Below are 144,179 nucleotides of genomic sequence, written 5' to 3'. Positions count from 1 at the left end.
GATGAAGGTCGGGAAAAAACCTCAGCCGTCCCGAAATCCTCCGACAGATCACGCTGTGAACCCCATGAGTGAAGCCGCCGGGCCGCCTCAGCGGCCGCCGGGCCCACACCACAGGGAGAAAAAGAGAAGGAAAAGAGAGCCATGCGGGACCTCAGTACCCGCACGGAAAGGGCTTCGCAACGGGCGCAGGCAGCCCCCTCATGAGCTGCCCGAGCGTGCTCCATCCCCAAACATGAGACACACATCTCATGAGAATCTCCATTCGTGATGTACCGAGGGCAAGAAAAAAACACACCTTCTGTACATCTGGTTGCCGGACATGCTGGTAGACTTCTTCTTCAGGTAAGACACACTGCTTGTAGGACTGGAGCTTTCTTCAAACAACATACAGAGCGCCTGCTGAATAGAAAAAAAGCTAATGATGAGTGTGTACAGGTGTGCTTTATACTCCTCCGGTTATTCCGTCACACCTTACCGTTCTAGCAACAAGCCAATAGGATTGGAGTGATTTCATTCACGTACAGACCTGCTACGCCTAGAGGCATTCCCATAGTGTCGTAACTGATGCAGTTCGAGTTCCCTCGAAGGGGAACTGAAGGCATCATCAGGTTATTAACAAAGCTCCTACTGTTTTCACAGGCTGAGCAGTACTTCTCATGACTCCCCTTTAGTTCCCTTTTAATGGTTGTAATAACGATAAATCTGAGGTAGTATTTGTAGCAGTAATGGCAGTATTACTTACTATTTGTCTCAGCAGTTGTTTCCCTTCGCACCTTGACTTCATTGTACACAGCTTCCTCCTCCTTTTTAGCTGAAAGGTTGAAGAACACAATTTTGTGGTTAATAACTTTAAGTTCTCACATTTTAAAGGCTTTTTTCACTATTTGAAATGAAACCCGGTGATGTTTGCTTTTGTTCCAGAATCTTCTTTTAGAATAATAAGTAATTCAGTGTTTTTCCAAGAACTGTATTCTGTAGAACCTCACAGGGCAGCTAAAACACAAGATGAACCAACTCTCCCACACTTAGCGGATCGTAGACGTACGGAGGAGGATTAGGGCCACATGTGATTTTATTCTCAGAAGTCCCTAATCCTCTTCCATATATGAAAGGGGAAACTCTGCATTTTAGGGTGGAACCTCCAGTGTCGGTTACATAAATAGAAAATACCAAACTAAAACCCATCTGTTTATATCCAATATGTTCAATATGACATTTACATATTTTGGAACAGCAGATTAGACAATTCGATACAGAACTCCATCCTTCTAAGAATGTAATGTTAGTTATCTGATAATTCCAACATTACGTCATTTTACATTTTTAAACAAACACTCTGAGTTTAGGAAATGGTAACTGCAGTTAAACATCAGTGACATATAACTGAAAAGGGCCAGTGGATTACATTTGGAAAGAAGATTCAAATTTGAATGTAAAATTCTTAATGCAGATGACAGAATCTTTTCAGTTCAATCTGTTTAACATTTATAGCCAACAGTCCACAATCAACCTCAGCTTAAATAAAAACCATCTCCAAAATGTTATACTGCTGATTCCTCCTCTGGATGCATCATCTTATTTTTACCCAAAGGGGGATTTATTATTTCATATTCAGTATAAATTTCCAATATATTCACTATCTAGTAATATTGAAGAAAATGCCAGTGAAAGAAATCACCGCTGCATATGAGGATGATCACATACAGATCAGCCACATAGAAGCTGACCCGTGTTATGGCCCAGGCAGATCTGAACATGGTGCTGGTTCATAACACCCTCAAGCACCATGTGTAGAAATGAGTAAACAAAGATAAAGACAAAATAAAATAAATAAACCTACCTTCAGGTGGAATGGTTGTTATTTTTGATCACAACTGAAGCGTAGTTGACCTCCTCCTCCGCCATCGCTACAGTCCTTCTGTTGTGTTCTGTCTGACTTGTGTCAGTTTTATTACTGTTATCATTAAACCACAGAGCATCCTCTTAAGAGAACTGGTTGTTTCCCCTGAGTCTGTCACTCACAGCTTTGGAATGAACAAGAAATTTGTATCTTTTAGTGGCTGGATATGAACTTTAAACCGTATACGGTGTGCTCTTGTATTAACAATTTATAAAAGATAACAAACAATGTGCATACAGTAAGAGGTTCACTAATCTTTAACCTTGGGTATTTGCATGCTGTAGTGTCAGAAAACAATCTATGCTGTCTCCAAAATAACTGAATCAACTCACCCACAGTGGTGATAGAATCGTTTTCAAGCTTGACTGACTGAACTTCTCTGTGTGGCAATTAGTGTCTGCAACATATCAAAGTCTGACGTTGCCAATTATTTTTGTTTACCAAAATGAAGACCATAAGGAAGAAAATCCACCGTCCATCCTGGTCCAGGGAAAGATATCTCGGTCGTCCCCAATGCTACTAAAATGAATATTCATGATCTCCAGGTGATGATTCTGGAGACCTTGGGATTTTTCATCTAGTCTACTTATAGGCCAATATTTCCTCTTAGTGAACACGTACAGTTCAGAGTTCATTATCTGGATTTTTTGGGGGGGACCCTTCCCTGATCTTTGCTCATTTTCCTGTATAAAGTTACAAATAATGATTTTAATTTTCAATTTTGCGAGTAAAATATGTAAATCCTGAACTCTGTATTATATCTTTGTCCTCTTACCTGAAATAATCAGTTCCTTAATATACTGTAGGTGTTGCTGATGATGATCTGCACTATGTGAAAGAGCTGGCTGAACTAGGAAAATGTGACAATATGAATATTTCATTTTAAGTTGGGTTAGATTACAGTTTTCTTCAACTGCTAACCTGCATTGGTCAAAACTGAAGTCACATTGTCAAAACTCTTCACACAGTTAGTGAAACAGAAGTGTATGTGGACCAAACAGTGAATCATTTTTCATTGCTTTCACACAAAATGCATTCGATGACCATTTTCTCCAAAATCCATAAACTCTTTTCTCATTACTACTTCACCAGCTGCAATACACTGTATATCTGCAGTGTCACAAGTCCAAAACTGTTAAAAACACATTCAAAACAGAATGATTGCAAATATCCTGCAGTTTTGCAGTAGCTTCGTAGATATATATAGAAAATCTTAGCAGAACATTTTTGTACATTTTATGTTTACGTTTATGTGTGTAGTGTTTTGAATGTGGTTTTACTGTAAAACTGCAAGCTGAGTGTAACTTAATTTTAAACAAGTAAATTACTGAATGCATTTCTGATTCATTCTTGTTACATATACTATAGTACAGTCAATGAAGTGAAAATATGTTAACACAGATTCATATTCACAGCACAATAGATATCTTCATAAATTTACTGTAGGACACATTTACAAAAAAGCCTGACACACAATAAGCAATTGATAATGTAGGAAACAGAAGACAATTGTACATAATAATTTAGATAAATGTGTCAAAGCATGTGCAATTTACAATTTCTCAAAAGACTGAGAAATTGCTTTTACATATGATGTGCACACGTGACTAGATGATGTGGAGGTTGAACAAGGAGGTTGAGTGACTTTTGGAGGTGAGATTAACTGTTTGGACAGGATGCATGTTGGTAATGCAGACTGTGTGAAGAGTTTTAAAAACGTGGCTTCAGTTCTGACCATTGCATCTTAGCAATTGAAAAAACTGTAATACTAGAGCAGATTGTACTGCATAATGAAAGGCTGTTGCAGTGTTGCAAGATGCCCACTAGATGGCATCACTGAGTACAGTGCAAGGTCTGTAAAGTCTGAGACTTTTAATGAAGATTTCATTCCCTTTACTTTGCAGATACTGTGGATTGTGCCCAGTCTGCTGAGGGGTTTGCTGTTAAAAATGTTTTGGCAGTCTTAGGGAGTTCACATCGCATTATTTGGTTTAATTGTTAACTGATTTTCATTGATGCAGTTTCCAAATTTGCACTGGAGCACAGGTGAAATTAATTTAGAAGGACTTCTGAGTGTGGCTGGGTTTACCTTCATGACCAAAACCATTACTAGTCTCTTTCTTTCCCATCATATAACATATTTTTCATATTTTTCTATGACCAGACGGTCAGAAATATGATGTTAGAAACTTTGTTGTGTAATTGGTTAGTGTGTTAAATTCCTTAATTAGATGGTTAGATTTACTCTGCTGCCTTTGCCTGAACCTCAAGCACCAATCATACTGACCTATAGATCAGTATGTGTAGGTTTCAGTTTTTTCAGCTCTGTGTTTATGGGATTGCAACAATAGAGATGAAATGCAACATCGTACTTGTATCTTAAACCTTTAGGCCACCAGGGCGCCTTGGTTTAGTGGTTTCTATCCTATTCATTACTTCTTATTTCAGAGTTGCAGTGGTATAATGTCAATCAAACTGTGTGACATTTGAATTTGTGTATGTAAAATCCTTCAGCTGATGTCCAGGAGAGGTTTTTCCAGAACTGGAAAAAGGGCCAGTGGTGAAAGAGTTAACCTTAGAAATGACATCACTGCCCTCATCTGCCCTTTCCCATCTCTTCCAGTGTTCCTACTCCAACCCTCATCTCCTCTCCCCTCCCTCTCCAGCCTTCAGTCTCCTCCCTCTCCATCCCTCCTCCCCATGTGCCCAGCCCCTTCATTAACTTTAGTATGAAAGGGAAGCCTCTTGCTGGCAGTCACACTACCAGAGCCCCACAGGAGCCTCACTCACAGAGAAAAGCCCCGCACACACTGACTCAGGCCTGGACACGGGGATACAGTGTGCTGCCAAATCATAATCACTTTACCTCTGAGTGACGCCTTGCTTTGCTAAATCTCTTTATTTTCTACCACAGACATGGAGCTCCACAGTCTGCATAGAACCTTTCATCACAGCCACCTGGGTGAGGAGAAGCACCAGATGCTGAACCTGAACAGACGCCTGGAGACCTACCTGAGCCGGGTCAAACTCCTGGAAGAGGAAAATGCACTGCTTGCAAAAGAGCTCCACGGTCTGAGACGCAGCAATCAGGGAGCCTCGATACGAAGGAAGGGTCTGGAGGAAGAGCTGCGGAAGGCGAGGCTGGAGGTGGATGTAGCCTGGAGGGACAGGGTCCATGCAGAGCTGGAGGTCGGCAAGCTGACCGAGGAGGTCCAAGCCCTGGACCTGCAGAGGCAGAGGGAGGCTCGGGACCAGGTAAAAGCCAAGACAAAACTGGACCAAAGCAGGAAGGAGCTGGAGGAGGAACAGAGGGCACAGATCTGGCTGAGGGAGAAGGTCAGTCAGCTGGAGCATGAGATGAGGCTCCTAATTCAAACCCATCAGCAGGATGTGGCCCACTTGGAGGCCACTTTGACTCATTCCAGAGCCACAATGTCACCCACACTGGCTCAAAGGGGCAACCAGACACCAGACCTTCTACAGCTGGGACAGGAGTACTCTGAGAGGGCCACCAGGGCACGGCAGGAGGCAGCAGAGGCCTATGAGGGCCAGTTAGCTCGGCTAGAGGAGTCACTTAACCAGGCCAGGAGCCGTTTAACCCAAGTGGGCCAGGAGAAGACCGAGAGCCAGCTGAAGCTCCAAACCCTAAAGAATGAAATCGCCTCAGCTCATGATGTCAGGCAGCATCTGGAGAAGACTGCAGCCCAACAGGCAGTCAAATACAGTCAGGAGATCCAGCAGCTCCAGGTGAGAGCAGAACATACAGATCCTTTTCATTGTACCTGTAAGCATTTTTATAAAGCGTGGGCCCCGCTTTGTCTTTGGCAGTTAACAAAGGCTGTAACTAAGAAATATTTTCATTTTTGATCGTCTTTTACATGAATAGGTTAACTATTTACTTATAAATTACAAATGTACGTCACAACTGATCAGAAAAAAAAGTCATTCTAGTTCTCATTTCTTAAGTGGCTAAAAAATTTATTCTCACCACTGATTCCTTTTTTGTAAGTCGACTAATCAATGAAATAATCATTTTAGCATTAGCATAAACGTCACGTATATACATCTATATCATCATAGTGTAAGTTGATCAATATATACTATCATAGAGCAGATAGATTTTACACTTTTCTGCTCATTAGAAAGGTCCATTTCAATAATTGCTTTTTAAATTGGGGAACTTCTGTCATGTGAAAACAATCATCACAAGGTCATCAACTGTTGCCCATGAAACGTGCAATCTCTCACAGTGTATGATGTCTTTGTCATAGCTTAACATGCTGCAAATAGACAAGTTATCAAGTGACAAACCACAGGGGAATGTGAACAGTTGATAATCAGCATCTGCACGACTTCAGTCAGTGAGAGAACTTACTTTACTATTGTGCAATTGCATGTCAGTTACATGGCTGGTCAGTTATTTAAAGATCAAATAATTAATCACCAGATCTTTTCATTCTCACTTTAATGACTACATGATATGTTGAATTGTTTTTATAATCTCATTTCCATGTGAATATTCAAGGCCGTAATATTCCAGAGCTTTTGTGAGTTCTTCCCTCAGAGGCTCTCCTCCCTCTGTATGCTCATTTAATATTCTGATGGAATGAAAACATTTGGGTCTGAAAGAGACTGGGGGACTACATAATTATAGGTTGGGGGCTGTTGGGATTAGTTCTGGGTCACAGTGAAGTCTGAGGGGTGAAGCACCCTTAGTAAGCACTTTTTTGGACAATGCTGCTTTCGCCCGCTGTGGTCCTGGGCGAGTAGCAACAAGGTTACATCGACTGTAAAAGTTTGCAGGCTACTAACAAAACAATGTGACATGTCAAAATGAAAGTATTAACTGGTTCAACTGTATTACAACAGCATTATTGTTATTTTCAGCAAAACCCGTCTTTACATCAGTATAGTTAGAATAAAGACCTTAACATTTGATCAACGCACAGAATATGACTAACGACAGCGCAGAGAATGTTGTTTTTTACCCTTCCATGTGAGAATGCTTTCTCATACCTTTTTTCACCACCTTTGCCTATTTCACTTCCTGTTTTGGCAGGGGCACTTGGAGGGCCTTGAGGTGGAGAAAGAGGAGCTGGGCCAGCAGATTGATAGTCTCCTCCTGGAGAACCGACGCCTGCTGCAGCTGAAGATGTCTCTGGGGCTGGAGGTGGCAACTTACAGGTACACTGCACTGTCAGCTGCTTTTATAAAGAAAACCGAGGACTGAGATAACATTAATACTGTTTTCATACCTGAGCAGTATCACCAGTGATTCAAGTGATTTTGTGATACCCACTATATTGCAACAATTATATCTCTGAAACATATCTAATTGAAATATACTGTAAAATACAAAAGCTATGTTATACAAACGAGGAATAAATGATGTTGCATTTATTCTCTACATCATGAACAGCCTCAGTTTAGAGTTTTATGCACAGCTGACAAGAAACAATTTGTACCAAAGTGCACTCATTACCTTTTAAACACACTCAGCAACATCAACACATGCAGCATAATTCCAAAGTCAAATTGCCCTATGGAGGCCAAAGTTTGACCTGACATGTCAGCTTTTTATCCTGTTCTTCTAGCATTTACGTCAAATGTATTGTGATTATAAGCCATTATAATAGGCCTGTTGTTTTGATCATTGCCATTTAAAATGAAACAGCTCTTCATAGTAGGATGGTTTTTATGAAATGTCAGTCACATTGCTGTGAAAAAGGAGACGCTTTGGCTTCAAACTTTAATGTAAAAGCATTCCAACTTCACCAGGGTGGATGGTCAAAGAACTTACCAGGCATGGGATAAATGTTGCATTGAATGTTGATTTCAACATGTTAAAAGTTAAGTGCACCAGATATTTTTGATGTTTGTTGAAAGCCGCCTCAGTGATAGCATGATGGGAACCGACTTGCCAGTTTCCTTTCACGGAAATTATGTTAGAATCAGACATTTGAATTAAAATAGAAGTTGAATAAAGTACCCGTGCCTCAAGATGAGATCTGGTTGATCAGTTTTTGTTGTCTATACTGGTTACAAAATATGCCATCACAAGTGTCAAATTAATGGGTAAAACCCCAAAAGCATCCAACTGAGCAGTCACCACTACTATGTCAGCACTGATTTAGGGGATTAGTTAAATGCATTCTAATGCTGCTGCTCAGTAACAGTGTAGGCAATTACTGTTCCATCGGTGAGAGAAGCTGAGAAATTAAGAGCAGTCCAGAGCATGTGGAGCTGTCTGAACTAAAGGTCATCTCATTGAAACAGCAGCCTCGGTCGTCTTGGCCAGAGTAACTTATCCATTATGAAGCTCTACAGGGGTGTCTCCTTTCACCTTCTCCCCCCCTCCTCAAAATATTGACCCTCACCCTTCAGTGAGAAGCTACAGATTTATGAGCTATGGGACTCTAGAATAGCAGCAGAGGGGAGTGGGGAGGAAAAACTAGAGGACAAATTTCAATGTCATTCACTGCACATGAAATCTGATATTTTAATCAAACAGGATCTTCATCACAAAGAAACAGATACATACATGCATTGAAATGCTAGACATGCAGGTAATTTTGAGAATATGTGTTGGAATGCAGACTGGTGTGGTCCACGTGTGTGAATGGAGACTGTGGTATTAGTGCTGCATGGGCTCCTCACAATATCTGATGTCATTATGTGTGTCGGTGTGCATAAATGTCTGGGGAACAGGGGGGGAACGAAGGGGGGGGGGTATTGATGGCAGAGGTTTGTGCGCTGCAGATGGCTCCTCAATGGCAGGCCCTTTCCTTCATTACCATAACAACAGACCTCACTCTGTTCCTGCTGCTCAAAAGCAACAAAAGCTGCCCTTCACTCCTCTTCCCACCGCCGCTCTGTGTGCAGCATCATGTCAGAATTCACCAGTTTATGGCACATTGTAATTTTAAACATCCCAATATTCACATGTGTGTGAGATGTAACCTCCTTCTCTTGTTGTTCGTGTCTATAGAGCTTTGCTGGACAGTGAAAGCATCAGGGGAGACAACTCTTTCTTACATCAGCCAAGAAACATTTTCATCACAGGTAAAGGTAAACAATATCAACAAACCAGTGCCGGGTCAGTGACTTCACTGCTGCAGTTTGTGAAACCTCAATATGTCTCATAAATCCTCTTATTTATCTCCATTCTCCTTGCTACATTAATCCTCCCCCTTTGTAAGAGTAGAATTTCACCTAGTCTAACTAAAAGCCCCTCAGAGTGGGGGGACATGTTTGATACAATTTGTAATAGCATTAGTCTAACTGGGCAGGGTGGGTGGGGGTCTTGGCTAAGGGAGCTGAAGTAGGCACTCTGGGTCCTGTAATGCAAGCCACCTAAAACAGCCCCCCAAAGATTATTGAGCCATATGGCTTTGCTTTCCGGTAACTTAGACAAGGGTGGAAGGAAATTTCGATCAATATCTCTCCATTAGTGTCCAACCTCCATTAAGAACACACGTTTTAATGAGGCTTTGGGGAGGCAGGTTCTCCACAGTATCTCTGTTACGTTAAGATACAAATTACTAAAATACTAGTCACTGCTGTCAAATCAAATATCGTAGGAAACAGATTTATTTGGCAGAATTGTTAAATAGAAATGTTTGTTTAATTTTCAACTCAATGTATTCAAGAGACATCAATGCAAGTCATCATTACAGTAGGTAAGTTAATTGTGTATTCATGAGCTCTGCTCTTGTCCTCCACAGATGCAGTTTTCAGTCCTCAAGGGGTTAAAAAGAATTACCAGACCCAGCTGTCTGCTAGCCCCAAGACCATTTATCAGTCATCTGTCCGCAGCATAACAGGAACAGGGCCAACAGTGATAACTGCAAAACCGGTAACCCTCACTAAAACAACAAAGATTTCCACGAAACATGCAAATGAAGACACAAAGTCAGCAACATGGGAAACCCCTTATCCAAAAATACTGCAGGATGAAGCCATTGAAAATTTCAGAGCTCAGGAAGTTGATGAGAAAGCAGCCTGTGCTGAGCCTCTGTCATCTCCTAATAAGCAGGAGGCTCTTACTGAAATAACATCAGGGGGCAAAGAAGATGTTGGTGTTGAACCTCCTGAGGAAGGACCAGTTGTTGAGTCAGTTGTCAGTTATCAGGTTGAGTCTGGCCTCAGCCCTGAGCCACCATTCAATGAAGAAGTTAGTCAGCATCAGTTTACCACACCCAACCTTACACCATACCATGTCAAAATGACAGAGGAGCGCAGTGGTTTCTCAGATGACTCAGATAAAGATGAGCCTTTTGAAATACCTGCTGATAAAGAAGATATGCAAGACCCACCTGCTCCGACTGATGCATTGGTAGAGAAAGCCTGTATAAGCAAAGAAGCAGAGTATGTGCAAGGGAAAACCTCAGATTCTGAAACTGAGGCGCTACTTGAACCAAACTTTGAACCCAGGACAAGCTGTTCAGTCTCTGAATGTGAGCCTGAAGAAAGTGTGTTTAACACAGACTTCAGCCAAGATGAAAACATCTTAGAGGAGGATGCAGCTGAGATAAGGCAAGAAATAAGCTGTTCTGTAACAGGAACAAATGAGATGGCAGTTGAGGATATGTTGTACCCTGATGGAGAAGAGATGGATACATGGGATAGCGTAATAGAAAGGAAGGTTGATCTGAAGACAGATGATGGCATAAAAAAGGATGAAGAAAAACATCAGCACGCTGAACCAGAGGAAGACATATCAGCACAAGAACAAAAGCATGAAAAGAAAGAAATTAGGCAGGATGTTGCCACGGATGTACAGCAAGATGACAATGTGGCCTCTTCAATAATGGACACACAAGTAGACGATGATGGACAGTGTGCTGCGTTAGACCAAGAGCACGCATTGCTACCTGACAATGAAGAAGACGACGATGAAGAGGAAGATTCTCAAAATGTCTCTGTGTCATGGAGGACCGAGCTAGAGAGCGACAGCTACGCTCAGGATAACACTATTGCAGACACTCGTCCTCTGATTCGATACAAGAGCGATGAGGCGGAAGCCAATACTCAAGTGTCACACATGGATGAGAGTGAGTCTAGTGAAGGTGAACAGGACAAGAAGACTGGAGAGACAGGAACTGGGCCGTGGAGCGAAGGCAAGTCAAAGAACTTTGGAACTATGGAAGATCTGTGCGAAGAAGTTGAAGGGAAAGAGTTGGATGAGGAATTTGATCTGGGACATACTGATGTTGATGACAGGGGTGCTGGCCACGGCATGACTTTAAGTGAGCACGCAAAACTGGTGAACAATCCAGACACAACAGAAGAAATAATCAGAAAACTCAGTGAGGGACATTCAGGTGAAGAAATGGAAGAACTCACCAAACCCATGGTACCCACAAATGTGGACTACGATGAGGAGTTAGAGACAGACAGACTTGTGGAACAGGAATTAGAAAACCTAGCCACAGACAGCTACAGCGCTCACTTTGCGCAGCAGCAGGTCTGTGAGAGCGAGGAGATGCTACATCTGCAAGGCAAGTCTTTCGATAAAATGGCCGAGCATGAAGAAGCTGGAAAAACAAAAATGGAGGACAATATAGTTCAATCTCAAACAGACACTGTGGCTGATGAGGAGGTCCAGCATAAAGATCAAGAAGTCATAGTTGCTCCAGAGAAAGGAGAGGAGGAGGACGAACACTGTGTGTCCATGGTGACACATGCTGATGTAACAGAAGATCACTCAACCATAACACCTGATATGGAAGAAATCAACAACGACCCTAACTCTGTGTCCCAGGTAGAAGTAGATCAGGCAAACCTGCAGGATGTGGCAGTCCCCACTGAGGTGAAATATGTTGTACCTGTGGAAGCATCCGGTGTTTCTCAAAAACATGTAATGGAGGATGTTACAGACGGTCAGGAATTGCCAGAAGTTCCAAAAACAACTGAATGGGAAGTCCTAGAGAACCTAAGTGAGGACTTTGAAATCAGAGATCAGAATGAAGACTATGAACAATGTGATAATGTGCTCGAGTCAGCTGAAAGTTATCTCCATGAAAATGAAGGCTCTGATGAGGACGTTGTGATTTCTAAAGAAGAGCCCCTCGGAATTTCCCCCAACGTCGTGCTTGACGAAAACGACACCCTTGTGGCGAAGGACGCAACAGAACTATTAAACACAAATGGCAAAGACAACGGCCTCCAGGGTTTCTTGAGCTCTGGTGTAAAGAATGACTTCTGGGTGTCGTCCTTGGAGACCGGTGCCACCTATCAACCGGATAATGCCCACAATGAAGCAGCTGAGCAAACAAATCTGAATCTAGGGTTTACTGATAACCTGGTTTGGGGGAATTTTGAAAACCCGAATGTGGTTAACATTACCTCCACAGTGGATATTAACTCATCTAAAGCCCTGTCCATTAAGAAAGAGCAGGAGCAGATGCATTTGGAGGAGAAGCAGGTGTTGTGTAGAAATGAGGGGGAGTTGGTCCATTCGGAGGAGTCTGATGTTGAGGGGGAATCCTGGTCATCTGGGGAGGAACCGGTATAGAAAGTATTGAGAAGTTTGAGTTAAACTAGTTTTAGATCAGTGTTATAGGAAAATTACTTTTTCTGCATAATGCATTTACTATGAAAACCAAAGCCGTGCCTTGGTGCGCACATCTGTGACGCTAACCACCAGTGTGCCAATTCTATCCATAAAGATACCCAGCTCTTGCCTTGTTTCCTTAAACTGACAATTTTTTCTCCAGTTCTAATTGTTGAACTCTTTTTAGTTTTCAGTGTGCATGTTATGGAAAGAGGGTTGGGTATTTCTGCATGAGGGAACAGCATGAAGACAGAACAAAGAAGGTCATTTGAAAGTCAATGCATTTTATTGATTGCTGCCTCATCTGATTTTACTGACTGATCAATGAGACCAGAAGGGAAGTAAACCCTGAAGAGCAGCTAGTGTTTCTGCTGGCGAGTTATCCGATTTCACCTCACAAAAAGTGACTCATCTTTGCATGTTTTACACATTTGTAGAATGAAAAGATGGTTGTTTTCAAATTTTATGTTAAAGATATGACTAAGCAAACTGTCATGTTTGTATTTGGCTGCTCTGTATTAAACAGATAGGCTTATAACCTCTTTGTATGTCCATCCATAAAGTTTTTGCTGCGATATATTTACAGTCCAAAATAAACTGTAGAGTCATTATATGCTCCGAGTCTCATTGTTTGAACATCTTTCTTGTTTGCTTGCAGTGCACCTCACACACTGACATAACCAAAATAGATGTAAACAAATAATTAAGGACATTTCATTTTTATTCAGACTTTACCCCTGTCTGTCTTAACGCTGCCAGTGCCTAGGCATGCTAGAAAAAAGGGTTCATCATAAGAGAATGGTTGTAACATTTTTGATGGATTTTGATTAATACCATCTGCACAACAACCAGTCATTATAGCTAACTGTTTAAGGTATTTGTGTTCGAAGTTAGTTGTTAACTTCACAGTATTGCTAACAGAGAAATGCCACTTCTCATGTGAGCTTGAAAAGGAAATGGGAGTCTACGATATTGATGGCATCACCACAGCTCTTTTGTGATTGGTCAAACTGACAATGCCAAAGCAATTTATTGATATTCCCAAAGTTATGGTCTTGAAATATAATCCCGAGTCCTCAATGTCCGAGACCAAGACAAGACCGAGTAAAAATGCGGTAGAGTTCGAGACAAGACCAAGACCATCAATATTTGGTCTCAAGACCGGTCTCAAGACCAAGACCGAGTACTACAACACTAGTTACTAAATATCCAAATTAAAGGTTGGGCACTAGACAGGAGAATAATCTTGATCTTAACCAGTCGAAATAGCCTGGATAGCTTGTAAATACACCAGTAAATAAACAAAACAAAAAACCCTACCAAGCATCAATTCAATTTTTTCAAATAAAGCAGGTTGTATCAAGTCACGTGATTTTCACTTATTAACACAAAAAGACAAATTAAATCAACAGAAACCAGTCAAACCAGCAAAATTAAATGACTTAAATTAAATGAGCAGTTTAGTTCAATTAAGTTGAGTTGTGTGTGTGTGTGTGTGTGTGTGTGTGTGTGTGTGTGTGTGTGTGTGTGTGTGTGTGTGTGTGTGTGTGTGTTTGGGATCTAATGTGTATGAGGGTAGACAGTCCAGCATTTCCTAATCATTTGCTAGAAGTGTCCTGGAAAGAAAAATGTAATTCCATACTAATTATAAAGAAAATAGAGACAGTGTTCAATTAGTACAATTTATCACCAAGAGATTCTTTCTGTAAGTGCAGAGCAGGTCAGATGAACATGCAAAAATAGTAAGGATGTCTGCAGGCAATCATATATGGAGAATTAAGTTACCAAACATAAATTAATAATCAGTGAATATTGATTTGGCTTTAAATGGATCAGTTCATTCAACCAAAATTTTTCTATGCATGAAATTTTGCTCTCTTTCTAGAATTATTATTAAACTATAGACTGAGCAGGGTAAATATAGATTCATGTGGAATTAATCATGCAATACCTTTTTGCTAGCAAATACCAGGAGGAGGTCAGTAACTATGCTGTTGAAAGCATGAATCTCTGTTATTGTAGGCAGGCCTCTAAAACTATAAACCTCTCCAGAATACAGTTGCATCCTCAAAATGAGTTCAAGAAACCACCAGCTGCCGCCTTCTGCCTTCCACCTTCCACCAGCAACATCTTTCTATGTTTTCTTTCTTTGTGTGTGTGTGTGTGTGTGTGTGTGTGTGTGTGTGTGTGTGTGTGTTTGTTTGTTTGTTTGTTTGTGTGTGTGTGCCTGGACTTGGCAACATCCCAGCTTCTCTGACCTTAAAGCAGGCCCTCTACAAGCGAACAGCCGTCTCATGAGACGCCCAAGGAAAAAGTAGAAAAGTGGGAACAATGTGTGACCTCACCACCTCTCCTCCCTCCCTACTCTCCCTCCACCCCCCTTGTCATTCAATAGTCAGCTTTCTGAACAATGGTGCCTGTTTTAGCGGGTGTTTGCCTCCTCACTGCCCAAATCTGCCCAATGAGAGATTTGGTGAGGAAGGAAACCGCAGACGGTGGTATTCAATGTGAGAAAGCCGGAGTGCTGGAATGGTATTACAGCAGCTGTCTGGTATTTTCCTATTTTCTCCCATCAATAGAGCTATCCACTAGTCGCCTTGAGAGGAGAGCAGGAACAAATAGGAAAGAACAAAATGACTCATTCTCATGATTTCCAAAACAGCTGTAAGTGGAGTTGGAACCAATAGGTTCTCCCAACTCTATTTGTTGGTAGTAATAAAATACTTGATGTTGTTTCAGTTCTGAATAGCCTACATATTAACATGTGTGTTGAACAAATAGACAGACGTTCCAAGTGCCTGTGCAGTGATTTGAGTGAGGCTTTGTTTAAGGCTTTGAAAGACTTTTAAGTTTGTGTATTGAAGGCAAGTGTTCAGTCTGTTAACAAAAAAAAGAAAAGAAATCAGATTTAAAATCATTTCTCAATGTGGTTTTACTACTAGTGTTTAAAGCTATTCAAGTCAATTTTATGTACACAGTGCGAAATCATAACAGAAGTTATCTCAGGGCACTTGTCTTATAGAACAGGTCTAGACCAAACATTATAATGTTATTTACAGAGACCAAACAGTTCCCATGATAAGCAACTTTTAAAGTTTTAGTTAAGGATTAATTAAAGGAGTTTGGCTTTTACTAGTAAGGCTACATATAAAACAACGGAGACCTGTGAGCATCAAGGGATTCAGCTATTCTTGAACTATACAAGTGTGTGTGTGGTTAAAAGTAAGTCTGGCACAGTGTTTAAGACGTTTGGCACAAATTAGTGGTTACCACGAAATCATTTTAGGGGTGGGATCTGGGTGTATCTTTTTGATTGCTGCATGAATCATTTTATTCTTTGGCAACCTAACGCAGTAAAATCCTTTAACTGAGGGTCAAACCAACCATCAACAACACGTGTTTACTATGAGCCAAGTTTTCACTAACAAGCTCCCTGGTTACCAAAAATCCTGGCATAGCTGCTAATAACGTATTGTTGTGATTGAGGTAACTTATCTACACAGTTAGAGCATATTTCTTGGCCAGTTACATGTAGAAATATGTGAACACAAGCACCAAACCAGACTTCATTTTGTTCTGCCTGGCTTTCAAAAAGGAGGAACAGCATCCATGTTTTTTTAGAGTCGATTCTGATGGGACAGATTATGTTGTAATTTCGAACAAACTGCAACACTGACACCAAAAACACCTCAAAAGTTTACTTAAGATACGCTGGGTATCATCACGCTTGAGTGGTCCAGTCTTGACCAATGGCCACCGGATTAACACGGGGAGCTGTGTTTGTAGAAGTCTATTAAGACAAACGTAAACCTCTTTTCGCTCTTTGTGGTAGTGTGTGTGCACACGTGCTCTGATAACCATCTGCCATCCGTCATCCTGTCTCCATTGATTTCCTCCTGATGTCAGTGATGTGTATAATGGAGGAGGTGCACAGCTGGACCGAGGAGTCTCCACTGGGCTGTCCCATTTTAGATCCCCAGTATATCATATAATGCACAAAGGTGTTAAAAAATAGCACAAGTTATCATGGTGCCACTGAGTAACAAGTCTTACGCCCTGCAGAAACGCCCAACTACGGAGCGTTGAGTATTACTAGGATTGAGACTAGTCCCAATTGTTTCTCTAGAAGAAAGGATGTGATGCCATCAAAAGCAAAGGGTCTTCATCCTAGGAACACTTTCATAGCAATCTGACAGTTAAATACATTTAATACAACATTGTTTGGCTGGGATTGGCTGTTGCTGACGTACTGCGGTAAGCGTGTCGACTCATTTCCGTTTCCGGTGCTTGTGTGTTGGTAGCGTGTTGTGCTGCTCTCGCTAAATACCAGTTACATTTGTTAGATTACAGCAGCCAACTGTCTGCTAAACACTTTTTCTTACAGTAATTTGCCTAAGCACTCACAGTTCTTTCCATCTTCTAGCGACTGCTGTTCAATCTCATAGTTGTTAAAAAATGTTGGTAGCTAAAGCTACAGTACTTTAGCTTAGCCGTTAGTGACTTTAGCTTAGCAGCTAGCGATGGCTTCTCCTTCTCCCTCTCGCTCTCCTACTTTCTGCTGCTCGGTGTGTCAGATGTTCAGTTACTCCTCTGCCTCCTTTAGCGGTAATGGTACATGTAATAAGTGTAGTGTACAGACTGTACTGTAGCTAGCAAGTCCCCGGTAGTTGGTGTGGAATGGCCTGAGTTAGCCTGTGGTAGCCGTCCCCCGGGATTTCTTGAGCAGCCATGAAGGGGTGGCTGGGTGACTGTCCGAAGGAGGAATAGTCGTAAGCATTCAAAGTCCACGGGGCACCATCAACCTGTTCACGTTTCTAACAGATTTTCCCCACTCAGCGACACACCCGCTGAGAAACCAACTCTGATCATTGGCAGCTCCATTTTGAGAAACGTGAAGTTAGCGAAGCCAGCGGCCATAGTTAAGTGCATCCCTGGGGCCAGAGCGGGCGACATTGAGTCTTATTTGAAACTGCTGGCTAAGGATAAACGTAAATACAGTAAGATTGTTATTCACGTCGGCGGTAATGACTCCCGGTTACGCCAATCAGAGGTCACTAAGATTAATGTTGAGTCGGTGTGTACATATGCAAAAACAATTTCGGACACCGTAGTTTTCTCTGGACCCCCGGCAAATCTGACCAGTGATGACATGTATAGCCGCATGTCGTCATTCCGCCGCTGGTCGAGGTGGTGTCCAGCAAACGATGTGGGCTTTGTAGATCATTGGCAGACCTTCTGGGGAAGATCTGGTCTGATTCGGAGAGACGGCATCCATCCCACTTGGGAAGGAGCAGCTCTCATTTCTAGAAATCTGGCCAAGTTTATTAGTGGACCAAATCCATGACAACCCAGAGTTGAGACCAGGAGGCAGAGTCGCAGTCTAACATACTTCTCTGCTCCTCCATTTCAGGAGTGAAAATCCTATAGTGACGGTGTCTGCCCCCGACCATTGAAGTTATTTAAATGAAAGGTAAACAGAAGAGGAGCTGTGCATAAAAACCTCATAAAAATTAAAACCACAAGAGCAATAGTACAAACGAATAGGAAAATTAAATGTGGACTTAAACATCAGATCTGTCTCTTCTAAAGGTGTACTAGTAAATGAACTAATATCAGATTATGATATTGATTTATTTTGTCTTACTGAAACCTGGCTGTGTGATGGAGAATATGTGAATAAATTAATCCACCCTTCCCAGTCATATTAATACTCACATTCCTCGAGGCACAGGCCGAGGAGGTGGAGTTGCAGCTATCTTCGACTCTAGCCTACTAATCAGCTCTAAACCTAAACGAAATTAGAACTCATTTGAAAGCCTTGTTCTTGGTCTTTCACACCCAAGTTGGAAATCACTGCAACCAATTCTTTTTGTTATAGTGTACCGAGCACCTGGTCCGTACAGTTATTATTGTAGGGGATTTTAATATTCATGTGGACGTTGAGAATGACAGCTTTAGTACTGCGTTTATCTCTCCGTTAGATTCCATTGGCTTCTCTCAGAGTGTTCATGAACTGACTCACTGTTTTAACCACACCCTCGACCTTGTTTTGGTGTATGGTATTGAAATTGAACATTTAGTGGTGTTCCCACAGAATCCCTCTTTGTCCGACCACTGTTTGATAACTTTTGTGTTTGTATTGCTGAACTTCACGCCATTGGGCAAAAATTTCTATACAAGATGTCTGTCTGATAGTGCTGTAGCTAAATTTAAGGATGCGATTCCATCAGCTCTTTATTCATTATCAAGTCACAAAGTAACAGAGGACTCCTATGCTAGTTTCAGTCCCTCCCAAATCGATCATCTTGTTGATAGTGCTGCAGGCTCGCTGCGAATGACACTCGACTCTGTAGCCCCTCTAAAAAAGAAAATACTAAAACAAAGACGGTTAGCTCCATGGTGTAATACTGAAACTCGCAAATTAAAGCAAATATCACGGAAACTTGAGAGGAATTGGCGTTCCACCAAAGTGGAAAATTCTCGTTTAATTTGGCAAGATAGTCTTAAAACTTATAGGAAGGCCCACCATAATGCCAGAGCAGCGTACTACTCGTCATTAATAGAGCAAAATAGGAACAACCCCAGGTTTCTTTCCAGCACTGTAGCCAGGCTGACAGAGAGTCACAGCTCTACTGAGCCAAGTATTCCCATAGCTCTCAGTAGTTACGACTTCATGAGCTTCTTTAATGATAAAATTCTAACTATTAGAAATAAAATTCACCAAGACCTGCCCTCAACTGGCACCAACTTATCTCTTAACTCAGGAACCTTAGAAACAGCTGTATGTTTAGACTGTTTTGCTTCCCTCAATCTTTACCAACTAACTTCAATAATTTCTTCATCTAAACCCTCAACCTGCCTCTTAGACCCCATCCCGACTAAGTTGCTTAAAGAGGTTTTACCCTTGATTAGTACTTCTATTCTAGATATGAGCAATCTATCTTTATCAACAGGCTATGTACCACAATACTTTAAAGTAGCTGTAAGTAAACATCTTCTGAAAAAGCCCAAACTTGATCCGGATGTTTTAGCCAACTATAGACCTATATCTAACCATCCATTTCTCTCTAAGGTTCTGGAGAAAGCAGTTGCTAAACAGCTGTGTGACTTTCTACAGAGCAATAGTTTATTTGAGGATTTTCAGTCAGGATTTAGAGTTCATCATAGCACAGAGACAGCACTGGTGAAAATTACTAACGACCTCCTTATTGCATCAGACAAAGGACTTGTCTCTGTACTGGTTTTATTAGATCTTAGTGCTGCATTTGATACCATTGACCATCAGATCCTATTGCAGAGACTGGAACATTTCATTGGCATTAAAGGCACCGCTCTAAGCTGGTTTAAGTCCTATTTATCAGATCGATTTCAGGTTGTACATGTTAACGATGAGTCCTCCATGCACGCCAAAGTTAGTCATGGAGTTCCTCAAGGATCTGTCCTCGGACCAATCCTCTTCACTTTATATATGCTTCCTTTAAGCAATATTATCAGGAAACATTCCATAAGCTTTCATTGTTTTGCAGATGATACTCAGTTATATCTATCGATCAAGCCAGATGAAACTAATCAGTTAGCTAAACTTCAAATGTGCCTTCAGGATGTTAAAACCTGGATGACCTGTAATTTTCTAATGTTAAACTCAGATAAAACTGAAGTTATTGTTCTGGGGCCTAAGCACCTCCGTGACGCATTATCTAAAGAAATAGTCTCCCTTAATGGCATCGCCCTGGCCTCCAGCACCACTGTGAGGAATCTTGGAGTTATCTTTGATCAGGACATGTCGTTTAAGTCTCACTTTAAGCAAATTTCACCTACGTAATATTGCAAAAATCAGGAACATCCTGTCTAAAAATGATGCAGAAAAACTAGTCCATGCATTTGTTACTTCTAGGCTGGATTACTGCAATTCCTTATTATCAGGCTGCTCAAAAAAGTCCATTAAGACTCTTCAGCTGATTCAGAATGCTGCAGCACGTGTTCCGACAGGAACCAGGAAAAGAGATCATATTTCTCCTGTTTTAGCTTCTCTGCAATGGCTTCCAGTAAAATCCAGAATAGAATTTAAAATCATTCTTCTTTCCTACAAAGCTCTTAATGGTCAGGCACCATCTTATCTTAAAGAGCTCATAGTACCTTACTACCCCACCAGAGCACTGCGCTTCCAGAATGCAGGGTTACTTGTGGTTCCTAGAGTCTCCAAAAGTAGACTAGGAGCCAGAGCGTTCAGCTATCAAGCTCCTCTCCTGTGGAACCAGGTTCCAGTTTGGGTTCAGGAGACAGACACCATCTCCACATTTAAGAGTAGGCTTAAGACTTTCCTCTTTGATAAAGCTTATAGTTAGGGCTGGCTCAGGTGAGTCCTGAACCATCCCTTAGTTATGCTGCTATAGGCCTAGACTGCTGGGGGATTTCCCATGATGCACTGAGCTCCTCTCTCCTCTACTTTCTCTCCCTCTGTATGCAACCTCATCCCATTATTGCATGTTACTAACACAACTTCTCCCCTTTCCGGTAGTCTTGTGCTTTCTCGTCCCTCTCCTCTCTCCTCCTATCACTTCCTGCAGGTGTTTCTGGCTCTGGAGCTGTGGAGTCTGGATCTGTGGTTGCGGGTCACCTGCTGCCCTGTTCCTGCTCGACACCCTCTGCTACAACTATTGTTACTAGTCCTATTGTTATTATTGTTATTATAATAATTAACATTACGATTGTTACCATTAACACTACTATAAATATCTGTACCATTTTTCATTTAGTCTATAGCAACATCACCATTACTGTCTGTACCTCTGTGTGTATATTGTGTAGGCTGCCTCCCTCCCCTCTCTCTCCTTCCATCCCTCTCTTTTTCTCTCTGTTCCTCTCTCTCTCTCTCTCCCTCTCTCTCCTTCACCCCAACCGGTCGAGGCAGATGGCCGCCCACCCTGAGCCATGGTTCTGCTCGAGGTTTCTGCCTCTTAAAAGGAAGTTTTTCCTTGCCTCTGTCGCCTAGTGCTGCTCTTGGTGGGAATTGTTTGGCTTCTGTAAATAGCATCATAGAGTACGGTCTAGACCTGCTCTTTTATGAAAAGCGCTATGAGATAACTGTTGTTGTGATGTGGTGCCATATAAATAAAATGGAATTGAATACTGAAATACAGTATCTTGACATTTTGAAGAGGGTGCTCGTGGAGTGGAGTGTCTAGTAATAGCCAGAAGAGGAAGAGTTCATCCTCCAATTCTGACTCATCAGTCCGCACCTGCTGCCATTTGTTTGCACCCCAGTTCCTGTTTTTTCACACACAGTTGAGTTGCTTGGCCATGTTTTCATGTCTGAGGTATGTCTTTCAGGCTGCAAGTCTTCCATGAGGGCCACTTCTGACCAGACTTCTCAAGACAGTAGATGAATGTACCAGGGTCACACCATTTTCTGCAGCTCTGAGCTGCACAAAGTGTCTTTCATCTGCTGCAGTAAGTTTCTTTGGCTGACAACTGCGTCTAAAGTCCTCATCATTGCCTGTTGCTTTGTGCTTCTTCACAAGAGATTGGACACAACATCTGGAAATCCCTGTCTGCCTTGAAATATCTGATAGATCCTAGCAGATTACTGCTTCAGTGTCATATTAGCAGACAGGGCACTGACACTCTGATCGCGGACCTCTTTACTATTGCTTTACATTTATTAGCAGTAATCTCCCATTGAGGCTTATCACCCTGCACTCAGGTTAATTCATTCTATGTGAATCAACCTCACATGTACAGTTAGAGGGGATGGAAATAGAATTATATGTATAAATGGTTGTGATTTTTATGACTTTGTAGTTTTTGTTATATTTTTAGTCAGTGTTGGGCCTCACAGTCTGGTAGAACAAAGAATGGACCTTGTAACATCCTACAGGCCTGACCCCGGCCTGTTGAATTTCCCAAAGCCTGAATTGGAGTTATTTCAAACAAAGGACCATAAAACAGGCGCCAAAGCCCGTTTCACACCTAGTGACTCAGACCGACAAGCAGAGCCACTATTGGCTGCGCTTATAATCTTGCAGGTCGCCCCTGTAAAGCAGCCAGCACGCCCCCCCCCTTCAGGTACAATTAGACCTGAGCGCAGCCAGCACATTGTCTTTCCACAACTGCACAAGCGATGATAGGAGACACAACTTTCTCAGTGCTGAACTTTCTTTGTTCCTGAATACAGACTTCACTTGCCAGATGAGCTGCACTCTGTTTCTTCTTTCTACCTTTATTTTTTTTTTTCTTTGTGTTACCAACACAATTTTGGATCCCTAAGGAAACTGTTACACACAAGGTAACGTTTCATGCCTGCAGAAGAAGACTGATAAACTCCATGATGAAGTGAGAGAAGATCACCTCCGTGTTCTACCTTCTCAGTCTACGTCAACTTCACTGATTCCTGTTGCTGCCGCCGAAGAATCAGCCGTCCCGTTGAAACTACTGGCATCGTCAGAACCGAGCCAAGAGAAAACTGGATTTCCTAAAAGGACTGACGTATCTACTCGCTACCAAAGCGACACATAAGAGGTTTTAGTATGTCTGGGCAGCAGATAGTTCTATAACCTTGTTATTGTAACTTACTTGTACAACCTTCATGTGGTGAATTTATGTTAAGAAACTCAAAGGGATATTTAAAGACCGACACGTCTTGTTTTATTGCTGTATGTTTTCCGTGTTACGCACGTTGTTTGCATCTGATACCACCCGCTGGGCCGTGACCGCTTTGTTCCTATTTCTGTGTCAGTATTGTTATCAAGCCAGGGAACACAGTTGCTGAATCCAAGTTCACTACCGTCCCTCTCATTGATAAAGTTGTAGCTGAGTGTTTGCAACAGTAATTAGGACTTGACTTCTGTTGTCTGAGAACAGATACAATTGCACATTTTATCTAATCCAAAGCAGCAACCGCTGCTGAATGAAGCATTTACTGCTGGTGGCTGTAAGATAGACTGTGGTATATTGTGTATATAGCTTTCCCTGTGCCTTTCTCTCCTCCTTCTGCTTACTAACCCCACATGCACACACCACGTGATCTCTAAAGCTGACCAGACCTGTGACCCACAGCTGGCTAGAATCAGAGGTCTCCAATTTTTTTAGTTCAGGGGAGAGTGATTTTTCCGCCACCTTGATCCTGGAATCACATGGTTTGAACTGCCATCTTGATTCCAAAATCAGCTGGCCTCTAGCTCATCCTCAACCGGATCTGCGACCACCCACGTTGCAGGATCCACCCATCTCTTAGTCTCTCCCCCTCCTTTGTCTCTCTCTCACACACACACACACACACACACACACACACACACACGCTTGCTGGTTTGTTGTATGCTTTGTATTGGCTTTATTTCATTTTTGCTTAGAATAGTTAATAGTGATTTACTTGTAGAAGTTGTTGATTATTGATCTATGCTTGAGTTGAATAAATCCTATTATAATTTTAAGAAGTCGTTTCCTGTGATTATTTGTGTATAATGTTGTAGTAAGAGTTGGTTGCCACAGCCAGTGTACGGACTCACCCTTCTCTGTTCGCCATCTATAGGTGGACAAACACCATTTTAGACATATTTGGCTTATATTTGGTTATTGGTCCCTGATTCCAGGGTGGTGCCCCGTATTTATTAATTATAATTAATATTTTGAATATGAATAGTTTTATTAATATTTCTAGAATATCTTTTATATTTAGCTAATAACCAAACCTGACCATACGTTGAAAAACCCAACATCAGTAACTTCCAGTTTTGTACCTCACCACATTAAGGCTCACAGCTGTCAAGTACACATTTTGCCCCCTCTTGCAACCTCTTTGTAGAGATTACATCAGAAACTGCCTGGTCATACTATTTATGTTGATTGATCCCATGCATTATATTGCACTCTGAGAATCCTACTTAGATGACAGAATCACACACTGAATGTCCATCTTGTCTTATTTACAAACAAATTTGTAAAATCTTAACCATAGGCTAAAAAGCTCTATGTCACTGCTCTGTCATATTGAAAGTTTTATGTCTGTTTCCGGGGTGCAGTTGGTGGTGGTCAGAGGTGTACTTTGTTGCACCTGTAACAATACGTCACTATGTGATGACACACAGGCACCCATTCAGACAGAGAAACACAAGGTGCACTGATGCTGGCTTTATTGCAAAATGAGGAGAAATAGTAGGTGAAATGCACTGTTTAATCTGCCCCTTTTGGAGATCATTGCAGTCTGACAGGCAATCCACAATTCTATGGAGGACTGATTCTGACAAATTCAGAAATAAATAAACACTCATCTGATTAAATGCACAAAAAATAAAATAGATAAATATATAGGCAGTGATTAAATTATACAAGGAGATGTATATATATCTCTTAGTTATCTTCTTTATTTATTCACCTTTGTAATAATTACCTTATTTATTTATTGTTCGTACTAATCTTCAACTTCATTTATTAATTACTACTTAAAATATATATATTTTATATATATTTATCTTTTATTTTTTGTGCATTTAATTGGATGCTTATTTATTTATGAATTTGTCAGGATCAGTCCTCCATACAATCCATCCAGTCAAAACTATTTTCAGCTTTTTGCACCTCGTGCTTCAAGTCCAAAAAACAATTGCAACAGAATCATAGCACCCCTACGCCCCGCCTAAATGCTATAAGTTGCCTGTCTTTGTGTGAACAGAGCATAAGGAATCTGACAGCATTGCAGCACTATTAAGTCATCAGTCACCGGCCTGTGTCAAAATAGAGCAGCAATTGCATTGCAATGTGCAATCTACTACTGGCAGCTGCATGTTGGCTTCATGATCCAGGATGAGTGAGACTGACCTGTGAACAGAAAATAAAAACTCTAATCCTCTATGAGAACAATATTAGAGAAGGTCGTGGGTGACCTGGATGTCATCTGTTTTAATACTGAGGGCTTTTGCTGTCTCACCCTTATAAATATAACTGATTCTGATGTTCACTCACTTTAAAAATCTGGGTTAAATGTGATCTTAAGATAAAACAGTAATTTAGCACCCAGTTTGTCCTTCTGTCTTACTGTGGAGGGGGGATGGGGGCAATGATTACCCATCCTTGAAGTAGCAGCATCTCCAGATGAAAGGTGACTTAAAAGAAATTACTTCATTCAGAAATAGTGGTATTCAGTGCTCTGGATAAGCTCAAATTGACAAATTACTCTATAAAAGAACAATAATGTAATTTGTAATTTGACAAAAGATCATTTAGACTGGGAGAGAAGGTCATCAGATATAGAAAGGATCTTAGATCTAATGACAAGAGATGACAACAGCATGAATACAAGAACAACATAAATGCAAAAAAATAAACCATTACATAAGTAAGTAATTTGGTAAAAAGACAAACAAAAACAGGATCTGGGTGTGGCCACACAGCTGGTTTACAACAGGGTGCATCGGAAAATCAGTCCTGTACAACAAAAAGCTATTTAGTATCTAATCAGAAAGTGTAAAGACTAACATCATCATCATCAAGTGCAAACAGATTAAAAACACATGAACCTACTATTGCTGTTGGCAAATACCAAAAACTATTGCAGATTTTATAATCTCTCAGTATCTGTTCTGAATTACCAGACTCAAAGAGCATTTCTGTAACAAATCTTTTAAGTGAATCTGGCTGATGTTTCTCCCATCAAACACTCTGTTATTTTGAATATTCTCATCATTTGTACTGCAGAGTTAGATTAATTGGTTCGGCTCCATCTTTAATTGCGTCACAAGTGGATACTTCAGCCAATGCCTGTTTTCACAAAGGTAAACATGGCTGGTAGTTCCACACACTAAATTAGCAGAGAACCATTGCATCACATCTAATGAAGGAGGTGTATGAATAGCTTTTCCTTGATAATATGAACACGGCATAATACATAACTCGTAATGTTGTTTTTCTGCTGGGTCAACGTGTTACTAAAAGCAAAATGCAGCTAAGTGGAATGGATGCAGATGTAGAGAATTAATCACGATGTACATGAAGTGTGTCAGAGCTGTGCGGAGCGATGAGGAGGCTGAAACGCCCCACTAAAATAAACTGCTGTCTAACATTAAACATTCTTACATTGGGTATAATCCTAAAACAGGAATTCAAAGAGCCTTTCTGCTCTGGTTCTGGTTTGAATGTGTGTGTCCTTGGGTTGAGTTTCCATGTATTATAATAACTGCCATAGATATCAGCATGACAAATTCAGTTGTAAATGTGGTATAGGCAGAGGCGATGGGGTTAGTTCCTCTACTGGTGTGTGTCTGTGTGTGTCTGCCTGCAGAAGCCCACACAGTAATCTAATCAGTGTCTGGAAATGAAGTTAGATGTGCACTGGCAGACATGCCACACCCATGAACACAGAACGCAGAGAAGGGCAAAGACAATGAGGACGACTTCCAGTCCTCCACTTCTGTTTCTCTGCAACCACAAACCACTTTCACAAAAAACTATATATATATATATATATATAACTATAAATATTAGCTTCCAGAGAACAAAATCTATTCAATCACATGCCACCTGATGCTAATGCTAAGTCTAAGCTTTTAAAGATATAATACACCCGCACTGAAAATAAGATACTTTTATACACGTCATTGTGAAGCCATTTTAACCCCTGAAGTGTAGAAAGATAAGATCACTCTCAGAAAAATGGCTGCCTTTAACACTCCATGGCAGGAAAAGGGGTGACTGTTGACAGACAATGACAGAGCTATCTGAGAGTGTGTGTGGTTATTATTAGTGGCCTTTTGAGCAAAGAGTGTGTGTGCCTGGTTGAGATGTGAGCCCAACGGCTGCTGTGGACAAACCAGCTGACCGTGGCAGCTGAGGGCCCGCGGTCGGCTCAGTCAGTCCTCCCGGGTGGGTTGGGTGAACAACTGCGTGGATTTTCCTTCTTTGTTACCCAACCCATCCCCAACAAACTTTATTTCCTTCCCTGTCTTCTCTCTGCAGTCCAATCCTTAGTGTTAGATAAATAAAAGTGCTCTTTTGAAACAGGGGACACCAAAACACACACGAGAAAATGTAAAAGAATAGTGTGCTGACGCTACAATGTGTTATCATAAATTCCATTAGCTTAATTTCCGCAGTAGTCAGTTCTTTTCTTCATTCTGACTGGAGACCTAGCTCAGGTTTTATGTGTTATCTTTGTTACACTTGGAGGACAACGTCACAATCCAATCTATAATTAAAAAACTTCAAACCATAAAACGTTCTAAAACCCCTCATGCTGCATAAAGTCCCTGGGCAGTGGTGATAGGAGTATTTTGATCCTTGAATCTGTGTTAATTATTTGTTACGTTTGGCTACCAACAATAAACATAAATGGGTCCTACACACCAGCCCCTAATTGTCTTATATAACAATTACCAAAAAATAATTAAAAAGGAGCTATATAAATTACACTTTTTTTTTTTAACACACTTTTTTTTTTTTTTAAAACAACGAAAAAAGGAATGTTTTGGCAATGAATCTTCTTTAGTGATTCTTCTTTTTTCAAAATAGTCGTTTTTAGGGCCAGAGGTTCCAGAACATGGCACGAGTTGGGATCTGGTCTTTACCATCAGTCCTTGCTGTATCTAAATCTCTTTAATCAGACATATCTTTGTTATTGGTCTTTCCAGTATATTGTTTTTTGTCTGAAGTCGAACGGTACGCACAAGGCCTTGTGCATCTGCTTTCTTCTCCAGTATTCTGCCCATTAACCAGGAGCCTCGTGGTGCAGTGGAGTCAACCACCACAACTATGTCACCTGGAGCAAAGTTCCTTTTCACCTTTGACCAAGTACTCCTGTGTCCACCTTTTCCAGAAGAGATCTGCCATGTATTGCACTTGTCTCCATCTGCGCCTTAGGTATAAGTCCTCTTTTACAAAGAGTCCAGGCGGTAGTATTGGCTTGGTTTTCAAAAGAAGAAGGTGGTTTGGGGTGAGTGCTTCCAGGTCCATTGGGTCTTCAGAAAGGTTTGTAATGGGTTGATCATTTAAAATTGCTTCAACTTCACAAATTAAAGTTTGCAATCCTTCATCATCCAGAACTTGTTGGCTAAGAACAGAGCACAGCACATTTCGAACCATGTGGATCAAACGTTCCCATACACCTCCGTGATGAGATCCTGCTGGGGGGTTAAAGTACTACTTTATTCCCTTCTGAAGCATAGCAGTCTGGATTTTGTCCTGATTCAAGGCATTGAGTGCTTCTCTCAATTCTCTTTCAGCTCCAATAAAATTTGTGCCATTGTCTGATCTTAAGGACAACACTTGACCTTGTCGACAAATAAATCTTTGTAATGCTTGGATGCAGGAGTCTGTGTCAAGAGTATATGCAACTTCAAGGTGTACTGCCCTGCTTGCCATGCAGGTGAAGATTACACCATATCTTTTAACAAGACTTCGTCCTCTCTTGGTCTCTATAGGACCGAAGTAGTCTACTCCTACATTTGTAAATGGAGGCTTGTCTGGTAGAATCCTTTCCAGGGGTAAGTCTGCCATTTTCTGTTCTCTAACTCCCCGCTGTCGTTTGCACACAACACAGTCTTTATCGTTATCTTTGATAATCCAGTATTTTTTACGGAGTCGAGACAGCATATGATTTCTTCCTCTCCGGACAACGCTACTCTAGTCAGGCGACCACCTACTCTCAGAAGTCCATCATCCAACACCGGGTCCAGTTTAGACAGATGACTGCTTCTTTTAACACCATTTTTACCAGCTTCTAGCATAGATAGTTCTTCTTCGAAGCTTTGTCTTTGACTGAAAGAGATGACTGCACGTTCTGCTTGCACCAGATCCTCAGGATGTAAACACTGTCTTTGGAGTGTTGCTTTAAAGACTTGCATCTCCTTTAGTCGGCTGGACTCATCTTTAAAGCTATTCGCAGCAGTCTGAATCTCCTTTCTTTTTCTAGTCAGCAGTAAGATAGTTGTTTTTACCTTAAGTAGCCAAGCTACAGCTGTCAGACTTCTCCATGAGAAATAGCTTATCAGAGAGCTGGTGGGGTTCAATGGCTGTGCAGTAATTCTGAACATGAACACATCTGTTTCAACGCACCAGTACAATCCTAGTGCTCTTTCCATCAGCAGATTGTCCCTGTCCAACTCCTTTGTCTCTCTAGTTCTGTTTTCTTGTGGAATGGATGCCAATACTTTACGGCTGCTGCTGATCCACTTTGACAGTATGAATCCTCCTTTCTGGCAGAGCTTTATCTTCAGCTGTCTTTCTTAGTGCAAAGTTTGCACAACTTGGTGATGACACTACTCCAAAGGAGGTGTACTTTCATCCGGTATTCAACGAGATCACCATCAGGCCACCATAGGAATTGCAGATAGTCAATATGTTTTTCTGACACTTTGACCTGGTGAAACATTGCTATGATGTCAGCCATCAAAGCAACCGCCTCTTGTCTGAATCTGATGAGTACTCTTATTAATGAGTTGGTAAGATCTGGACCCTGTAGCAGTTGTTCATGTTCATGCGATGTTCCCTTGAAGCCAGCACCGCAGTCGAAGACCACTCTTAAGGTTCCTTTCCTTGATTGATACACCCCGTGAAGTGAGATGTACCGGAGTTCCCCATCATTACGATTCAGTTGATCTACTGGTATCATTTCAGCATAGCCGTTGTCAATCATTTCTTTGAGAAAAGTTGTATATTCATTGTGAAACATCTAATTTTTACCAAACTTGCGTTTCAGGCTGCGGATGCGCTGCTCTGCTATGCAACGGTTATTTGGCATGCTGGGATTTTCTTGCTTGAGAGGTAAGTCTAGGCAGTAGTGACCTCAATTGAGTGATTCACAATATCCAAGATTTTTTTGTCTTCACTGGACATTTCCTCTGTTTCCTTGCTGGTTCCTTCATTGAAGTCATGATTGTATTGTTTAACCAGTAGCTCCTCTAGATTCACAATAGACATTCAATTGACAGCAGCAACAGAGCAGCCATTCTCATCCGTGTTGTCTCCTCTCAAGAGACCATAGATGACCCACCCCAGTAGGGTCCTCACAGCGTATGGTCCATTCCCCTTGGCTATTGACCACCTCCCAAGGTTCCAATACCTTAGAAGCATTTGTGCCGATGAGCAGATCAATGCCAGCGTCTATTTCATGAATCTTGACATCCTTCAAGTAAAGCCATTGAATCAGGTGTTCTTGTCTGAGAATGTTGAGCTTGGAAACAGGCATGGTATTATGTGTAAATACATTGGACAGTTGAATGAGATCATTTTTGTCTACACTTGATATCTCCAAACCTGAGATATGATGACTGGTCACAGGTTTCACTTGGTTCATTGTACGCAGAAGAATTCTGGCCCTTTGTCCTGTTACATTCAGTCTACTCGTCAAGCTTTCTGTGCAGAAGGTAGATGAGCTTCCATGATCCAAAAATGCATATGTTTGCAACACTGTGTCTCCTTTGGGGGTCTTTACTTGTACTGGAACAATAGAGAAAAGACAGGCTTCTTCACTGGCCCCACTATGCCCACATGTATGAGGTGAGAGAACAGCATTGCTCCCAATTGTTTTCTCAATCAGTTCTGTTTTTTTTTCCCCATGTCCTTTTGTTCAATGTGAAGTATTTCAGGATGATTTTTATTGCACACGTCACAAGTCCTACCTTCAAACATCCAAAACAGACTCCCTTTTCCTTTAAGAAGTCTTTTTCCCCCTGTGCATCTTTTTCCTGATTTGTGGACACCGCACCAATGTGTGATCACCTCTATCACAGAACAAACAGGAATTTTAAGAATTAGTGGCAGATACATTTTTCATTCAATTTGTTGTCATTTTTTCTTGTTTTGGTGTTTCTACAGGTGTTACAGTAGTTGCAAAAGCTTTCCTCTTGCTTTGGCAAAGGTTGAGCTTTTGACAGATGTAGCTGTCTTAGCATCCTGGATGTTTCCAAAAAGTGGATCTGACAATATCTTCACTTGTCTCCCCATGAAGTCTGCTAAATCAGAGAAACTAGCTCGGCATCCATGTTGTTCCTGAAGCTGACATGCCCTATTCCTCCACTTGTCTCTGAGCTTGTAAGGCAGTTTCAGAAGAATGGTCTTCATACTGGAAGCAACATTCATCTCCCCCATATAGGTGAGCTGTTCCATTGCATTGCAACAACCTCGAAGGAATAATGAAAATGCTTGAAATGCTTTCACATCCTCTGGCTTGATCGCAGGCCATGCAAATGCTTTGTCTATGTATGCTGTGGCGATCTTATGTTCATTACCAAAATGTTCTTTAAGTAGATCCTTTGCTCTTTTATAGCCCTCAGCTGGAGGCAAATGTTGGCAGCTGTGGACTAAATCTTTTGGATGCCCTCTGGTGTATTGCTCTAGGAAATGCAGTCAGTCACTGTAGTCGTCTGTCTTTCTTTCCACTCCTATCTCAAACGCCCTGATGAAAACTCCATATTGCAATGGATCACCATCATAAACAGGAATGTCTCTTGGTGGTAAAGTAGAAGAGAGATTTTGTTGAGCGAGAAGAGCTGTGATGTCTCCTTGATTACCATCATTAAATACAGGTTGTTGTGTTAGAGGAGTCATATCCTGAGCTCTAACAGATGGTCCATCAGCTCTTTCCTTTGCTTGAACAACCTGTTGCTGGGAAGAAGATTCAGTTTCCATCCGCACATTCTGTCTTTGTTACACTTGATCAGGTAAATAGGGGTTTGCATGCAGATTTAATTTGACTGACGTTTTCTTTTGAGCAGTTCCTTCTCTCAAATATGTGTTCATCCCATCAGATACTCTTGAGCTGTTTCTTGATCCCATTGATTCAAGTACATTGATTTTTGCATGGGTTGCTGCCAGTTCAGTCTCTAGTTCCAGTTGTTCATTCTTCCTTTTCAGTTGTTCTTCCTGTGCCTCAAGGTCATGCTTTTTCTGCAGGGCGGCAACCCGTTCCACGAGAGCAGCCTTGTCTGCCTGTGCTTTAATGCGAGCAGAGGATGTTGAAGATGCACGTGATGAAGAACTTGATTTGTGGTTTGATTTAGGTTTTGACACATTAGAAACACTGTCATCCGGTCCAATGTCATCTTTGTTTGCACTTTCAGCAATGGTGTGTTTTATGCAATCCACCCTCTGAAAACCACACATTTACATCCTGTATAAAACCATCAAAAGCTTTGAAACCAGTGATTTTGCTTTTCAAGTTCATTTTCAGGCAGCGGTAACTTCACCAATGACTCATGATTTCCTTTGGCTTCATCACAGATGTTTATTAATTTAACCAAGTTAGATTGCACTTCATTTGCATTCTCCTTTGATTTCATGAGCTCTTTCAGCATTTGCATTGACTTCTTAGCTTCTTAGTTTCTTATTTTCTGACAGTTTTCAATGAACATTTCCAAACCTTTAGCAGTGTGTTTAATAACCCTTTTTTCTTTTTCAGAATCCAGTGCAACATCGCCATCTTCTGACCGAACGTCAGACTTGACAATAGACAATATTTTTGTTTCACTTTTAGCATGATCCAGTAAACCACACGCTGATGGCAGAATGTTTCAAACAGCTGAACTTGTTGTGACAGTATAGACTTCATTCAGCAAAATCCAGTAGTGTAGTGGTTTCCAAACACTGTTTCATTGCTTTTCCAATAAAGCTTAATGTTGCACATACCCCTCCGCCTGCGAGTTTCCAATCTCTGTCAATCAGCTCCGCACAGGTGGCGTCAATGTTCCGTTGATTGGGAATGGCGGCCTCCAGTTTAATGAAAGAAAAACAATCGGTTCTTTAGTGAAAACAATCTTTATCCAGTTCCAATACTTTTACAGGCTCAAATTTCACTCATAGAGCTCAGTTCTCACTTATTGTAATGGCAATTTTTCCTTGCTTTACCTTTAGCTTTGTTTCCATTCCATGTTTGTGCTCCCCCTACCTGTGCCCACCACTTCCTGTCACCTATGCCCTCTATATACAACCACGTGCATCTAATCACTGCCACCCAGTGTCCAAAATACTAATATAAATATTTCCAAACAAAATATCATGCCAACAATAATCTCGTCTCGTGTAGTTACATGTGTGTTTTGTAAGTTGATTATTGTGATCTTGTATTGAGCACCATGGGCCTTAGGAACGGCATTTGGTTCATTGTGTGGATGAATGACAACAAATGAAATAGAACTAGCAGCAAAAAAAGCGTCCTGCCCAGCTTTCAGACCGCAGTCTGCAGTCTGAAGAGGACATGTTAGCCAGCGCTCACTGCCTTCACTTTTCCAGCAGTTGGAAAACAACAGACAGACTTTAATTAAGGGACACGCTGTGACTTAACGTTACACTGTACATTTACGGCCAGACTGCAACGTAGCGCTCATCTTTTCCTCTGCTCCGCTGCTTTCATCGTCACGTAAGCTGTCCTTTGAAGAATGACGAGAGGACACTAGCTAAGTGCTGCAGAGTGTGCGGGTGATCATCAACAGTTGTCTGTCTGTGCCAAACAGGGAGAACCACACGTCTCCATTGTGTCCACCGTTTAAACGGTCCAGAGCTGCACTTCCGCATTTCCGAGTTCCCGCCTTTTTCGTTCCGTCAACATTATGTTATAAGTTAACCTCTAGATAATCGATTATTGTCATTTGTGAATCGATTCATAATCGTCCAAGTCTGCATCACAATGCATCTTAAAATTAATTATTTTCCACACCCCTAGTACAGAATGAATTTGAATCATTTAGAACTGAATTTGAATTGCTCAACTTGAATACTTACATTAAAAAAGCTAATGTTAAAAAGGAGCTAATGTTAGCTTTGCAGTAAAATTCCACTAAAGCAACTTACCACACCTACTGCTGTGTTTATTTAATTTACTTCATACAGGGCTTAACGTTCACACAATTCCTCCAGACTGTCTCTCAGTATGAAATGACGTTTCTCCAACACTGCTCAGTGTGGAACAGACTCTAGCCACATTAGCAACACAGCATGCTAGCGGCAAGTTCACCGGGTTAACATACTGTATATAAAGTCCACAACTTACATGTTCCAAGTTTGAGGTCGGCTTCAACTCATCCCTGTCCTTCAGTCCTGAAGTGAATCCCGGTTTGTTATGTCACTGGTCCTCTTTGTGAAATGGTTAGTAACTTCAGTAACTTACAGACAAGTTGCTGAGCAGCCTGTTACAGCAGCTGTGTGTTTAAACTTTGCCTACTTATAAGCCTAGTGTAAATTTTTACTAATGTGATTTATTCATTACTGAAATAAAAACAGTTGCACCACAGAGATAATTTACAACATAACTCTAACTTATATAAAATCTAAGAGTTAACATTGCTCAGGCCACACAGGCTAGGTGTAGAGCTGTCACAGCATTAAACTCACTAATGGTAAAACTGCCATTTTTCTGCCCCTCAGCAGAACATTTCTTTAACTGCATGTAATTTTGTTACACGGTAACATTAATCCAGTAAAGACCGAATTTATTGATACGATATTTCAATATCGATCTAACTTATTATGATGTGCTAAGATGCCAAGTGGCTACCTATCCAGAAAGCTAATGCACACGGCCACTTTCCATAGTTACGACTTATGCCCAAGTTAATCTAGTGAAGGTCTGCCCAAGTAATTAAACTAGTAGTTACTTAACCTCTAGTGTGGGCTTTAGGAGATAACTTATACAGGAAATGGTCAAAAATAAACCCGAAAAAGCCCTCTGTGCATCTGCACTCGATTGCTCTTCCTCAAGGACCTTGACCTGCCTGTGACCTTAAAACTGAAGCTTGTGGACTGAAATTGAATTTAGAAAACTGCATTGCAAGTGAAAGCACACAAAGACTTGAATTTTTAGTGAGGCTCAAATACAGTTTCAGTTTAGATTCATAATATCACATTCAGTTTCAAGTTTATTGGAATTCGGTTTCAAACTAATAAATTCATATTCAGGTTGAGCAATTCATATTCAGTTCTAAATTATTCAAATTCAGTCTGTACTGATACAAAAATCAGCCCTTAGCCGTGGCCCCTGCCAGGCAGAAGAGGAGGCTGTGTTAGCGAAGCAGAGGGACAAAGTGACAGGGCCCAGTGAGAGAGAGAGCAGGAGGTGAAGCATGTAGCTCAACCTGTATGGTGGGGTCAGGGAGGGAGGGTCATTCACACCGGGGACTCTGGGGACATGTAGCCACCACTTTTTGAAAGTATCTGTTAAAAATGTTCTGAAAAATAGCTTGTACCAAGAAATGTTGATTAACAAATAAAATGCTATGAGAAAGGTTTATTTGCACAATAATAATAAAAAACCTGCAGTGCAATGTAAATATAAAGGAAACCTCGTCCAAAAAAAGTAACTTAAGCAAAAAATAATAAGCTACTGATTACTGTATTATATTTTATTATATTTTTATTTTGTGAATTGTCACTTGCCACCTGAATTTGGTTCTTCCCTTTATAAGAATAAAGACCTTTCCACCATATATTGGTGCAGAAAATGTCTCCAGAATGCAGGAAAGTGTTTAATGCTCAAAATCTTCTGGGGGAGGCCCCCCAGACTCCCTTATTGAAAATTTCATCTATTAATATTTTTTCTAAATAGTAGGCAAATGACATGTCCCAGTGTTTCATCACACCCCTAATCTGACCCCCTAAATGGATCGATAGTGTAGGTTATTGCCGAGGGGTGGGCCACCTAGGGAAAAAATGCCAGGGCCGACTTTTTGTCCCAGTCCAGCCCTGTTTATGTTGTCAAGTTTGTGTCCACTTGATAAACGTATGTACAGTTTTTGGTCTCCACCAAATCCTGAGAAAGATATCTGGCTCTTTAGCTGCTAAATGTTCCACTTTATTCCCCAACTAGTTGCTGCGTCTGTCTGCTTTGGCTGAGAGCACTGAGACAGAACCAAAAAAAAGGGCTGAAACAGGGAGCTAAGGGGAACCGCATAGTCGGGAGATAATGCAGTCATTTGATTGATTGTTAATATAAAAATACTGATTAATCCAGCTTTATGGAAGTGGCAAAACTACAATGTAAAAAAATGGTTGTGGCAGGGCTAATTTAAACAATTCTTCATAGCGTTGGGTTTGGGTTTTTTCTGCATAACAATGCTTTGTAGTACTAGTAACTATCATTAAATTAAGCTTTAATACAGCAATGCTGGAAAGTAACTAAGTACATTAAATATTCACAAATATTCTCAGTACATCTTTTTTATTTTATTATTATTGATTAAATTTTGTTACTGCTCACTCACTGGTTGCCTTTAACCATTCTCTGAATGATTTTCCTGTGATCACAAAAGAATTATTCTTAGCGGTTACTTCTGTGTTTACCCATTATTACTAAATGATCATTGTCTTTACACTTTATATTGAGGTGAAGGAATGATTGCTTGTTATGTTGAGATAAGTCCAACTGTTTTCTTATCTCAAGAGTACAAGTTTGTTATATTGAAAAGTTGTGTAATCACAATTCAATTTAATTTTCAATTCAGTTTAATTTTATTTATATAGCACCGATTCATAACAAAAGTTATCTTGTTGCACTTTAGGTCCAGACCATACTCTTTGCAATATATAAGAATATGTTCACTGGAGACTTTGAATGGGTTGTTATTTGGTCTCAATTTAAAATCTAATTTCTCTTACTTCTCACAAATTTAAGTGTGACTTGACGTAGAAAAATTCAGTGTAAAGTTAGTCTTGAAATATTTAATATATGCAAATTACATTGGCATTTGAAGTAATGATAAGATGATCATCTTAAAATGAAGGGTTATGGTTTGAGAACATTTTTCCACCTTGCTTAGCACAAGCTTTTCAGAAACTAATCAGATAGCAAATACTTTATCACACACTTGTTAAGAAAAAAAAAAAAATACAAATCACATTTTGGAAATATACACTTCTTCACCCATTAGCTGCACCCACTGCAGCTTGTGTCCTGCAGCACCAATACCAAACATTAGAGTGCCATCTAGTGGTGACAACATGATACTGCTGTCACATCCAACAGCAGGCCATAAACAGACGCACAAAAAATGACACAAACTCAAAAACCTTTCTGTAGGTCAACTTGTCTATTTAATATATAAAATACGGTAAAACATACGCAAAAAGGGAAGGCGGGTAAGAGGGGACCAATGGATACTTTGGTACAATAACAAACACTTTTTTTGTAAAAGCAGTATAGAATTTGTAATAACATATCAGTGCATACTTTTTTTATGAAAATATACACAAATTGTATATCATTCTCCAAAAACAACAAAAAAATTATCTTTACAACAAAAAAGCAGACTAGCCGAACACAATATATTAGCTATAATTTATTTAAAACTTTTTTCTTCAATTTCATTTTTTTTTCTTAAATGTATTTCTGTGTGATGTATATTTGTGTTGATATTACATTTGTATTTCCTATAACATGATTCACTCTTTGCTTGTTTTTAAACGCCCATGCATTGACATCATTGTGTCTGGTCAGAAATAAGTTAGACGTGTCACGCTGCCCTCCCCCCCACCCCACCCCACCCATGTTAGCATGTGTGGACCGAGAGTTTTGTACATTACACTCAAAGTTGCAGCACTGAAGCGGTTTGTCGCAGTCAACTCGTTCAGCGCCTCCGTCCACAGCCACATGTGTACTAATATCACTACGCTTGTGTTGGTTGTTTCATGTCATCAAAAATCGTGCAACATTAGTAATACCCTTTTTGAAGAAAAAAAAAAGAAAACAAATCCCCAAAAGAGAAAACAAAAATATATTTATAGAATATTTTTATATAATAAAATAAAATCAAATTCCAAATAAAACAAGATGCCTAAACTACACAAATAAACGCAGATTTCTATATCATCGTAACAGCTACTGTCAGTGAAAGCTGTCGTAATGATGATAATAATAATAATAATATCAATTCTCAGAGAACAATTAAAAACAGACTGTCACCAGCACAAATTAACACTGGAAAGTGAGTGAGACTTCTAAACATCATTATACAGGAGCAAGTATCATTTTATCGGGGGGATGCAGGTTCTTAAAATTATTTCTCAGCACGATTGTCTTTCTGTTTTGTGATTTCAGCGACCCCTAGTGTTGCTCTAAAGAACACGCCAGGGCTTCATGCGACCAGTGACTAACAAAACTCCTGCGAGTCCCGACGCAAAGGATGCCATTTTGTTTATTTTTACAAAGCTATGGCTTGCGGACTTATACGCAGGGTTTTTTTTTGTTCGAAGCTCAGGGTACAACAGTCTTAACAGTCAAAGTGTTTACACTCAGGGGATTTATGTTCACTCTGCCACACGCTCAGAAAAGCAATATTGACACTCAAGACTTGTCACAGAGCGGATGAGTGCGTGTGAATGAGTGACAGAAGGAGATGAAGTGAGGGGAGGATGATGGGAGTAGTGTGTGATGAGGCTGGGGGTTGGGGGGGCGGGGGTTGTGTTACCCATGGAAAAAGACCCCAAACTAATTTGTCATTTCAGTGCTGACACTCGCTGTCTGGACGGAGTAAACAGAAAAGTAGTGTGTAATGGAAAGTGTGTGTGTGGGGGTTGGGGGGGTTTGAGATTAAGCTTTCAGAGAGCAAAACAAACATACTGAGTGAGCGAGTGAGTGACAGGGGTGAGATGGAGGTGAGGAGGGCCTGCCCATGAGACGGATGTGGTCGCTGAATGTGGTAAAAAGTTGACAAGTCTGCGCTGGATTTGGGAGGTAGTCATTAAAAGATCAAGACTCGTTCTGAAACCTCCGGCTTAACGACAAACGATACTCAAACTCTGCCTCCAAAGCTTTTAACAAGCAAATGGACGGAGGCTGAGAGTGCTTTTAGGAAAAAATAAATACATGAATTTGCACTCTTGACCACTATGTCTCTAAAATCTACCCACTAAACCCGAAATCACTCTCGCCAATTTTATAGAATACAAAAATGACATCCTTCACATTCCTTCTACCTTCATAAGTCTTTTTACCTCTCCGCAATATAAAACTACAGCCAACCAGTGACAGGCGAAAGGAGAGATCCTTTAAATATACATACATGGCTTTTAACAGGAGGAAAAGTTAAACCTATAAAACAAAAAAAGAGGACAGGGGACATCCTTGGCTCACTTATCTGTATACTATCTGTATGTTTGCTCTAGAGTTTGACTGATATGTTTGTGACAGATAATACTGGCATTTTTGTACTGACGCTGTAAATACTCAATACACGGATATGCCAAAAAAAATACTTAATAAGTAGTGATTATATCTGCAAAAACTTTAAAGGTGGAGAAACCTTTTAGAGGGTAATTTAAACCATCACCGGACACTAAACTAAAAATGCACACAGAATGATAAATGTTCAGCGATACTCCTTCTAAAATGTTTTTAGTAGCTTATACTGTAGGCCAATTATTACCATTATTCATTCATTTTTGAATATAAATTAAAAAATATATAAAAATTATACTTTGTTTCTCTTATGCTTTAATGTTTACAGTTTCTGTTCTGTGATCAATTAATTTCTGGCAGGCAGCCACTGTGCCACAATAAAGAGTTGTAAGGTGAGCTCTGATCGGTTCATGTACAGTAATACATTATTTAAATTAAACTACAACAAAACAGAATTTAAAGAATTTAATAAATAGTGCACAAATGTATTTGTATCTGCTGAATATCAGATTTTTAACAGAAGCCTTATAACCAGCCAGGTATATCAGTCTAACCCTAGTGTGCATGTGCAGTATCTGTGTCCATGGGTCAGATGTGTTAAGGTGTCAGGGGTGGGGGTTAAGGTAAAGTGCCCTCCATCAGTGACAGAGTCCTAACCATTGCTCACTCCAGTCCAAACAGTCCGAGTCACCACGGCTACATCTTCCCTTTCTGCCTCTACAGCACCCTCTCTTGGCTAGTCAACATATTACACTTTATATACAAGCATAAATAATAATTTTTAAAAAAAGAGACCGATCCACTGAGAATTAATGTGTTTGCTTTTTTTCTGTTTCGTTAAGGGATATCCTGCCGAATATATAGTTAATATATACAATCCCTGTCATCTATTGTAGTCTCCTGCCCCGGTGCAGAGCTGCCCTTGCTATCGCCTGAAGCTGTTTAAATATATACTTGTATGATCTATTTTTTGAACCTTCAAAACACCATATCCCTGTCACACAAAAGCCACAAAGGTTACAGATTGCTTATATACATGGTACCTCACGAATCTCCCCTTTGAACATCAAGGTATCTATTCAAAACATGAGTCGCTTCACAAAAATAATTTCACCTGTGTGCACTGCAGGTGTGTTCAAGGATGAAATTGAGCATTTGTCCAAATCACTTTGTTAAAAAACAACCAGTTGAGGTAACAAACCCGTATACACACATACACACACAAACACACACGCCTTTCTCAGCATCTGTAGTTGACAAGATGTGGGCGGAACTGGGAGAATCTTCGTCATGTGTCATTGAGCTGTTGCAGCTCGTCCCTGATTCAAAGAAAAGCAGTCTTTTACCTCGGTAACAAATCATGTTCCTCGTTTTACAGCTAGTCTGCATGGTTCAGATTAAATAAAGACCCCGGGGTCGTCAGTCTTGTACAGGGCCAAAGTGCCAGCCTGTTGACACGGCCACCGGCTGGGGAGGGAGGCGAGTTTTTCTTTTAGTGTCCTCATATTCAAAACTGAAACGAATCCAAACTCTAAAGATCAATAGTCAAGACAGAAGGACAAAATTCCACGCTTTAAAAAGAGCAAAATGGCCCAGGCTCTAAGACAAGAAACAAGAATCTAGAGCTATATAGCAATACAAGTGTGGTCGGGCCGACGTGTACAAAGATGTGGACTCACTTGGTGGCACTGACTTAAAGCAGTGCAGTTGTGTTTGACCAAAACCTACTATGGAAAAACAGACAATAAGGACATGAGGGTGGGAGAATACCACCAGCCGCTAACCCAACGCAGGGCATGCTGGGAAACCACAGCTGGTACATATGTCTGCTCTGCCAGTGGCTGTCAACATATCTGGTGAAATAGTCCGAGCGGCCAAATTTAGGGTTTTACTAGCCCCTGTAGCCTGATTAAAAACATACTCATTCACTTCTATTCAAATACAGCTGAACAAAGTCCAACATTGTAGTTGTTTTGACAAATAATCCCTGGTTTGGTGGCCCAACCCCCTTGGGGTTCTGTCTGTGTGTGAGAGTGAAAGTACATTAGAGTTCAAATGTGTGAGCACATACAAGTGTGTGTCTATACGTGCGACATGAGAGTGTGTTAGCATGCTTGTGTGAGGTCAGCGTTTCCTGTGTGGACAGTAGCTTACTGGGTCGATGGCAGGTGTGTGTGTGTATATACACACACACACACACACACACACACACACACACACATACATACAGTATATATGTAAGTGTGTGTGTATATGCATGGGGAAGGAGATTGGGGTCATCGGGGCTGGTGGGGGCATCTACACAAGCCACAAGTACACATCTCCATCTACATCCTCCTTCTGTCCGTCCATCCATCTCAGATCATCTCTTCATGTGACCCAGGTATCCAGTCTCATTCTCTTGACGTTGGTCCCGTCCTGCTCCTGGGGCTCGGCCGAAGAGGGCCGCAGGAGGACCATGGTGGGCTGCTGGGCACCAGCGCTGACTTGGTGGTGGAAGTCCTGACCCCCGCCTCGTCCCTGGTTGCCGTCGTCCCGGTCGCTGCCCTCATACGAGCTGCCGTTGCTGCTGAGGCTGTCGACTGGTGAGCGGCCCTGACCTCCCACTTCCAGGCGCAGGGTACCAGGGTAGGCGACCGTTACGAGACCTTGTCCCTGGACTTGACCCTGGCCTCCTCCACCTCCCCCGGAGCCACAGGTGGAGCTGGGAGTGCTGCGGTCGCGGTTTGGTGAGACAGGTTCGGACTTGATGTTGATGTTGGGGTTTGTGTTGACTGTCAGTGCGGCGCCCTGAGGTATCTGGCCCATCGGCCTGGAGAGGTGGGGAAGGATAGAAAGAGAAACAAAAAGAGTGACTACCGACAGTATCAGGAGCATCATTATACAACTACCTGTATTATCCTTGAACATTACACGAGAGCAGACCTTCATTAGACAACAGTTTGCAGGGATGAAACAGAGGTCAGCCAATATTGCAAAAAATTCAAGGAATGGTCACTGTCAAATGAATGCATCACCATATACAGATAAACATAAACAAGGATAAGCTAGCCATTTTCAAAGACAAACACCCGAGACACTCTGCGGCAATGCTACAAACCAGGCAAAGGTAGGCTTGGGTGCACTTCCGCACATGGAGAACAAGGACACACAAAACAAGTAGGACTACATAGGCCACATAAAAGCAAAATCCATAAGCCATGCAGCCCAAACATCCTTGCAATTTGGATTTGTTAAAGTTCACATTGCGCAATTACAAGCAAATAGGAGCTTGTAAAATAAGTCATACGAGATCATTGGAAACTTTCAACCTGCAAGGTGTGAGGTTTTTGAAGCATTCCTTGTAAGAGCACACCCCTTTGCTGCAAGTTACCTTCTCTGATGCTAATTCCATAACAGATCAGCGCAGCATCAGTCCAGAGCGCAGGCAAACTGCTGGCTATCACATATCAACATCTGTCTACTCCTGCCTTTTCATAACCCTTTCCATTTGTGGGTTCTTTCTAATCGTTGGTTTGGATTATGTCTCCTAACAAACGGCACGACAGCTCCAGTGGAAGCAACTTAGGCAACTGTGTCAATATGTGGTTGGAGTTTTAATGCTATTATTCTCAACAACTCAAATAAAACACCTAAGGTTGTCATTAGACAGGACACTTTTTTCTGATGCTTAAAACCAAGAAACCCCCAATTCTGCTGCTTTTAACAGAGCAATTAAGAAGTCTAAGGATTCAAGAAAATCCAAATCACTGTTTGACAAAACTGTGGAGCTGTCAAATTAGTATTAGCTAGCTAACCTGAATATAAAAATAAACACATGAGAGTTAATGATTCCTCTGCTTTCCTCTTGAAGATGAGGAGCCCAGTCTGAGGCAATGTGGATCTGATAATAATAAAAGACGAATCCTTCAAAAGTCTGTTGCCTGCGTTTCATGACCCAAATGTTGGATGCTGCTCTTTACATACAGTGGGTACGGAAAGTATTCAGACCCCTTTAAATTTTTCACTCTTTGTTTCATTGCAGCCATTTTCCAAAAATCAAAAAAAGTTCATTTTATTTCTCAGTAATGTACACTCAGCACCCCATCTTGACAGAAAAAAACAGAAATGTAGAAATTTTTGCAAATTTATTAAAAAAGAAAAACTGAAATATCACATGGTCAGAAGTATTCAGACCCTTTGCCGTGACACTCATATTTAACTCAGGTGCTGTCTATTTCTTCTGATCATCCTTGAGATGGTTCTACGCCTTCATTTGAGTCCAGCTGTGTTTGATTATACTGATTGGACTTGATTAGGAAAGCCACACACCTGTCTATATAAGACCTTACAGCTCACAGTGCATGTCAGAGCAAATGAGAATCATGAGGTCAAAGGAACTGCCTGAAGAGCTCAGAGACAGAATTGTGGCAAGGCACAGATCTGGCCAAGGTTACAAAAAAATTTCTGCTGCACTTAAGGTTCCTAAGAGCACAGTGGCCTCCATAATCCTCAAATGGAAGACGTTTGGGACGACCAGAACCCTTCCTAGAGCTGGCCGTCCGGCCAAACTGAGCTATCGAGGGAGAAGAGCCTTGGTGAGAGAGGTAAAGAAGAACCCAAAGGTCACTGTGGCTGAGCTCCAGAGATGCAGTCGGGAGATGGGAGAAAGTTGTAGTAAGTCAACCATCACTGCAGCAATCCACCAGTCGGGGCTTTATGGCAGAGTGGCCCGACGGAAGCCTCTCCTCAGTGCAAGACACATGAAAACACCTGAAGGACTCCAAGATGGTGATAAATAAGATCCTCTGGTCTGATGAGACCAAGATAGAACTTTTTGGCCTTAATTCTAAGCGGTATGTGTGGAGAAAACCAGGCACTGCTCATCACCTGTCCAGTACAGTCTCAACAGTGAAGCATGGTGGTGGCAGCATCATGCTGTGGGGGTGTTTTTCAGCTGCAGGGACAGGACGACTGGTTGCAATCGAGGGAAAGATGAATGCGGCCAAGTACAGGGATATCCTGGACGAAAACCTTTTCCAGAGTGCTCTGGACCTCAGACTGGGCCGAAGGTTTACCTTCCAACAAGACAATGACCCTAAGCACACCGCTAAAATAACGAAGGAGTGGCTTCACAACAACTCCGTGGCTGTTCTTGAATGGCCCAGCCAGAGCCCCGACTTAAACCCAATTGAGCATCTCTGGAGAGACCTGAAAATGGCTGTCCACCAACGTTTACTATCCAACCTGACAGAACTGGAGAGGATCTGCAAGGAGGAATGGCAGAGGATACCCAAATCCAGATGTGAAAAACTTGTTGCATCTTTCCCAAAACGACTCATGGCTGTATTAGATCAAAAGGGTGCTTCTACTAAATACTGAGCAAAGGGTCTGAATACTTATGACCATGTGATATTTCAGTTTTTCTTTTTTAATAAATTTGCAAACATTTCTACATTTCTGTTTTTTTCTGTCAAGATGGGGTGCTGAGTGTACATTACTGAGAAATAAAATGAACTTTTTTGATTTTTGGAAAATGGCTGCAATGAAACAAAGAGTGAAAAATTTAAAGGGGTCTGAATACTTTCCGTACCCACTGTATGTTTGTGATTCTGTCTTTCAGACTGAGTATTGCAGTTCATCACAACCAGAACCATGCGATTGTTCCAGGAGATTCAATCAAGAGTGACTATGTTCCACCTGTTGACAGGGTTCAGACCAAAAATAGCACCGTGCTCAAAGAACGCCTGCGTTTGTGTGAGCATGTGACTACAGATACCGGTGAAATATGACAGTGTGAGTAATACATCCATCAGTTATCAGGATTTTACAGATGCCGCACAGAGATTTACACCATTAGGAACATAAACTTGTCACAACACAAAAAATGATTTTCCTCTGTCTTGAGGGTCCCAAGCAGTAGAATTATTTTGTTCATGTGACAAATAATCTAGCAGGAATGTGTGCTTTCATGTATTTGATTGGCCAAAGTAGTGCATTGGTGGATGACATCGCGTTGTGTCGTGGCCAAGTACAACTTTTTTTGCAGGATAGCTGTCTGTATGACATGGATTTATTCAGCCAGCACCAGCGTTTACACTTGAGGGATGTTCTAGTCCTATATCTCCTATCTTCATGGGCCTGTGAGAACACACTCCAACCTTTAATTAAGCTGCTCTAAACGTGATTTCTGTGCATGTGCCTTAAGATGCTCGGGACAAAGTCATATGCCAAAATGAAGAGCTTACATCTATGTCAGTGTCTGTGCTTCTACCTGCCTCGACTCTTTGATCAGCCCCTCCGCCCTCACACTCAGCCTCCACCCCCGCCTCCTCCGCTGGCTGGAGGCTGAGTCGAACCTGTCACTGAGGCTGACACCGGCTGTTGACGCTGCACCGTGGCTCGCTTCTTTGACGGTGTCGACAGGATTTTTCGGATAGTGCTCGTTTTCTCTCTCTCCCCCGGCTTGACACAGTCTATCAGAATTTGAAGCTCCCAATTACTGCGTTTCGCCCCTCGGGTGTGTTCTAATATGTCATATCATGAGCCATCTGCAGCACCGTATCTCTAATATTCCCTCAATTACTGGCAGACAGAGAGGGGGATTTAAGATAGTCCTTCAGGCGATCTTGGGTCTGCAGCACTTAAATGTGCTCCCTGCCTTGCTCCATTTCTGACACACTTACACTCGTGCACTCTTGGTGTCTTACATACAAATGCTGCTTCCCTCCTATACTCTCTCTCTCTCACACACACACACACACACACACACACACACACACACCAGTCCCTCTGCTGTGGAAAGGCTCACTCCGTCTTTTGCCATGCCCACTTCATCAAACGTGCGCGTCGGGGCTCAGGCCGGCGCAGGTAGATGGATGGCGGTGCCACTGGGGTGCCGTTGCTATGGCGAGTGAAAACGGCAGAGTCAGCGGGCCGGCGACAGTGATGAAGGCGAGAGCGGCAGGCTACTCCTGAGCGCCAACAGCATAGCGAGCACAGCCAGAAGCAGACACTTGGTTACAGTGCGGTGTGATGAGATACAGCCATGTTTCCCAAAATGCTCTGCTTTTCAGAGGACGCTGCAAATCACCTGTTTCTTAATTATATTCAAATCAGACACATTTACTGAAGTAGGGAGATGTAGGATCCTGTATGTATGTATGTATGTTTGTGTATATGTAATACATGGCATTGTATGGCGTGTAGATGTCATTTAACAGCCACTGTTCCACTTGGAACAGTGTTGGAAACTTGGAAACACTTCAAAACCTTTGATACCTTAAATTTGTAATTTAAGTCATACGCTTCACTTTAACATATTTAGTTCTATCTTTCAATGTATGCCTAATTACATGTACATTTTTTGTGTTGGCCTGTTTCATCTTTTATTTTTAAACATCTCTTCATTTCAGTAGCAAACTTTGCAGTTCAAGTTTTGTTGAAACTGTGCTGCGGTTCCTTCGTGCAGCAGATATTTTGGGAAAGCGGTGTGCTGTAGCTGTGTGGCTGAAGTGTAGAGAGTACAGTACCAGCAGAGGCCCTCCTCCCTGCCAAAGAGCAAGTTGGATTGAGAGGCCAAGCTGTGGAGGGAGGTGGAAAAAGAGACAAGCAAGTTTAAAAAAAGCTAAAACAGCAGGGAAACAGTGGGACGGAGGTCTAGTCACGGTCAGTCCAGACATGGCTACAACAAGAAAAAAAATAGCTTCAACAGCTGCTTCAGTCACACTGAGATGTTGTTAGAGGTAGAGCAGGGTACGGCAGGAAGTGTTAAAGCCTGCGCTGACACAAAGTTGACAGTCATCCACACGCAAAGCATTTTCACAGTCAGCTCCAATAAACTTGAAGTCATTGGCTTTGACTAAAATTGGACCAGAATCTCAGTGCAGACTGTCATTAAAGGAACATTCCATAAATGATCAAATAGCATATTTTAAACCGGCTACTAAAAACTTCTGTTCCCCTTTTTACTGGTTTACCTCTAACTTCCCTTGCACCTGCTTTACTGGCAAATTTGGGGTGAAATAATGCTAAATTTACAAAATGCAGTATATACTGTGACAGCAATTATTGGACAGACACTGCTAATTTACTTTTTGTCCTCTCAGCCTTTAATTCCTGCCCTTTGTTTTGAGAATTTACAGTAAAATAAGTTATTTGTTTCTAAGAATCCAACATGTTAAGACAATCAGCTGGTTGCTAGTAAGCAGAGATTTCTTGATTGCTGCATGCAAAGTCTGACGTTTTTGCTTTTTAATGTGGATCAAAGTAACCTGTGACGACGCAATTAAAACAGAATACTATCTTCCGAGTAGCATGAAGCCCGATGAAGCTGCTGCTGGTTTCAAGAATGTGGTTTCTAATCTGTAGTCTGGGAAAACAAGGATCCCTCTGGGGAGGTTTTACTGAACAGCCTCTGATATCATGTGTGCATTGTGCCCTGCCGACAAACAGTGTCCTGTAAGCAATTTAGCAATGTGTGCACTGTCTGTGTTTTTTTTTCCCTCTCAAACCACAGCTGAGAGAGAGCCGGGAGAAGGGAGGGGAGAGAGAAACAGACTGAGGAAGACAAAGTGTGTGTTTTATGGGCTAAAAAAGCAGAACAAAGTGTGGAGAACTAGGCAGAAACTTCAGCCGCTGATAAAACATTTTATCTACTCTGTTAGCTCCATAATGATAGATTAGTAGCTACGCACATGGATGGATAAAAAGGACAAAAACAACACTGATGGACTCGCAGACAATGTCCCTGAAAGTCTCTCTGTTTATTTCCTGCTAAGGGGTCACAAATGGAGGCCCCGTCTGCTGATAACACACTGACTCAGCGAGGAAACAAATAACAAACGGCATACGTAGAGCAATTCCATATAAACAGGCAAACCAGCTGAAAAGGAGGCTCTGCAGGGAGGGAGTTTAGGGGGCAGCCGTGACATTAACATTTAGATTGGGGAGTGAGGAGGAAGATGCAACAGGTGCATGCCGAATTAAACAGAGTCTGACAAAAGAGCAGGAAATAAGCGGAAAGACGAAGTAGTGGAAGAGGCATGATTAAAAAGCGGGGGTGGGAGAGGGTAAGATGACAGAAATCATTTCCTTGTGGAGCCTGTGGCGAGGAAAAGTGTGGACGACAGCGAAGGCGAGGCTCACAGCCAAACCGTCATTCACTGTTTGATTGGAAGAGCTTGTTTGCTCGCTGTGAGGCCGCGCTGTGATGAAATCGAAAACAAACCGGAGCAGTCTGGGCTGCAGAAGGGTCCACGTCTGCCTGGGCTGTCCTAGGACGGCACGATTTTCCATTCTGCCGAGAGAACAGTTTGGTGCGCTGGGAAAGCTTCCCACATTTCTGTGGTGCTCGCTTGTTTTCAGTGACAGCGAATCTGTCACCCTGATCCCACACACAACGCAGTAAACCTGCCTGGTGTTCATTCTAGTGTTAAACCTGAGAATGGAAAGAATTAATACTGCTAATTCAGTGAAATTAATGATTATTGTTCCCAATGTTTTAAAAGAATATCTTTATTCTTATTAAGGCACAATAAACATTCTGACTAAAATTGTTTGATACTGACAACCATGGCTCCAACTTTTGATTTTTTCCATCTTAATTAATTTGCAGATTATTTTCTTGATTAAGTCTTTGTCAAAGAAATTCCAGCAAAAAGTTCCCAGACCCCATGATGAGATCTTCAGTCCGAAACCCAAAGATATTCAGTTTACCATCATGGAAAAAATCCTTCACATCTGAGGACTGGTCGTTTTAATACAACATGGAAATATAAAAAGAGAAATTGCAATTAAATGTTACAGGTAATGTTTGTATGTATAAAACTCAATTGTCCTCAAAGCTGGCTGCTTTTTCAGAGTCTCTGAGTGGTTTAACAGATCTGTTTGCTGCAGGATTTCATACAATCTGGACAGCCATTTGTTAAGATTTATAAGGCGATATGAAGTGTGCTGTGTACGAGCTGGTGGTTAAGTGTTAACTATATACTGCTTTGTGCTGAACCCCCTGGAGTCACAGCTGCTGTATACAATAACAAACAACCTATTATCATATTTGCATGGACAATTTTCATCTTGTTAGATAGAGAAACAAACAAACAGCCTCCTTCCTGACAGCTGACGTTATTTGAAGTATTCTTCTTTTAACACATTTGTTATCTTTAATTTGCTTTTTGTGTGACACAGATTCCGAGCAGCTGTAGTGTCTCTTAAATGAACTTAACGCCAAGATGCATTAGTAGCTTATACTGTTCTTAACAAAAGGATATTAGCATTAAGGGGGCTGTATAATGTTAAATGCTTATTTCAATTGTGTATACGTGTATGGATTTGACAGCTAAGCTACATCTAAATTATTCTTTTTAGTCATGCTACTGTAGGAATTTCAGGCCTACATATATCTGAGGAACTGAAGCTTCCAGTCAGCTGACAGTCATAGCTAAACGGCTGAAAAGTAAAATTTTAATGCAGTAAGCATGTCGGTGGAGCACAGCTGTGTGCTGGGACAGTGTTTGGGACTAAACGCAGCAACCAGAGAGTCCTTTCATTTGAGAAGCTAGCAAGGCTGTCACACTGCAGCATCTTCTCTCTTTGTTCATGACACTTCCAAAGAGCTTCAGATCTAAGCTTTAGGTGGCATGAAAACTCTTACAACCACACCAGTAAAGTGACAATCGGTGAGGTGGGGGGGGTTGCCTTGACGGAACTGAAACAGCAATGAAGTACAGAGACAGCAAAGCAACAACAGGCGTCACATTCAACACACAAATGGAGAGAAAAGATGGTTTGATATCATGTTTGTCATGTAATTGCATCTATTCTGTAATTTCTTAGGGTTATTTTGTTGTTTTGGCTCATACAGCGCAGGGGCAGTATAATAACTTCACAGATAAAAGGCATGGCAGAGCTGCATAGCACTAGACACTATCATGTCATTCACCTCAGGTTAGCAGCAAAATTGGAGATGCAGTTAACCATCTCTGCATTCTGTTTCTCTGCACCCCACATGCTGTGGAGAAAAGGGGGAAGGGAGGACAAAACAAGAGGGAGTTACAAGCTGCTCCCCCATCCACAGGTTAGCCTAGCACAGCCAGATTGGTTACACAAATGACACAAATATGCCTGATAGAGCTCAGGCAAGATTAGTTTTGTACACATAAAAATAATTTGGAAACATTCTTGGAGATGCAAGATTGGGCGGCTCCCACCTACCTGTAATGTGTTTTCATGGGAAAACAAAATAATGTAAACACCTTACTGATAAGGACTTAATCTCTGAATTAACTTAATCACAAAAGCACTGATAAACGTCGGTTATTAGCAATTATTGGAAGTGATCTGCTATAAAGTTTCCAAAGCAACATGAGACGTCTCAAAGAACTCTCTCAGGAAACACTCTTAATTATAAAGACATCACGCCCACAGAAGAGCTGCATCACTAAAAAGCAGTAAAGTCACAGTGGTCACAAATTAAGGCTGACATCCAACCTCAGATGACACAGCTGTGGTTGCAGTGTTTTTTTTTCTCATTACTTCAAAGTTCAGATCCCTTTACAGGAAATGTTTTCATTATTTCATCTGTTTCCTGTATGATACTGGCTGAAAGTTAAGAGACGCTGTACAGACTGACTTGAGGTGTCTCTTGTTGTTATCAGATCACCAGAATATGAAGGTTCAGCAGGCTTACCTCAAATTGTGTTTTAGAGGAGCCAAGAGCCGAACTCATAAAAGACTTCATAAAGACTGCATAAATCTTAACTATTGTAAACTCACTTGTTAGCATCAGCACAGGCTAAACTGAACGTTCGTGGTCCTACAAAGCCTGTGACACAGGTGTCTTTAGTTCTACTAAATCTTAAAAACATATCTAAAAACTCTTTCTTCGCTCGTTTTATAACGGATGATTTGGCAGCTAACTTGTGTGAACTTAGGGTGGACAATTATTCCAGCATTCATTTATTTTTCCAACCAGTGGTAATGGGGGAGTGTTCGACCCAGGCTCATCACTGTTGCAATTTTCCTCCAACTAATGCCAAACACATTGTAATGGTCAATGTCCATCTTAATTCTGAGGAGAACAGCAAGCCCATCAGTAGTTATACAGTAACATATTATGCATTTTGCAAAGATAAACATAGATAAACTTAGATCTCAGGGTCTTAGTCTAATGTCGGTTAATGCCAAATAGGTTTTTCTGAAGGTTCATATTTTTCATTGAACCTTTAACATGTCCCGAGTTCAAACTGCGATGGACAAGAGTTGTAATGTATTGAGAGAGGACTAACCAGCCAAAATAACAGTAGGCACAGTAGTGTCTCCAGACTCTGGAAGTGGTCGTGGAGAAAAAGAAAAAGGGACAGTTATTTCATAAGTAGGGTTTGGGGTCATTTTCCTTTAAGGTAACAAGAAAATTTGCCAAAGCTAACCAGATGTGCACTTTGGGGGTGCCCAGACCGACTAGAGGGACACTTTAGTAGTAAGTAAGACCTTTTGAGGTTGAGAGCCAGTCCAGCTTTTATAATTTTAAATCCTGTGTGTCTGTGTGCTGGATAACACAGCCTCGCCTCGCCGCCAGGAGCTAAATCAGAGAGGGACTCCTGTGGGAGTCAGATGCTGAGTGAGGGGGGAGGGAAGGGGGGGGAAGTATCTAGGTCACCACCGAGATGAATCAACCGCAGCTGGGGTGATGCTACTGCTCCGTGCAGAAGTGTTTCATGTGTATGTGTGACATACATGGCACAAGTCTATTGGTTGGATGTTTAAGGGAAAAGGTCAAAGGTCAGGAGAATAAAACTAATTTACGAGTTTGCTGGATGACAAAAAGGGAGCTTACACCAAGTTACTGAGCGATGCCAAGCTCAGCTGCTGTGACTGTTGCTGTTGCTGCTGCTGCTGCTGCTGCTGTTGTTGATGGGAGACCGTCGGTTGCTGTTGCCAGGCAGCCATGTTCCCAGGCACCAGCCCTGGTGGTGTGAATGTCTGGAGCGCTGTGAGATCTGCACTCGTCAGCTGGTACTCTGAGATTAAGAGATGGGAGAGGAAGTCACAGAGGGAGAAAGACGCAGAAAGGAGGTGGAGAGGAGGGGTGAGGGGGATTGTTTTACATCATACAACTTTCTGGTGCATCAATATTAATCAGCGCTAATCCATATTAATGGAGACCTTTGAAGTGGAATCATTCCAGAAGCTCTCACACAATGAACAAAGTGAATATTCATAGTGGTTTGTGGCATCACACTGCAAGGTTTTCAAGTTTCTACGACACTCAAGATTCTTCATGACATAATGCAGACTATATCTTTTGCTTGGCTTAATGTTTTTAAGTCAGTCTTGGTGGATGGAGTAGTCCATTTCTCGCCCTGATGTGAACAGACAGATTCCGTTTGAGCTGCCCTCGCTGTCTTACCGGTGTTGTAGGCCGTTTGCATGCCGGAGAAGGGCGCTAGGAGACTGGGTGTTGCCACGGAGACCACTGGTGTGGTGAGCGACTGCGCCACCTGGGAGCCACCTAGCCGCTGAGCATTCTGGGAAGACAGAGAGATGGACGGAGGAAGTTAAGAAAACTGGAGACACTGGAAGTGGAAGAGGTGATTACTGCTACAATTGTTCTAAACATGGGTACTGGGGGCCTTCATGGGGCCAGAGGGCGGTTCTAAGGGGTCCCCACCGAAATAAAGAGTAGTCTGATTTCTTACAAATTTAATATATAAATAATTGTGTCCAATGTAATGATGTATAATTATCTGCATCTCCTCTGTGTACAGTATACTTAATTCAAGCTGAAACCTTTGTTTTGTGCAACATTTCAATGGTAGTCTGGAACTAGTGAGATCATATCTCAAAGTTTTGGTGTCATGTTATGGAATTCTGGTTTACATATAAGGATTTGAAATGTGTGTAATCGTGTAAATACTCTGACAAAAGATGCTTAAACATCCATCTAAGATTTACAACCAACCCCTCTCTTTCTTGGATCTTTGGATCCTGTGTTGTGGCTCCGTGTCGTGAGAAAATCTGGTCTGTTTCCACAACGAATCGTGTCTTTTTCTCCTTATATGGGCCCAGTGTAGGAGTTCACGGCACATGACTTCATCCATTTTCAACAGCAATAATGATAATGGCTAGCATGTGCTTTTCACTGCACAGCAGAGTGGATGCAGAGACCTTGTAATGTGTCTGAGAACAATTTAAGTACACTGTTACTACTGAAATATTTCACTATAAACAGAGCGTGTTCTGCTTCTAGTTGAAATAAAAAACAAATACATTCTCCTGTGATTTAATTGCACCCTCTGCTTTATAAAGCTGAAGTGCACCAACTAATTAACTTTCAACCCTGAGTTTTCCTGCCACGTTTAAAGTTTTATTGGCAGACTAAATAAAGAAAACTATTCTAAAACAAATCCAACAGAGCACTAATAACTAAAGTCTGACATAATACGAAGTTAAATTACTTTACTTTGCCTGTGCAGGGCATTGGAAGATGTTTTATTCATCGTGCCACACACAGAAGGGTTTCTGCCCCCTGTGAGAAAATCCAAGCACCTCGGTTCTCTCTGAGGCATTTGACTTTTCGGTGACACTTTAACATCTGCGTGGAAGATGAGAAGTGTCTCGCATCTCAAGGTGGCGTTGGCACAGCAACGCTGTCACCAGGGCCGGGCGCTTGGGTTATGTAGCGTCACGGCGGAAGGTGTTATGAGAGGCATCGCTGTGCTAGAGAATCATGCTGACAGGAACGCATGCATCGACAAGGATGACAGTGGAGATGAGTGTGTGTGTGTAAGAGTGTATTGAAAAGGTATGTGTGTAAATGTTTGCAGAGAGGTATGTGAGGAATGAACACACAACGTGAGGCGTGTTTGAGGCTTACGTGTGTGTATATTTATGCATGTGCGTGCGTGTGTTGGACTGAAGGGGTCAGCGTGTCGGACTCAAACATGGCCGTCTGTGTTCCAGGTTGGAGACTTTGTGATCTTTCTTCACTCTGATCCTCAGTGCATTGACACTCAGATGAAACCAAACATGCACATGCTGAGCAGCTTTCACACAGAGCGTCAGAGACAGCTGGTTGCTCTGGTTCCCTCAATTTCTCTTTATGGACTGTTTGTACTGCACACATGAGCTCTACTGTACCATCACATTTAGCACAATCTAATAGATCTGTAATTGTACAATTGTATCATTTTTTAAAGCTTGTCCCAAGCACAGTGGGCAGAGTAAGTTACTGGAAAACACAACATAAAGTCTGCTGGCCCTTCAAAAAAGGCTCTCGGCTGATTCCCACTAAATTAATCATAATTAAGAGAATCAAAGTCAAGTCTTAACAAAGAGGACATTTAGATTAGAAGGTTGATATCATTCGCATGACTGTAAGCTAAGTATTAAGCTAGTCTCAGCCAAGAAATAGTTTGGCCCATAACGCCTCATAAAACAGTGAATTGTAATTTTTACATATATATTTTTGTACAAATTAAATAAACGAGACAAAATGTGTTAATAAATGAGCTTTAGAGGAGTTTTTGTGTTTTCTTCAGACAGAGCCAGGCAAGCTGTTCTCCTTGTTCCCAGTCTTTATGTTAAGCTAAAATAGCTAGCTGCTGGAAGCTTCCATCTACCATATTCTTTCAAAAAAAATCTTTCATTAAAGAATGGTCTCAACCTTCTGATCTAATTCTCTGCAAGTAAACAAATGTGTATTTCCCAAAATGTCAAACTATTTCTTTAAGTCAAAAGCAAATTCCAAGTCAAGATGGAAGTCTATCTGGTCTGAGTGAGGCCAAACATAATGGATAATTTTCCTTTTAAAACTGTGTTAACAGTGGGGTTTTTTTTGTACTTTAATGCAAAGGCCTAATAATTTAACATGAAAGATGTGTGGCCGTGCAAGGCCTGCCTGTCTTATTCTGTATTGTTCAGGGATTTTACCAGGTACAGCTGAAACCTCTTTGAAGCTCAAGTCAAGTCTTTTGGGAGTCGCGTGTCAAGTCAAATCTCACAGCAGGTGAGTCAAGTCACAAACATGAGGACTTCAGATTTGACTTGGACTTAAGTTTACATCTCCACAGGACTCCAAGAGGCTTGAAATAAAAACATCACCCGCGAGGGAAACCTAATATAGGTCAGCTTGTAGTGAACCCTGAACACTACAGTCCAAACCCTCCAGGAACCAGTGCAACCAGGTGATTTGTCCACTGTGTGTCTGTTGCTCTGATGCTCCGAGTTCACCGGGTGCTCTGACGCTCTAACTGCACTTCTTCTACTCTTGTCATAGCACCGGTGCCAGTGAGTCAACCCTGATGGGATGTGTCTGCTGACTGTGTCACACTCATGCTCAGTGAGATCACACAGAGTTAGACACCACAGCCACAAGGCTAAAAGTCTAGAAGTCTATTCACCTCACTCACCAACTCCAGCTCTTCCTCTGTCTGCACAGCGTTTGGAGGGGAGGGGGGTAAAAAACAGAGGACGGTTATGTTTCTAAAACAACTAACTGCAGTGAGATGTGAAATTGAATTAAAAAGTTAATGTAGTATAGCTGACAATATTTTTCTAGTTACATTACAGTGATACGGACATCAGGGCCTCTAGTTTTAAAGCAGTGTTGCACAGTCAACGCTAAAGCTGAACTCCTCAACTATGATGTCATAAAGCAGCCAAACTGATCGATGTTGAAATCAAAATTAACTTATGTTGCAGAAAGAGAGATTTAGAAGCCCAGAAGTCCAACTCTTGTAACTTTCTCATTTATACCTGATGATAAATGCCAGCTGTTCATTAGTGGGTGTGCTTTTGTGAGATTTCAATAAGGAAAATATTCTTACAGCTGTGAACACAAAGCTGTATTGTGACAGAAATAAAGATGGAATGGCTCAGCATGAAGTTAGATACCTTTGCTAAAGCAAGACTAAAATGGGAAAAAGCTAAGGGGATGAGACAGCCACAGAAATACATTACATGTTGTTACACTGTTGTGTGCAACAGAGGGTGTTCCCCTGGACAGCTGCCTACTTAAAGACCCCGAGGCAGCTATTAGAGGCTGAGAATTATCCTTCCATTCAACTACTGAATTGTTTAAGTTGTAATGCCAAAAGATTCATTCATTCAGATGGAGGCATTGAAGTTCTTATGTCAAACAAGTGTTTTTCCCTGTACAGAGAGGCACACTGTCTGCTCATGACTCGAGTCACTCAAACATGCCACTCAAAAAGATCTCTTTGTGAGTGGTTATTGCGTGAGGCCCATTGTATTAATAGGCAAAAATATAACAAGTAGAAGGAAAGACAGATTAATGAGTAAATAATTATTGACAAATAATTATTCTTTATTTTTTCCACGAGTGCCTCAACAGGAGCACGCCTTTGTGTGATAAAGCTTCAATCCATCTACTGCTTCATTATAAGCCACAGTTTATGCTACCTAACCTTGACAAATGCTGAGATAAAGCACTATTCACATTCAGCTCTGACTATATTTTTTGTCCCGTCCCCTGTGAGCTTGAACCCATCATTTGTCCCCATGTGGCTCCTGTAGTTGTGTTCTCCTCACCAGCTGCATGAGGCTCTTGCCGCTCTGCGAGGTGATGACCCTCAGGTCCGGCTTGCGGCTGTTGACCATCTGAGGGCTGGGCGGAGGCGGAGACTTAGCCGGGACTACTTTCCCCAGGCTGTTGCCGTTGGATACGGAGAGGAGGCCCGGGGAGGCCCTGGCACTGATGTAGCCATTAGCTGGAGAGACACATAAAAAAAACAAAAAAACAGAGAGAGAGAGAGAGATTTGGTGAAGGGTGGAGAGATGGAGGAGGCTGTGTGTTTGTCTGTTTTGATGTTTTTAGTATCTGTATCTACCTGTGAACTCTGCTTGGCTGCCTGGGTGTGTATATTCAGCTCTTTGTTTGTGTGTGTTGATGTTTGCCTGTGTGTGTTCTCATTAGCGAGTTGGATCGCTCTGTCGCACCACATGCTCCTCATCGTTTCTGCAACTCAAACATTGTTTTTTGGCAGCGCTCTGATTTTTTTCTGCATCCCGTGTCACTCTCTCTCCAGAACTATTTTCTTTCCACTCTCTCTCAACGTCATTCCTCTTTTGTTTTAGTTGTCTCAGCGCGTGGTGAAAAAAGACAAACGTACCTGGACTCTTTCCATGTTACACTGCAAAAAATATTCTAAGTCACTCTGGACTATTACTAGGCCATTATATATATGCTTTTGTCACACATTTTTTTTGATGAAATACCTGCATTGAACCTGTAGGAACTGAAGTGTGCACAGCCTTTCTTTCTCAAGACTTGATGTTTTGGCCTTCCCTTGGCATAGTATTTTTTAAAAACATATTTACAATCCAAACAAATTTGTTTCAAGAATTTACTAGAAATGATCATGAAAAAAGCCACAGCAGTACCCTGTATATGGAACTGAGTCAAACTGCAGTGTGTAAGCTCATGGTAATAAACACAGTGTGGCTCACTGATGTTTTTTTAATGGTTTTTTGGTAACAATGGAGCTCTATGGCACAGAGGAAGAAGCGATATCAGGCTTTGATACCAAGGCAATACTTGTTGGTTTGGGAGTTTTCATGTGATTTGTTGACATGAAGAAAAGTATAGAATATCACCATATGTTTAATAATAAAAGGAAATTACTCTTTTTTTAAAGTGTGGAGTACTCGGTTTCTTTCTCACGGGAGCATTCCAGCAACATCACAGGCGACGTCACATCTGCTGCACGCTCCCTCCTTTGATACTGCAAAACTGGTCACATTCCAAATTCCTACATTCCCATGCAACAGTTACTCTGTAAGAAACAATACCTGATCCGTGACGTGCTTGAATTGCAGTATAGCACTTCTGTGTGCGTGCATGCTTTGACGTCAAACCTGCTTTTTAGGAACAAGGAATATTACGTTTACAACCCAAATCTTGTACGGTAGATTTCAATCCTACTGCTCTTCAACTACTACTACATATTTATATCTTTTATACCTTAAATTCAATTATGTTCTTCTGATGTATAAGTTTTAACATTCCCTGGACTAGTATTTTTTTTTATACATTTTTTATTGATTTTTCCATTAACTGTTTAAGAAAAGTCTGGGTGTCATGACAACAAGAATCCAGCAGACAGCAGCCTGTTCGTGCTGCTGAGGTAAAAAGAAGAACTCAACTAAAAACAGTGTGTAAAAAAAGTGGGACAGCAGGGAGTTTCCCAGCCCTGACACACACACACACACAGGCCGTATTCCCCTTGGACAGGCAGAGTCAGGGTGTGTGTGTGATAGCAGATAGCGGTTCGCCATGACGCCGCCTCCAGACGACAGCGGCATGTGACTCTGCTTCATCTCAGTCACACACAATCCTGGGAGACACGGACAAACGCACCCCATGAACTAAACCTGACAACAACAACAAATGAAAGCTACCTCTCTAACAGCTCAAGGGGAGGGTGAGAGGGAAGAAAGGTGGCAAGGAGAAAAAAAACAGTGACAGTGAAAAGAGGAGGTGGTGGGGGAGCGGTGAAAGGGAGGCAGGAGGAGGGAGAGTTTTGAGGTTGTAACAATGGAGGGAAAAGAGAAGGAAACAGTGGAAAGCCCATTTGAAAATAAACTGAAAATAAACAAGAGGAGGAGGGAAATAAAAAAGGATGTAGGGAGATAGAGAACAAGAGGAGGAGGTAAGGAATTAAAGACAGAAAAGAGATGAAAGATGAAAATAGAAGGAAATACGGAAGGAAGGAAAGGAAGGAAAGGAAGAAGGAAATATAAAAGAGGGAGGTAGGGAAAAGGAGGAAAAGAAGTAGGGATAGAGAGGGGAAGTACGAAAGGAGGCAAGAAATAAGGCAGAGCGCGAGACTAGGCAAGGGAAAGAGAGGGAAGGAGAGGAGGGGAGGAAGAAGGAGGGAGAAGGCTAGACAGGAAGCAAGGAGGTTAGGGACTGACAAAAGAGCTGTGGATTGAGAGAAGAGGTAAGGAAGGAAGACAGAAAGGAGGGAGAGAATGAAAGGGTATGTAGGCAGAAAGTTAAGGGAAGGAAAGAAGGGGGGAGAGCGAAGAATTTTACTTCCCAGCAGGCATCTTTCCAGTGATGTGCAATAGTTGGCCTTGAGATCACCTGTCCTGTTGACGCACAATGGATCCTCCCTGCATCAGGTGTTTCTGGAAAATCCTGAAGGTGTGTGTGTGTGTGTCCGTTGTATAACGGGCACTGAGCACGTGTGTGCGTCACTGACTGATGGGAATCTGTTTCTGGTTGCGTTGTGTTCATGTTTGTGGGTAAATGAAGAGGGTGGTGGCTTTGTGGTGACCCTGAGTTATGAGAGTTACACACACACACAGAAACTCACGCTCTGTGTGTGTGTGTGTGAGACTGAAAAGCAGGTGCCCTCAAGCCAGCACCAAATCCCTATACAGAAACAGTCTGGAGTACTGGCATATTTGTATCTGTGTGTGTTTACACTTTCTTATTCACTCTATTGTACAAGTAATGGTTTAACTGGAATTCATGGATGCAGTTTTGTCATGCATTTCAGGTTGTTTCTATGTTCCCTAGTCATTTTTACAAGACCCCAGATGAATTCCTGTTTGAAAGTAAGTGTGCAGATTTAGGGGTGCAACGATAAATTGTGGCAAAATATGCTGTGACTCAAAAATGTGACAATTTGAAGCATGGAAGGCCTGAATGCTGAGAGGCATCTAGCCTACTCATAAAAAAATCTCTTACCCCAAAAACGGGGCCGGTTTTACAAAAAAACCACATTGTCTCAGTTACATTTATTGGTGTCAAAGCAGATGGTTTTGTTTTATCTGCTGAGATTTCTGCCTCACCCCAATATACTTATCTGCCCGGTAACAGTGTCCTGTTTGCACCAGATCATCCACTCAGACCTCACTGTGAACACTTCCTACAGAAGAAGTAGTCTCTACAAAAACTGTTGACAGTGAAGTTTGTGAACACCACAAACAAAATCCTATTCACCTCCATTGTACTGATGTGGAGACTCAGACTCAGAGACTTATCCCTGAGACAAACTGGACACATGAAACTAAAACTATCCATATTATATCTTCGATATTTTGTTGTTTTTTGGAATTTGGGTGAACTGACCGTTTAAACAAAAAATGTCCTTCTTCAACACTCGCGTGTTTGGAGGTTACTCCAACCATTTAACATTCTTAACTTCTCACTATATGTTTATGCAGAAAAATATCTTCAAGAGATTTTAGTATTACACTAAAACCTATAAGAAAAAGGCGAATGGTAAATGGTTGCATTTATTCATTCAAAGCTTTATATTCACCCACTCACAAACTCACACACCGATTGCAGTGAGCCATCATGCAAGGTGCTGGCCAACCATCAGGAGCCATTTGGGGTCACCGCCCCTTATACCACATATTAAAATTAGAATCAGAATCAGCTTTAATGGCCAGGTATGTGTACATAGGTACAAGGAATTTGACTCGGGTCTTACATTGCTCTGGATGAACATAGACAGAACAAGCATAAACAAAAAATATAAGCAATATTAATTTATTTAGCTTTCTGTCCCAAGGGTCGAAAATACACATGGAGAAGTAGCATTTGGTTTTTATGCTCCATATATCTGGAACAAACTCCCAGAAAACTCAGTTCTTTTCTTTTTACCACTGCCTTTAATAAAATCAAATTTAAGGCTGTAGATTAATATCTTACACTACACTGTGGCTTTTACTGCACTTTGAATTGCCTTGTTGTTGAAACGTGCTATACAAATCAGCATGCCTATTGAGCCATGCATCCTATATTTTATCTTGTCAATCCATGAGATGACTGTATCATAATACTTAGTGTGTGAGAGATGTTTATTCTGAGTCTGTTCAAGGTTGCATGAATACACACCCATTCTGAGAGTGTGAGTGAGTCACGAAACATGTTCATGCATCTGTGACTTTATTTATGTATGGTGACTGTTTGTATGTACTTTCTGTACCCTTTACATGTGCTCTTCTCTGTGTAGAAGTGTAAGTGGCTATTGCGTGTCTATGTGTGTGTATGAGGTCTCCTATTACGCTAGGCCGGGCGTGGGAATGTGTGGAATGCCGGGTGACGTCAATGGTGACATTCCCGAAGCCCCGAGTCCCTGGACAACAGCTGAGAACGACAGATCCAAGAGGAGGAGGAGGACAGGGAGAAAAGAAAGAGAAAGAAGGAAGGAGAGAGGCAAAGAGTAAAGAAGACATGAGGGGAGGGCAGCAGAGATGAGGAGAAGCTGGAAGAAATGGTTGAGAAAGAAGGCAAGTGGAAGAGATGAAGGACAGCGAGGAGGAGGAGGAGACTGTAAAGAAGGAGCGGACATAGGGGAGGAGAAGAGAGGAAGGGATGAAAGGAGCTAGAGAAGAAGAGGAGGGAAAGAAATAGATTAGAAATAGAAACGAGTAGAATAAAGTAAGAAAGAAAGGGAAGAGAGAAATTGTTGTTGTTGAGAGAATAAATAATTCAGAGAGGAAAAAGAAAATGTGAAAGAAGAGAAAGAGGAGAGACACCGTTGGGAAGAAGGAACGGGAGAGTGGGGAAGGTCCAAAGGAAAATAAGTGAAATGAATGAATGAAATGAGAAAGGAAAAGGTGAGGAAGGAGGTTTCATGTTTCGACACATGAAGGAGTCATGACGGGTCAAGTCAATTTCATTTTTATAGCCCAATATCACAAATCACAATTTCCCTCGAGGGGCTTTAACTCGTGACTATTACAGTGAGTTGCAGGTGGTTCTGACAGTAACATTCAACCGCGGCACACTTCCATCATGAAAAATCATTTAAAAAAATCTCAGTGTCTGGTGAAAATTTAAATTTTTGGAATGGAAGTGGGCAGGAACGCTCCGGTACGCAGTACCGGCACCTCGACATTTTACTCTTTGGCGTACCGGGACTTCTCCCAAGCTGCCGGTACTCTCCTCTGCCCTCTCCATATCAGGTTCTCTGGGCGCTACGTGACTCTCACCTGTTCCCGTTCTCGCCTGCCTGCTAAACTCTGTCGGCCAGACAGAGCAGGGAGAAGAGAAGCTCGGGTGCTATTTTATCAGAACAATGTCACACCATGAAAAGCAGCAAAATTCAAGCTCAGCTAATGCTGAAAGTAACAACTCGTAACATTATAATTAGGGTCAGGACTTTTAATGAGAGTTTTTGAAACACTGGCTCATTAATTTCAGGCAAAACCAATTGAATGAAAATATTTACTTTCACAGTTTCAGCCACAGATGCTACAGAATATAAAAGACACGTCCATGTCACATTTTTCCAGTCATCGATAAGAACACACAGTGCTGGAAAACTACCAAGAAACTCTCACAAAACACTTTATATTTACTTTTCTATTCATACTGTGATTGTAATATACATACACAGGATAAAGGTAGATGTATTTATCATTTTACAACATGGGGTTGTATAACAAGATTAAGTTGCAGTTCCCTTTATGCTATCATGTTCTAAAAGAAGTGATTTGATCTTCATATCCATATTACAATGCTTTACTAATCTGCACTTCCTCTTTTTGATGAATCACCACACAAAACTGGTCTTTAAGCAACGCTGGTGCATTGATGGAGAACACATTGTAATAGAAGATGCTCTTTCATTAACAGCCTTGACTTTAAATATTGAAACTTGGCTATGGCATATTCCACTGATACAGTGTGGGGGAGTTAATATATATGTATTGATTTCTTTTAGCCCACCTTACCCTCAGACAATACGTTTATCAAGTGAATATAGAAAGAAAAAAAGACACCTTCCTACCATATCTATTACTACGGGCTGGCTGGCAGTATCTGTCCTGGCTAATGGGATTTAAGGGGAGAGCTCTGGCCAGTGTCAAAGTCACCTCTGAGGAGAGTCCTGTGCCAAGACAAGGGACAGTTGGATGAGGGGGGTGGGGCGTTAGATAATTCCAGAGAGAAGACAAGTGGGAACAGCTGAGAGAGACAGGATGAAAAGAGGAGGGAGGGGGTGTAGGTGTGGAGATGAGGGGGGAGACGCCATGGCTGAAGATGGGAAAGGGTAAAGCTGAGGAGTGTTGAGCACACTGCTGTCAGGTCCCAGGGATTTTTATTTGGTACAATCGTTGCAGTAAAAATCTCACATTACTGACTCTAATATTTGGCTGCTGGCACAAATTTCATTTCATAAAAGTTTTCAGCTTGCCTGGTTCCAGACCTCTGAATCACCACCCACATTTCTGATTTGTTCAACAATTTTCTGAATTTTCAGGATCAATCAGGTGTTTTTGAGAGCCAAACTCTTTATAAACAATACCTACAGATGTTTTTTTTTAAACTTTGAATTCTTCTTATTAAGCCATGACTATCTAACATCTAACATTATAGAGAAATACTTAAGTTACACTACAGGGCTCAACATTAAACTTTTTTGCAACTTGCCCCACCTGGCCAGTCGATTTGAAACTTACTTACTGGCCCTCCTTCCAAAAGTTATTTATCAGTGTTACAACAAAACCAAAGACTTATATGTTATGTTATACTGTTAACATGTTTAATCGTTTATTAAATACATCCTGGATATAAAAAAAAAAAAAAACTAAAAAGTTAAAATGATAAAAAAATTAAAAAAGGTTAACAAAACAATTGACTTTTAAAACCAAACATACTAACAGATACAAACATCAAGCGCTCTCTGTGAGTCTCTAATCCGACTTTTTGTTTTAGTTTTTTTAATACTAATGTTTTTGCAACTCAGTCCGACATTATTTTTTACTGGCCCTAAACTATGTATAGATTACTGACCTATAACAAAATTCAGAAATACATTTGTTCTTTAGCAGCCATGCTGGAGTCATTTCAAAATGTTGGCTATTGAGTGCCTAAAGTGTAAAGCCATCTTGACATTCACATTCGAGTCAAAAAGAAAGTCGATGACAAACACTTCAGTCAGTCAAGCAATTCTGAACTGGATTTAATGGGTTGGCAAAACTGGAACCAAATGTTGATCTCAATTCCAGGTATCTGTACCAGCTGGCACACCAGGCCAGGTCAGTAATTTTGTCAACATTTTAAGATATTTAACTTAGTTCTGGTTTCCAAGTCACAAACAACACCGACACAAAGCCAGCTGTGGAGCTTCACAATAGTTTTTGTGTCAGTTTCTCTTCCTCTTTTAAAACTCTCTGCTCCTGTTTTTCCTCTTACAACCCGAAACCCATTCTGTTCTTTGGACTGTTTACAAGCAGCTTGTACTGTGACCTTCAGCTGTCGCCAGTCAACAGGTGCTTTCATGCTTGCGTGTATGTCTGTTTGAGTTGTGTGTGAGTTGTGGACACGTGGCCTCCTGTTGCCACACATAAAATATTCTGCATCGCTCTGCCTGTGAGTCTCAAAAATCATTTCCCTTTTATAAAGTCTGAACTACAGAAAGCAGACTGAGGCAGGGTGGATGGAATACTCTGTGTGTGTTGATGTGTGTTTGTATCAGTACAAACTTAACTATTTTAAAGAACATAAAGCAAGGTAAAAGACTACTTACGGACTGGACTCGGGCAGCCTCCGTTCGAATTCCCCAGATCTCCTCCTAACAGAGCACCTAGGACAGCAGAACACAACATGTCCATCAAATATAACAGCATAAAGATTATTTCATATGAAACCGTTAATCTGAACAGCGCTAATATAAAATGCAGCATATCCCATTTTGAAAAATATCATTAAATCAAGTATGTCATTAAAAAACTGCTTCTGCTATCGACACTCACTTCACTCTATGAAGGACCATAATTGGTTTCAATTCTGCATTACCAGTTAATTTCTAAGTGCCAGTTTCACCGATTCTCAATGGTACTTATGTCACATTGGAAAAACTCATTTTACATTGTGAAATAAAAAGATTAAATTGCCACCTGATGTTCACCCAAAGGTATTTAAAAAATAGAAAACTGGTTAAAATGAAAATCCTTACTGGAAGTAACAGTTAAAATAACTGCCAATCGAACCGTGTGTTGAGTCCTTAAGATCATCAAGACTTAATGTCACGTAACTAGGCCTGGCTTTTAAAAACATTTTGATATCTGTGCCAGTACAGACACCAGAACAAAGCATTTATTTGATATCTTCGACCAGCCTGAAAAACTTGCTGGGAGAACTTATTCCACACTATCATAATAATTATAGATATTTAAAAGTAAAAAGAGCTTAATAAGATAGACAATACAAAAAAGCTTTAATCACATCAGGAGGAGCTGGTGTGTCGGGGGTGCTGTTGTGTTGTTGGCATTATGAATCAGCAAAGTTGCATTGAAAACAGTGTATACAGGCCGCCTAGGAATCTTGTATGAATGTGATGTTTGATGTTTGTCGTCAGCTGGTAGCCAATGATACTGAGCATGAATGAGACAGCTGATGCTGAGCAGCTGACATTATCGCAACCTCAGTGGTCTGCCTGAACTAAGTTGAATATCTTAACTGAACTCTACCGAGTATTTTAGCATCGTCCAGTTTATTGTTTTGGTCCACTGGCCAACAACAATGTTTACAGTTGTGTGTTTGTGTGTGTTTACAGCCTATTCCACTGCCCCCAAACAGCTAAAAATACATAAAAATCAACTGTTACTGCTTTAAAATGTCAATGTATCTTAATGCGCTCCATCCCGTAACAGTAAATAAACAGCAAAGTATGTCTTTCTACTTTTATCTTCATTCTAGAAAACGTTTTTCTTCCAAATGGCAGACAGCATTTTTCTACACTGACACTTATTTTCCTTGTTGCGGTACAGATTCAGTTTTTGGCTCAAACACTCTACAGAAAGGCAGAAACTCGAGGTCATTAGGGGCGACTGAAAAATATCTGGCTGGACGGACACATGGAAAAACACCAATAAGCAAACACGACGAACCCAATACATCTCTGGTAATGTGGGATGCATAGCAGGGTACAGCAGAGTATTTGCACGGCCGAGGTTATGAAGAGGAGGAAGGGGGGGGGTCGTCCATTACTGCTATGTGAAACCCTCTTGCCTCGGAGAACGGCATGTTATGAAAGATGCTGTAATGCATTTGTTGCGCGTTACATCACCTAATTCTGACTTACAATGAGATTACGCTGGTCGGAACAAAGCTTGATAAGTAACCTTGTCTGAGACGCAAAAATGGGGCACAAATCCTTTTAGTCAGAGGGTGAAGGATTGGTTTGCAACACAGAGGCAGCAGCGAACACAGGAGTGTACCAGCCTCAGTCAAGGAAATTATAGATTTCTGTCATTAAAAGGCGGTGTGCATTTATTTGAGCAAACAGGAGTTACTCACACTGACAGGTAACTGAGCATGGAGACTGGACATCAGTACACGGACACACACTTACTTCTTTGGCCAATTTGCTACTTGTTGACTACTTGTTACATAAACTGTGCTTCTACATACAGAGGGCAGAAAAATAGCACCAATTACATAAAAGGTCTTTAAGTAACTACATCCCAAAGTCAACCATGTCTATGAAAGGTGGCTAACAATGTGGCAATCAGCTCTTTAACATGTTTGGGAGATGTCAAATGATGGGTCTCACAGCGGACTGACGTTAAATAAAGGTGCTTTTTTTCTGAACAGTTTGGAGAATCATGACAACAAACTGTACAGAAAGTAGGACAGACACAGGACGACTGTACTGACAGAGAGGAACAGCAGTCAAGTTTAAAGCGGGATATGAGTCACATATGCATTGCATAGAGGGTTGACAGATGCATTCAACACAATATGACCCACATTTAAAGCAGAGTTTGCATGTGGTAACTTTAAAGTCCTTTTTTTAAGTATGAAGACTGAGTGATTATTTGATGAATTTGCTGATAGACTGTGTGAAAGACACCACTGATGCGAGCTGTGAGCGGGCAAATGTAGACCTAATTCTGCCTGCTGTTTACATAATTTTTAGGGATGCACTGAAATTAAAAATCTTGTCCGAAGCCAAATATAACAAAAAGTTTTTTACGGTTGCATAAATTAAATAGTCAAAATGTGCTTTTTACTTAGTGTTTCCTACAGGATTTGGACAGACTATGGTGGGTGGGTCGAAAGCCAAAGAGGGTCTGGTATTAGGGTTGGCCCGAATGTCATTTTTTGAGCTTCGAATTATTAGTTATGCCGGTTGTTTAAACGTCTATTGATAAGCAGGCTGTCACTTCACGAGCTACAGCTATGTATTTTCATAGACAGAGGCAGAACAGCAGAAGAAGGATAAATGCCCAAGAAGTTCTGCTCAGTGAGGGAGGGTCAGATGGGAGAGAGATAACGGCGGGCATGGGTGTGCGTGTGAGAGAGAGAAAAATAGAGAGAGCGCTCTGTTTATTTATTCTCATAGCTAGGCTAACTAAGTGACTGTTACCAAAACTTTGGCTAGCACACCAAAGTGCAGGACTAAGAAAGGGAGAATTTACATAAAAGAGGCATATATTGCAGGGTAAAGGGATCAGATATTGAGCAGGGTAGAGATGCGTGCCGAACAGGGTTGGACAGAGCAGGGGGAACCAGAGTCCAGAGTGAGAGTCTGATCCGAGCAGGTCCAGAGCAGAATCTGGGAATAGTTTTGCCGGGCGAGGGTCCAGGTGGAGAGCAGACGGGATGAGCTGTGTTTCTGGTAGTGGAACTAAATAAGACGTTATTATGCAAAATTCACTTTTAACTTTTATTATAGCCTAGCCTACTAAATGCTCTTCTACAGTCGGCCTAATATAATTATTTAAATGTGTTCATTATGTTGTTTGTTTCCAGCCTACAGTTTAGCTACTGATTAATTTTAAAATGTAGGAAATTTGACTGTTTAGGTCTGTAATGAAATTAAGCAATTGTAAAATTAATAAACACCATAACTTCCACACTACTGCTGTCATCACTCAGTTTAAAGTGCTCCCACACAGCTGAGGGCTTCCTTTTCTTTTCCCTTTGATGTGGACTGGAGCATTACGGTCACTGCTGTCGGCGGAGGTCATGTGTGCGAAAAAAACCCTCAATAATCTAATCTCATAATTGAAAATTGTCATTTGACAGGCCGACCATGTGTCCATTAAAAAATGGACACATGTAATATATTTTATACTTTCTGTGAATATAATCCAATTCATCTTATTTCCATCCTGTATAAACACCTTAAAAGTCCGACCCAATTTGATAAATAATGTTGTATGTGGGTCTCGTACGGCGTAACATGAAGACTTCACAGCCTCTCTTCAGGTAGGGCTCTCATACTGTAGCACTTGTCTTTGTAAAGAGACAAACTGACAGGATAAAGTCTCTAACCTGCCTGTCAGCTCGCTGACATGTCAACATAATTGTTCAGTAAAATCTATTCGGTCTTTTGCAATATTAGGCCGAACACCAAAAGTGCTTTTTTTTTTTGCTATTTTTGGCCGATTAATTTCGGTGGGCGAACATTCTGTGCATTCCTAATAATATTTAGGGCTGAAACGATTCATCGACTAAATTGATTAATTCAGTTATTAAAACGCATCGATACAAATTCTTTCATTTGATGCTTCGTTTCATCCATATAACTATATAGTTCCCTTACCATTACTGTGGGGGGGGGGGGGCACCGCCAAGCAACAGCACTTCTTAGAATACTCGATTCAAAAGCAATTTCAGTGAAAATGGAAGAGTTTGGCCATGTTTTCGAAATTGTCTCCATTTTGCCGTTTCTGCGCTGCAACAGAACATCTGTCAATCAAAACAGTGTGGGCGTCACTCTGAAGACTTTTCCTTCAATCTTCTTTTGTACAAGTTTTAAGTTTTTGTCTTTTTTCTCCTTCAGTTTGTTTCAAATTGCCTTTGCTGCAAAACACATCAGTTGCTGAGCATCAGGGGACTTTTCAAATAGAGAGCTACAAGATCACTTGGCATTTAAGAGAGAAAATGGATAAAGCTGTAATATACTGGTTGGACCATTCAGCAAATGAGAGAATTGAAACTAGACATTTATTTATATAAAAGCACCAGAAATTATTTAGTTACACAACCACTGCACAGACAGCTGTAACCAAAGCAGTCCAGCTGCGTTTCATTCCGTCTCTTACCTGCGCTGGCTGGTCGCTGCGGTAACCCTGGCGACACGGTGTTCCTCTGCAGAGCTGGTTGCTGTGGTGACAGGAGGCGGGGGTCTGTGAGGGTGGAGGTGACAAAGGAGGTGGTGGTGACCAGGGCGCCGCCAGGGTTGTTGCTGAACTGGAGGGCTGCCGCCGCCGCCGCGTTCTGATTGGATACTGGCACGGTGACTGGCATGGAGAAGGTTGGCTGTGGGACTGTAGACTGGGGAAGAGACAGGAAGAAGGCGTGGCTCAGACTGTGGCGTCCCCCCACACGGACACACACATTTGTACAGTAATAAGACAGGTGATCAGTTAGTGATCTGCAGCAGTGCAAACGAGCCCGCAGGTGAAAAACACACCAACAGAACCAATCACAACAAAGAGTCTTTCCAAAACAGTTGAGACTTTATATACACCGTTATATAAGACACCAACTGTCCAACTCTAATGTTCATATATAATATCCTGGTGCTACAAAAAAACATCATATCTGCTTGTTTTTGTCTGATTAAGAAAGACATTTTCTTAAAATAAGTGAAATTGGTCCTATTGTTTTAAATTACAAATATAGAAAATATTTTAAATAGTTTTTTTTTTTTTTTTTATTGGCTTTTTGGTCTCAGCAAGAGTCCAAAATGACTGATTAAGGCATTTCTTCAGTGGGAGATTTTTATATGTTTTTAATATGTACTGTATCACAAAAAGAGCGTTCACAAGTTGTGGTGTGGAGACTTTTTCATACATATAGATATTTAAGTTGACTCTGAAATTGTTTTATCTAAAAACAAAAACCTCTGCTGTATCTAAATGATTGATGTCACTAAATAAAACACTAATCAGCAGACATCTCCAGTAATATAGTATTCGAGTTATAAAAAAAACAAACTTATTTTTGTACTGATTGTAGGAAACACTTAAACCAACATGATTTGCATTGGAAACTGGTTTAAATTTTTTTTTTCTGCACTGACAAATTTATTGTTTTAAGAAAATCCTATTTTAAATGTAAATGCTCCGTACTTGTATAGCGCCTTTCTAGTCTTTTCGACCACTCAAAGCGCTTTTACACTACATCTGCATTCACCATTCACCCACATTCATACACTGAGCCTAAACAGCTCAGAAACAGAAACTAACATTCACACACATTCATACACTAGTGGAACAGCCGCCAGAGGCAATTGGGGGTTCAGTATCTTGCCCAAGGACACTTCGACATGCAGCCCGGAGGAGCCGGCGATTGAAACGCCCGCCTTCTGATTAACGGGCAACCCGCTCTACTTCCTGAGCCACAGCGGCCCCAAAGACAAACAAAGGGCTTTATAAGAAGGTATTTGTAGTGTAAACGCATTTTTTGAGGACCTCAATGGCCAAAAATGATGGCAACACCATTATAAACTGGACATATCCCATATTTCCAGGCAGTGTTTGACAGTATTTGCAATTTGTATTCAATGGGATAAAATATGCAAAAATACTGGAAACAATCTTTTAAAGTCTTTAAAGGATTTTCTTCAAATGTAAAAAGAGCGTTTTGGAAATTAACTCTTCAAGCAAACAAATTCATCAAATCACACACACACACACACACACACACACGCTCAGTTTTAGCATGCAAGGTGACTTCTTGGTGGAAAGGTCAAAAAGCAGCGTCGCTGTTCAATTCTCATGCCAGGTTAAAAGTCTTGTCGCAGCAGCAGGTTATTGGTGACATTTCATAGCGTGCATGTCACATTCCAGCTTCATCCCACCACCCCCACTGACATAAGCTCATCACAGGGAAATATCCTACTGTGTGTGAAATCACTGTTAAATACTAATGTACTTGTGCCTAATGCCTCATCCAACGCTCCCGGAATGTTTCAAGATTTAACTACTTTGTCTACTACTACATCTTACTCATTATTTTTCTTCTTTTATTTATTTATTTATTTTTATAAATGGGCTACCTGCTCACCTGAGTTGACCTCCGAAAGCAGATGACCGAACAACCCAGGGTCCTGGAAATATCAAGGGCAAGGACCTCGGGTTGTCCAGCCATCTGACCCATTTCACCCTGTTCCAACTCAATCTGAAAGAAGGACTTCTATATATAGAATATGGGCCAGTGCTGCACTGTACTGTACTCAAACTGCCTGGGACCCAATTTAACACAGAGGAGGATGAGGGCACCTTCCTGCCCTCCATCACTGCCTCTTTTCCTTCTATAATGTTTTGTAACTTTTTTTTTTTTTTGGGGGGGGGGGGGGGGAGACAGAGGAGGGAAAAGAGAACAAAAAAAATGAAAAGATGAGTGACTATGGCTGTAGGAAATGCTATCATATCCTTGGTAACACTTTATTTTACAAAGTTCCAACATTTTTTCCCACATTTTCTAATAATTTGGGAAGTTTTGTAGAAATAACTGCTATTTGGTCCTTATTATAAGGAACTAGAAATTCCCTTCATATTCATTTATTTACTTATTTATTAACGGAAACTTTATTCTCTTCTTGACAGTGGACAAATTTCACGTTTGCCTCTTCAGTTAAACCTGCTATTCTCTGAGTAAAGGAAACTAACAATTCATTTAAAATCAAATGGAAATTAACTAAGTGAACACAGTTTCTATTTTCCCTGAGTCTAGTACAAAGTTGCATAGCTCTTTCCAGAACTTTAGTTCTGTAAAATTAAGCCCTATCGTATGTACAATATTTTATTGCTGAAGTCTATTTAACTAGAAAGGGGAAGTGAGGTTAAACCAGCAAACCACATGCGTCTGTCTTTGCAACCAGGAGTGACCACTAACTTCTGTCTCTCTTCCAACTTTCTGAGATTTAAAATTCATCCATTAAAGTGTTAAGAGGACATTTTCAAAGGAGAGTGTACAGACAGAGCTGTAAGTGGTGACCAGGGCGGGTGAAGATAGCAGCTAACAGCACTACACCACTGCACGCCGGCCAAGCCGAGGGTTAAGGGAGGGGATGGATAAATGGAGGGACGGATGAGGGGTGAAGGATTAGTGCGAAGGGGATGGAGGTGTGTTAACACTACAGAAGATTTGTCCTCACAGCGCTGGGGAGCAGCCAAACATTTTACTATTTAGGTCTTTAGTTCTTATCCAGAGGGACTTACAAAACAGGCCGGGATTTAGTCTCTTTGTTGAATGGCATTTTGATCCAACATAAGGGAATCAAACCTGCCACCTTTTGTTTCGACGACACTCCAAACTCAAATTGTTATGTTGTATAAGAGTTTATATTTTATAAAATATTTTAAAAGACGGTACAATGTACTGTACATCTGCAGATATACATGTATACCCAGGGCAATAGCTAAGATGAAGTGAAGTTATGTCCTCAGTAATCTTTCTGGTAATTTGCGAGGTTTGTAGTAATGATATGAAGAATGAGAGGAGCTTACATTTACACATGTTGGGACAGTTCCGTTATTTTTGGGATAAAAGTAGTAGATAAAATTTAAATTAACGAAATTTGAAGGGTTTGTTTGGTGGCTAGTCAAAACTGGCTATGGCCCTGTTCGCATCAGTCTAATTCTGTCTGGAATCTAATCTATCTCCCATTACCCAACTTATTTTTGTTATTTACAGATATCAGCCAGGATAGACGCATGTTGACATTTAAAATAAAGTTGCAGCAGTCTAGTTAGTTATCTAAAACTTTCTTCTGGCTCACTCCGCTGACCCTTGACAAGTTCAAAATTCAGTGTTGGAGGAGTAAAGACTCTTATTGTACCGAAATTACACGACAAAAAAAAACTTAATATAATAATTCTCTTTTCGTTGCCAGTCTGTAATGGCCATAACAGGACCTCCGTGATGGTGCCAGCTTCTGGTTGCTAGGAGATTGGTGACATAATTACAACACCTCTTCACTTCTTCTCTAAATATGAATTTAAAATGTGTCCTCACCCTGCTCTGCACTGTGCTCCACTGAGCATTAATCCATGTTTTTTGCCAAATTACAAGTGAATTTACATCTACCCACTCCAACTCCATTTAACAACGATGCTTCTAACAGCAGACAGGAGGGTTAATTAGGCAATGCCCGTCATCCTGCAGGTTTAACAGAGAGGAACCTTATAAAAAAAAAAAACACAAGAACCTGTTAGGTAAATAATTGACTGGGAGCTTTTCCGGAGGCTCATGTGAGGAAGCTCGAGGCCTCTTCTGTGTGAAGAGAACAAAAAGAGGGGAGAGTAAGCTAACCTATTTTCCCCTCAGAGGAGCTCTCTCAACTAGGGTGTGTTTCCTGGATGCAAGGGTAAATCGGAATGAATTTAACTCATGGCCTAGTTTCCCTTTCCCTCCCTCTTGTCCTGGAAGCCTTTGAAAGTTTTTTTTCCCTATTTCAACTTTAGGATTGTCACATCCTATTTGTTAGCATCTGTGGATCTGAACACAGAGGCTGCATTAGAAGAGTGTTTGAGTGACCTTTAGATGTCACAGCAGTTGACCAGTAAATTTGTTTCCCTCACGTATCTCCATCACCTTGATCCCATTCTATCTTCTCTAATGTTAGAATAAAGAACAAAAAAGTGTGAATGAGTTGTAGATTTAAATTAAACTGTTTAATCTGTAGATCCAATCCAGTTATGATTAAGAACTTTGAAAGATTAGCCTTAGTGTCACAAAACACATAAATGCAACGACTTAAAAAGTCAACTCAATAAATTATCATATCATACATAAGATCGTTAATATTTACGGATGAAAACATATTCCTATATGGCTGTTTTATTCTCCTTCAGGGAAAATACACTACTAAGAAAATATTGAGGCTAATGAGGCAACTTTATTTATCCAGATGTACTGTAGGTTGAGATTTTTGAATTAATTAATTTTTATAATTGTAAAAAAAAAAAAAAAAAGGCATTATCTAATATTACCACATCTGAAAAAATATTTGAGAATTATTTGAGAAATCATTGAATGAATGTTTGTATGACAGCACCATTTATCTCAATGTGAATGTTGGAGTGCTTTTGATTTTGTCAGTACCAACATGACAGCAAGATTTTCACACAATACTGTAAAGAAAACTGAAATTAAAATTATTTTACTGGACGTCTTACATTTAGTATTGAAATCTTGATCTCAATTATTTTCTAGTGGTATTTTAGTGAAATTCTTCAGTACTGCTGAGAAAATGCCAGAATTTTTTGATTATTCACTCTGAAAGCCAAAAATCTAAAAAATAAATTAGATGTGATTAACTGTGCAGCTCAAGCAGCATTTTTAGTTTCATGTTTCACATTCTAACTGTTCACATTCATACTGAGCCTCTACAGGAGACATTCAACACGTTCAGCTCCCTGCTCAAGGGCACCATGGAACTAGTTGTTAAAGGAGGAAATCTATTTCTTATTCAATTTCCCAACACAGAATTTCAGAGCCAGAAAAGGATCAAACCAGAGACCCTCTGGTAAAAAAGCTCCCTTTTTTTCCTCGCCTACCACAGCGCCAGTGTAACAGGAACAGATCCGTTAGCTCGGGGCTTGTCTAGCCAAGTGTCCTGCCCGTTCTCCCTCGCCACTCTCTCCCTACCTCAGGAGGTATTTTAGTACAAGTGGGATTAAGCTTGTATATCCCGGCCCCTAGCTGTCATGCTGGGGATTATGATGCTGAGGGGAGGAGTGGTGGGTGGTGATGTACGCTTCCGTTTGCTGGTGCCCTGTGAAAGGTGTGCTGGGCAAACCAGGTCAGGCTGGCAGGCTGAGAGACCGAAGGGCAGTGAGGTGTTGGGGGGGGGGGGCTACCTGCTAGAGGCATTCGGCTAGCATCCAGTCGTCGAGAGCCAAAAGCTGCGGCTCTTCAGTGGTATACTGAAATCCTTTCTTCTTCTTCTTAAAGTTTTTGTGTTAGCTATATTTTAAAAGGAAAGTCTATTTTTTTCCCCGTGTGGTTCTTAATTATATAGTTTTGTCCATCATTTGTTCATGATTGAACGGAAATGACAAATCTATCGTTGGATAAATTATATGTTAATATTCATGTATCTTTTCATAGTAGTAGCAGTCACTGAGAGTTCTAAATAGTGCCATTGTCTGAAGTGATTGTGTCTCTAGATTACAACCACCAAGTTACGAAATTTCGCTTTAAGGTATAAGAAGAGTAAAACTATTAAAATAAGATGCAGATAGTCAAAAAAAAAAAACCTTTCTCTACAACATACATGATTTAGGAATAACTGCTGTCTAACTCTCCTGCAGCGCCTCAACAGAACTGTGTCCCATCCCAAGTGACCAATCAGAGGAGCTGGCAAACAGGAAGACGGGCTGTAAATTGAGTGCTACTCATTAAAGCGACATTAATGGCATTATTGAGCACGGAGGAAAAATGATTCACAGAGAAATTGGCACAGGAGCGGAGTGGTAAAAGAACTTGGCAGAGGGCCAGTCAGGAGGCAGAACCTGGATAATGTCAGGAGCACATCCAGGAGCAGGAGCAGGACTACACTGGGACCAATGTGACCACAGTAATACTGCAGAGGACGACCAGCTAGCAACTGCACCCTGGCTTTCTCTGTGTTACCTGCATAATGTCAGGAATAGACCCAGCCCTGGTTCACAAAGCACGTCTGCAATTGCACATTTATTTCTTTAGTGTTGCTCAGTATTACACAATTGGTACTTTAAGCTAAGCAATCCCACTGCTCAAAGGCATGCTCCAAACATGTTGATTATTACCATAAAGCATGATTTCCCCTTGTGATATCAGTTGCTATGCCAACTTTTATGAAAACTAGGGACCTAGTTAGCACTCCTCTCCTTCTGTTGTTTATTCTTGTACATTACTGAACTTGCAGAGGCACCAGAAACAGTATATTAAAGCCATAATACTCCTGAGGATGCTCTTCACTGTGATGACTGTAACGTCAGGTGAATAATCACAGTAAAGAATGCCCTATTTGGTGTTATACTGCTTTTGCTGTGTGTACTATTAATTGATCAAACAAGAAACTAACGTGATAATTTAAAAATATCGTTAGTTACAGCCCTGGTTTTAAAGATTCGCCCTTAAGTCTGTCAGCTTGGCCTCTCTGCCCTACCTTTCTTGCTCAGTCACACATTATCAGAGGGGGTTGTGGGTAGTGATTTGGTGGGTGGAGGAAGGTGCTGTTGGTAAGAGGTGAAGTGGAGGAGGTAAAGGGGTGGGGAATGGTGAAGGCGAGTGCTCTGTGAGTAGTCAGGCCGCCATCAGCAGCTGGAAGACCTCCGGCAGCAGGGTATGAGGGGGCAGGGTTGCACAGAGGGGGGGGGACAGTACTCACTGACAGCCTATAGTTCTGCATCATTTTATCAAACTCCTCGTCAATTTTTTTGTATTTCTCCTCAGTGCGGGGGGTGAGGGAGAATGGTTCCTCGGGGTCTGGGCTCTCAGAGTCCCGGTGCTCTTTCTTGTTCAGAGCCTTCGTTCCCCAAACAAAAGAAGAGGGCAGACAGAGATAGGTAGATAGAGAAAGAGAAGAAGAGAAAGAGTAGGTTAGATGAGGTGACAAAAGTGTGATGGTACTCACGCCGTAGCGTTTGAAGAGGCTGTCCAGGTCCTCGGTCTTGCGGTACTTGTCCTCATTTAGCGGGCTTTGGTCGATGGAGTCGTCTCCGTCGGGCTCTGGGCTGTTGCAGCCGTTAAAGCCTTTCTTTCGCAACGTCTGAAGCGGTCAGAGAAGGACAGAGGAGGAGAAGGAGGAGGCACATTTACATTAAATTTTTCATGCCCATTTTGATATGGGGGGGGGGTTGTTATTTTTAAAGACACACTTTGTGAAGCCATTTTCATTTCACACCAACACAAATGAACATCTTGATTGCACCGTGGCTGCTAACTCTCACGCTACGCATTGCATAAAAATGAAAAAGTAAAAGTCAGACAGAAAACTTTTGACAATACTTAACCTCTAAAAATCCTCAAACGATTTCCGAGGTTCACAAAGTTCATAACATCTGCCACCCAAGTGAAAGCACTGAAACACTGAATCTCCACTAGCTCACCCAGCTGGTGCTCTCGGGAAGTCGTGGGTGAAGAAACTACTGACTAGAATTCCAAACAGAGCTTTGAAATCAAATGAAAACAAGAACCCCCATCTTTACCAAGTGTACAAGATCAGCTGTAGTAGCCTGTGGCACCTTTGCAGGGCGAGAAACTGTGTATAAACCTGAGCAGCATGTCAGAAGACACACAGGCATCACACCTCTGCACACCGGCTAATCAACAGTGTTGCTAATTGGTGTGAAGCTTTGAGCTGAGGAAAGTAGTTGAGCAAAAGAAAAGGGTAAAGGGAAGCACACAGTGGTGTTAGCTAACGGCAGTCAGGTTGTGTCAGTGTTAGCTCCCGTTTGAAAGGGCGTGAGGAAAAATAGGGGTGGGGGTTGAGGCTCTTATTTTGAGAGGATTCTGCTAAACGAGATTTGCCGTTAAGTAGCTTTGCCTGGTGGGCCCTTGACCACACAGCCAAGGAGATAGATCCTTGCTGCAAAATGGAGCTGGAGAGCCTTCTGTGGTCCAAATACAAGCTTTAGTCCTGAGGGGGTATGAAGAAGAAAATCCCTTGCCTTGAAATCTATCAGCAAGAGGAAAGAGACAGTAGTACACAAAAATATCTTATCATTTCTCGTTTCTAAAGACCATACTTTGTTAAAACTAGAAAAGAATTGCCAGTACATTAGAAGAACATTGCATCATGTCCCCGAGATGACCATCAGTATCTTGAAACAAAAGACGAGCAGGCTGCTGCACTTGATAAGAAAATTTTAACTTCCCAGAAAATCCTTGAAACAAGTTGCTTTTTATTGGAAACAAGAACCAAGTATATAAGTAGTTATAAGAAAATAAGACTTTTAAACAGCCTTACAAGTGATTTTACATGCTTAAGTCATTTACTACAAATTATGTATTATTTAGATCATGGCTAACCATTTTGCAAATTATGTTATTGCCATTAAGAATGCATTTTTATGTTGTCGGGGCAGCTGAACATTTATGTATTTTATGTTCATCTATTAGTAGACTTTTAACTGAGAACGGCTGAGAATTGATTTTTTGGCTACTTGGGGACAGTGGAACCACTTTCCTTTTAGCTCTGGTTTGGTCTCCACCAACTCACTGGTTGCTAGATGTTCCACTTTCGTCACAAGCTTCTTGCTAAGTTTGTGTACTATATCTGCTGTCTGGTCTATACAGAGGTTGTTTGTTGAAAACAGCAGCTACTGGAAACAAGGCTGATGAAAAGCAGAGATTAAACATAGTTAATTGCTGCTTAAACTAAAACAATGACATTAGCGTAGCTTTAACTTAACATTCACTGGATGTGATGGACTACACAATTCATTTGAGTTTTAATAATGCATTTGAAAATGTAAGGTATAAAAATGTAAGTATACATAGATCGAAACTAACAAAAATTCTGGTTTCATTATGTAAATGCTCAATTACAGACATTTTTTAGAGTGCACCTTTTCATAGATAATCCATAAGAAACAAAGTACTTTAAATGCCACATTTAATGTCACACATCCTATATTTCCTTTAATTAATTAAGTGTGACTGCAGTCTAGTGGTGGTCTGATTAAAACATCAGCACATGCTCCATGACTCCCACTGCGCACAATCACTGCTAAGTGAGGATGATTTAACTGCATGCAATTCAGCCTCGGAAGTGGAGACGATGGTAGCTCGTACCTGCTAGAGCTCCCGACAAAACCCAGAGGAGGCAGAGACAGACATTCTTTTAATTTGGGAAGAATTAGCCTTAAGTCCTGAAAACAGGTGAGGGCAGGAGGGTAATGATGCCGTATAGATGTCAGAGTAAGAGACTTTCAGTTTTAATAACAATAGTGCTCTTTGATATGAATCTCATTAAAATTCGAAGCCATTATTATTATCGCAGTGTCAAAGCTGCGTTTTATCTACCCACAGAAATGGGTTATTAGACAGATTTGTTCCAACACAGAGATAGTCGCCTGATTCAGCTGTTCAGTCTCACCAGAACAAGTCCACGCTCTGATCTGCAGCTTAATGCAAATTTAACACAGGGAGCCATCACCACACGCTTTGCTGTCCACAGTTCATTGAAAACACAGTGCAGTGGCAGTTGCCGTGCAGATGTTTGTGTGTTCAGACCTAAAAAAAATAAAACCGAGGGAACAAAAGAACCGTGGGAAAAATGAAAGAAATAAAAATAAAAGAACCTCAACATGACAATGACGGCATGTGACAGAGGACTGCATGTAGGATGTGATCGAGGCGTGGACCTCCTGCCCCCGACTGTCAGGACACAAAGAGATAAAGAGCCTGCATACAAAACTGCGATGACACTCCAGCCTTCACATGTACTGACACACACATAACACACTTGAATACTAAGAGATACTGAAAGTACTTCAAGACTTGTGTGAGAACAGTCAGTGGTATATATCTGGCATTTCCTTAACCCAATTTAAATCTTCATAACCACATGTAACCCAAACCTATCCAACCCTGCCTTTATCTAACCATAACCTAAAGCAGAGGTCACTAATAGGCGGACCGCGGTCCGGATCCGGACCCAGCCGCCGTCCTCTCCGGACCGCCGACCTACAGCCCATTTATTATTGAGACTTACTACCTCGTGACGGAGCGTTTCTATTTTAACCCGCGCAGCTTCTCTAGCATTTACTGTACTGGTTTAGAGGACCAGGAAACTCACAGACCAATCGCATGTGCTCCAATCGTCTCATGTGACGCTGCTCAGCCAATCAAATCTGTGCATACCGAGGCGTGCGAGTCGAGTCCGCGAGATTCACCAGAGACGTTTTGGAAACACACCCGAATTGAGGAGACGAAAGACAAAAGAGATTTCACATGGCTTTTAATCAAGAATGTACAGATTTTTACATGCACATTCCTCCCACGGGCAGTTCAAAACCAGAATATCTCATAGATCTCCAATATGCTAGCTGGAGCTCACGTTTCTCACTGAACAACAGAAAGTAGGAAAGTGGTAGCTCTGTAAGAGGAAATGAAAGAGAAGAGGAGGCATTACAGCTGTTCATTTGTTATGATGTGTTGAGTGTTTATTATAAAATTGGTTAAGACTGCACTTCATCACTTCAAGCTACACTTTTTATTACATTTTTTCTAAAAATTAGGCACTTTAATTTAGTTGACTTAAATTTTGAATTTATTATTTGAATAGTTATTATTTATTATCCTTCCAGTTTGATGTGAAAACTGACTGAAATATTATTTGATTTGACAGTCCGTTGTTGACTAAAAACATGTGTTGATACAACTATAGGTTATAGTACTGAATGATAACGCAAGTTCGTCGTTTTGATGTTCCGGACCTTTGCTTCAGGAAATTTTCTCTAACTAGACCTCTTCTAATCTAATCTAATTGAATACCCCTGACCTAAAGGATAGTTCCTGTTTATTGAAACCTGAGTCGTTATTTTCGTAGTTTTGATATTTATTTTTTTCATTGAGGGACATCACTGACCACACCAAAACAACTGCTGAGATTTAGGAACATGGCAACATTGTAACAACAAAATCTAAAACTAACAGTGAGCCCATCTGAAATGTTGCTAATGTTTCACTGCACAAGACAACTACGGTAAGTATGGTACATCCCACAGACGCTCTATTGGATTAAGATCTGGAGAATCTAAAGGCAACACACTGAACTCGTGTTCCTCAAACCGATCCTGAACCACTTTTTTCTTCACGGCGTGGTGCATTAGCCTGCAACAATGCTTAGGTAGGTGGTACATGTCAAAGTAACATCCACATAAATGGCAGGATTCCCAGCAGAACATTGCCCAAGGCATCACACTTGCCTTCATCCCATAGTGCATCTGGTGCAAGTGTTACTGCACCCAGCCATCCACGTGATGTAACAGAAAATGTGACTTGCACATTGTAGGCACATTCGGCAGTGGACCCTCACTGGTCTGCGGCTACGCAGCCCCTTCGCAACATACAGCTATGCAATGAGTTTTCTGACACTTTTCTATCAGAACCAGCATTAAAATCTTCAGCAATTTGACGTACAGTAGCTCTCCACGTGCATCAATGAGCCTTGACCCTGTCACCGGTTCACCACTTTATGGAGATGCTCTGACATCCCAATTTGGCCCTTTGGCTCAACGTCGCTCAAATCCTTGCACTCGCCCATTTTTCCTGCTTTAACACATCAACTCTGAGGACAAAATGTTAACTTGTGCCCAAAATGCGCCCCCCACTGACAGGTGCCATGGTAACAAGATAATCAGTGTTATTCACTTCACCTGTCAGGGGTCATAATGTTTTGGCTTTTCAATGTACAGTGACGGACAAAATAATTGCTAGGGACACTTCAGTAGATGCTGAATGTCCCTACCAAATTCTATGCCCTTGGTTGATGTTTTTTTTTTTTAGACATCACAAGCTTCTCTTTCTCTCATGTAAACACAACTGATTTGTGAACATTACTGTACAAACATGGGCATCTTTCCCCTTCTCCTTCTCTCTCTCTCAGTTTCTCATTGTTTCTGTTTCCTCTCTCGCAGTGAACGTTTTGTGTTACATTACAGTACATTCACATGCACTCTCTCTCTCTCTCTCTCTCTCTCTCTCTCTCACACACACCCTCTGTAGTCCACTGATCAGCTTGTCTCTCAGTCAGTCAGCCATCTGTTCACCTGTCCACCGTGTCTCTCCCTCTCGCTCCCTCTCCCTCTCCCTCCATTGTGTTGCCAGGGTAAGATTCACCCTGCAGAGCGCCACACCGGCTTCTGACTGGCTGCAGCTGCTGACAAGCCCCGCCCCCGCCTCCCTCCCTCCCTTCCCCTCTGGCTCGCTCGCCCACCCGCCTGTCCGCCCGACCTCTGTTTCCAGCTCTCCATGAAAAACTGCTGCGCTCTCCCTCTTTTTGTCTCTTTCTCGCCTTCTCATCTCTCAGCCCACCACCTTTAACGCAGCTCACGCTCTCACAGAAAAGTCTCACACTCGTCCTTCTGTGTTTTTTCGCCCTTAACATATCTTCTCTTCTGTAATGTCTCCATATGCAAGTCTCATCGCCCATTTCCTCCCTTCCTTCTTCTCTCTCTCATCTTTTTCAGTCCCTTTCCCACCACTCACTCTCTCTTTGTCCTCTTTTGCCCTGCTCTCTCTCTCTTGACCTGTTCCCAGAGCTTTCGCATCATATTTTCTCTCCCTCTTTCCCTTTCTTCCCTGCTCTTGCTCTTCATCCCTTCCTCTGTTCTTGGGCTTTTTATCAAACCTCTATACTAGCACCGAGTATCAAAACATTTCAAGTAATGGAAACTTCTAAAGCTTTGTGATACAGAGGATGTTTTGTGGTCCATGTCCTGAAAATGCTCGGCAGCACCTGGTTCATATTCTTTATTGCACTTGATGCACTTCATTATTTTCATTCTGTTTCTCCTTTTAAAATTTCGCTTATGTTTTTTCTGTCCCCTCGGTACACCCAATAGGGTGGGCATCTCTGTGCACCTCACGATTCGATTCCGATTCAGAGGGCTGCGATGTGATTATAAAACGATTATCGATGCATCTTGATGCTTCTTTTTTTTCCTATACAGGATTATTACTAAGCATTAAATTTGTGCATTAAAATCCTAATTAGCTTCAAAGGATTAGTTTGCATCCCTAATTTACTTCATTAAACTCAGCTCCATTTCTACAACAGCCACTTGTCGGACTCCTCTGAAAACTGAAATATAATTACCAGGACAGAGCTGTACACCAGATAAGTCTGAGCTCGTACCTGATGTTCTCAACCCTTGATAAGTAACATCAGGTAAGTTAGCAATGACATACAGCCGAGCTAATTAATATTACTTCGTTACTAATTTAGCAAACGTTACTTAACAGCCATAAAACGTGCTGTACGGGGAGACGTTAGCTAGCGCCAACAGCCTTCACTTTTCCAGCAGTTGGGGAAACTACAGACTTTTATTAACAGACACACTGACCTACACTGCACGTTCAGAAGCTTACTGCTAAAATTTTTCTCCATCATGTTCTGCCGCTCGCTCGCTCTCATTCGCTCGTCCACACACACAGGATACACAGAGAGCTGCCAAGCGTTGAGCGTCACTTGTTCATTGATATTAATGATTGTGTGACATTTAAGTAGGGAAGTTGTGGTGTGCCAAATACAGGGGAACACTGTTCTCACTGTTATGTGCACGCCACAGACGGTCCGGGCGCTGCACTTCCGTCAACATTACGTTATAAATTAACATTTAAATAATCGATTTTTTGACATTTGTTAATCGGGTCAGAATCTTTCACGTCCGCATCGTGATGCATCCAAGAATCGATTTTTTCTCCCTCCCCCTGTTTGTCTGTCCATCCTGGAAGAGGGATGCCTTCTTGCTTACTCCTGAGGGTTTTTTGTGGAGTTTTTCTTTATCTAAGCTGATGGTCTAAAGATAAAAGGTGTCCTATAATGTTCAGATTGTGAACCCTCTTCTTTGATAAGATAGTTCCTGATTTAAATCTAAATTTTTTAATTTTTTGTAAATTAAATACAGTCTTGTAAGACAGCTTGTGTTTATACAACATTTAACATTTGAGAAATGTGTCTTCTCAAAAACAAACACGCAACAAATTTAGATTTGTTCTTTAAGTAAGAACAGTATGGTTTTGATACTGAGAGAAACTCGAAGGTTGGCTTGAAACAGTAAAGTTTTTGCAAATTTAAACCAGCTTGCAGATAAACTCCATTTTATCTGTATGAGTATCTGTATCTTTCTAAGTTTGTATGTGTGTGTTATTGTGTGTGTTTCTAGATAATGACTGTGTACTTTATCTGGACCCAGAAGGACTGAGGTAGCAGGTTGGGTCTTTGCTGCCCAGCTCTGGTCAACACAAAGCAAAAATTAATCATGTTCACAGTTTTTCCACAGCTCCTAAGCTGTGAAATGTCCAAAATTGAAAGAAAGACCAAGAAAAAGTAAAAACAATCCACAGTAAGATCCGTTCCATTTTTTTGTAATGAACAAATCAGCGTGTCAAGTTTGATTTATCATCAACACTGCTTTGTTTTCTGTACTTGCATCTCTCTTTTAAATTCAGTTTCAAACAGTTTCTGTTTGGTAACCCATCACTACCCAAACAGCCACTACTCCTCCAGCACCAGAATTATTTATCCGTGAGGTTAATGGACCTCCGCTATCTCTGGCTCTTGGGAGGCCTTGCTTGGTTATAGAGGAAGCTGACCCCCCCCCCCCCTTAGGCTGCAAAAGGCCCGTCAGTCAAAACAGATAACATCTTGGCCCTGATCGGTGTATGTTTGTGGGGAGGATATAAATTAATTAATAAAGACTTTAGTTTAAGCTATGTGTCTGTTTTCGTTTGGGTTGTTTCTGAGTGTTTCTATCTCTACAATAAGAGTCCAGAAATTAGTCACTAATTCATCAATTAAGGACTTTAAGTATTAGATATTTTACATTGTAGGGCTATTAATCATATTGTAAAAAGGGTCAATATTTCACCTCTGATCAGAATTCCCAGAATATGTGGCACAATGAGATCAGCATAGAAAACATCTTTTTGAATTCCTTTACCTTGAAATTCTAACTTTATGCTCTGTTTTAAGGCAGTGACAAAAGACGCCTCTGCTTTGTACCTTGCCTTAGAATCAAACTGTAAATGCAGTTATGAGCAGAAAAACTACTGATCAAATCATAATATTGAATGCCATTCCTGTGAGTGTGATATTTAAAGGCTCTTTATAAACAGTCCTTCCGAAGTCTTTATCAGAGCTGTGAGGTTGGTGGTGCTGGGTAGATTCAGGTAGTTTGTTTATTCTTTAAATGCTTTACTTTTTTAGTTATATTTTTAAATTATCTCCCTTCATAATGGTCCTAATGTTGTTTCTCTGCACTACCAGGTATTGCAAATTGTAAATTCTTTTAACAGTCATGTTGGTTATGGCCTAAAAACAACATTTAAACTAATAAATATCAGACTCCACCTTAAAAAGAAATTATTTGTCAAATATCAATGTAAAAATATAACCCACCTCTGCATTCTGAATGGTATCTATGGCCCTGGTGGCTGGCTGTATCATTTTGTTCAGTGATTCAGGGCTTTTTAAATAAATCAAATTCCTTCAAACACGTCCCCGTGAGAGTGATCAGCTGACCTAGGATGTATATGGAAAGGCCTTCCATTGGCAGTGATCTCGTCTAGTCCAGATTAAGACCTCAGGATATGACAGGTGTTAAGAGGGCCTCAGAGTTTGGATAGTAAAGCAGGATTATCTGAGGAGGAGCATCTCCAGGCAAACAGAGGCAATACCTCCAAACTGTGTGTGTGCTGGGGGTCAGGGGGGGTCAGGGGGAGAGGTGAAAAAACCCGTTTGTTGTTTTGAGGTCATGTAGTTTTTGTTGGAAATGGTGAGGCTGTCATGGCGGCTAACGGAATCAGTTACTTAAGGGAAGAATCTTGTCAAGTTTTGTTTGGCGATATGTGAGGCTCCCCTGGCCACGACCCACGAGGATCCGGGCGGTTCCCAAAGTCCTTAAGCCCCTGCAGCGAGGCTCGCTGGTGAGATCTGCCTTCCTTGAGCCGCTTAAAGAAAAAAGGGCATCCCCCTTCTCCGCCCATCTCGCTTTCTCTCCTTGCCTATTCACTGCCAGTCTTTTAGCATTTTGCTCGCTCGTGTTCCCTCTGTCCCTTGCTCTCTTCCTTCCCTTGCCCTGATTGGGATCTGCAGTCAAGCGGATTAACACATTCTGGCAAGAGAGGCAGGCTGCCCACAGACACACACTCTTTCAAGCAGCACGTGCATCTCAGAGAGAGGCTGTGTGTGCATATGCATTGCCTCTCAGCCCTGCACTGGAGTGAAGGAATGTCTAACCCTGTGATGAAGTCAACGCTTACACAGACACAAGCACACACACACACACACACACCGATGTGAACTTAAGTGCTCCTAAGCATACAGGGACACTGCTTGCGTGCATGTAGAGTGCATGCAGGGTGACCGTACGCAAACCAAAACTCGAGTGTGTATGTGCGTGCCAGTGTGCGAGTGTGTGTCTGCGTGACTATCCACACTTCATAATTTATACTCAAAAGCACTTGCTTGGAGATACTGACGGAGGCAGAGCGGCAAATGGGCACATTTTGTGACTATCCAATTATCCTCTCTCACTTCTCTCTCTCTCTCTCTCTCGCTGTCACTCTGTACGTCTCAGCTTTGTCCACCACCAGCGATGTTACACCATGTGCCAGTGCAGATAATCTAGCAACTTTAATAAATACTGTATAATTCATCCATACTGAAACATTGGCTGGTGTCCTCTGAATTCCCCTGAAAGTCCCAATATCATGTGTCAAATGTTTTCATTACAAGTTACCCGTCATGGCCTCTGAATATACAGCGTACTTCCATGTGACCCAAAAAAAAGATGACAGAGAAATCTTACAGCTGACTGCTGCGAACACATAGCACCGCAAAACAAATATGGTAATACAGAAGATGTTAAGACATAAATCAAATAAAAGATGGTACTCAAATAACGACCTGTTCAAACATACAAATGTTTGTCAGGTACGCATTATTGAAAGTCAGCAAGCGTCGCTGCCAATGTTTCACAGTATAAGCCTTCCAGGGAAGTGAAGGTATTATACTCCCTAAACCTCTAAAAGGCTTTTAATGTGAGCAAAAAACATCCAATAAAATCTCAATAAAAGCCAGTCTCAACTAAAGGCCTGACTCTGTTTGTAGCTGATGTGAATAAAGGTATTATATACTCTACATGTGTATTCTATTAAAGGATAAGTCTAGTGATATGCTTTCATTTTCTCATTGTCAACAAATTCCCTGAAAACCTCAAAACCAACAATGACTTTCTCCTCCGAACAAGATCTGTGTTTCTCACAGCCTGATGTCTCGTCTTCCTCTGAGCCAAAGAGCTCCATTGTTGTCCAAAAACTCCTAAAAACACATCGGTGAGCCACACTGTTGCACTGGGTGACATGTTCCTTCTTTACCATGAACACACACACACACACACACACACACACACACACACACACACACACACTGCAGTGTATTTTGACTCAATCCCACATGCGCTGTGTACCGCACCAAATACTCACTAGAGAAACACATGCGGGTTAATCCGCTGCTTCACGAACAAATGCAGTATTTCATCCAGTTTGAGTAACTTTTTAAGAAGACTACAACGGCCAGTTGCTTTAAAAAATTACTGAGCCTTATAAAAAATGGAAGTAGGAACCAATGGGCTTAGAGCCAAGAGCCACAGACAGAGCAGTAAAGTAAAGTATTTAGAGATGGACTAATGTACTGTTTTTGTTTATTTATGTGATTTAGAATAACACCAGCCTTATCCTTTAAACAGCATCATGAATGTTTCCCTTTTGCAGGATTTCCCACTTTTCAGAGCTAAATATTACACATTTTACTCCACCTCATCTATGTGATGGCTGTATGTACCAGTTACCTTACATATCAAGGTTTTACATACATATCATTTTTTCACTAAATTAAATGTGTTGCTGTAGTTTTAAATATGTGCATTATACAGGCCAGTATAGGAGAAAAGCGCCCATGTAGGACACACACACACAGAGTCCGACACACAACTGAGAGAGGCTCACCAGGCCTGAATATTGTATGAGGCATTCTCATGGGCCACTGCGGAGCGTGCAAACAGAGAGAGAGAGGTGGACTTATGCATGCACACATACACACACAAATGAACACACAAAGACAGCGAAAGAGACAGAGTGACACACTTGAAAACACAAACACATGTGTGCACACAAACAGGGCCAGTGGAGCTTGAGCTGATGTGGCCCGAAGCAGCCCAACGCCCTGCCATGGCACACACGCACACGCACACACACACACTTGCATACACTTAAGAGCCATCTGCAGCTGGAGATACAGCCTACAGAAAGGCTTTACTGCTGACACTCTGAGACAGACAGAGAGAGAAGGATAAGAAAAGAAGGGAGAAATGGTCGTGACCGAGTAAATCAGGAGATTAGGAGGAAGGAAAGAGAGGAAGAAGGGTGAAAAGAAACAGAGGAAGTGACAGACAGAAGCGGAGGTGAAAAATATGGCACCAAACTCTTACCTTCTGCCCACTCAAATCAAAAACTGCTTCACCAACTTTTACTGAGATCTCAGCCCTTACTGGAATTTATACATTATTGGATTAAATGTCATTGGATGTATTGTGTTCCCCCCCCCCAACCAAATAGGAACATAAGTAGGAAATTCCCTTTTTCTTATTCTTGTTTCCATTTACACCACAGTTCTTCAGCACACTTCACAAAACAACACTATTGTTAAAATTACATTACATTACATACAATTAAGAAGCAAAACAAGTAATTGCTTTGTGGAATGAAAGTTGTACAAGTTGCAGCAACCTTGTGTAACTGCTTATGTTTGACCAATCATTGACCAAATACATTAAACCATGTTAGTTCCTGGGCCATTGGAAAGTAGTACCAGAGGCATTAGATCCTAATTTCTCTGTCAAAATGAATGGCAATGGTTTTTGTTACCAAACAAAAAAAGAATATGATGTTTCTTCAATATTTCTGTTTTTATCAACCCTTAAACAAACCTCATTATCCATAAGTCTCATACTGCATGTTAAAGAAATGCTGAACGGGAGAAAGTGTAAGTCCATGCGTGACATCAGCTCTTTGTAGATAATGTTTTTCAGTTCCTAAAAAGGTTGCAGTGAGGGGGGGGGGGCTATTATCTGTATTTGAAACACCTCCAGCACACTAGCTAGCGACTGATTCTGATGTTTCTGGATAACTTCAGACAACCTGGAAAAATATGATGCCTTAAAACAGCAGTGAGAGGTTGGAGGAGGCTCCCAGGGGTTCAGATGAATCAAACCATCTTTGAAGCCTCTGGGCTTCTTCCAATAACTTATTTGATAAAAAAGCCTGAAAAAGGGGAAATAAAACTCATCATCTGGTGTCAAGGCTCACCACTCCTGGGACACAGGTAGGTATCGATTTGTTCGTAGAGGCTGTAAATCCAAAACTGGCAGAGAACCAAGAGTTGAAATTGATATTTAATTACGTCGGAATATTCTTACTAGTTTAGCATGGAGATTATGCAAGAGTTCAGAAGCAACTGATAGTCAGTCCTGGGAATTCCTTCGCACTATACATTCATTACGGTTTTTCTGTTGTCATTCTACATCATTACCAAAACACAATATTACTTAATGCTACAAATGTGGTTTTATTCCAAAACATTGTGGCCAGTGTGACAAATTTCCCCATCTGAAATTCCCCTGTAATTCAAAAATATTTTTATGTAACAGATCAGGACTTTGCGACTGAGTCTTTTAATTTTAAGTTTTAACTTTCATGCCAGTGCTCCTTTTATCATGTCACATTCTGCTTTGCTCTGTCTGTCTGTCATATTCGTTGGAATATGTACTCTAACCTGAGTTTTCAGCACAGTGGTGAATTCATGTTGGCAGAGTTTTTTGGTTGACCGATCATGAACTCCTGCAGCAATACGTGTAAAAACAAGTGAGAAAAATATTCAATGCAAAGCCAGATCCAGCTATAAGTCCACACTCCATATGAAGCCTAAGTGCTGTACTGCACTGTACACGGCTCGCTGAATCATACCTAACCATCTCGTGTTCAATTCATGAGAGGGCCATTATGTATAAAAGGGTCAGCAAGGCATGTGAATGTGCTCCGTATACGCCTGATGAGTTCCAGCGAAGCTTTTTCCCACAGGGAGGAAAGACGTTAGGAAAACTGTATTCCTATTACAAAAACACAAAAACTGAACTGAATGATTGCCCTTACACCTTCTTTGATAACCCCACCACTGACCTCTCTTCTAGTCAATATGTAAATGAACAAACATTGTTTTTCAGCCACTCGACAGGCTCTTCCTCTATCTGGTGGCCATTTTGTGCTGAGGTGGTTTCCAATTGATTCCAGGCATCGTCCTTTGGCTCGTTACTGCTGTTGTTGCTGTTCGTCTCTGAGTAACACGGGGCCGATGCCAGAGGGGTAAGGCGGGGAGGAGGGGTGAGGCCCAGCTGTCCCTACCTCTGCCCTCCCTGCTAGCAGGCAATAAGCCAGAGTACAGCCATAAACAACACTGGGATAGTCTGGACTCGACAACTCCGAACTGGGCTAGACTGGGCTGGAAAAGATCAGACTGGAATGTACTGGACTAAAATAGTGTACTACAGCAGTTTGGTCAAAATGGGTTTAAGGGGATGCAGTGGGTTCTATACAGGGCTCAACATTTTCAGTCTTAAACAGACTGAAACAACTCATGGATTTATTTGTGAACGTACATTTTAAAAATTTTTAAATCAATAATAGACAACTTAACTAGGGACTCTGGTGCATAATCGGCAGCTCATTTGCATTCTCTCCCTATTGTACCTATAAAATGTGCTTATTTGCTTTCTTGCAAAGAGTTAGATGAGAAGACTGATACCACTCTCATATCGGTCTGTTAAATATGAAGCTACAGCCAAGAGACAGCTTAGCATAAAGACTGGAAAGAGGAGGAAACAGTTAGCCTGGCCCTGTCGAAAGCTAACATAACCCCACAACCGGTCATTTTTACACTTTGTGGAAATAAAATAAAATAAAAAATATATGGGTACTTTTTGGGAAAAACCTGTCAAAACAATAAAATAAGTAATCCATAGCTATACAGAACCCAGCTGGATGTAAGGCAGGACTTCAGATAATCCGAAACTAAAGACACAGGGAAGCAGTTCATGTTCAGTTAAACAGACTAGAATGGCTTTGATAGACTGGACTGGACTTAATTAAGTCTGAATGAGTCTGGAGAGGAAGAGATTAGATTAGTTTAGGTTAAATTATAATGCCCCCACTGGGAAAAATAGTAAAATAAGTACTTGTAGGATGCACCAACAAAGACCAGGATAAACAATAACTAAGAATACAGCAACCAGATTTTCCTCTAGAAGTACTGATTCCATCAATAATGGGGAGTCAGTGACCTGGACCTTTTGACTTGAGGACTTCATCATGGTCCAATCAATGTCACTGAATTACATTTAGGCAAATTCAATCTTTCGGAAAGTCCAAGGACACAGGATTCCCCATTTTTTCACCCACCACAACTCCCTCCCACGCTTTACCTCAATGATGTCGGCATTGGTCCGGCTCTCGTGCGGCTCGTTGTACTCGGTGTACTTGAGCAGGACCTTGTCCATGTCGGTGCTGGCGTACTGGAACAGCTTGTTAGAGTGGTTGAAGATGATGAGGGCGATCTCGCAGTCACACAGGACACTCAGCTCGTACGCCTTCTTCATCAGACCGAACTTCCGCTTGGTGAACGTCACCTGGTAGAAGAAGATAAGTGAGGAGGAGAGGGAGAGGTGGAGAAGAAAAGAAAGAAAATCAGATGTTTAAAGTCCAGATTTTCCTAAAACAAACACAAGTTAAATTTTTCCTGTCATGTTTCATGATACCAATACCAAAGTGAGTAATATTCTTCAAAAAAAAGGGAAACCGAACTGGGCACAAGTAGAATTATCTTACCCAATTATTATTATTTGTTGGTCTTGTTTTAAGAAAAATATGTCTGTAAGTGGCCACTTTGCCCTAAATGTTTGACGATGTGGGCCAAGAGCTGGACCAGTCTTACATGTGCTGTCAGTGACATATCTTTCTGTTGCTGCTGTCAGATTACCAAAATACCATAAAAATGTCATGACCCATTATAAGAAAATTTGATGCAATCAGCCAAAACAGCTTCAGTTAAGTTCCTGGTACACTCCAAAACTGACGCTTACAGCAAGAGTCTGGTAATACTACACTGGGCGTCTGCATACGCAGATATGTTCACACACTGTATGTGCAGATAGTCATAACTATTGCAGACATGGGCCTTGTGACAAAATGTATGTCTCACAGACCCTTGTGAAAGTAAAATAAATAAAGAAGAGAATTAATTAATGCTTACTTTTAAGAAATATTTTTAAAAAGTCCATTAATCAAACATTTTAAAAATCAATCTCGTATCAAGGTTAACAGAATCTTCTTGCAGTCGGCAACAACACATGGATGTGTGGGGACATAAAATCTGCTTGAAAATCTGTTTTTGGTAAATCAATAAATAAAGAAAATCTGATAATTTAAAGGCATAGTTAGACAGTTTGGGAAGTTTGTTAGATGAGAAAATGTACTGCACTTTCACATCTGTCTGTTAAATATAGAGATGATCCCTGGTAAACTAAGCTGAAACAGTGAGCTTAGCTTAGCACAAAGACTAGAAACAGGGGGAAACAGCTAGTATTACTCTGTAAAAAGGTTAAAGAAATCTGCCTCATAGCACCTCTAAAGCTCACTAACCATCACCTTATATCTTGTTTCATCTGTACGAAAACCAAACAGTAAGAATTTGAGGTTTTAGGGTGAGTTATGACTATTTCTTGACTGGGAGCAGTGACTTCCTGAAATTCTTGCCGTCAACTTCACAGGGACTCTCAATCTCAATTTTGGCAAATAAGTGGAAAAGTATATTTCCCAAAATGTTGAACAATTCCTTTAAGGCTTAATTTAAGATCCTCCTGGATCAGAGACCAGTGATTTAGTGGAGCAGTGACAACAAAATCACTGTTTTACAGTCATGCATTAAGGCTGATAGTTTACAGTAAGAGGTATTTGGGACAAAATCAGGATTGATTGTATGAAAGTACTGTGTGTTTTAGGAAACAGACTTCTAGACAGAGTGTCTAAACATGCTCTCTTTCAAGTAATCAGTTTGTAGTTTGCGCACACACACACACACACACACACACACAGGCTTTTTCTCCCGTCCACACACTCCTTTCCTCCCGTCACACTCATTCTCCTCGTCGTTTTCACTCTGTTATGCTCTTTTCCATGCTCCTTCTATGTCACACACTCTCCCCTGCTCTCTTTTCCACACTCTCCTTCTGTCACACATTATTTTTCTCTTCCTCTCTCTCTCTCACACACACACACACACACACACACACACACACACACTTGAACAAGCAGAACAGAACTGGGAGTATTGCTGAAGCACAGGGACCCTGAGCTGCAATAATGTTGTCTGCTGGTTGGCTTTAGAAGTGCTTCCCTGCTATAACCAACTGGTATTTACAATCCAGGGAGATTTGGCTTTGTTTGGATTAAACACACAGGATTGTACAAACACAAACACACACAGGGAGAGAAAGATTAAGACAAAAGAACGAAGAAGAAGCTTCAGGTACCACTGTAATATCTGGTGTTTGATATGGGAGCAATGCAAACACAAAAGTGTGTGCACAGATGGGATGCTGGAATTAAATGAAGGTGTTAAGGGGGGAAGAGAGGTTTCAAGCGTGTGACATCAACACATTTTCCATCAGGCGTAAAGGCTAAAACACCTGCGGTGACATCACAGTTTGGGGGGCATGAGCTGAAGTGCAGTTTTCAGTACTTCTCTGTGAGAAGAGCACATGGGTCTACATTTTCCATAAAAACCTTATACTTGTTTTAAGAACAAGCAAACAGCAGATTTTATTTAAACTTAAAATAGAGTTCTGATGGACGCTGACAGTCTTTAAGATCTTTTCTGTATAATGTAATTATACTATTCTGTGCTGATACTGTTTGCAAATCATTGTAGTAATGATATATTGATATTTAAATGGCGACTGTAGTGCTCGTCATTGTTACTATGGTTTACCTGCACTGATGCAGACTGTATTTCTTCGGCTGCAGGCTGCTCTGCCAGCAGCGCAGGCCTGAACTGAATGTAATTGAAATGAATTGAATAAGGAAAGGAGGAAAAGATAGAGATAAGATAGAGTCATCGAGGATGAAACCTAGAAAAGCAGCCATCTTTCTCTCCCACAATCACTCCATCTCTCATATCTCCTGCTCCTTTTTTTTCCAGCACCCTGCATCTTTTAAGCCTCTCTCGTCCCTCCTCTCTCTTTCTGTCTTCCTCCTCGTTTTATCTTCCTCTCTTCTCTCTCGCTTTTTCCCACATCCACGCCCCCCCTCCCCCCACCCCCCCACCAACCTCCCCCTCCCTCACCAACCTCCCCCTCCCTCACCAACCTCCCCCTCCCTCCTCTCGCGCTTGCTCACTCATTGCTTCCTGCTGCCACAAATCAAATTATATCGGGGTCGTATCCATGGGCAACCAACTCCCCTCCTGCCTCCCCTCCGCCCCCCATTTCCCACCTCATCACACACTGCTACCATCATCTTACCTCCCTCGCTCTCTCTCCACCGCCCCCCATCTTTATCTCACTGTCTATCTACATACCCCCCCCCCCCCTCCCCCCTCCTTCTCTCCCTCTCTCACACAGAGAATGAGCAGATAAATTATGTGGCGATGTTGGAAAGGGAGGAAATTACGGCTGTGCAGGATGATGAGAGTGGTTGGTGATGAAGAGACAAGCCACTGCAAACAACAACAACTCCTCTCCTAACAAATTACAAGGTCATTCGCCAGTGCTGAAAACAAACAAAATGACTCCAAACATCTCAATAAAACCCTTGTTTTTCCTTTCTTCTTCTTTTCTTAGAAAAAGTGGGCGGCTGGGTAGAGACTTCGGGTCTCGGTTTAGATCCCGGCGTTTGTCACAAAGGATAAACAAGCTGGAGGTAATTGACATTAAGAACAGAATTGCCAGGTAACCAATGGCAACTGAAGAATAAGACATCCTCAGTGAAGAGAGAAAGAAAGAAAGGGGGCGAGTGGTTTCATTTGTGCGTGTGTGTGTGTGTGTTTGTGTGTCTCTCTCTCTGTCTTGGCGAGGTTGTGGTTGTGTGGCAGATGGATGAGGAAACCACCACTGACAACCGCAACCTCCTCTCGCTGTTTCCTGTAGCTAGAACTTCTCTTTCATTTGCTAGCTTACAGTCTCACTCACACAATCAGGTCTGAACAGTTAAAACTAGATACGGATCATTACGTGATGGTTTTAGGGATCTGTAGTATTTTGAATGGATGAAATGGATGAAACTTGCTTTTCAACTTGAAAAACTGACTCAAGGCCATTTTAGCCTTATTTTTCTTTGTAACGTGACACAGCTATATCTTATCTACTGATTTGTAGGGCCACATGTGGAGTGCAGAGTTCCAGATTTTTTTTTATGATATCCTCAACACAATTGCAAAGTGGGAGAAGTCATTTGAGGCATCCAAGTAAAATCCCATCCATTATCTTATTGATAAAGTTAGGCGACCGACACTGCGGACACTACCAAAGCTTGGATGGACATGAAACTCTCCTGGTTGAATCATCAAAAAACAACAACCAAAACAACTATGTTAGAAAATATCTGCTAAAGTCACAGGCCTGAGGACATAAAAACTGAAGGCGATAACTATGACTCCCAAGGTCTCATAGCTTAAACTTGTGTTGTCTGTGTAATTAATATTAAACTTTGTAGAAAGCTGAAAACACAATCTGCTGCTTGAATCACTCACTTTCAGATTCTGGGTCAATGTGGGATGAATTAAGCAACAACGGTGCCATGTTTTGTTCCCAGCTGCAACAACTAAGCATTTTATATTTTCTACAGCTCTGGTTTGTGCCTCTGAGTGGCTTATTAGCAATGGCAGCTGAGGCCCATGGGTCTCCTGGTATTTGGAGCGACCAGTCATACCCAACTGTTGCTGAGAATTCATGTTTCTTTTTCTGTCAACATATGGAAATATGTAGAACTGGTGGCCATCAACTTATAGTATTATCCTGGAATCTGGAAATTTAAAATGATTATTCAGAGAGGAAAGAAATACTACCTGAATCAGCAGCTCCTCCAACGTTGCACCTCTACTTTTCTCATCATTTAACAATATTATAGGTTAATGCTATGACAATCGTGTATTCCATCCGTTTGGTTTGGTTAGCGATAAATACTACAATACCCATAAGCCTCAGCTAAGTAAAACAGAGATACAGCAAAGTAAGTTCTTGCAACTGGAAGCAATACACACAGCTAAATGCATCATCAGGTTTCTACAGTGCAAAGTGTATTCTTTAACATCAGTGTTCAGCTTAGTTTCGGATGTCAGCAGAGGCAAAACATGAAGTTAAGCTGTGTGATTTGATGTTTTGTAAGGTAATAACTTCTCTCTATAAGTTTTTATGTACACTTCTGTCTTGATTATGAATGTATGGTTCTTCACTTCTTCCACAGTGTCAATAAGAGGTCAACCCTTTCTCTGATACTTTTGATGTGACAAACACTATCCAAAAACAAAAATCCATCAGATCAAGCCAAACATTTCCAGTCCCGCTCATTCTTCTTTCTCATCTCTTTGTCTCCATTAGAAACGTGGTATTTGGGATGCTGTCATGTTTCCAGCCGGGGCCCACACTCTGAACGCTGTTTATTTTGCAGAGCTTATGGCAGCATCTCTGAATCAACACGTAGGAGGGTGACGGGCTGCATGTACTCCAAAATTCATTTGATTTCCTTTCAGAAGCGGCACTGTTCATTAGCTGAAGCAACACTGAGCAAGCGTGTAAAAAGCACTTATTTCTTCAACATCTTAATACTCCGTTCCACTTCAAACACAGCAGACTTGTTCTGAGTGTTGTTAATAGAAGAACTGAATCCTTTTTCACTGTGTAAATTGCTCTGGATAAGAGTATCAGATAAACAGAGAATGAGAAATGTACACGCTGAGAGCAGTTTTGGTTTAATACAGACATCAAAAGGGCATCTCAAAGATCAGTTGGCCGCTGTGATTAAGAAACCACTGGCTTGTTAATGGCCTGATAATGAGTGATCTTTGATTCTGACACTATGAACATGTATTACCACAGAGTGCATCACCCTTTTGACAAACTGTTCGACACCTGATATAAATGCTGGCTCCATTAACCAGAGCCTGCCCGACCGGAAAAAGTTGCATCCCCTCCATCCTTTATGTCTAATTGTGTAATGATGAATAACAAGCCATCCTACTCCGCTGACCCCCCGCAGGCTCAGTTTGCTCTCCTTTATGGAAATGCAACCTGCACAGATTGATGAGGAGAAAACTGAGGATGATTTTCCAAACCCTACGGCCAGCTCGCTCTCTCACTGCTCGGGTCTTATTCAGCCCGGCACCTTGTTTCTCTTCCTCTCTCCGTCTTGTTTTTCTTCACTCTCTGCTTTTGAAGGTGGGCACGTCAAATCCATTACTCAATCTGCTCAATGGAGCAAAGCCCATTTACCAGTTGACTCATTTTAGATGGATCATTTACCCTTTCATCCTCTCTGACAATGCCGCTGATGTAACCAGAGGGACTGAAGCTGGGTTTTTTAGGGGGAATATTATACTTTCTTGCTCTTTTTCACGGAGAAGGGAGTCTGAGAAACCCTATGATTGGTCTGCAGAGTCATGTGAGCCTCATAAAACACGATGCTATTATACTGTTCTGTTGTGGAAGTGCTGAGAGATCAGCCACAATGTTGTTCATGCTACATGGGACATGTAAAAACAGAAAGGATCCCTGTGGGAATTTGTTATCGCATGAGTTACAGTTTCCTGTCACCACAATGGAATTCAGTGGTGGAGGAGTAAAAATGATTCATCTTTCTCAGAACTGAGCAGGATGGATCAGAGGAATATTTAGTTATACAGAGAGTTCAAGCCAGTTAAACATTACATTAATGGGATAACCATGTCATTTCTAGTATATTACAGTATGATACCACTGGAAGTCAAGTAATTATAACATTAACGTCAGCCCTTTGCATGCATGTTCCTTATTTTACTGTACATTGCACTAATTTGACAGCAGTTTTGTCCAAAGAGACTCACTCATACATAAGGAGCAATTTGGATTTCAGTGTCTTGCTCAGCATGGATCAGCATGATCAAACCACAAACCCCACGGTTAATAGCTGACCTCCTCTACCACTAAAGCTACAGTACAACCTCCCATCCACCCACAATTAATACAGGGCTATTTCCAGCCATCATCAGCAAAGCATCTACACCTTTAATTTGTCACCTGTCTCTGCGTTATTGATGCTCTAATCAGGGTGCTGATCACTGATGCAGCCGATAGCTAGTTAAATTAAGAAGTTATTATACATTCAGATATTGCTGGCTCACATAATTGGTGCTAACCTGTCTGTTGCGTTCGTCGGTGATCCTCTGAATCTGAATCTTTTTCCTCCCCATGTTTCCGGTGTTGTGGTGGGAGGGGCAAGGGGGAGTGGCAAGGTCAGAGGTCACGGATGGATGTGGTTGTTTTTCTTCCTCCTTAAAATGTCTGGTCTCTTTCAGTTTGTCCTTTCCGTGCACGCAGACACTGTTGGAAGCTGCCGGGCAGGGAGGCCGTCACCTCGTAAATTTTTTTTTTTTTTTTAAATGAAAAAGAAAAAAAGATAGGGAGAAGGAGGAGAGGAAGAACGGGGTTCGGTGTGCTGTGCCCTCTTCAGATCATGGTCCTGTTTCCACTTGCAGGTCATCCACAGTCTGGCGGAACTGGGGTCCTCTGCCCTCCCCTTCACCTTAACTGGGCAGCTCCTGAAAAAAAAAAAAACACAGAGGCATTCAACAGACAGACAGAGAGGGAATCTGAAAAGGGAGGAGATACTTTGTTTGTATACTGTGACCCACCAGAGCTATAACAAAATCTGTATTTGCATTGACCCCTCATATACAATACGAAAATAAATGATGCAGCAATGCATTTCAGGCGCCATCAAATCAGAAGCACGCTGAGCTGAAACATGAAGGCATGCAGAGCAGGAGGCCCTCAGGGGCCCGCAAGGAGGGAGGCTGTGCTGTGTCAGCTTCATTAGAGGCATCACCGCCACATCACTGATCTGCTGGTCGCCTGCGGCTACCGGCTGCCCGTTCGGGGCTGCCTGACACGCCGAATGTGTTTCCCCAATCGAAGGCAGAGCAGACAGGAGCCACCCAGTGTGTGGATTCTACATATTTTCCATTTCCAAACATCAACCTCATCTGTGCTAACTCCTTGACAGAACACAGGCCTTAGCCTTTGTTTAACATGATCTGTGTCAATAGCGGCAGGGTAATAAGGCAGGGACAGCGAGGATGGAAATTATTCTACATTCAACACAAAATATCTAAACAATTTTCAATACTTTTCTTATTAGGATTTTCCAGACTCTCAGGATAGATTCCCGACATCCACAAAGCAGGTATGAGGTGGCTGATTCCCACCGATGACCCTCAGCATTTAATAAGCTGGCAGATGCAGTTTAGTGTCCAGTAATAATATTATGCCTTATTACCTAAGCTGAACTCTGACTTAATTCTACAAAACACAGAGAAAAATTAAGAGTGTAAAATGTGTGTCTAATTTAGCCGAGCATCTAACTAACCATGAAATAAGGGTGGTCTGATCAAAAACAGAGGGAGGATGGGTACAAACATAAATAAATTTCTAATATGAAAAGGGCAAAGCAGAGAGAGAAAGCCCGGAGTATTTCTGCAAATTCATGCAAACTCATGAATGAATGAGAAGGCGGCAGCAGCCCAGCAATGGCAACAGAGGCGAGGACCGTTTTAGTCCCCGTTTCTACTATTTGTGGATCAGCTTTAAAAATAGCTCTCTATATATACATACAGACTGTGTGTACACACACACACACACAACAGTGGGAGCCAAGTGGCAGCATTACAGAGCTGAAGCATCTGGAAAGCCGCGAGTACAGACACCACACGAGCTCTCCAGCATTGTTTGCATTCCCTCTACCTGGGAGAGCAGCAGCAGAAGAACACCCTCTATTTACATCCATTCTTACAAAACAAAGAATGTGAAATAGTCTGTCATGAGACTGACATTTCTTTTGTGCTGCTGTGGGCGCTACACTGCATGCTCGTTTAGGGTGGATGCAATTGGCTTTGCGATGAGTTGCTTATGAATTATGCACTGATGGGAGAGATTGGAGGGGGGGGGGGTGAAGAAAGAGTCATAATTATTTTGTAAAAAGGCTTGATGAAGAACGGGAGGCTGGTTTCCACATGGAAAATCAACCGTGAGCTGCACAAACCGAATGCACAAACAACTGGCAACATCTTTCTTATATTTTGTTTCAGCTCCTTAAGCACATTCATTTTCTAAAATCCATGTTCAAGTCCTCTGCTTCTGTTCATCTTCATAGCTTTGCTTTTGACTGGCTCAGATTTAATAAGAGAGATCAGTAAATCTTAATGAATTCTACCTGAATCCCCTCATTAGTGTATCTCTTGAAAAGAGTAGGTGTCCCTAATGTGCTGTACACTCAATCTTTTCATCTTTACACAGAGTAGAGGTGTTAGTAACATAATTTAGATAAATAATAAAGAGGTGTAGGTTCATTCTCTCTCACAGCCTTCGTTAGCCACTGAGTGAGTGGGGGGGCTTGCTTCAGTTGTGGTGAAGTTCAAAGGCAGCACACAGAGAGATTTGTCTTTAGGCTGTGGGCTGATCACACATGAAAAGGCTGCTTTATCTGCCCGGGGTGGTCAAGTCTCGACCTTTTACCCTTCATGCTGCCGGAGTTCGCTTCCCATGTCTGATGTCAGGCAGAATCTCTGCTCTCACATGGGAAGCAGAGAGCCTGGAGTGTGTCTGCTGCCTCACTGAACAGGCCAGAGTGACAGAGAGGCTCTGGACAATGAAAAGATTAGCGCTGATAATTAGGAATCTACATCAGACCCAGACTAGAACCCTGGGGAATGCCTAAGAACGTTTTGACGGTTTATTTCACAAGGGGCCAATGACAAGCTCTTCTTTTACATTTTATAACAGTTGGACTCAGGGAATATGGACATAAAAGCACAAAATCGGAGTAAAGGAATTCAGAGCTCTTGAGGAAATTGCACAAATGTTTCAAGTACAGCTGCTACACGTCTACAGTTTTTAAGTACAGATGTTAGAATATTACAGCTGTCAAGACGTGATGAAAATTTGATCATCTCTGTGGATTAACTCTTACTTGATAAGACTCTGTGATGCTTATCTAATGTGAGATTTTTTTCATGCACATTTGTATCAAGATAATTCTCATATCTTTTTACACCATTTCAGTCTATTTCCGTGAAGTATCTAGAGAGTAAAATATATTTTAATTATATTTTTTCAGAAAGATTTAAAAAATGTTATTTTAAAAAAGGGAAAACAGCATAAAAGCAGCAAAGGAACAAAATCTGGGCAACAAATAAAATGTCTTAACTGAGCATTAGAAATGGCATAAAAAAAAAAAAAGAGGTACAAATGTGTCCACTAAGATGTAGAGAGGTCACATCAGGTTGTAGCCATGGGGCAGCCTACAACAAAGATTAGTCCATAAAAGAACTGTTAGAAAATGTTGCGTTGCATCATTATCCCTGACATCTGTTACTGCAGACATTAAGCATTTCAAAGCTTATATCTTCTATTCCAATGATGTGGGTGGAAAGCCACACGCTCTGAGGGCAATTTTTTGATTTCGACATTTATTCATGAAGAGAACGTTGACATGGGGATGTTCTTTTTCAGCAACGGCACACTTCACAGTCCTGCACAGTTGCAGTTGAAGCTTTCCAATACAACCATAGTCTTCTACAGTTGGACATTATGAAGCTTCCCTCGGGCATTTAGGGGTTAAGCGACTTGCTAAAGGGCATGTCACACCGATTTTCCCAGCCAGTTGAGGTTTGTGAACTGGTGACCTTCCTGCTGACAACCTGCCTCGCTGCCCTCTAGGCTAACGCTGGCCCGGATATTACTGATACATCGCCACCAATGTTTCTGCCAGAGGCTGAATGTGTCAGAACCTGCAGGGAAGGAGCACAGGGCTGTGACTGAGTCATGACACAGAAAACAAACCACTTACATGCCACAATACGCAACAGGAGACTGGTGTGTGTGGCTTTTACGAGGAAAGACGTGATGTAATCAGATGACGATGTGGCTACGTTTGTGCACATTTAGGCCTGAGTGATACAGTACAATATTAGGGTCACACACAAGTGATAATTAGAGCAGAAGGAAATCTGAAATATATTTTCATGGGTTGTTTATTTACTTTTTGTTGCCGTTTCATTATTGGTCATTTAGTCATTTTAGAGGAACGTTATCAGTATGCTCACATGATGAGTCTCGAAAAACAACACTGAAGCATCAATATATTGGTCAAGCCCTGGGCTGAACAATTAATTGCATTTGCGATATTATCGCGATACGCTCTGGTCACAAGACACCCAAGAGTAAAGCAGTCTGCAGATGAAGCATTAACTTCGGAGGCTGCGGGGGAGGGGAACTCCAGTGTTGTCGGAGAATTACTAAACTTGTCGATCAAACACGAGAGGCGTTATTTAGTTTTAGTTTCATTGGCCAACTTTTGAATTGAACCTCTGAATATTGAGGGGGTTTTTGCTTACAGGGATATAGACAGATGGACTCCTGAGATCAGGACGCATTAATTGGTGGTTGAACTGTGGGTTTTGTATTGAGCGCTTACTGTACAGCACACTGTGGTGAACTTAGTTTTTCTTGTGGTCTGTAGGTAGGCCGACCTGATGATATATCATGTTATTTAGTGCCTTGACTACTTGACTCAAATTATGTTTCTCATATTATTAAAATTGGATACTTCTTCTCCACCATTGCTCGTTTCAACACAGGCCTGACCCACAAGAAAGAACAGGGTATGTTTAATCTATCTAATATTGTGTTGGTCATACTGTACTCTGATTTACTGCTTGTCCGTTTTGAATAATACAGAAGGTAAAGAGCTTAAAAAGTAATCGCATGTTAAATCGCAATATTGGTAAAAAAGAAATTTGATTATTTTCCAAAATCGTTCAGCCCTAGTCAAGCCTAATCAAATGTGATCTATGTGCTTGCATGTGTGTGTGTGTGTGTGTGTGTGTGTGTGTGTGTGTGTGTGTGTGTGTGTGTGTGTGTGTGTGTGTGTCTTCTTGCATACTGCCTTGGTGTGTTAAGTGGCAGTACAGCAGCCTGGAGCAGAGAGATAACTGTCCGTGGCAGGAGATTGGGGGGGTGTTGAAGATGGGTCTCAGCTGCTGGAGCCATGCCAGAGGACTGCTTAGAAATCATCACTTTTCCCCACTCAGCACCAACATCTGCCGAAGCTGACCGCAACCACCTCCACTGCGGACCTCCAACGCACTATCCAAATCAGTCCCAACTATGATTACTACAACCTGGACTTATCCGGTCCTGTATAGTTTAATGTATGTAACAAGGTGCAAATGCTGCAGATGCCATGGGAAATGTTTGAAACACCAACTACACAACATGCATGTGCCAGCTATGATGAATGCAAGTTTATTTAAATGTCTAGTCTAGATGTAAAGATTTAACTGATACGCATTTAAGTCAGACAGAGATAGGGCCACACATTTGGGGGACATTTTCAAGCAGCGGTAAGGCAAACAACTACACTAGCAATAACTTAAAAACACACTCTACCTGAACTTTTCCTGTCAAAGGAAACAACTGAAGCAATAAACTGATATTTGTGAGAATCGTCATCCGTTAATAGTTGTTGATAATGTCAGAGTTGGACACTTCATACTGACCTTGAACCGAAGTACACAATTACCAGTCAGCAGCATTTCAGTGAAAAATGCAGCCTTCAAAAAGTTGCCCTATGAATCACTGACCATTGTTTACTGATATTGGTCTGGCAGTTGGCATAGAGAGTGTGTGTGTGTGTGTGTGTGTGTGTGTGTGTGTGTGTGTGTGTGTGTGTGTGTGTGTGTGTGTGTGTTGGGGGAGTAAATATAGTGTATTTAAGAGATACAGAAATATCCGCTGTCGTACCACCAGACAGAGCAGCTTCTTCCTGCTGTGAGACTCCTCAATTCATCCTCAGCACTCCAAGTAAAATAGTATTAGCACAAATGCAACTACAACTTAATCTTGTGTATAAATCTACCTTTTATTTTAAGCTATTGTCTAGCTATTATGTAAAATTGTAAACTTTAAAAAAAAGTTTACAATAATCTGTCAACTCAGATTAAATAAAAATTGAATCTGAGCTGACAGCATCTACATTAGGTCTCATTCATCTGCATACTTTTTGTAAGAGATTATAGACCCTGTATCTAAAGACATGCCAAACCATGTAAGAGAGACACTCTTTTGCTGCTTCATTGTTAAGTTTTGTTCTGTGATAACAATAGGCAAGATGTGTTTTACTAAAGGCAAACAGGGTGGACTTGCAGTGTCCCAGTTAATTAAAAATGAATGCCAATAATGCAGTTTAAAGGAGGAGTCCAAGCTAAATGCAAGTTATTGAGTGGATCAGTCACTCCTAAAAAATATACATGGTACTCTAAGGCATGCAGGATTAAACAAACAGCAGAGGTTATACATCTTGATGGATTTACAAATCATGTTAACTGTTGATGAAATGTATGAAAAACTGTCATATCAGTTAGCAGGCCATGCTGGCAAAAATGTCACGGGAGTCACCTCGAGATCTGCAGAAGACCTCAGGGCTTCAGGTTTCAAGAAGAGTGTGACCTTCCTGCATGTAGCTGATTGAGCCATGACCTCTGCAGAGGGCTATCAGAATGACTGATCTGCCCCTCAGTTGAAGTCTGGGCAGATCAATATTTTACCAATATTCATCACTCAGTGCTCAGTGAAACCGGCCCGATGTGAGGGACGAAACATGAGAAGACAAATGACACCGTCAGATGCTCCTTACAAGTGGGAATAACATGAAAACAGATCAGCAGGTGTTTGAAGTTGTGGCGTGCTCAACGGTCACGAGCTCAGGATTCTTTGAGCAAAGAAATCAGAGCTGCAGCAAAGTGATCAACATGAACGTACGCTGCCTTAAGAAAAACACATTTACACATCCTGGGTAAGGCAACTTAATAGCTTAATCTTATCCACCACAATACTATTTTAACAAGTTTAAATAATTGACATTTTTTTAAGCAAAACAGCAAAAACTTTCATCCTCTTCTTCCTCTTGTACACTTGCTGCTTAAAAGTGCTGCAAATAACAATTAACATCATGCAACCATTATTGGATTTCATTTGAATTTCAAATTCAAAAAACTATTTTTGTTGTGTTTCAGGGTGAAGTCAGTGTTAAATCTTAACACTGAAAATATCCCGTAATAATATCATCAGGTTATCTGAGCTTGGGCTCAGAGAATACAAACAGAAAGCTTGTGTTACAAACTGGGGACATGGAGTTTGAAAGACCAGGCTGGGAGCATTTAACAAAATGATGCTCTTGAGTTGCATTAAATTGGATTAAGCAATTTTGGGAAATCATAGCCACAGAGGTTGCATTCAAAAAGACACTGCGGGAGAACATACAGCCTCCTCTTTCCTTTAATGGCAAAAAAGTTGAACCTGACTCAACTTTTTCTGCAACACAATGTGATGGTTACCTGACAAGGTGCTGCGCAGGCCAATCAAATGCTCGCAAGTGCACAGTCCCAATAGATTACGTGACCACTGTACTTTATCATGCAACTGCCATGAAAAAAGATAAAATAGTTGTTTTTGGTCTGAATCCACCCCCCCCCCTCGTCCCACTTTATGAAAGTGCAATACTAAATTGCTGGAGTACCCCTTCAAGCTGCAGATCTCTACATGTAGAGTCACTGTCATCGTGAAGGCATTAATGCCAAGGTTCATACGCTGCTTGCCAACATCAAGATAGACCGTAAGCATGAATCAGATTTTAGAGGGGGGTAAAATGGGATCATTCTTCATTGGGGCAAAGACAGAACCGCCAATGGGGTCGAGGTTGGAGGGAGTTGGCATCTAACTGGTCCACTGAATTTCCTCATTTGACCCAGCGCGGCTCGGTTTGCAGCCCAACCTTGAGGGTGCTCTGCCAGCACCAGCTGTGGGATATTTACAGCCTGTTGCCGCATGATCCCCGGCAACCATTGGACACGGATCCCGCCACACTCAGGCTTCAGTCACCCAGCAAGCATCTTCACTTTATCAACAAAACCCTATGGCTGATTTTGTGGTAGAAGCATTAGCAGGTGGAGTGAAGTGTGTGTATGTGTGTGTGGGGGGGGGGTTATTGTGACAAATAGTGGAGGGGGTGGGGGGGATGGAGAGAGCTTCTGGCCTCATATCTGAAGCCTGGCTTGTGACTGTGACTGGTTCTGTGCCTGTGCGTCTACACTGCCAACCCTGGCAGTGGAATATGATATCCCCTTCCCCCTCCTCCTCTTAGCCAATCACGGGTGAGTCTTTGGAGAGGTGGGGGAGAGAGATGCAGTGCAAGGGCAGCACTTCTGAGGTGGTGGTGGTGGTGGTGGATGGGATGGGAGGGGCAGTGGAGAGATCTGTGCCTCTCGGCTCGTGAATCACGCCCACGTTGCCGGGCCCCTGTCAATACCGCAGTCTACCACGTACACACACTCTCAAACGCATATATAAAAACAAACACACATTCTCTCACACACACACAAAGAAAACACACCCACTCATTTAACACAGGGCGCCCCAACTGTCACTGATCTACTGTTTGTGCTCATAGCCCCTGGCTTGAACACCACAAAAATACCCTGATATTACCCACAATACACCCATGCACATACATTTGAGTATACACTGACAAACAAAGACGCCTTTTGTCCAGCAGCTCAAAAAGCATGTGGAGCGAATAGGGCTGGGTACGGTTAAAAAATGTACACACACACACACACACACACACACACACACACACACACACACGTACTTTTACTTTGATACCAGTTCCTGAATGATACTTAAAGTAAGTTAAATTACATTACATTTTACAGTACAATTACTCACTTTAAATGAGGAGGCACTTTACTCAACATGTATAACATGTAACATTAAGTGAATGTTAGACAGCCAGTCACCAGCATTATTACATCTTGATACAAGCATGCTGTGTGCTTACTGGCTGACTGATGCTGAGGAGATTTACTCCTTAGGTATTGAAATTTGAATTAAAGTTCGGTAGCAAAGAGCACTTGTTGGCAGGTCACACACAGTGCTCTTAGTGTGGCTTGTTGAGACTAGCCTCTGTCTCACCGATGTTGACTGTGCGGTTTGACCTGTCAGGTTACATCACTGCCCAGAACACAATCAGAGGCACACCCATCCCTGAAAGGTGTGAGCTGATTGGATGATCCAGGGAGACAATGAGAGGATTTTCTCCTGGATGTTCCTATAATACTCATCACTGTGTCATGTATAACTCACTTAAATGGCCACATACATTGGTTGCAACTCTACATTTTAACTATCCTCAGTATCTACAACAGTTTTTGGTACCGTATTCTTCAATCCACACTTTGAGGCATTCTACACAATACTTCCTTTTCACTTCTATAGTCAAAAAAGCAATAGGAAAGAGCGTTTATGTTTAAGGCTCCTTCAGACTGGAATAACTTACCTTCAAACATACGATCTTTAACATCATTTCACATTTTTAAAAATAGTTTGTCTTCTTATTTTGAGTTAAACTGTTCATGTTTCAGATGATGCTATACCTATATATAATTTACACTATATTCTTTATTCAATGTTATGTTTTTGCGGGCAAGTATTTGTTCACAGCCTCTGTGTGGCTATCAAGAGGTTGTATTAACTTAAATACTTATTTTCCTTGGTGTTTTTTGTTTGTTTGTTGTTGTCTTTGTTGTAGTGTGTTGATTGTAGTATTGTCTATGTCTTATTATTGTAAAGTGTTTGATTTGTCCCTTGTTCTGTATATTGGGACCCCCTCGAAAACGAGATGAACCATCTCAAGGGGTTTATCCTATTCAATAAACTTATTCCAACTTAACTTCACATTTAAAAAGCTGGAACAGAATAAATGACTTAATTGATCATTAAAACTGTATGATTAATCTCTGGTTCATCTTTTCAGAGCTGCCACTAGTGACTATACTCAATAATGATTGAGCTATTGATTAATTAAATGAAATTTAGTCTAACGAGTGCTTTTCACAAGTTCCCAGAGTCGAAAATTATGCTGAGTTGAGAAAACCAACTCTATTAATCATCCATTAATTTCCCATCAGTCAACCAATCTAGTGCTGAAATGATTGAACTGTTAAAGCCACTTAGAAAGCTTAATATCAATCAGTTGCTGGGTGTAACTTCTCATTTCAGAAGATTTTCTGTTTTATACAATTGTACATTGAATATCTGAGGTTCCTAGTTCGGCATAACATAACATTTGAAGATGGTCCCTCAGGCTATGGGAACATCTGGTGAGCTTTTTTCACAGTTTTCTGGTATTTTTTACAAAATGATAATATGAAAACATTAATCACTATATGAATAATGAAAATAATCCTCAGTTGCAGTCCTAAACTAATCAATTAATTGACTAATAGTGTCAGCTCTACCTCTGTGTCATAATGTTATCTATCATTGTAAATTATATATCCACAATTTCATAAAAATGATTAGCTAAAAATGGTTGTATTTAGTGAAGTTATTATTCATACAAAACTACAGATTACTTCAGCCGTTGTTTTCCTCACAGATCAGCTCGTGTACACCATGTACCTCTTCAGATGTGGAGTGAGCTTTCTAAGAGGGTTTGCAGGTTTCCTCCCTCCTCTATCACAGGTTTTCCCATCATCTTAAATCTGCTGCAGTGCAACAACAAAAGGTCCGTGACGAGAAAAAAGCCCTCTAGACAAAACACCGACGATGACATTAAGGTGACACTTGAGGACACAGGGCGTGCATGCCAGAGACTGCATGCGTATGAACTTTTGCCATCACCAGTCGAACACGTTCCCATCAAAGAGGCCTCACACAAGAGCCGGTCAGGTGAAACCAAGCCAGCCGACTTAAATATAACCGTTTATCACTACTATCAGGTTCATTTTCATGAATGCAGGTGAGTGGGAGGAGGAATGCTGTCTATTTAAAGTGTTCACCACAAAGTGTTTTGTGAGATTCAACCGTCATTAACTATGAAATGCGGGCACTGCAAGTATGCTGAAGGCACTCAATAATAATAATAATAAACACACAGCGGATCGTCGGGGAAACTCACTGCTGCTGAGAAGTGAGCTGCAATCCTTTCAACAGATAACTCCCCCTGAAGAAAACAGGTCTTTTGCTGGGACACAGAATAAACCAGCGCTGTCATGATTGTTTATATGTGTGGTCACTTGGAGGCACAAGGTCCCCCAGCTCAGACAGACATCTTTCAATCTGGCCACGGGAGATCGAGTCTTTGTTGTCAAGATACCCTTCAAAACAAGTGTTGAACAGCTGCTTGGAGGCCCGCGAGTCCATGCACTCTTCTTCTGAGTGGTGAAAACAGGCAGGAAACAAGGCAAGTCAATAAACCTGTAGAAACATTATTATGTCAGAAAATGAAAGTAAGGCTCCTGAGCTTTAAAAGAATACTGCCAGGCTACTGAACATGGATAAACAACTTCCTGCTATTTACCGTGTGTATGACCGACTTGCCTTTGAAGAACCAAGATATATCGAAAACCATCAACTGCATACCTTCTAATAAGATTATAAACTGTATGTGTGTATTTTTGAAGTACACAACATGGTTTAAACAGGTGTCAAGGGCATGAGGATCATGAAACTCACTCGACACGTAAATGGCCTTGTAAGCCTTCAAGAAAGAAAGAAAAGGAACAGGTGCGATGTTACGAGTACGACAAGACAAGCCATCAACCATAAATCTTCACAACAGACCCCCTCCACTCCCGATTACCCTCAGCAGATTTTGAGGCTGGGGAAGGTGTCAGCTCCCCGGCTGATGATGGAGAACAGGCCACACAGCAAGTCACCTCTCACTCCTCGCTATCTACCTCGTAAAGTCCTCAGAGGCGCCAGCGGTGCACACCACCGATGGCTTCCTGGGCTGATTAGAGAGCTCAGGAAGCTCGCAACATTTCTGAGACCTCCTCTCGCACTTCAGCTTAAATCAAGCATGTGAAAGTTGAAAAATGTTAGTTTTAGCCAGAAGAGAAGTAACGTGAACACTTAAAAAGATCCATCAAGAATGACATTTTCTCTTGATGTAATTATGGTTTTAAGCAAAGTGGAGTTCGTGTGTATTCAAGCCAATTACATCAGAGGAAACACACACACACACACACACACAGAGCTGCAATGTCTTGATTGGTCGCTCTTACCGTCAAAGATTAAAGATGCCAAAAGGCAATATGGAAGTGCTCTGACACATACAAAAAAAAACCTGTCTGGATTCTGGATTGAGACCAGTTAATTTTAAAAAGAGCTCCAAGTATGAGATAGTCCACGTCAAAGATCACAGAGGAATACAGTCCTGAAGAGAAAGCGGGTCCAACTGAGAGCAGCACATGTGCCCTCGACTGCTGAAGTGACAACTGCTGGTGGAAAGCCTCACTCTGGATACCCCAAATTACCCTTCTCACCCCCCCCCCCCCCCCACCGCTGCTGCCGCTTCTTGTCACCCCACAGTACACTCATCCCCCCCCCTCCCAACCCACAAACCCCTCCCAGGTCACGATTTGCCCTAATATGCCTTCAGCAACTGCCACCAATTCATCAGTGTCCGCGCTGGCAACTGAGCTGCTTGTTGTTCGCCTCTTTAAAGGAACGTTCCAGTGTTTCAGCTCGCTTAAAACAAACCGCGTATACTTTAGGGCCGCAACTAACAGTTATTTCCATCACTGATTCATCTTTCAGTATTTTTTTAATTAACGGATTAAATTCCTATAGTCTATAATAAAGACAAAAGTTCCCAGAGCCCAAGGTGGCAAAAAAACACACACCCTTTCACTGAAGAAGCTGTATTTTATTAAGCATTTTTATTCAATAGAAGAATTTAATCATCAAAATTCATAGTCTATTGATTAATCAACTAATCTATTAATCATTTCATCATTTTTACATCACAGCGAACTTAATATAAATGTGCTGTTCACCCTGGTGTAGAGCTGAAATAATTGACTAATTAACTGCCAACCATTTTGATTATATATTACTCGGTAGTATATAGAAAACATTCTCTGGTTCCAGCTTCTGAAATGTGAGAATGTGCTGCTTTTCTCTGGTTCATACTGGCTAATTGTAAACTGAATACATTTGGGTTTTGGATAATCAGACAAAACAAGATATCTAATAAAAAAGGTGCCAGTTTGGGCCCTGACACCTTGTGATGACTATTTTTTATTATCTTGTTCACATTTTATGAAGAATATATTCAAAAGAGATTAGCGAAAGAGTAATTCATAATCACAATAATCATTAGTTGCAGGCCTACTCTTGTGGATTACACAAATTAGGCAGGTTTGAAGAGTGTACTGACTACTACTGTAAGGAGATGAATGGAAACCAATGGCTCCATGATCGGACAAACTGTACAAATACATTCAAACTGCATGGCATTCATTTGAAAATGTAGTGAGTACACAATAATGAGCTAAAGCTTGCAAACACTGGCATGCGCGCGTGTGTGTGTGTGTGTGTGTGTGTGTGAGGGAGTCAATCGCTGCCTTGCTGAGTGTATAAGACCCTTGTTGCACACCAATCTGTCCCTCGTGCACATGTGTGTGTACATCCTCCATTTGGATCATGAGCTGTTGGCAGTGAGACGGCAGCTGCCTACATACCATTTGTTCCACTGGAACCTTCAAGGCCCCCCCCCCGAAATCCACACACACACACACACACTCGCATGCTCAGCTGTCGGAGAGTTAAACACACCGGTAATGTCTCGTGCCACTTAGTCCAAACTCGATTCTAAAATGACTCTTCTGCTATCAAACCTTGCCGGCTGATGAAGCCTGCCGCTGACGGCTATGATCTGACGCTAGGTTTCAAAGCTGCGGAAATCAAATCCGCACAGATCCGAACTTGGTGAGATACAGTTAGATGACCGCAGAGAGCACTGTAAAAGGAGACATTTGCTGTCTGCGACAGTTTGCGACAGTGCTCTGCTTCCCAAGGAATGATTCTCAGCCTCTGCCCTTTCCTGACCTTGAAATCTCTGAGGGGGCCCGGAGGGTGTGGGAAATAGGAGGCCAGGAGTCTGCTAAACAGTTGTGTCATTGAGTTTCCACACAACACAGAGAATATGCATGTATGCAGGCACATCTGTGCCCAGAGACCAACGGGTTAAACATGGGGCAAAAATTCCAAGGGCCAACTTCGTCCTGAAGCAGTGGCTTATATGGATAAATCTGAGAGGGGAAGCCAGAAAAAATGAAATCCCTTTCGTCTATCAGGAGCAGGAAATCTGCCCATGGATGGGAAAAATATACACCACCACTAAACACAACAATCCTGATGTCACAGCACTGAGGACACAATTACTTTCACAACAAACACAAGTGCTTAGTAACGGCCTTATCTCGCTGCCCCCTTTTCCAGGTTGTGCTTTCCTGCTTGCCATCCACATTTGTCGTCCATGTGCAAGGCTGCCTGGGGGCCATCCATGTTGAACACAGAGTGTTGGCCTGAAGCCTAAAATGGGGATATATGAGCCTACCTCCACTCTTCCTGAGACAAACGCGAGCGTTGGCCAAGACTGTGTGATGCTGGTTACATGTGGTGGGGATCCGGTACTGTGGAGAGGTGGGGGAGGCACAAACACTGAGAGAAAAGATATCTATTCTCTCTCCTCTAACACAGTGGTGAGAAGAAGCAGCTTCATTGCCCAGAGGCAAGTGTATTTATGTTGAAAGGAAACACAGAAGCGTCTAAGCTACAGCTCTCGCAATGATAAACATCCGTCCATGCAGCTGCAAATACTTGCGAAACGAAAAGAAAATGCAAAAGATTTGTTTTTGCGTTACTGTCCCGTGTGAAAGGTGTGCCACCTGAGTGATGTGCCATCACAAAGAAAAACTCTTTAGGTTTTGTTGAAGATGAGCTTATTTGGTACTTTGTCTTTGTACCAAATGACTAATAGGTTTGTGAATAAACATGATATGCTTTCAAGGGTTTGACAGTGAATACCCTGATTATGCAAATCTGCCTCCCTCCCGAGGATGGGGTAAATTAAAAGAATGACAAAGCTTTTCTCTGGTGTGGCTCTACTGTGAGCTTTTCTCTTGTGTGACCTACATTATTGAGGAATCCTCCACATTTCTGTCACACAGTTGAAAAATCTTGCAGCATAATATAGCTCGCAAGATGAACACTTTCAATACAGCATACATATCCATACATCTATGTATGTATCTACACTCCACATTATCTGCGCCAGCATCCGGATCAAACCTGAGCCCTGAAACAAGTGTTGTGTAAACCTGCCCAGGAGTGTCGTTATTCAACACTTTCACAGTGTACATTTGACACCACAATGCGGAACAGTGATATAATGTATGTTTTACTTGCACTTCATGTTAGACGTCTAGTGCTTCTAAACATCCAGAAGGTTTTTAGTCCTCTGTGACAACAGCTGTCTCAATCCATTTTTACCGACCAATTTTGCCAACCAAACTAGCTAATGCCACCATCTCATCCAAATATCGTCACGTCCAGCGCCTGGTTGTAAAAAATCAACATGGCGGCGGCCAAAATGCCAAATTCAAGGCTTCAAAACGGTAGTCCACAAACCAGTGGGTGACGTCACGGTGACAGTCACGTTTCTATGGTCTTAAAACATCAGAATCAGACATATGTTATTGAACCCCGAGGGGAAATCGTTGTGTTACAGTTGCTCACGTTGCTGAGCAAGACATTAAAGAAAACAGAATAATAAAAATGTTGGCAAGTATAAAATAGAAAAAAGAAAATATAGAGATATAAATGGGAGTGGAGAACGTATGTGAACACCTACCTAGACCACCTACACCAATATCATAAAAAAAATATATACTGAATGAAATAAAAACAGAGAAAGGAAACACACATGTATTCAAGCAGTGTGACTGAAGTTCAGGCCATCGTCTAGAAACTAAACTGATCATGAGATGAGACGATGTGCCATGATGCAGGTGTCTTACTATTTCAGCTAATTTGGAAACCCTGCAACATGTTCAAGGGACGAATGTTTAACATTTAATCAACTGAAATGCTTTGCAATCAACACTGAACATGCAGTTTTTCTCAGAGTTTTTCTTTGTCCAAATTGAGAGTTGAAGGAAAGACTGTGTCATATGCTGCACTGACTGCAACACCCTTTGGGTCAAACTTGTGATTCTGGATGTGAAAATGTGTTTATAGACAAAGAAAATTCTCTGTAGCAATTTTTTTGTCTTTGACTTCTACTTTTTCACAACCTTTTCTTTTTTCTACCAAAAAGGGCGAGATGAAAAATACAGTAGTTCTGATGCTTGGAAGGAGCGAGCTGGACAAGGCTGCTGTTGTTTTTAAAGACACAGTTTGTAAGTCATGCTTTTAGTTTCTATTCATCATCACACCCTCTGGGTAGAAAAGTGTCAACATCTGACATCAAAGACTAATTTGGGCAAATAAGGCAAATCCACAGCCTCTGCATTAGCTCTTGTTTGCTGAAGCCACATTTTGTGATTTAGAGTGATAAGACAAAAGCAGTTAACCAGAATAGACTCACAGCAGTTTTAACACAATACTGTTATTGACCAAATTCACTGTTCCCTGTGTAGATTTTTTGTACCAATTAGCCAAATAGTCATAAAATCCATGATAATATGCTTTCCAAAATAAGTTTATAATAATTATCTATAAAGATGGATGACATGACCATTCCCTAAAACATCTCTTGTCGGCTCCAGGCGGCAGTATACGTCATAAAACCTACCCTCTCCATTTTAGTTGGGCCAAACTAAAATAAGTACACATCAAAATATTTTTTTTTTTCTTCATTTTAGGTAGTTCTCGTGTAAATTTTTCAGATAAGTTTTAATTAGTTATTTGATGTTATAAAAAGGCGCGAGGTCATGATTGACAGCTGAGCCCTGCTTGTGATCTCAACACTGACCATAACTGAGCGCCCTAATTTTAGCTTCATTTTTGTACAGTGGAGACACGTCATTAATTTTTATATAGTCTATGGTTTAAACTAAAGTGGAAGGTCTGATGTAACATGACCTGCTTAAAAACACCATGAGATTGCACCAAATTGCCCTCATGTTTTATACAACAGTATCGTGCATCTCTGTCTCTCGCCGTGCCCGGCCTTGCTCTCCCCAGTCCAGGGGAAATTCGGTGTCTCCCAGCCCCAGGAGCTGTCACAGCTAAAGGTTAAAGGTCAAGAGCAGCAAGACGAGCCCTAACAGACGCAGCAACCTGTTCCCTTCAACTGTCTGCCCTACTCAGCTGCCACCACAAAGGCTCCAGCCCCCCCAAAAAGCCTGCCTCTGCAGCTACAAGCCTTCGCATTTCCAGGCCACCACTATCCACTCGGATATGGGAACAGTTTCAGGGACCAATTCTTAATGTCCAAGTGCACTTTTACAGCTGTTTGGGCTAAATCCTTGTCTCAAAATACTTCTTTTAACTTATCTAGGATTCCTCTACTGTAAGAATTGTAGTGTAAGGATTCCTCTACTGTAGAAATCACATGGATTTCTATATTTTATAATAAGGAAAACAAATGTCTCCCTGTGTACAGAAGACTACTTAAATGTATTAAGTGTAGTAGTAAGCTTTTTCTGTCTCCCTGCCAAGCGACTTGAGCGAAACAGGACCTTGCTGAGTTACCCTAATTAATGTTCTATGCTTGTTGCTATATTTTAATCTACCAAGTAAATTAAAGCCATAAATCAGTCAACACCTGTGACTCCCACGCCAGCATGATCGACTGGAGAGTGGAGAGACGGCAGACATTTAGCTTACGCCCAGAAAAATCAAAGCAGACGCCTGGAATTAAAGATTCATCAATGTTCATTTCAAAGACTTGTTTGGGTTGAGAGGTTTTGTGGAGGAAAAATACTTTTTTAAATTGTCATTCTTGTTTGAAGTGCTATGGGAAAAATCGTTCCATTGCCAAAACCAATTCTTATTACTCGGAGTATAAACAGCCTTTGCAGGCTTGTTGGAGCTAAACGCTACAAGGCGAGAAAGGACTTGAAATGGACTGGTGAAATATTTCAAGTGTTAACAATCCTATCTGCCAACTGCAGAGAGAATTATTTCATGACCCTGTGTGACCGAGAACTGTCTTCACATCAAGTACTTAAAGCTAGCATCAAATGTCTGGTTGAATTTGTAGACTTATTTGCTTATGCTTTCATCAGCTCCTGATTTAAATTAGCTTGCTTGAAGACTTTAAATCGTAGCCCACTAATATTTTTTCAGCAAAACGTAGTAAGTTTGGTGTTGCACTCATTGATGGCTGTTTTCAGTCGGTTAGCAAAAAAGTCTATCAATCACAGTTTAGCAGGCAGGATTAAAAGTGGGTACAACATCTTCCCGCATAGCTAGTTAGCTAGCTAGGGGTGTAATGATTCTCCAAATCCACGGTTCGGATCAGACCTTGTGTTTTCCCCCTTCTTTTGTCTCAGCAGAGGCGAGGGGGGTTTATTGTATTATATATACACTGTATATATATTATTATGATTCCCCGATCATGGCTGGACCAAAACAGTCATTTGACACACACAGTTGGAGAACAACCACAAAATAGGTGTTCATGTAGTATTTACAAAATATAGGACTACAGCTCGCCCTAACTTTAAATACAATGATTCCCACATATAGACTTTACTTTGATGGGCCGCCCAGGTATATTAACGGCTGCCAATGTATATCTGCCGACGCATTTTAGTATTGAAGTAAGATTTTATCTATTACATTACAAGACGTGTATATGGTGGATATTTTACAAGCACGGAGCAACAGAGAACACACTGGGGCGGTTGTCAGTCCGTACCATGTTGGTTTTCGATCCGTAGCACATTTGAGCCGTATAGAATCGCGAGTTTATTAAACACGTTGACTATATAGAAGTCATTGCTGATGGAGAACGTGAGCAGAGAGAGCGAGAGAGAGCGACAGAAAGAAAGGGCGAGGCAACAACTGTGGACGTTTGTGTTGTGGTTTCGGTCTCAAGCTAAAAGCTCTGCACAATGTGTCTGCCAGAACTAACTAACTAATTAGACCTTTAGCATCCAAGCTAGGGCTGAAACAATTCATGTTTAAATCGCTTAATTCGATTACTAAAAAGCATTGACGCAAATTATTAAACAGTGCGCAGTGTTTCGCACGGACATGCATTACTGTCGCACATCACGCTTATGTTGTGTGAACACGGCGTGATTATGATGGCGCTGTTTGCAAAGTGGAGGAAGAGAGAGAAAATAGCGAGGAACGAAGAAGAAAGTGTCCAAATTATGGGATTATTTCAAGCTAAAAGAAAACAACAACTCTGTAATGTTACACAGTGAAACGAAAACTTGCGTCGCCTAACGTTACCGCAACAGCACAACTGCATCTGATCAGAAAGCACCTGGTCCATCATCAAGTCCAAGGACCGGACCACAGACAAGGTCGCAGTAACAGCAACTTTTGCATTTAACTGAAATCATGATCAAAAGTAAGCCGCAATTCTCAGCAGTAAATATATACACGTGTGCTTGTTGTTCTAGGCTTGGTTGGGCCGTGAGTTTGGGTTGTAACGTCACCGTCATGAGTTAACTGACACAGCTGATCCCGTTACCGTGGGGGTAATGGTTCTGTATCGAAGAAATAATCTGTAGAAGCTTCGATTACTAAAATGATCGTTAGCTGCAGCCCTACTGTAGGTAGGTTCTGCAGAATAATTAATTTCCTTCAGGACTTTTGATATTCCAGATAATATAGTTTGGTACCATATCAGCTACATATCACAGGCATAAATAAGAGCCATCATCTATTTTTGAAGTTTGTTTGTCTTCAGTTTAACCCTTTGTATGATTCATTTTATCATTTTACAAGTGACAGTCAACTGACAAAGCAGAGGCTCTGTTGCTATGGTTACCTGCATCATTCTAATTGTTTGCCACTCAGAAATGTTGCCTGCCACTTATGAAATCTATGCGCTAAATGATGAAATAACATTTAGATCATTTGGACCTCATTTAATGTGAATACTGTCATCTGTCCATGTTCAGTATATTTACACAAAAAACATTGTGCAGCACAAACGACCCGTGTTTTTGAAAATGACCCCTTAACAAACACTAACCAGGTGTTTCAAGAGGTACCGGCAGACAACAAGAAACACAAAGCACGCATCTGAAGTTCACCACAGTGTATTGCACAGTCTGTGTTCAATACAAAACCCACAGTTCAACCACCAATGAATGAAGAGTCCACATCTCAACAAAAACCTCCTCTTCTGGATCCCAGCAGGCAGTTTTAATACAAAGTTGATGCCTCTTGTGTCTAATAGGCAAGCTTAGTGATTCTCAGATGCCTCCCGTAGTCCGGCTGTCACCATTAGCAAAGAGTAGGCTATAGAAGCAATCTGTGCATTATCTCTTTGCTCTTAGGACAGACTGTGCCTCTTCCAGATGCACGCTACATATTCCCTGAGCCGACTGGCCGGTGGGTGTGTTGTGTGTGATGCTGGGGCATGCGCAATTAAATATTTAATTAATTCAATGCAAAGAACACCACAATAAGCTAATCTTACTAAATGTATTTCTCTGTTATGCGTTTTCTATGTCCACCAATTTTAGTGGACAGCCTGACAATTTGCCAACAATTTACCCGCATTTGGCGGGTGCTAATTTCAGACCCTGGTTGCAGCCCTAGTCTAAAATAATATAAAGCCGAGGAAGAAGAACTGTAAATTAGCTGATAATAAATAGTCTGGCTCATGACAGACTACAAAAAGGTCAGAAGCAAACAGCTGAAAACATCAAAGAGTCCACCAAGTCTCCAACTGAATCACTGTCCACTTGACTTGCTGACAAATATGGTGCCACGATCCAAATGTTTGCAAAAGTTGCTGCCAAGACGTTCAGCTGTTTTTTCGTGTTTCCAGATACTTTTGGTGTATAGCACTGAAAGCTGGCTAAATACTTTCTTTTCCAAGTCTTTGATTTGATATATTTTCTGGTCTTGGTCATACTCTACTGTATTTCTTTTCATCAAATCTTTTGTACAGCTGCTTGTGTTACAACGACATTAAAAACACATGCATTTGAGAAGTTTGGTTTGTTGTTGAATGAAGAAAGGCTTTGGGTTTCATGGATAAACAGGCACATTTTTAAAAGGACCGCCAATCCTCATCATACTCTGAGGACATTAAACTTGTTTTGGGGGGATAAAAGCTGAAGTTCTAGATTTTTTAAGTTTAGTTTTTTTGATTATCCAACAATGAAGCAGTTTCACACAGGCCATACTGTATGAGCAGGAAGGAGACAAGGCAGACCGTCATGGCGGTGGACGCAGGCACGAGGCACTGTGTTTTGCACAAACAAATCCCCAAAGGCGACGAGGCGTTTGATGTGCAATGGTGCGTTGATGGCCACACAGAGCCAGCCCTTCCCCCCAACCATCCACAAGCTCACTGATATTGACTAACACACACACACACACACACACACACACTTCTCCTCAGAAACAGCTGACGTTTTAACAGGCTTACAACAGCTGACATGCTACAGGTGGGGCAGAGGGGACCCTTCATAAGCCCTCCACCACCCCCTCCTTTTAGTGCCCGACTCATAATTCCCTTCAGCAGTCCACACACACACACGCACGCACACGCACACGCACACACACCTGTTGTGACTCCAGAGGAATTGTCCTGTGAAAAGCTTTCCTTCATACTGTATCACCCACCTACTCTCTCACACACAAACACACACACACACACACACTCGCTGTCAGTGCAAACAGGGCTTTATGACCCTCCAGCATGTGTTGGAGTGGCTCGGGAGTGTGTCTGATGTGTCCGACTGTAACAACAGATGCTACCATAGACCAGAACTACAGGCTAAAAGCACTAAGCTCCTTTGCTTTGCTTCACTGAAGCTGGTGCCAGCATTGCGGTGAGGAGAAACCCACGCCGTCATGTTAATCCACAATCATTTTAACTCACAATACCTAGGTTTTCACTTCAATCACCACTGTGTACAATCACAATGACAGTTTAACCATATGATGTGGCTCTTATAATCCGAAAGTCACGCTTGAGTCAGGAAACGATCAACCTCTAAGTCACTTCTTTTTATTATCACAGGGTATTAATGTTTCCTCGATTGTAGAGAGTGAAACTTTTTGGCATTCAGATTCTGCAGCGAGATGCTTCCTTTGATGGAGACTGAAAGGCTCCTCCTCATGAACATTCTCCTGACGCTTTTGTCAGACAAAGTTTCCTGCGTGAAGTGAATTGTGGTGGAGCGCAGGCGGGATATTTAGGACGACGAGTATCGGTTTGTAGAAAGGAGCAAAGCTGCGGAGAAGAGAGGGGATTTGAAAGCACAGCACTTCTTTGGATTGGATGAGGAAACCATGGAGTGAAAGAAGAAGAAAAAACACATCTTTGGATTATATATTCTTGCTGGGTGTGCAAAACAGAGCAAAAAAGAAGTTTCCGTAACTTCTAGTGCAGACTTTTTAACCACCAAATCTGTTCTTTTTTCTTTTCTCATTCACAGGGTAGCACTAACCTGCTGCCTATTGTGACAAAGGAAATGATTTATTAACACACTCATTTACAATTTGTAGTACAATTCAATAGGCAGCTCATGCAGGGTACGCTTTTTTCAGTAGTGTAGCTAAAAGCACAGATTCAGGTACAACACTGCTGTGTAACTCTTCCTAGAGCAAAGCATTAAATTTAAAATGGATTCAAATAGTTCAATAAAGCTATATTGACGCTAGTTTCCCTGGTGCTGTAGACCAGCATGTCCATTGAAAGGCATTTATTATAATCTGTCAAGATCAAGATAAATGTCACACAGGAGGAGGACAGTCTGAACACAATAACATGAACACCTGTACAAAACAATGCTACCAAATGGCTTTACAATGAATCCAACCTTAGTAAACCTGAGGACTGAGTAGGAGGACTTTTGATTCAACTCATTGGGCAAAGTCTTCTAAATTGAACAACTTTATATGTTGCCACAAATAACTTTCTAGATAACAGTTGTTTTCTGATCTGACACCCCTATTGGCAGGACAACGCCATTTTTTCTGTGTCTTCCAAAACAAGTAACAGACCCAGGTTTGAGCCAGCATGACGCTCTTCTAAAACACAATCACTATAAAAACTTTGTGCGATGCAAAATGCAATGTCTGTTAATACTGTAGATCAAGAAATCAAGAATTCATTTAAAGAGTTAGCCTGACCTGTTTTCCAACCAGAAACTGTCCACATGTGAAAAAAAATAAATAAATAAAAAACGCATTGGGATGTTCAAACATTTAAAGAGACACACATTTACATTTTTCTGACACTGTTTCAGTGCTGCTAGGGAGGAGGTCAGGCAGGTGATGGAGGGCTGACAAACCCTGTGACCTTATCACCACACACTGCTATTCAAATCCTTTTTCCTAATAGCAGCCAATGTTACTTTTTCCTTTAACCATGACCGCAATCTTTCCCTAACCTTAACCAAGTAGATTTGTTTGCCTAAATTAACCCAAACCTTAACCATAGCAGTGTCAAAACAGCCATAAACATTACGGTTGTGTGTGTAACGGAAGGTACTGATAAACACTGTGCTCCTGCAGATGGGGCCACCAGATCAGAAAACGTTCACATTTACGGAACAGTAAAAAACAACCCATTTTATTTAGTGCCGCGGAGTTGTTGTCAAAACACCCAATGAAAGTGGTTCAAAATGATCAGTAAATATCAGATAGTGTGTGGTATTCTAATGTTTACACAAAATAAGTAAAGAAGCCTGCTAATGCTGATGAGTGCTGTGCAGAAACATTTGAACATATCCTTATCTAGTTTTCCCTCTGCTCTTGTTTTTCCCTCGCACTCTCTTTGCCTTTCTTGAGAAAGCAGGAGGACTCTTTCTCTCCGAGCCTGGTGATGTTCCAGCTGTAATGTGATAACCAGTTCAATAACATAAACAACTGTCAGAATCCTCCAGAGGAAGGATGCAGAGGGAGAGAGGGAGAAAGTGTGTGTGCATGTGTGTGTGTGTGTGTGTGTGTGTGTGTGTGTGTGTGTGTGTGTGTGTGTGTGTGTGTGTGTGTGTGTGTGTGGGTGGATGTCTGTGTGCTTTTGGTTTTACATGGGAGCGCGTGTGGGCTGGAGAGCAGGAGAGGCCTGGGCGAGAGGTGAGGACGAGTCAGCCATTGAACACCATCAAATAAAACGTTATCTAATGCCTGCACTGACACGGCCCGCCAGAAAACAAGTACACTCTCTATCGACTGAAAGCACGGCTGTGCTTTTGCCCGCGAAAACACTCCTCGCTGACGCCGTGAGCTGGGTTTGTACATCAGAGCAGAGAAATGGATTTCAGCAGTGCTTTAAAGAGCCATCAGGGTATCTGCACACTTTCTGAGAACAAATTTCATGACTTCCAAGACCTTTTTAATAGCTCCAAAAGAAAGAAAAACACTGTTTCTGTGGCAAAAGTGGCTGGAGTATAGATACTTCAGACTCAAATAAGAAAAGAAAAAGAAAAAAGTGTTAATGTGCAATTTTAGCAAGACAAGACCTACAGCCGACTCAGAATCTTAACTGTTACTTGTATCTTCCACACATTTTCTGAATTTCAAAAATAAAAAACTGAAGACTGAAACTAGCTCTTCCTGGAACTTTCAACCACATTTCAGGGTCTTCATCACTGACTGGATGATCCACTCCTAACACACGAGACGCATCGTTGAGATGCATGATTGAACGCTCCCGAAAAAGCCAGTAAGGGGGACTGAAGGTGTTTTATAAGCTTTTGAGGATCCCTGGGAACCATAGACATCTTTTGTGTATTAATGTCACTAGCCATTTTCCCCTGATTGCAGTCTTTAAACTAAGCTAACTAAGCTAAGCTAACTGGCTGTTTGCCCCAGCTTCATATTTAACACACAGATCAGAGAGTGGTGTTGACCCCCTCACCAAACTTTCAGCGAGAAAGAGCATACACGTTTCCCAAAATGCCAAAGATTTCCTTTTAATCATAATTTTGCTAATTCTAGACTCTGCTTATAAAGACAAAGTTCTTATTAAGCTGCTTTGTATTAAGACAAAATTTAACTGATACTTTTGAGAATCAGCCACCTGATGCATTGCCAAATGGATCAAATTGGTTTTGCTACTGAACTCAGGAATCAGTCGTAATATGACACTAGTTTCATATACCCAGCCCTAGAATTTGCAAGCTCTGCTCAATTTAAGCACAAATATACATTTATTCGATAATACTCACACATGAACAGATACAGTGTATGTGTTCATGCATGACAACACATACACACGCCTGGAGTCATAGCAACATCACACACATACACGCAAACGCAAGGAAGTGTGTGACTTTGGAAGCATGCAAAGGGGATTTTTCTAGCTCCTCTGCCCTCTACTACTATTACTACTACTTCTTGTCTCCATGGAACCATTCCCAACTCTAGATAATGACTTTTCAGAGGAAGAACGAGACTCTTTCTCCACGTTAACTCGAGGCTAACTCAATGAGCCCTGCGCAGATGGTCCCAGAATATCACCATAGCTGTGTGAATGTAAAACGACGCCACGCCCCAGCGAGAAAGAGGTTGATATACATTAAGCTATTCAAATAAGGCCATAACCTCGCTGCTGCACTCCAGTGGAAGTGGAAGAGAGGTGTGGGAGGAATTTGATGGGAGGTGGGACAAGAGTGAGTGGGGGCTGAGGGGGGTGTAGGCTAGATGATGATGATGATGAACGGCAAGAAAATGCCAGGACCTCAGATAAAAGAGAAGCAGGGTGAAGAAGAGAGGTGAGAAAGCAAGAGCGAGAGAGGAGGAGAGCGAGGTTTAGAGAGGGGGGAGTGTGAGAAGCCTGGGTGTAGTGTTTCAGCTCCTGGCTCTGCTGCTTGCTATTTCAGCTGTGCCTGAGCACTGGCCAGCAGCCCCTGCTCTCACGCCATCGTAACCCCGTTAGTATGGTGGCACGGCACTTGGGCTGCGTTCACACTGCAGCTGAAAGTCTCCCAATTCTCAATTCCCCCATCTCACACAGATCTGACTTTTCTTCCTCGGTGCGATTTATGGGGGGATAAAAGCTGAACCGCTTGGATCTGTGGCGCCGGATCAGATCTTGCTGTAATGTGGCGTGCATGAGACGACTTACATCTGAATGCTCAAAAAGCCCTGTGGTGACTAACTTCATTTCGCGTCATTCATCTGAGATGATCGTCATATGTTTGGCACCGAGGCGGCTCGGCTGTGCCAACATTAGCAAGGAGGAAACACAACAGGAAAGAAAGCCAAAAAGGCGAGTTAGTTGGCATTTTGGGAGACGCCTTGATTCAGACAAAACGTGAAGGAATGTGGTGAAGCCAAAATCAAAATGTGTTGGAATTCAAGCAGAAGAAAAGAAACCGTAACCTATAACGAATAAGCTGTGATCCAAAAGTGGTCCAGTTTTAGCAGCAATTTAGAACACATCATTAAGGCTAGCAGCAAGAGCATCTTTCACTTTCTGCATTTCTTCTGCCTCTGTCTGTATAGTGAGGGTTGAAAGTTTTGGCACCTGCTGTAACAAAACGAAAACCTGGGAAAAGCAACTTACAGTATCAGTTACGATTCCAGTTTTGAGTCAGCAAAAGACCTTTGATTATGAAACATTTCTACTTCTGGGGGCAGAATGAGCCATGTTTTCTGAATACTGAATGATGTATCAGAGAAAAAAAACACTTTCCTAAAACAGATGTATGGCATTTCTCTCTTGCGGCTTCCTTCGGTCTTGTAGGTGTGCAGCGTTCCACCTCGTCCCAACTTCTTCAGTTTTTTTTCCACTCACATCTTCCTTTAAAATCTTTTGTTATGCACCGTTCTCTGAGTACCTTGGCAGCAATACCAGGTAGACCTCCAGTGAAGCCCCAGTGTGCACAGAGGCAGCTACAGTCACTGGACAGAGAAGCTTAAATCCAAGCCGAATTATAATGTAGTCAATTCCTGGCCGTTGTCGATTCTGATTCTCAAAAATCCACCTGGTTTGTACTGCTCTTACTGGATCAACTGGCAAAACCAGTCATCTTTGATTCTGCCGTGTTATGAAAGCGTGAGTTTGAAGTTATGAAATGTTTCACACACAGGCTACAATGATAAAGTCAAAACTATGACATGGTATCAAAACTAGGACAGGCTCTGTCTTTCTATCAAACGTAGTAGGCCATTGCAGTAAGTATGCTGGCGAGTATGTGCTCTGCATGAGCAAGATACTAAATCCCTCCGACCTCCAAGGTCACTGTTCTGTAGCTAAGCTAAGATGACCTTGACCTCTGACCTTGTATAGATGGCAAGTAAAGGTTTCCACAGGCAAATCACTAAAGTCAGACTATGTCTGCTTTTACTTTCAGCGCTGTTCATTTGGTTCATTACTTTTCTTCTTTTCACTCTCTTTTTAAAAGCTCCAAGACTACTGAGAACGTAATGGAATTTTAAATAAAAGGCCGTATTGCTGAAGGTTGCCAGAAGCTGAACTAAATGGATTCAAATTGAATTTAAGTGGATTTTGACACCATGGCCCAGTCAAGGTCAAGCCAGGACTGTTTTGTGAGCAGCACTGCAACCCTGAGAGTGCTGCGACTCCCCGCTCAAGCTCCTGTTATTTAAGGTTAATCCTGCAAATTGTGTTGGGTTTAAGTTGCATTTAACCTACATAGATGGCGTAGTTTGTGTCTTGATCCAGGACCACTGTCTGATCCCACCACACTCCCAATACAATGTCCATTTGGGTAGCTTTGTGTCAGATGACCTCTTTGGTTGATAAAGAGTATATTAAAAGAAGGAAAATACATCTTAATCTGGATAAAGTTCTGCAGCGAAACAGACTGACAGCAAAAGGGAGGAGAGTGATATCACACAACACCGCAGAGACCCGGAGATAAAATGTAATGAGAAGGCCAGAGTTCTACAGATTCCATAATCCCTGATCAAAATAAATGTTACGTGCACTCAGTGTTTTCCTTTGCTCATCTGTTTCTACTTCATAGCCAAAATGAGGTCAACACAGATTTCCATTTTGGCTCCAAAGCTGGTTATTTCCAGCAATTTCTTCCGAGGCGGACCGGATAAATTTAGTGCCTTGAACAGGATATTTTTAGCAAAACTCAACAACTGAATAGGTATTTGCCACACTGGGTTATTTTCTCATTTCCATTTAAATTGAACAGTGTGAACAGACCTGGTGAGCTATGAGACTAATGTTGTTCAACAAACAAAATGCAAATTATTCCACAATTAAATCTTCACTGAAATCATAGTAGTATATTTTTCAGTGTTAGTAGGAGAATGGCATTTAGCTCAAGGGCACTTAGCTTAGTCCGAACACTCAGATACAATTCTGTGACCTTTCAGAGTCTTTAAAGTCCAGGCCACCCTGCTGCCCTACTTCCCCAGAATCATCTGAGGACAAAGCAGAGGAATTCTCTGCTGCTCTGTTTATTGGGGAGATGAATGGAAAGTCTGTGGTAAACCACAGAAGGTTGATTATAATTTAGGCCAGGGTGACAGAGAAAACTCCAGAAAACTGGGATCAAACCTTCCCCTTTAAGTTTGGAGGCTGTGTGTGCAACTCGTGCTGAAAGCTGAGACCCGCAGTCACTACTCGTACAGAAAGCCACAACATTTCAGGTTATTTTCATAGCAACACAACTCCCTAACGTTTCACATCATTTTTCATTGATTAAAACAAATAAATACAAGATAAATCCAGTATACAAGAAAACTAATAAAAGGAAGGACAAGGAATTAAACAGCCCCAGGAACAAAATTCAGAAACCAGTTTAGGAAGTAAACTGTTTTTGCATTTCCACCACATTTCCACAATCACTAGCTTGATTGTACCTTTGTTTAAAAGTCAACCTGTCTCATAATGACCCAAACTCAGCTCACAATCGCTGCTGGTGGCTCAACAATCCAACACAATTCTGCTTCACAAGGATCAAAACGTGACGTTGCTATGAGCTTTTGGCCACCAAAAGCTAACAATTCCCACCCTAAGTGATCAAATAGTTCCACATCTAAACCTGCGATAATAAACCTGTGAGGATGGTACTACTACTCTTAATCGATACTCCTTAATGGTTCGGTTCTTTGTCAATAATATTAGCTGTATTTTTTACCAAATCACTGCTTACAAAAAAGAATACATTCTGATTAGAATTGAATATTTTAAACATAACCAAATGTTTCTACAGCAGCAACAGCACTAACCTATATATAACTCAATAATATCTCACTGGAAACAAATGTAAATAAATAAATTGATACTCCTGACCTCAAAATACTGAGTGAAGTTAAGCGTAAGTGCTCTTAGCGGCCTCTAGGTTTTCTGTTTGACCAGTCAATATTCTAATAAGATGCACAGTCCACCCTGGTAGTTGTTGGGCCATCCAGTAGTAAAGTCCAACCCATGCAGTAAGGATATTTTGAGGAGCATGAACTATGGCCCACAGACTAAAGTGGGACACTGGTCCCTCTGTTTGAAATCCAAGTATCCTGACATCCTTAACAGGTTTCTGGGTTCCTGGAAAAGTTTCTTTGATCAAAAAGGACCAAAAAGGTATTACTGTTGTTCCCCACAACAACGTATGACAGAGAGTTGCTCAAGTTGCAAATTTCGGGTTTTCAGAACTGGCCAGTATTCTGTTTTGGAACAAAGGCTTACAATCATAGGAATTTCAAGACACTCTCAAATTTAAGTATTTATCATCAAATGTATGTTACATAATTTGTAAGGCCAAACATCTCAATCAAATCACATCTCAAAACTGTTGACTTTAAAAGTTTCACTCAAAAGTTAAATGTGGCTGAACAAGATGATGAAGCGCAATAAAAAAAAACAATGCTGACATTAAAGAGAGGCACATTTTGAGATTCTATTAAATCTATGAGTCATCTTAGGAACTCGGCTTATAAAATACGTATGCATTTAAAGATTGAATCATTCATGTTTGTTAAATACTGAATGATGAATTTAACATGGATAATGGATAAATGGAGACATGTTTGACATTTTATTGACACAACAATGTCTCTGATATCACAGTCAAATGAAGCAAGACAAGCAGAAAGACAAATTTCAGTGTATTGCAGCATCACAAACCCAGAGGAGTATCTCTAATGATCATCGCAAATAATCAGGAAGTTTTTATCAAATGGTTGCTCATGCCATCACAACAAAAAACATACCAGAGGGTATCTGCTGATTCCCTTTCCAACCTCTTGCTGTTATTTAAATAAACCAACTCAGTAACTCTCGGGGGACAGATGACATTCTTTAACAAGTCTCTCCTTACAGACAAATGTGATTTGTTTGCACAAAGTGCTTTTAAGACTTAATCATACATTTTCTCAAAAGCTTTCGGCAAGGATAATTATGCTTAAAAATTACATTTCAAGTGGTAATTTACAAGATTGTTTTTTAATTTTGTCTCCATCTCTGTCGCTCCGCACTCACTGCAGCTACTCTGCACTTCCAGAGATCACCTGTCAATCAAACAGTGTGGGTGGATTTTCCTTTGATGAAGTTTAGGTTTATGTAATTGGTGTTCTTTTTCTTTGTTTCCTGTGAAACTGCTACCTGCAGATCTTCTTCTGTTTATTTTCAAACGTAATCACTTCTTTGCTCCAGACAAAGTTTCCCAAAGAGAAATTGGTCCTGCCAGACACTGAATGTTTAGATCAAATTATGAAAAAAAGATTTCAAGTCTAATCTAAAAGAGCAAAAATCAGGAACTATTGGTATTGATATGACAAATCTGAAAATCACGTTATAATTAGAGCCCAACTGATTTATCGGCAGATATGAGCAAATTGCATTTAATCGCCATCTGCGTTCACCCATGTCATGTCATGAGTGTTGCATAGTTTTTCCCACCAGAGGGCGCTCTGCAGCTCCTCTGTTAACAACACTGATACACCAAAAAAAACCCACAGAAGTAAAAGTAAAGTAAATAAAAATAAAAACACAGCTGACTGGAGCCTACAACAGCAGGCTATGTTAGCGGTGAGCGGGTCATTTGTCACGTTAATTAATTGACTTAAATAATAATGAAAGAAACACTAATCACTTCTCCTCTGCTGAAAACATTCATGACTTGCTAACCCTCCCATTTTTATCTGCCATCTCCCGGCTTCCTCCCGGCTCACCACAGCATGTTTAATGTTACAGTAGTTGAGAGTTGGAGGCTGCGCTGCTGACAAACATGATCGTAGAGTTATTTGTGAAACGGTGTGGCATTTCTTCTCTCGTCCTCTCATTTGTCCCTAGTTCATCACTTCTAAATATTCTCTAAAAATTACGTAACGTTACAGCAGCTAAAGCTGCCCGTTGCTAAATTAGCCACAAAGCTAATGCCGTGTTTATCAGTGGAGGAGCGCTAACGTCGTAATGAGCAGTTAAACTGACTTATTCTAAATATATCTGCGAGCCGTTTGTTTGTAGTTTTAGTCAGCGTTGGAAATGATTAAACCAGAACGGACAAATAAACGTGAGCTGAACAAGAATCCAACACGGCTTTCTGCAGCTCCTCTTTATGCGATGTTGTAGATCTGAAACACTGTAGTCAGAGCCGTTACGGCCTTGGTTGTAGTTATAACGTTGTTGTAGACTAGATGTGTTCAACAGCAGGTCACTGTATATAAACAGCATGATTTAGACAGATGGTGGTTGAGAAATGGTTTCTCCTAGCTTTGGATATTATTAAAATGAGTGCTGGTAAAGGGATGAACTAGATGTGAATGTGCTGCATTGAAATTATGGCAGATTATGTGTAAAGTGAAACACATGCTTATTCTCTCTCACTCTGTTTGCAGCTGGCTGAAAAAGATGCACCTTCCATCAGCAAATACTTATTGATGTGCAATTGTTTACATGTTGAGTTGTGGAGACTGTATTCTATTTTATCAACATAATCCATTTAGGAAAAGGTTTTATAGCCCACATACAGAACAGCTTTCAGTATCGGTGATGAGTGTAGTTTATACAACAATGGGGTCTACTATCCAAATCATTTTCAAAATCTAAATATCGGCTCATAAATCGGCTCCTTTTCACTTTAGTAACCCATATCGGTCGGGCTCTAGTTATAATAATTGAGTCCATACTGTCGTCATCTCATTAAACTGCAGCAAAAAAAACAAAACAAAAACAATAATTCCAAACAGTATTTCCCGAATGGTTAAAGATTTCAAGAACACAAGTTATTAACATATTCTGCTGATTTTGACAACAGATTTGTTAAATCATTGTCATCTTCCCTATCTGGGCATTCTAATAAAACCTTGAATCACTGCCCAGCCCAGGTACAAGCTGAATGACAACCAGTGCTGAAAGAAAACAAACAAGATCGACAGAAAAGTTATCTACAAGATATTCAATAAATGATTAAATCATTTATCATCAAAAATGTCAAACATTCCCCAGCCTCTCAAATCTGAGAATTAGTTCTTTTTTGCTTTATATCTTTGAAAAATGAACTTTTGGGAATTAAGCCTGTTAATTGAACAAAATATCACCTTTGAAGATGTCATTCGGGGAACTTTTCATGGGCATATTTTTTACATTTTATGCTATTTTATTGACTAAACAATTGATAAAGAAAAGACAACCAACTGTTTATAGTTGCAACCTGAATCCTTAAAGTGCAATGTGACTTTGTGAAATGACCAAAACAGATATTTATATGAAGACATCACAGATTATTACTTACACATACATGCATTTACATTCCATTTCTCTACAGCAATGATAACACATGTGAAGGTTCTCTGATTTGAACGCATGTGAAGGAATCTGATTTGTCTGACAGAAAATCACCCGCAAGCCTCCAGACTGTCCAGCAGCAGCTGAGGAGCTCACCCAGACTGCAGCCCGACCAATACAAACACAGCTAAACCAACAACAAACCATCACACTGTTTGAAGTAGCCTCCATCCTCCACCACCATAATCACTCCACTCACTGAGCTCCCACTTCACAGAACACACACACACACACACACACACACACACACACACACTTCAGTCCTCCTCCTCCGGGTGGGACTGCATCACCTCCTTGCCCTCTGGACTGTAGAACCCCCCCTCCTCTCCTCTCCATGTGCTCATTACCTTAATTGATGTTTAACCCCTAGATCAGCAGCTGATGATGGCTCAATTAAGAGCTTGCTGGAGGACAGGGATTAGTCCTGTGTAAGTAAGGTGGTTTGTTGTCCTGCAGCCACGGTTTCTCTGGACCCTAATACTTCACTTCAGCCCCAAGGGTCAAAGCAGGGGCATGTTGGCAAATAGATACAAACAGGCTATAATGAGGAATGCACTGTTTTCTTGATTAATCATTTAAAAATATCAAATGTTTGCTCTGCCATGTAACAACGTCCCCCATCCTCCTGCAGTCAGAACAACATTCAAGGTTCAGTACTGAGCCCTGCATGCACGTACGCAGTGCTTTATTCAAACCTTGGAGCAAGGTGAGACTGATGGACTCTCTGTCCTCTTCCAAGCAATGTGATATACCAACAGGAAACAACCAAACCAAGAGGCTTCACAAGTATGTTGTTTCATACAGTTCCAAGGCAGACTGAGAGGGGTATTAACATTTAATAGAGCAGGCTCTTACGCTTTGAAAGCCTAGCACATACAAATGGGCCGAGTGCTAACCACAGACTGGACGAGGTTGATGTTCAGATTCAGTTTTATTCTTCGAGTGTTCCCAGCTGGTGTGCAAATAAAAGCTGGAAAATTACAGCAGATTCATGCTTAGCCAAAAACACAGGACTCAAATGCATTTCAGCTCTCTCTTTTTCTTAAATTGCTAAACTTTCCTTCCAATTATTAGCAGCATTTGCCCCCGTTTGCTAAGTGTGTCATAGCTACAAACAATTACATCCATTCGTCAAATGCTTGCGAACTGATTAGTATTTTCATTATCTGTTCTACAGATTCTTTTTTGCATTAATCGATTTACTTTTTAGTCTCTAAATGTCAGAAAACAAATGCCTGCTGCATGTTCCCAGATTGGGTCCAGAGGTCACCTTCTAGTTTATTCTGAAGAAGTTCAAAATCCTAGAAGAGATTCAATTTATTATAATTGTAGAAAAAAAGCTCACAACTCAGAAGCTAGAAATGTTTGGTATCTTTATTTCATAAAGGCTTACCTTAACCATTTGAGCTTAAAGTTTGTTCTTGACTTTGGAAATAGCAGTTTAACAAACATTTTATCAAACCCATTTTTCTCCTTTAAACATTATATATATATATATATATATATAGCAATCTTCGCTGTCAATTCACTTTGAGAATTACTGAAAGAGAAGAATTCAGGGCTGAATATTGATTGAATATGATAGTACCAATTCGTCCACGCTGCCATTAACAACATTTCTCACTACATTTTTACATGTAGCGCTGAAGGTGATGCAGGTCATGTGACTTTTGTCCACAAGCCCTGCTTTGTCTTGCTGCTAATTTGGGCAAGTGTGAAAATGAATCAAACCTAAAACTGTAACATGCTGAACTTTTCCACTCTGGTTGAGGCCAAAGAAAACAGTAGGTGTGATGAGCAGCATCAGGAGAGGCAAATCTCAGGCGGGCTGGTTCCTCCACCCCGCGTGTTGCTTCTCCGGCTGCACGCACAGAGGGGAGGCCATTTTGAAAGCACAGCAGGGGGAGAGTGGATTGTGAGGTGAGGCTTGCTACTGCTACTTCCCACATTAAGTGGCTGATGGTCTCCTCTTTGTACAAAAACACCTTTGACTTTAAGTTCCATTAACGGAGATGGAGTGAGGACATTTCTTTCCCTCTTTCAATGTGCTGGGGTAAAGCGCTGCCCTGCGATGATTGAATCATAGCCATAATAGCAGAAGGCAGAGGCCTGCTGCGTGGCTGAGTTCTTCCTGTTCTCCTCGCTCAGCGTGGGAACAGCCGCGGACAAAATCTGCCCTGGAATCAGCACACAAAAGAGGCCATGAAAGTAACACGACCAGAGCAGGTAGTAATTGCTCCTTTCTGCTGAAATGCTCCGTCTGTTTGAAAAGGAGCACGGCTTGTGGTGTGAGGCTTTCAGTTTGACAGCCGTGAAGGGGGCAAGAAGTGTTTTTTGCCGTTGTGGGACGAGAGCATGGGTCAGCTGCAGGCGAGCACACGGAAAACACATGTCCACTAAGGCTGACGCATTGTACAAGGCTGAGGCTTAGTTAAAAAGCTAAACAGCCAAATCAATGAGGTGGCAGGAGACTCGCCCTCCACAACACGGTGGCTCGCCTCCTGCTGCCCGCTTTACTTGGTGTTAGAATATAAAACAAACTTTCAACTTCCACAGCGTGCTGATGTCATTTTCTGCTCTCTCTGGCTACTGCAGACCGGGCTTCAGCGATGATTAAAGCACATCAATACTCGGCCTGGCCAACAAACAAATTGATTAGTGAAAATTAGACCCCAGTTAAAATTACATTGCATGCCAAAGTCGACCGTTCCACTTTGAAAGTCTGGAGGGTCTTGACTAATGGAGAGCTCTGGAAAATCTGTCAGGGAATTAATATGTCGCTGCTCACTTGCTCTTTAGCATGGATTTGACGTATTCTATTCCCCACAGACCATCTCCACTCTAGTGTCTCAGCTTTCACAAAACCAGCAGCAATATTTAGTGCTGGTGTTTAGAAGCATTTTATCGTTTAACCTATGAATGTCAGAAAACAGTAAAAATGTCCATCATGTGTTCCTAGAGCCCAAGGTGATGTCTTAAGACCAAAGACATTCAATTCACAATGCTATAAAACAAGAGAAAAGCAGCAACTCCTCACATATGAGAAGCTGGAACCAGAGAACATTTTGGTGATTTTGCTTGATAAATGATTTAAAGCAATAATCAATTACCAAAACTCATTTTCTGTTTATCAACTAACCAATTCATAGAATAATTGTTTCAAATCTGCATATCATCATGTCAATCATCTTCTTATCATTTCTATTTACATTTGAACAAAGTTTAGTAACAAAACCCGGGATATAACAATCTCAAGACGAGGTCCATTAGTAGCTGTTCTGGAACTTTCAATCTAACATGATCTTACAGGGCTTTTTTCCCCCCCTGAGCACTTATTGTTCGTTTCATTTACCTCAGAAGTTGGGAGGTCAGAGCTGGGAATAATGTCACACCCAGGTTGACGGCATTCCAGTTAACAAGTTGGGAAAACCTGCACAGCCAGCAGTTGTTTAGAACTAGCCAGGTTAGCCACTGTTACACCGGTTGATAACAAAAAAAACACATTGTGCTGTATTTACTCATAATAAACACTGTAGCAACATGACCACAGCCAGCAGTTGGACAGCACTTTGTGAACAAAAATTTCTATGAGTCACAAGTACACAGAAGTGCTAATAAACAGTATAAACTACAGCCTTCACTAACTGTTGATACTCTGAGCAGCCATCTTGGATCAGTGCGGTTCTCCCAACTTTCCAAGCCAGAAATCTGACTGAAGGGGGCGTTCCCTTTGAAATTTCCAACTTTGAACTTGGAAATTCCTACTTCCCATGCCAAATGGAACGTACCGTTAAAAAAAAAGCCTTCTCATCCATGTTGGGCATGTTAGTTTGGTACTTTGAAGCCAGAAAGGACGAGAACTCTTTAAATTGCTCAGGAAATGAATGGAAAACAGAACGTCTACCATTTCATGACACTTGGGCAAAACATTTCCTGAGGAAGGTTGTGTCATACAATGAAAATTCTAGTAAAATACATCTTTTTCTTTTACCAATCTAAAAAGGAAGTGGCTACTGGAATCCAACCATAGCAATATGACCATTAATATTAAAGTCAGTGAGTGACAAGTGACTGAACTAGAGCAGAAAAGTTAGTTGACTGGTTGAAAATGACTGACCAACTATTGGGATATAGGATTAGCTGTTTTTTTTCTCTCCATTGACAGGACAACACATTTGAAGACATGTCAAAATTTTAGGACATTTTACAGAAATAAAATCATTTGTTTTAGTAAGAAAAACAATCAGCAGATCAATCAATAGTGAAAATAGGGAAATGTTGGTTGCCGCCTGGACACAGGTGCGATTATAGATGAACTGAACTTTCATATGCTGTTACACAGAAGAAACTTGGGCTCACTCAGTCGGTCCATCATGCCTCTGACAGACGCCGCCACCGCTCTCCGTAATGTCTGGTGAGCACGACGGCTGACTGCCTGTGTAATTCAGCAGGAAGCTGCAGCAGGAGAGAATGATTGTACTTCCTCAAATTAACAGAAGCAAGGAGGGAGAGGAGGGGTTGGGGTTTTTTTTTCTTCCCCCCACTGTGTTTTGACTGTAGCCAGCAGAGCACACGATGGAGCACATGGCTGAGCTTCAGGAAGAAAAAACGAGACCCGGTCCTGTTTCCTCACTGACTCCATGTGAATGTGGATGGGTGTTCAGGAGAATTAATTCCAAGATTATTTTCACCATAAGAACTGTCTCCTTAAGTTTTGTCCTGGAAGGGAGCTTTAGTCTGTCGATGAGAGCGGCGTACAGCTTGGCCTGCAGTCACGGTTCTCAGGGACACAAAAGCCCATTACTGGAGCTGAGCCCATAAGTTATCTGCAGCTTAAGCCTCTTTTCAGTGAACAAGTCCAGTTACAATATTTTGTTCAATTTATGGATTGTGTTCCTGTGAGAGTACATGAGTGGAGGGGCGAGCTCTCCAGAGGCTTAAGTAAGAGACAGACTGCTGCATGAATGTAATGCAAGGAGAGAGGTGTCAGATCTTAAACTAGAGCGCACGATCAACATTTCTTCCTGAGCTTCGGAAGATGAAGATGATGATATAGGCCTTCAATAACACCAGAACTCAGGCCACGATAGAAGAGGGTCGTCACATCCCACAGCGGGAGGGGGGGGGGGGGGGGTCAGAGATCCCATTAGCTTTGACATCTTGACAACGTCAGAAACAACAGAGCGTTTATTTTTGTCAGCCCAAGCCCACGCTCGCTCGCACCTCAGACAGAAAAAACAAACAAACAAACAAACAAAAACATCCTGACATAAACCTGTCTCCATGGTGAGATATGACAAAAACTCATGAGTATGTACTGAGAAGAATAAAATAAATAGTAGTGTTAGCGCAACTATTTAAGCGCTGGTAGCTTCAAAACAGGCATCAGTTTGAAGATCGTGAGCTTTAAACCAAAGGAAAGCAAAGAGATGAGGGAAGGAAAAGATCAGATGTTGGCAAGGCTAGTTTCTTTGGACGATGTTCTGACTCTAGGAGACGGTTCTGATTTCACTTCAGACCTCTAATATGTTACCTTCTGGGATGCAGCCTCATTTTGTGATTCCGCCTGGCAATACAGGTTTATCTCAACATCGGAATCTTGAATCATAATCAGATCATTCTTCAACTAATATTTACAGTTTGGCTATTTGTAGCTCAGCTTGCACTGCGAGACTCAGAAGCAGTTCTGCAGGACACATTTATGTGTCAACGTATATTTATGGACTCAACCCTGCAAGGTTCTCCTGACCCATGCAACCACCCTGCCAGAAGTGAGACTCCCCACTTTATTGTGCATCCAATCAGGCAGTTTCCACTTGCATCTGTGGTTACACTGAGCCTCAGAGGCGAACCGTCCTACTGCCAAAGACTCACAAAGAACCACTAATCTGTTCTCTTACGACTGCTGTGACGCTCACCAGCACTGCTCAGCACCCGTATCTGGACTGTCTCCCCTGGGATCTTGTGACACCTTTTTGGCAACCTGGACTTTACCTGCAGGCGTTGCTGAAACACTCATCCGTCCATGTCTCTGTGGCAGCACATCCCTCTGCTGCACTAGATAATGATGTAATAGATAGCAGTTCCTCCTGCCTGCTGACATGAGAGACTTCTCTCCAGAGACATATTCTCATTGTCTTGTTGCCCTCTAATCCCAGTCACCTGCCTCTCTCAGATCCAGCCAAACCAATGCTGGATATGGAAAAACTGACAGAGAGGACATTTATTATTCCAAAAAAATCTCGGAGTTAACTTGACGGGAGTTTTATTCGGGTTTATTGATGCCATCATTACACGGCTTCTTCCACGAGCAAAATGGTTTCAGGGTTTGAGGAGGAAATTAGAAGTTTGATGGCACTCTCTCCTGGGAGAAAAGCAATTACGCACAGCAATGAGAACACAATTGTCGGAAATGGGCTCATGAAAGAGACATAAAATTATTCGACAGACACAATAGCTTAAAGGATATGAGGAAAAGCATCCACTAGGTTTCTTTTCTTAAGGAACACAACTGCACAATCATAGATTTCTTGTGGCATAACAGCGTTCTCTTTTATCTGCCCACTTTTCGCTGCAATGTAAACCTGTCATTTAATGCCTAAACGAAATTGATGGCGCGATAAAAGTTCCCAATAAACTAAACGTGCTTTTCACGGAGATGAAATCCATTTGCAGAAATGAAGAGAAATCGTGTCAAAAGCAGGCTGACACTTGTCGTAAATCGTTTCTGACAGCTCCTAATGGAGTGTTATTACTGTTGCGCACAACGTTCAAACCCACCGGCTGCGAGATGTTATTTACAGAAGGTCTGCGGGAGTGAAACGGTGCGGGCAGACAGTGAAAACACAGCTTTAACTGCAATACTGCTGTTAACTTAGCAAACTACATGAAGCACAGCGTGTCCTTCACACAAAACACCGAGGGAGAAGGCTTTTCACGGAGCACCGTGCAGAGCCCCGACCACAACACTGTATCAACTCCGAGCCAAACACGCAGATATCCAAACACCGCCAGCGCAGCGTCCGGACACACACTTGTCAGACTTCACCAAACACAGGAAGAGGCAGAATATGTGGCAAACGTGAAATGCGGACACAAGCTGGTGAAGAGTGACTTACCCGAGCAGTGAATCCACATCTGTTTGATTAGACGGGAGATTCAAACGTCACACTTTGTTGCATTCAAAACGTACGAAAGGTCTAAATGAAGACGAACAGTAACTCTCCGCCGACCGCGGTGGGCTTTCAATTAAAAAAATCTTCCTACTTGATGTACAAGGTAACTATTTAGTTGTGGCAAATGGTGCCTAATCTATCCTGTGGCATTGCTTTATGATTGACAGCAGCATGGCCAATGGGGTCGAGCTGTCCGCGCTGCTTCGACCAATCAGATCATCAGCGCGGAGTTGGTGGAAGGTGAGCTGCGAAGTAGGAAGAGCTGATGGCGACATCATGTGTTAAGAGTTTATATCCCTCCGCCTGTCATGTTTTGGGAGGAACGACTTCACTTTCACTGCTTTTTTTTCTGCACATCAGAGCCCACAGTTAGCACTGTTGTTATTTTATTATTGTAAGCTGCGTTATATAGAGGCTCCTACAAGCAACTAAAACATTTTGTACATTTAAAAAAATTTACATAGGCCTATTTTTTGGGAAATTTATAAACGTCTGAATGTCATCATGTAGACCTCTAGAGAAGATACTGAAGTTGTACATTCAGATTGTCTAAACATAACATTATTCTTAGCTTTATTTATAGATGTTGTAAATGTCGTAATTTGTAAATATGATGGTCTCTGCTGTACTTTCACCGCTTGGTGACAAAAGGGCGAAGACGTGCGAATCCCCGCTCTACTTTATCTGTTTACGGCGGAGGAACACGATATTTACAGTGAGGGGAGTGACGTACAGTGACAGTCTCTGTGGCGCGTGAGGCACGGCAGCAACACATGCACAGAAATTTATCTTCGCACGCGCGTACTTTCAGAGTTTTGAGAACGACTATACGTAGAGGACGTACAGGTTCTATTTTATACCTTTTCACTATTTCCACCTTCTACTGTGTGTGCGTTAGGCTACGTCACGTTACGTCAGTGTGGGAGATTTAAAGTAATACGCGTGAGATTTTGGTCAAAATTTAAAGTGAAGTGGGAGAGTCCCAACACACAGAGTTGGTATTAAACAAGAACATCAGTCGATCAATCAAACATTGCCTAATTTGAACACCTCTCATAGCCTACACGACAACAAACAAATAAAACAACCTGCATGTGAAATCACATGAGAAAATTAAGGTAGGCCTAAAGATAAAGATTTGTAAACAGCATGATGAAAGGGGAGGTAAACTAGTCATGGTATATTCAGATAGAGGCTATACAAAAGTGAAGAATTTACTGAATCAGCAAATACAATCGCAAATGATGACTCAGAGTAGAGTAGTGTGCTGCTTAATGTTGCTCTGATGATCAATATGTAATTGCTGAAATGAAAAACTACCATAAAATAGTGCACCCATTTACACTGACAATGTTACTGCCTATGCAGCTGAAACTTCACAATTGACGCATGTTGAGTTAAACAGGTTAGACTGGCTTTACTTCATTCTTCCCTGATGTCTTTGAATACTGGACAATTTGAACAGTTATTTAAATGAAACCATGTGAGAAAAAAAATCACCATGGTGCAATTAGGGGCCCCAATTGGGTGTTGGCTGTGTTTTTGTAAGGGACCACAAGCCAAAAATCACTGGGATTCACTGATATAATCTTTAAAATATGTTGTATTTCATAAGGTTATCATGCAGTATGTTACTTGATAGTGAACGTCTTCCACCTCCAAAACCGTTGATCGAGGATTTAATGTCAGGTCAAGAATCCCTAAGAAAATATTAAACAGACATGGGTATGACAATAAAAACCACAACAATAATGGAAACGGACAAAATAAAAAGTATGTGAAGAGTTCAAATATGGAACAGACACATGCCTGAATGTGATGTGTGGTCGTCTCACAGAGGGAATGTGCCACACAGTCTGGACTGCCCCGTCACATTCTGAACAAGTGCAACATATGGAAACAGCATCACACAGCAGCGAATGGACAGACGACTCAAGGAATGGCACCTGTATGTTTTACAGCTGCAATGTGCAACTTTTCCAACATCATAAGGAAAATACAAGAATATTTGACTCTGCATATCTAGACATAAATCCCCTTGAAATCAATAAGATGTTTTGGATGTAGTTTTAAATGTGGGTGTGGCCATCGAGGTGAGGCAGAGGGCTGAGTGACGCCTCATCATTATGACTAACAATATTTTTACCTGACATGCTGAGGGATATTATATTTCCTGCTGTGATGTCACTAAACATACCATTGGAAGTCTTAATGATTTGTTAATGAAGTAGATGAAGCATTAGACGGAACTGAGAGTAATGAAGTAACCAGTAGTAGTAGTAGTTGTACTGTTGACATCAGCTTAGACACAGACAGAGAGAGGGAGTGACACAGAGAGAGATTACACAGTGTTTTCTGCTTTACATAAGAAGCTTATGTGATGTGTGGGGAATTGCAGCAGTCAGATGGACGTCCCGCTGCCTTCTCCTCGCACCGTCCTGCTCGTACAGCTGGGTAGTCCAGCGCTCAGCCGCTATGCCCCGGGGTCAGGGAAATGCCATGGGAAAAATGACAACAAACAGCCAGGCCAGAGTTTGGAGCAAAAAAAACAAAACAAAACAGAGAAACCGGAAACAGAGCCCACATCCATGGCAGGAACAGCGCCATACTCAGAGCTACTGATCCTGCTGTTATTGAGTAGTATAATCATTATTATAGAGCACATTCTGCTGCAATGACAATCACAAATACTGGTTTGTTGTTGTTGTTGTTCAAAACAATGTCAGTCAGCAGAACTTTTCATTCAGCCCACTCAAAAAACTACAGTTTGGCGCCCCCTGTTGAAGCACTGCTGAATCACTTAGCTTTATGAACAGCAGTTCATTGGGTGCAAGACATTGTATTGATGTCATAATTAATTTTCCAAGATTAAGATTCACTTCGCTGCACTGCTGAGCAAATGTTCTGATAATGTGTTCTTTCATATTCACATATTTCTATATAAGGTCAAAGAAAGTTCCTGAGGGCTGAACATGTTTGCAATAAAAACTGGAGCATTTTTAGAGCGCTGCTTCACGGTTACCTGTCATGTTGTTTTCATTTTGTCTTCTTTTTGGTCTGCGACTGTTTTTATATCCAGTAAGGGGGAATCTTATTGCTCCAGCATACCCTGATATCTTAGACAACAGTGTTCATCCAACGTAGTGTTTGTCCCTTTCCTGTTTCAACATGAGTCCCGACCTCAATCCCATCCAACACTTTTAGCATCACATGGAATGCTGACGGTGAGCCAGACCTGATCAACAGCATCAGTGTTGGACTGACTTATTAGGTTCTTGTGGCTGAGTGGGGGAAAAAATCCCTGCAGCCAGGTTCAAACATCTGCTGAAAAGACTGAAACCAGAACTGTGGAGGCTGTTATGGCAGCACATTAATGCCCGTAGTGTCACATGTGTTATATCAAACTTAAAACATTTGAGCATCTTCAAATTGTTTCAGTACCTCTAAAATATCCACATGGTGTTTTCTGCTTGGTACTTTAATTGCTTGAGCTAATGTTTGTGCATACTGCAACTCTGGGATGAAAAACAGGCTCAGCTGGCTGTATTTAGCAGAGTTCACATATATAAACAGGAACTCAATAAGCCCACTATTGTCTTTCAGACGGAATATTCAGCTCACAATGCTCTGGAAGATTGCTAATGTGTTTGAGAGGGCATGAGGTCACAATGGCTGGAGAACACTGCAAAAATGACGATTGTTATGCAATCAAGTGGAGATGCATTTTGAATGAATTGCTGATGTGAAGAGGGCTGCTCCATGTTGGTGCAATAACTCCAAATGTTCCACCATCAGAGTTTACAGGCTGCCCGACATCTTGATAGAACGATAAATGATCTACTGAACACTTGTGATGTTGTTGAGGTTACATAACATTTTTTTTGAAGGAGAGCTGTTCAAGGAGATAAATATGGGGAAAGTTAAATTGTATTTTATTAGTAACTGTATTTAAACATTACACATTTAACATTAAACTGTCATGTTTTAGCCATGCACTGTGGCTCTAGGGATGGGAATTGTGGTCGGTCAGTACACCACTTTGGTCCAGACTAAAATATCTCAACAATTATTGAACGGATTTCCATGACATTCATGTTCTCGGATGATGTATCGTAATGACTTTGGTGATCCCCTCACGTTTCCTCCAGCATTACTACTAGGTTGACATTTGTGGTTTTAGGTGAAATGTCTCAACAAATATTGGATGGATGCCACTGTCAGCTGTTTTCATTAGGAATATTTCCTCAGGAGACAATAGTTCCAGTAAAAAATCCAGGTGGTTGCTGTTTTGGTGACATCAAGCCCGATCCCCATGTTTATAGGCCGCTCAGCTAAAGCTGATGGCACCAGGCGTAGCAAGTTTTATCAAACTGCTACTTTGAAGGGGCTAAAACCATTTAAAACCATTGTTGTTATTATTCTCACAGCCTGCAGTCTGCCAGTCAGGAGATCAGTCACGGACAGATGGAGGGTTTGAGGCCTAAACAGCCATCAACATAACAAAACTTAAGCAAACATGTAGCTAATATTAGTTAGTTCAAAATAGAGAGGCAACGACATTCTGACATACAGTAGGCGTTAGTCAAAGCCAGACAGTGAAGTCATGTGAGGACATGCAAATGCAAAATTACCTGACATGCTTCCTGAACTTTCAGTTACACATCTTCACACTTTTGCCACAAACTTTCACATATTTCCTCTCACGGTCGTCTCACGTGCAGTGAAACATCTCTGCGCACACCGCGGGCTTGCTTGTGTCTGCAGCAGCAGCAGCAGCCGCCGCAGCATGTTCTCTCAGACTACACCGATCTGCTCTGTCTCTCATCTCCGGGCATCATTTCAACCAGGTCATCAGGAACGCACACGTAACAACGAACATGCAGCAGTGTGTGTACTGTCGGGTAAATTAAAGGAAAAACCTGAATACAGTAAATGAGTGTGAAAACATAATCAATGCAGTTGCATTTGTATGGAGAGCTCACTGAATGGTTTGACTATGAAACACGAACATGAAAAAATGCCACCTTATATTCTTTAGCATAGATTTACAGAGGAAATATCAGAACTCCATAGAATTATACATGATCACTATTTCATTTGTTTCTTCAGTTGTAGGATGCAGGAAAAAGCATTTTCACAGGCACTCTGTGTTATACTGTAACATGTCATATTCAGTTACATCAGATAAACCCTTCTTTTATTAACACAGTATAATCAGATATGTTTGTCAGTTAATAAAGTTATCTGATTGATGAATAAAAACATAAACCAAGCCTATTAGAAAGCTGAAATCTTATAATGGGTGCAATGTACAGATTTTAGTTGCCGTAACAATAAGTAAATCAACAGGGACAATTCAAAGTTGTGACTGTGAAATATTAAGTCACCTCTTCTAAGTAAGTTAACTTTTTTTACAGCACACCAGCATCATCGTTTGGAAGAATGGTGTGAAGGCTCATGGTAATAAACAACAAAAAAAAAATGCACCACACTAAAGAACTTTGTGTTGTTTTTCCTTACACACACACACACACACACACTGGCACAGTAACACAGATCACGCACTGACAAAAGGCTCCAGGAAACAGGTGATGGCAGACATTAAGAGCAGACACTAAAACAACCTTACAAGGCGGTTTTGTAAAATTGTTCACTTTTAAGCGTTGAATCACCACAGTTTAATTTTT

The 144,179-nt window shown here is 41.4% G+C and overlaps 2 protein-coding genes across 10 annotated transcripts; one reads left to right on the top strand and one right to left on the bottom strand.

The window, feature by feature from the left end:
* Positions 1 to 4,646: 4,646 nt before the first annotated feature.
* nes (nestin) lies at positions 4,647 to 13,064 on the top strand. Its single transcript, XM_038710425.1, has 4 exons — positions 4,647 to 5,647; positions 6,960 to 7,084; positions 8,889 to 8,962; positions 9,625 to 13,064. Exons 1-4 carry the CDS (start codon positions 4,817 to 4,819, stop codon positions 12,414 to 12,416), a joined length of 3,822 nt encoding a protein of 1,273 aa, XP_038566353.1. The 5' UTR covers positions 4,647 to 4,816; the 3' UTR covers positions 12,417 to 13,064.
* Positions 13,065 to 37,437: 24,373 nt separating this feature from the next.
* mef2d (myocyte enhancer factor 2d) lies at positions 37,438 to 138,667 on the bottom strand. 9 transcript variants are annotated; one of them, XM_038710416.1, is made up of 13 exons: positions 138,436 to 138,667; positions 98,688 to 99,089; positions 91,726 to 91,929; positions 76,848 to 76,985; positions 69,565 to 69,796; positions 65,037 to 65,093; positions 57,073 to 57,251; positions 55,923 to 55,952; positions 52,931 to 53,048; positions 52,358 to 52,541; positions 50,465 to 50,533; positions 47,055 to 47,105; positions 37,438 to 42,355 (listed from the first exon to the last, which is right to left on the bottom strand). In XM_038710416.1, exons 2-13 carry the CDS (start codon positions 98,739 to 98,741, stop codon positions 41,914 to 41,916), a joined length of 1,758 nt encoding a protein of 585 aa, XP_038566344.1. In that variant the 5' UTR covers positions 98,742 to 99,089; positions 138,436 to 138,667; the 3' UTR covers positions 37,438 to 41,913. The 9 variants fall into 9 exon arrangements, with proteins under 9 accessions (XP_038566344.1, XP_038566347.1, XP_038566346.1 ...); XM_038710419.1 differs by having other exon boundaries at positions 55,932 to 55,952; XM_038710418.1 differs by lacking the exon at positions 76,848 to 76,985 and adding an exon at positions 77,094 to 77,228 and having other exon boundaries at positions 138,436 to 138,666.
* Positions 138,668 to 144,179: the final 5,512 nt, after the last annotated feature.

The sequence above is a fragment of the Micropterus salmoides genome, unplaced genomic scaffold (assembly GCF_014851395.1).
Source record: "Micropterus salmoides isolate LMB-PRFRI ecotype aquatic unplaced genomic scaffold, ASM1485139v1 Ms_hic_scaffold_11, whole genome shotgun sequence".
Classification (NCBI taxonomy): domain Eukaryota; kingdom Metazoa; phylum Chordata; class Actinopteri; order Centrarchiformes; family Centrarchidae; genus Micropterus; species Micropterus salmoides.
This window is presented reverse-complemented; position numbering and strand designations above follow the sequence as displayed.

Coding starts and splice junctions, on each gene's coding strand:
- nes (XM_038710425.1), top strand. CDS start 4,817: ATGGAGCTCCACAGTCTGCATAGAACCTTTCATCACAGCCACCTGGGT. Junction 7,085..8,888: donor CTGGAGGTGGCAACTTACAG/GTACACTGCACT, acceptor TCGTGTCTATAG/AGCTTTGCTGGACAGTGAAA. Junction 8,963..9,624: donor AAGAAACATTTTCATCACAG/GTAAAGGTAAAC, acceptor TGTCCTCCACAG/ATGCAGTTTTCAGTCCTCAA.
- mef2d (XM_038710416.1), bottom strand. CDS start 98,741: ATGGGGAGGAAAAAGATTCAGATTCAGAGGATCACCGACGAACGCAAC. Junction 76,986..91,725: donor CCAATGCCGACATCATTGAG/GTAAAGCGTGGG, acceptor TGGGGAACGAAG/GCTCTGAACAAGAAAGAGCA. Junction 69,797..76,847: donor TGCAGAACTATAGGCTGTCA/GTGAGTACTGTC, acceptor TCTCTTCCCCAG/TCTACAGTCCCACAGCCAAC.